Below are 100,992 nucleotides of genomic sequence, written 5' to 3'. Positions count from 1 at the left end.
TATTATATTATATTTTTTTGAGGAGTAAAGTGCATCAAAAATTCATGTTTTTAAGTGGTTTTATTAAAAATCAACTTTTTCATTGATAAGAAAGTTAGTAACATAATTCTAATCCTTAATAGTACTACCAACTTATTAGAATAATTTTTTTTAATCATATCATCTTAGCAAATTGACATATAATAAGTTTTGTACTTTGTACTTATAATATTTTTTTTATTAAATCATTAATAACATTTAAAGTTTTTTATTAGAGAAAGAACTTTCCTACTAAAATATTATAAAATTTAACAAACAAGCACCAATATAAAGATATAATAAAAAAATATTGAGTAACTTATCTTCCAAACCAAATAAATATAATATAAGCATAATCTCATTGTGTTAGAATTTCCACGACATTTACATATTGTAGATTACAACATAATGAAATAGATATGTTGAAATTGATAATAATTAATTGATATATTCGATTAAATATATCGACAAACATATTTTTTATGTTTAAAATGACTAAAATAACATAAAGAATGAGTTAGGATTTTTTTTCTCTTTTTTTTAAAAGGAAATTTAGAATTATAAAAAGATTTTAAGGATAAAATAGTAAAAAACTCAATAAAATAAAATTACTCGGGAAATTTTAATATAAGCTTGAGATGACCAATGTAACTTAAATCTTTTGATATATTTTAACTTATAAACACCTTTAATTTCGTCAAAACACATAAATAAATTTTTAGAAATATTCGTAAATTAATTTAATGAGCTTATACAATTATCGGAAAAATTATATTTTTATCCTCTCTTTTTCTTCTTTTTATTTGTATGATCCTAACTTCCCATCACAAATTCATAAATGTAAACCAATCTTTTCATTGACAAGAAAATAGAAATCAAAATTTATCCTTTCGTACTATCGATTTATATTCAATTAATTAGATGCTTATCTTATCAAGGAGTATTGTCCTATCATAATAAATTTCTCTTTTTCATTTTATGTGTTTTTGTTTGATCATGTATATAATTTTACAAAAAAAAAAAAATACAAAAATGTACAAATTGATTGTTTAATATAAACTATAGACGTTTTGTGACTATCGATACTTTATAAAGAGTAAAATAAAAAGTTTAAAGATGAACTGATGTTAAATATAGAAAAGTGTTTATTTGTGGAACAAACTTTTAAAAAATATACTCCCCGCATCTAGAAATATTTGTCATGTCGCGCTTATCGAAAGTCAAATTGACTAATTTTCAAAGGTAAATTAGATCACAATTATTCGATATTTTAAACAAAAAAATTAGATATTCATAAACTATATGAAAAGTACTACACATTACAATTTTTTGCATATTAATATAATGAAAAAATACATCTTAAAATGTTAATTAAAATTTATATAGTTTGACTCTAAAAATAAAAATGGGGAGTACATATATCACATAAAAAGAAATCAAGAAAGTAATATGTACCCTGAAATTCATATAATTTTAATCTTGAAAAACAAAAGTGATATATATGAATATTTCTTCATTGTATCAAGTCTTTTGGCATATTATGTATAAAATAAAATATATATATATACCAACATAAGAGATAAGAAAATGACTAGAAACTAAGCATGCCAAGACCAAACTATTTTTGACTTGATGTTTTCATTGAATTGGTACAAAAATGAACCAACAGCTTCTGTTTTGTCCATACTTAGATAACCAAACTCAATTTGATATACAAAGCATTTCACGTTATCGTAATCTGTGAAAATTCATACTCTAAGAGATATAATACAAAAAAACAAGCATTTGTAATCGCTTTGACGGCTTAATGGTTAAAAAATGAAGGCAATTATAATATTTGAATGGTACAAAAATGCAAGTGTTTGAAATTTGAGACATACATCCAAAAGAGGTTCACAAGAAGAAGCAAAGTTTTGGAACATTCTTAGTATATATAGTACATTATTATCTATTAGGATATGCTTTTAGTATGCCCCATTTTGAGTCATTTCCAAGAAATGGATAAGCATTTGAGGACCTCATCCAATTGTTTATGTCCCAAAATTTGTAGGTGTAGAGTTCCTCTTAGATATCATATTTAAATTCTATATGAATATGTACTTATTTAGTGAAAATTTATCCATCGAACAAAGACGTTTTTATTCAGCATTATTAAAATTGTCATTATCACTCTCAATATCGATCTCATCAAAAAGAAAAAACCTAAGCACAACTTAGGCCTCTAAGTCTCTAAGGCAACATAAAGAACTGACTTTTTGGTGTACAACTAGTCCAATGGTTAAGCATTTTCACCATCAAACTTAAGCACTTTCACCATCAACTTGCCTACAACTTTTGAGCCACACGAGGAGGGTAAGTGAGAACGTTATTGATACTGGAGTGAGGAAAAGAAGAAAAACTACAATAGCATTTGGAACATGACATAACTAGGAATAACAACAAGGTTCAAATGAGCCATTTATAAATTTTTACCCCAAAAAATGTAGCACTATCACCTTGATAATCCAGTAACTACACTATGTATAACTTGCCTAGACAAGTCATATAAGAGCAACTATGAACCAAGAAATTTTGCTAAATTTTATAAACTCCCTAGAGGGCTAAGAAAATGGAAATATGCTTAAAACTAAAAACTAATGTTTCTTTCAACTGTTTCTTTTGGATGGCCTCTGTTATCTATGAACTTCTGTCTATACAAAGGATGCATGATTCTTAACTAGGGAGAGATCTTCGACAGAGGCGAGTTGATGGACCGGTGACTTAGGTGGTAGCTGCATTGCTGTAGAAGCTGCTGAAAGGCCTTGAAGCATTTTTATAACTTCAGCTGGATCATCAAGATAGTACTTAGCCATACTCGGTTTCTGCCCGACGGTGCAGGCAAAGACTTCTGCATTATCAGGCAGAGAACTGTTGTCTAAAGAACTTGCAATGCTCTCAAACATGTCTTCATCTGATCTGTCATCGCCTATGCACAACACGAAATCGGGTGACTTCCCTTTGCTTTTCATCGATGACAAGAGACTTTGAAACACCAGACCTTTGCTTACATCCTGCAACAGATTAACATACATATATACATGATGAGTTTGCATTCAATTTGAAAGATCATTGCATTTGATGTTGATTTTCCATACCTGTGGTTTCACCTCAACAATGTGCTGGCCTCGTTTAACAACCACAGGCTCATTAGCGAGCACACTCTCGAGATGATCAAGAAGCTCTTTAGCCTGCCAAATGCCAAAGTCAGGATCAGCTTCAAGATGATGCCACACTAGTGCACTTTCCTTCTGCTCTATCGAAGAACCATCTGTTGCCTCGGTGTATTTCTTCATAATAGGCAAGACCACTTTTTTCCACTCAGTGTCTGCAGGTACCAGACGAGATTCCCAATCGGAATCCTTACTCCACCTTAACAAAATACAAAGCAAATGAGAAAACGAATAACAGCACAAAGATAAAAATATAATATTGAATTATATAGATTCATGTCTTACCTAGTGAAGTAACCATGCTCTGCTGATAAGCCAAGTTCTGCACACGGAGAAAACCACTTGCTGAGCGTATCCCTTCCCCTGCCGCTCACGATAAACACGATGTTCTTTGGATCACTGCATAAACCATTCAGAACTGAGATGACTTCTTGACTTGGGGCTTTGTCCACTTTATCCTCTGGTAACATAGTACCATCATAGTCGAGTAGGATGAGCCTGCTGTTTGTCAATTTATAAGAAGAGACGATATGGGCTACCGAAAGCTTCTTGAAATTCGGCCCAAGCGCAACAACCCTGAAGCCAAGACCAAGGCCAATACCCCAACATCTCTTGTGATAATGATCTTCACAAGCTCTCTTGAGATCTTGATCAAAACTCCTCGCCCAATATGCAACGTCATGAGAAGAAACATATCTATAGTGCTTCTCATGACGCAATTCTTTCTCCCTATCATTCATCATGGCTCCTGAAGTCATACCAGTGGCTACACTCTCAATGTCCCATGGATTGACCCTGATGGCACCGCTGAGAGACGGCGAGCAGCCGATGAACTCAGAAACAACAATCATACTCTTTCGTCGTCCTCCATTAAAACCTGGACCCAAGGCCTTATCCAAATTACTGTTGCTCTCCCTAGAGACTGTATACTCATAAGGCACCAAATTCATTCCATCTCTAACAGCATTAACAACAACACATTCAGAAATCGCATAGTGAGCTATCTTGTCCTGCGTAGAAACTGGACCGTTAATACAGACAATCGGTTCATACCCCGGTTTACCATATTTCGTATTGATCTCACTGGCAATCTTCTTGACCTCTTCTTCAACCTCTCTGATATCATTTCCTCTACTTCTCGGAGGGTTCGTAATCTGAACCAACACTACCCTTCCCCTCAACGACGGTGATTGCTCAAGAAGATGTCCCATCGCTAAAAACTTCAGACCAATCCCTTTAAACACATCCATATCATCGATACCTAACAACACAATTTTCCCCTCATACTTCTCTTTCAATTCCTTCGCCTTTTTCGCTGTATCAGGCAAAGACATAACATTTTGGATCTGCCCCATGTGAATACCAACAGGAAGGATTTTAATAGTCACGGTTCTACCAAAATAGTCGATACCAATGTAGCCCCTTTTTGACTGATAATCCAAACCTAACATCCTACTACAACATGACAAGAAATGTCTAGCATAATCAAATGTCTGAAAACCAACAAGATCGCAATTCAACAAAGCCCTTAAAATCTCATCCCTAACAGGCAATGTTCGATAAATTTCAGACGACGGGAAAGGACTATGAAGGAAAAACCCAACTTTTATCCTACTATACTTTTTCCTCAACATAGTAGGCAAAATCATAAGATGATAATCTTGAATCCAAACATAATCATCATCAGGATTAATCACCTCATAAACTTTATCAGCAAAAATCTTGTTTGCTGATACATAAGCCAACCAATTAGACCTATCAAATCTTACACCATGACTAGATGTTAAAGGCAACATGTAATGAAACAAAGGCCATAAATAATGCTTACAAAAGCCATGGTAATACTTGTTTATCAAATCTAATGACAAGAAAGTTGGTACACACCTAAATTTCTCCCATAAGAAATTAGCAACTTCTTCTTGATCATTCAATTCAACATCAGCTTTTAAACAACCAACATAAACAATCTCCAAATCTGGTGACAAACCATCTTTCAGCTGCAAAATCAATGTATCTAAAGCATATCTGTCCCATTCAAAACACCATTTTTTCCCCTCTTTTTCATCTTTACAAAAAGCTTTCACTGGTAACTGATTTGCTACAATGATCCTTCTACTCCCATTTTTCACACCAGGTGAAACTTCCCCCTTCTCTTCTTCTCCTCCTCCTCCACCAAAATCTGTTATAATCCCTGGAACATTCATCAACTTTGGGATTCGAGCCCGATCAGTAACAGAACAGTCATCAAGATTAAGCAGATTGAAACAAGATCTTGACAACATAATCACAACACACAAAAAAAAAATTAACTTGAATATCAAAAATCAACACTTTTTAATCACAAAGTTCAAAACTTTACACCATAAACAGAGCAAACACCAAAGATTCTTGAATTTTCAAATGATGAAACCAAAAGGGTACTTCCAAAAACAAGTAAAAAACACACAACACACATAAAAAAAAACACAAAATCAAGAACTTGGGTATGCAAAAAAAAAATGACTTTTTAAAGATAAAGTTTAGAGCTTTATACCATTTTTAGACCAAATAAACACAGCAAACTCCAATGGATTCTTGGAAATTCAAATGGGTGTTTTTTTTTTTTTTGCTTCTTTTTTTTTTTTTATCGATGGGTGTTACAAATGAAGAGTTTATACTTGATTAAAAACCAAAAACTACTATATAAAAGTTTCATGGAGAAACCAAATATGGAAAGTTAATCAAAACTTAATTAACCCCCTTATATATATAATGTATATATTATATATAATAAATATATATTATGTATATATTTTCTACACAAGGAAGGTGGTGGTGATTGAGGATAAGAACGAAGGGGAACAAGACCGACTTTACACCAATATGGGTTACTACGTAAATGGGTTTTTGGAAGGTTTGAGATTTTGTGGGTGGTGGGGGTAGAGGGGGTAAAAGGGGGGGTGGGGGTAAAAGGGGGGGTGGGTGGGGATAAAGAGTACTAATGAAAGGCCAAGATTTGATTTTTAGTACTTTTTGATGGTCAAGATTTGACAAGATCATATATATATATTTTTCTTAATTAAAACAAAAAAAAATGATCTTTTTTTTAAAAAAATAATAAATTTATTTCCTTATAATCCTATTTGGTGAGTTGTAACGCCTTTATCTCTCTAGAAAATCTTTATTTTCTCTCACTATATCTATAGTGTATAATTATATGTTTAAGAGGTCAATATGTATGTAAAAATTTAATGTGGGGTAGGGGGGTTAGGGGGGTCGGGGTGGTTTTTATTATAAGATTATATATTAGGTCACATGTTAGATAACGTGGTCTTTTTATACACGAAGTTTACTTGTGGTGCTAATTGGTCTAAAATTTTAATATTATGATTCTTTTTCTATCTTGGGAATAAAATAATATGTAGTTTAATAAATTTTCAATATTTGGAAGAAAGAAAAAAAGGAAGGAAAAGGAAAAATATGGAGAAAATTATTTGTTTGAAAAAAATTGAGGATTATGATTTATAACTTTAATATTTGAGGAAGTTTGAGGTTATTTTGAGAAATTAAATATATTGTGATCTAATTTAAAAATTTTGAAAATTGATGTGCGATCCGTGTTAATAATGAAAAAAAAGGAAGAAAAGGATAAAATAGATACAATGTAGCTACTAAAGGAGAATCGGTGGCTTTGTCGAGTTTGATTTGTCTATTATAGTTATTTTGTCATTTATTTTAAAAAATAAATTTGAAAGTTGGCGTGTTACACTTTGTTTGTGTCAGTTGGTGTGCGACACGTTGTTTGTGTCAGTTGCCAGAGAATATTTGAAAACAGTAAAAATATCATGATGTTATAACTCCTTGCAATTCTCATTTTATGGGGTTATATAGCGACAAATAATAATAATTACAGGTAATAAAGTTGCTTTGTGGAATTTCACCTGTCTATTTTGGTTGTACTATTTTTAATATTTTTAGAAAATAAGTTTTGAATTTCAAATTTGAATAAAGATAATAATATTAGCGCACTATCATCATATTTTAGTGCGGTTAAAAATTGTTTGGAGAAAATAATCATTTATTAAGTTAGTAAAGGACAATCGGTGGCTTTGTTGAGTCTGATATGTCTGTTCTGACTATATTGTGGTTTACAATTTTAAAAAATAAATTTTGAAAATTGACGTGCGACACGTGTTTGAGTCAGTTGTCAGAGAAAATACGAAAAGAGTAAAAATCTAGTGATGTTATAACTCCTTGCAACTCTCGTTTTATGGGTTAAAGCACTACCATCATATATTAGTGTGGTTAAGAATTGTTTTGAGAAAATAATCATTTATTTAGCTAGTAAAGGATTATCGGTGGTTTTGTCGAGTTTGATAGGTCTGTTGTGGCTATATTGTCGTTTACAATTTTGAAAATTGGTGTGCACGCGTGTTTGAGTCAGTTGTAAGAAAATATTCCAAAAGAGTAAAAATATTGTGATGTTATAACTCCTTGCAACTCTTGTTTTATGAGATTATATAGCGATAAATAATAATAATTACACGTAATAAAATAAATTTAGTTGCTTTGTGGAATTTAACGTGTCTATTTTGATTGCATTGTCTTTAATATTTACGGAATTAAATTTTGAAAATTGAAGTGCAACACGTGTTTGAATTAGTTGTCAGAGAATAATCAAAAAGAGTAAAAATATGGTGATGTTATAACTCCTTGCAATTATTATTTTACGGGATCATATAGCGACAAATAATAATAATTATATGTAATAAAATACAATTGGTTGCTTTGTGGAATCTCATCGGTCCATTTTGATTGTATTGTCTTTAATATTTAATAAAAAATAAGTTTAGAATTTCAAATTTGAATAAAGATAATGTTAACGCACTTTCATCATATTTTAGTGTGGTTAAAAATTGTTTGGAGAAAATAATCATTAATTTAGCTAGTAAAGGACAATTGGCTGCTTTGTCGAGTTTGATGTGTCTGTTGTGGCTATATTATCGTTCACAAATTTAAAAAATAGATTTTGAGGAATAAAGTTCATCAAAAATTCATGTTTTAATGTTTGAGGAAGTTTGAGGTTATTTTGAGAAACTAAATATGTTGCGATTTAATTCAAAAAATTTCAAAAAGTAAAGTTTAAAATTAGTGTGCGCGATCCGTGTTAATAATGAAATAAAAAGGAAAAAAGGGTAAAGTACTTATAACGTAACTAGTAAAGGACAATCTATGGCTTTGTCGAGTTTGATCTATCTATTATAGGTATTTTGTCATTTATAATTTTAAAAAATAAATTTGAAAGTTGGCATGCGACACGTTGTTTTTGTCAGTAGGCGTGCGACACGTTATTAGTGTCAGTTGTCAGAGAATATTCGAAAAGGGTAAAAATAGCGTAATGTTATAACTCTTTGCAATTCTTGTTTTATGGGGTTATATAGCCACAAATAATAATAATTACAAGGGCTATAAGTTTTGAATATCAAATTTGAATAAAGATAACAATTTTAGCGCACTATCATCATATTTTAGTGTGGTTAAAAATTGTTTGGAGAAAATAATCATTTATTGAGCTAGTAAAGGACAATCAGTGATTTTGTCGAGCCTGATATGTCTGTTGTGGCTATATTGTCGTTTAAATTTTAAAAATAAAGTTTGAAAATTGACGTGTGACACGTGTTTGAGTCAGTTGTCAGAGAATATTCGAAAAGAGTAAAAATCAAGTGATGTTATAACTCTTTGCAACTCTCATTTTATAGGTTGACCACTATTAGCATAATTTAGTGTGGTTAAAATTATTTGGAGAAAATAATTATTTATTAAGCTAGTAAAGGATAATCGGTGGCTTTGTCGAGTCGGATATGTCTATTGTGGCTATATTGTCATTTACAATTTTAAAATATAAATTTTGAAATTGGCGTGCGATATGTGTTTGAGTCAGTTGTTAGAGAATATTTGAAAAGAATAAAAATTTCGTGATGTTATAACTCCTTGTAACTCTCGTTTTGTGGGATTATATAGAGACAAATAAAAGTAATTACAGGTAATAAAATACAACTAGTTGCTTTGTTGAATCTCGCCTGTCTATTTTGATTGTATTATCTTTAATAATTTACAAAATTAAATTTTGAAAATTACCGTGCGACACGTGTGTGAGTCAGTTGTCAAAGAATATTCGAAAAGAGTAAAAATATCGTGATATTATAACTCATTGCAATTCTCATTTTCTGCGATCATATAACGACAAATTAATAATTACAGATAATAAAATACAATTGGTTGCTTTGTGGAATATGAAATGTCCATTTTAATTGTATTGTCTTTAGTATTTTTAAAAAATAATTAGTATTTAAAATTTGAATAAAGATAATGTTGATGCACTATCATCGTATTTTAGTGTGGTTAAAAATTATTTGGAGAAAGTAATTATTTATTTAGCTAGTAAAGGACAATTGGTGGCTTTGTCGAGTTTGATATGTCTGTTGTGGCTATATTATCGTTTACAACTTTAAAAAATAAATTTTGAGGAATAAAATTCATCAAAAATTCATGTTTTAATGTTTGAGGAAGTTTGAGGTTATTTTGGGAAACTATATATATTGCGATCTAATTCAAAAAAAAAACTAAAAATAAATTTTGAATATTGGCGTGCGATCCGTGTTAATAATAATAATACTAATAAAAAGGATAAAGTAGTTACAATGTAGCTAATGGACAATAGGAGGCTCTTTCGAGTTTGATTTTCTGTTGTGGTTGTATTGTCGTTTATAATTTTAAAAAATAAAATTTGAAAGTCGGTACACGTTGTCTGTATCAGTTGGCGTGCGACACGTTGTTTGTGCAGTTGTCAGAGAATATTCGAAAAGGGTAAAAATATTGTGATGTTACAACTCTTTGCAATTCTCGTTTTATAGGGTTATATAGCGACAAATAATAATAATTGTAGGTAATAAAATTGCTTTGTGGAATCTCACTTGTCTATTTTTGTCGTACTATTTATAATATTTTTAGAAAATAAGTTTTGAATTTCAAATTTGAATAAAGATAATAATATTAGCTTAATATGATCATTTTTAGTGTGGTTAAAAATTGTTTGAAGAAAAATAATCATTTATTTAGCTAGTAAAGGACAATCGGTGACTTTTTTTAGTCTGATATGTCTATTCTGACTATATTGTGGTTTACAATTTTAAAAAATAAATTTTAAAAATTGACGTGCGACACGTGTTTGAGTCAGTTGTCAGAGAATATTCGAAAAGAGTAAATATCTAGTGATGTTATAACTCCTTGGAAATCTCGTTTTTTAGGTTAACTTACTATCATCATATTTTAATGTGGTTAAAAATTATTTGGAGAAAATTACTTATTTAGCAAGTAAAGGATAATCAGTGGCTTAGTCGAGTCTGATTTGTCTGTTATAGTTATTTTGTCGTTTATAATTTTAAAAAATAAATTTGAAAGTTGACGTGCGACACGTTGTTTGTGTCAGTTGGCGTGCGACACCTTGTTTGTGTCAGTTGTCAGAGAATATTAAAAAAAAGGTAAAAATATCGTAATGTTATAACTCCTTGCAGTTCTCGTTTTATGGGGTTATATAGCGACAAATAATAATAATAACTGGTAATAAAGTTGCTTTGTGGAATCTCACCTGTCTATTTTGGCTGTACTATTTTTAATATTTTTAGAAAATAAGTTTTGTATTTCATATTTGAATAAAGATAATAATATTAGCGCACTATCATCATATTTTAGTGTGGTTAAAAATTATTTGGAGAAAATAATAATTTATTTAGCTAACAAAGGATAATCGGTGGCTTTGTTGAGTCTGATATGTCTGTTCTGACTATATTATGGTATATACAATTTTAAAAAATAAATTTTGGAAATTGACGTGCGACACGTGTTTAAGTCAGTTGTCAGAGAAAATTCGAAAAGAGTAAAAATCTAGTGATGTTATAACTCCTTACAACTCTCGTTTTATGGGTTAACGCACTACCATCATATTTTAGTGTGGTTGAAAATTATTTTGAGAAAATAATCATTTATTTAGCTAGTAAAGGATAATCGGTGATTTTGTCGAGTTTGATAGGTCTGTTGTGGCTATATTGTCATTTACAATTTTGAGAATTGGTGTGCACACGTGTTTGAGTCAGTTGTAAGAGAATATTCCAAAAGAATAAAAATATCATGATGTTATAACTCCTTGCAACTCTCGTTTTATGAGATTATATAGCGACGAATAATAATAATTACACATAATAAAATACAAATAATTGCGTTGTGAAATTTCACGTGTTTATTTTGGTTATATTGTTTTTAATATTTACAAAATTAAATTTTGAAAATTGGCGTGCAACGCGGGTTTGAGTCAGTTGTCAGAGAATAATAAAAAAGAGTAAAAATATGGTGATGTTATAACTCCTTGCAATTATTGTTTTACGGGATCATATAGCGACAAATAATAATAATGACATGTAATAAAATACAATTGGTTGCTTTGTGGAATCTCACCTATCCATTTTGATTGTATTGTCTTTAATATTTAATAAAAAATAAGTTTAGAATTTCAAATTTGAATAAAGATAATGTTAACGCACTATCATCATATTTTAGTGCGGTTAAAAATTATTTGAAGAAATAATCATTTATTTAGCTAGTAAAGGACAATGTGGCTTTGTCGAGTTTGATATGTCTGTTGTGGCTATATTGTCATTCACAATTTTAAAAAATAGATTTTGAGGAATAAAGTTCATCAAAAGTTCATGTTTTAATGTTTGAGGAAGTTTGAGGTTATTTTGAGAAACTTAATATATTGCAATATAATTCATAAAATTTCAAAAAGTAAAGTTTAAAAATTTGCGTTTGCGATCCGTGTTAATAATGAATAAAAAGGAGAAAAGGATAAAGTAGTTATAACGTAACTAGTAAAGGACAATCTATGGTTTTGTCGAGTTTGATCTGTCTGTTATATGTATTTTGTCATTTATAATTTTAAAAAATAAATTTGAAAGTGTGGCATGCGACACGTTGTTTGTGTCAATAGGCGTGGGACACGTTATTAGTGTCAGTTGTCAGAGAATATTCGAAAAGGGTAAAAATAGCGTAATGTTATAACTCTTTGCAATTCTTGTTTTATGGGGTTATATAGCCACAAATAATAATAATTACAGGGGTTATAAGTTTTGAATATCAAATTTGAATAAAGATAATAATGTTAGCGCACTATTATCATATTTTAGTGTGGTTAAAAATTGTTTGAAGAAAATAATCATTTATTGAGCTAGTAAAGGACAATCAGTGGTATTGTCGAGCCTGATATATCTTTTGTGGCTATATTGTCGTTTAAATTTTAAAAATAAAGTTTGAAAATTGACGTGCAACACGTGTGAGTCAGTTGTCAGAGAATATTCAAAAAGAGTAAAAATCAAGTGATGTTATAACTCTTTGCAACTCTCATTTTATGGGTTGACACACTATTAGCATATTTTAGTGTGGTTAAAATTATTTGGAGAAAATATTATTTATTAAGCTAGTAAAGGATAAATGGTGGCTTTGTCGAGTCGGATATATCTATTGTGGCTATATTGTCATATACAATTTTAAAATATAAATTTTGAAATTGGTGATACATGTTTGAGTCAGTTGTTAGAGAATATTTGAAAAGAATAAAAATTTCGTGATGTTATAACTCCTTGTAACTCTCATTTTGTGGGATTATATTGAGACAAATAAAAGTGATTACACGTAATAAAATACAACTAGTTGCTTTGTTGAATCTCACCTGTCTATTTTGATTATATTATCTTTAATAGTTTACAAAATTAAATTTTGAAAATTAACGTGCGACACGTGTGTGAGTCAGTTGTCAAAGAATATTCAAAATGAGTAAAAATATCGTGATGTTATAACTCATTGCAATTCTCATTTTCTGCGATCATATAACGAAAATTAATAATTACAGATAATAAAATACAATTGGTTGCTTTGTGGAATCTCAAATGTCCATTTTAATTGTATTGTCTTTAATATTTTAAAAAATAAATTTAGTATTTCAAATTTGAATAAAGATAATGTTAATGCACTATCATCGTATTTTAGTGTGGTTAAAAATTATTTGGAGGAATTAATTATTTATTTAGCTAGTAAAGGACAATCGGTGGCTTTGTCGAGTTTGATATGTCTGTTATGGCTATATTGTCGTTTACAACTTTAAAAAATAAATTTTGAGGAATAAAGTTCATCAAAAATTCACGTTTTAATGTTTGAGGAAGTTTGAGGTTATTTTGGGAAACTATATATATTGCGATCTAATTCAAAAAAAAATTAAAAACAAATTACGTGTGATCCGTGTTAATAATAATAAAAAAAAAAGGATAAAGTAGTTACAATGTAGCTAATGGACAATCGGTGGCTCTGTCGAGTTTGATTTGTCTGTTGTGCCTATATTGTCGTTTATAATTTAAAAAAATAAAATTTGAAAGTTGGTGTGCGACACGTTGTCTGTATCAGTTGGCGTGCGACACGTTGTTTCTGTCAGTTGTCAGAGAATATTCGAAAAGGGTAAAAATATTGTGATGTTATAACTCTTTGCAATTCTCGTTTTATGGGGTTATATAGCGACAAATAATAATAATTGTAGGAATAAAACTGCTTTGTGGAATCTCACTTGTCTATTTTGGTCGTACTATTTATAATATGTTTAGAAAATAAGTTTTGAATTTCAAATTTGAATAAAGATAATAATATTAGCACACTATCATCATTTTTAGTGTGGTTAAAATTTGTTTGAAAAAAATAATCATTTATTTAGATAGTAAAGGCAATCGGTGACTTTGTTTAGTCTGATATGTCTATTCGGACTATATTGTGATTTACAATTTTAAAAAATAAATTTTAAAAATTGACGTGCGACACGTGTTTGAGTCAGTTGTCAGAGAAAATTCGAAAAGAGTAAAAATCTAGTGTTGTTATAACTCCTTGCAACTCTCGTTTTATGGGTTAACGCACTATCATCATATTATAGTGTGGTTAAAAATTATTCGGAGAAAATTACTTATTTAGCAAGTAAAGGATAATCGGTGGCTTTGTCAAGTTTGATATGTTTGCTGTGGCTATATTGTCGTTTACAATTTTAAAAAATAAATTTTAAAAATTGGTGTTCACACTTGTTGAGTTAGTTGTAAGAGAATATTCCAAAAGAATAAAAATATCGTGATGTTATAACTCTTTGCAACTCTCGTTTTATGAGATTATATAGCGATAAATAATAATAATTACACGTAATAAAATACAAATAATTGCTTTGTAGAATTTAACGCGTCTATTTTGGTTGTATTGTCTTTAATATTTTTCAAAAATAAATTTTAAAAATTGACGCGCGCCACGTGTTTGAGTCAGTTGTCAGAGAATAATCAAAAAGAGTAAAAATATGGTGATGTTATAACTCCTTGCAATTATTATTTTTTCGGGATCATATAGCGACAAATAATAATAATTACACGTAATAAAATACAATTGGTTGCTTTGTGGAATCTCACCTGTCCATTTTGATTGTATTGCCTTTAATATTTTAAAAAAATAAGTTTAGAATTTCAAATTTGAATAAAGATAATGTTAACGAACTATCATCATTTTTTTGTATGGTTAAAATTTGTTTGCAGAAAATAATCATTTATTTAGCTAATAAAGGACAATCAGTGGCTTTGTCGAGTCTGATATGTGTGTTGTGGTTGTATTGTTGTTTACAATTTTAAAATTTAACGTGTGACACGTGTTTGAGTTAGTTATCAGAGAATATTCGAAAAAAGTAAAAATCTTGTGATGTTATAGCTCCTTGCGATTCTCGTTTTATAGGTTAACGCACTATCATCATACTTAAGTGTAGTTAAAAATTGTTTGGAGAAAGTAATCATTTATTTAGCTAGTAAAGGACAATCGAGGCTTTGTCGAGTCTGATACGTCTGTTGTGGCTATGTTTTTGTTTACAATTTTAAAAAATAAATTTTGAAAATTGACGTACGACACGTGTTTGAGTCTGTTGTCAGAGAATATTCGAAAAGAATAAACATATCGTGATGTTATAACTCCTTGCAGCTTTCGTTTTATGGGATTATATAGCGACAAATAATAATAATTACAGGTAATAAAATATAACTAGTTGCTTTGTCGAATCTCACCTGTCTATTTTGGCTGTATTGTATTTAATATTTTACAAAAAAAATAGTAATTGGAAATTGGCGTGCGACATATGTTTGAGTCAGTTGTTAGAGAATATTCGAAAAGAGTAAAATATTGTGATGTTATAACTCCTTGCAATTCTCGTTTTGTGGGATCATATAGCGACAAATAATAATAATAATGACAGGTAATAAAATACAATTGGTTGCTTTGTAAAATCTCACTTGTCTATTTTGATTATATTGTCTTTGATATTTTAAAAAAATAAATTTAGAATTTCAAATTTGAATAAAGATAAGGTAATAAAATACAATTGGTTGCTTTGTAAAATCTCACTTGTCTATTTTGATTATATTGTCTTTGATATTTTAAAAAAATAAATTTAGAATTTCAAATTTGAATAAAGATAGTGTTAAAGCACTATAATTATATTTTAGTGTGATTAAAAATTATTTGGAGAAAATAATCATATTACAATTTTACTTGTAAATGATCAAAATAAAACAAGGTTGATTGCTTTGTTACTAAATAACAATTGGTTGTTTAATTTGTCCAATTCAATCCGCCTAGTTTATTTGAGTCAGGTGTGAAAAATATTTTAAAATAGTAAAAAGATCGTGATGTTACTCTTGTAATTCTCGTTTTATGTTGTTATATAGCGACAAAATAATAATATTTACAGGTAATAAAATACAACTAGTTGCTATGTGGAATCTCACCTGTCTATTTTTGTTGTATTGTCTTTAATATTTTACCAAAAAAAAGAATTCTAAAATTGGCGTGCAACACGTGTTTTAATCAGTTGTCAGATAATATTTAAAAAGAGAAAATATTGTGAAGTTATAACTCTTTACAATTCTCGTTTTATTGGATTATATAGCGACAAACAATAATAATTACAAGCAATAAAATACAACTGATCGCTTTGTGGTCACCTGTCTATTTTGATTGTATTGTCTTTAATACTTTTAAAAAATAAGTTTAGAATTTCAAATTTAAATAAAGATAATGTCAACGCACTTATCACCATATTTTAGTGTGGTTAAAAATATTTTGGAGAAAACAATCATATTAAAATTTTACTTAATAGATTATCAAAAGAAAACAAGGTTGGTAGCTTTGCTACTAAATAATGATTGGTCGTTTAATTTGTCGAATTTAATCCGCCTAATTTATCTGAGTCAATTGTCAGAAAATATTCCAAGAAAGTAAAAATATCGTGACGTTACTCTTGCCATTCTTGTTTTATGGAGTTATATAGCGTCAAAATAATAATAATTACAGGTAATAAAATACAGCTTATTGCTTTATGTAATATCACATGTCTTAGAATTTTAAATTTGGAAAAAGATAATGTTAACGTACTATTATCATATTTTAATGTGATTAAAAATTTAATTGGAGAAAATAATCATGTTACAATTTTACTTGATAAATGATTAAAAGAAAACAAGGTTGGTAGCTTTGCTACTAAATAACAATTGATTGTTTAATTTGTCGAATTCACTCCGCCTAATTTATTTATATTTTTATAATTTTTTTTAAAAATAAATTTCAAATATTGAATAAAAAACATATTTACGTGCAATCATAGTGTCAGGGTAAGTTTTTAGAGATTATTAAAAAAATAATATATTACGAATATCTAAAACTTACAATGATAAAGAAAAAGTTTAGAAATTGATTTACTTTATTGGATCAATTTAGTAAAAAAAATAATAATCAAATTTTGATTAATAGTTTCAAAATTCTCCCAACTTATTGTTGATAATATATATTTTAATTATTATTTTTGATCTCACGCATAAAAATATAATTGCAAAGAAGTTACGTATTGGCTTATGATATTTATCTTATTTGTTTGTTTTTATTATATTAGAAGGAAAAGAAATACACAAATTTGTAACTTGAATATGACTTTTCTCTTATTTGTTTGGCATTAAACATTAATCAAAACTTTGTTCTTAAAAACAAATATTTCACCAAAAATGATTTTTTTTCCCCCTTTCTTAACATGCTATTTGAACTTAAATATAAACATCGTCGTTAATCTATTTAATTGTGCATAATAAATAAAATGATATACATGTGAATATTAATCTATAACATAGATGAAAGTCTTAAAAAAATTAATCGTGATTCATTCTTATTATTACCTTTTTTTTTAAAAAAAAAAATAGATATAATTAAGTTAAAATTGTAATTATTATTTTTGGGATAATTCTAGTTATTATACATTAGTAATCAAAACATTTTCATGTTTTATAGGCTTATAACAATTTTATTTTTATACCACTTAATTAATAAGTCCGAAGTTCAATGAAATATGAGGTACCACACAAGAAAAAGTTAAATAAACAAATTGTAGCAAATAATTCATCAATTTACATTTGTATTTTTGCTCCTACAGTTTTCATCACATTCACATGTAAATATTTATATTATTTTAGAACATTCATACTATGAGATACACGTGCAATGCACGTGTTCAAGAATCAATATCAATAATAAATAAAAGTGTGAATTGATCCAAATTAAAGTATAACATAAACTTATTTAAAAGAATTGTAGTTTAAAGATATTTCACGTTTCTTTTCACTCAATAAATAAATATTTAAATACATTTCACTTATTGATCTGACAGTAATTACCGCATTTGATATGAAATACAATTATTTATTCTTTGTTATTTACACCAATTAAATAAATGCAATACTGTGTGACTTCACAAACATTGTTAACACTAGAGCACGTGTAAATCCAAACTTTTTTCACTTTTTTTTTTTATAAAAAAATCAATAAGGATAAAATATATTACACTTTTGACAATCCACTGATAATACATATTGCACAACTTTACAAGCAATATTATCACTAGAGCACATTTTATTGATTCATATTCTGACCTCAAATACATCACTTAAATCTAACATGTATAATTAGTATAAATATCGAGTAGAAATAAATTTTTATTCATATTAACTTATACACAATAATAGGTAAAATACTATTTTAAAAGCTTTGTTGAATTTTTCTTGTATAATTAATTGGTATCAACAACTTCACTTTTATCTTTTAAAGCATTAAGCCTTTAATAAGCTGGAGAATTAAAATAGAAAACTCACTAAAGGTCGACATAATTTGAAAAATAATCGGAAAAGTAAAATGTTTTTGATCATATATATAATATTATTTTTTGATGAAATGCGTGTACATATGTATAAATATTAAATAGTTTTTGTTAGACAACGTTTTATTCATGTCATGGAAATTTTCGATACAAATTTGAATTTAGTCAAATATGATTCAATATTTATTGTTAAATAAACGCTACGCTTAACTTAATTCCACAAGTTAATTTAAAGGGTGATTAGTAATCTAAACGATACAAAAAGTTAAAGAAATAAACTTTATAACGTCTAATTTTAAATATGTTAAGACTTCGGTTTAAGAAAAAGTTATTAAAGTATAATAAATAATATTTTAATAAGGGAAATATAAATAAATAATAGCAACACGTTTTGAAGGGGACCTTTTGGGTTTTTAACAGCTGTGACAAATCGACACTGTGAATTTATTAAATAAATAGAACAGCTGGTTAGGCGTGTAATGTCGACAAAATTATTTCTCCGTCTTTAATTTCGAGATTTATTCAAATCTTTTTTAATTATATTTTCTTAAAAAGTATTTTAAATTGTCAAAAATTACTACATAACTTAGAATGATACTATAAGATTTGCCTATATTTTAACTTTTCGAAATAGACCATTAATACAGGGTATGGTGCACTGGTAAGAATGATTCATCCTTAATTAAAAGTCTCGGGTTAGAGTTTTAGGTATGACGAAAATCCCATTGAGAATACCGCCCTCAAATAGGCTCTGTAGTATGCGATTCGAATTTAGTCGGGGCTCTAATGTTGGCTCCGAATACCTAGTGGAATGCCCAAAAAAAGAAAAATCAAAATAATATTCTTGTCTCTACGGTTAAATGTAAAGTTTGGAACACTTAATTCTTTCGAAAATAATTTTTCTATTTCTATACGTTATCTAAGATAAAAATTGTGTGAATTATTCTTCAACATGTTTATTATTTATATAAATGCATAGTCGATAAATAGAATTATTTTGTGTACTATTTGTCAAGAGTACACTATAGTACATATCCGTTGGGAAAATTTACTACTTTAAATTCAAAATAATTATTTTTTAAGATTTTGAGACAATCTTTTAGAAGGATCATTTAAGTTCGTTAATTCCAAGAGTTTTTTTTTTTTTTTACTATAATTATTTTTAAAAAAATATTATTACGTTATTAATTTTTAAAACAATGTCTTTTTTTTATCAAATTAAATTAGTTTTAACAATACTTATTTTGAACCTGATTTTTAAGATAATATATTTAATTTTGGATCAAATTAATTTAATTAAAATAACACCTATTTTGAGCATGAGGAAATATTATTTATCACATGTTTCAATAGCAAAAAACCTACAATATAGATTAGACTTTCATTTAGCTATACATTAAATCGACATTTATTTTAGATCAAATTAATTTGGTTGATATAATACCGATTATGAGATGAAGAAAATATTATAGCTCACGTGTTTAATAGCCAAAAACCTACCCTTATATTTAAATAAAATTGTTTATATTTAACTTTTAATTTTTTATTTAGTGTTTGATATTTATCGTAAATTTTAATTAAATTATATTTTATATTATGAAGTCTCCTTTTGGAAATAGATCGCTCTCTTCTAAAATTAACTTTAAAATACCTCGAACTCAAAATCTATTATTAAAAATAATTTTTTTAAAAAAAAAACTAAATTCTATCATAATCGATGGTGAAAATAGGATTGATGTTTCTCATGGAAGAGTTACTACTTCTACAAATTAGAATACAATATTTAAAGTTCATTTATAATAATATAAAATATTATTTCCACTCTCTATTTTAAGAAAAGTGAAAGTTTAAATTAGGATAATAATTATTTATTTTTATTTTTATTTTTTCAGTTTAGATTTTACATGCAAAATGATGATAAGTGTGAAATATCATACTTATATTAATTTATTCATAATTTTATATTGCAAAAAATAATTTGGTGAATGATTAATTATTAACATTGAGGATAAATTAAAGAATAAATAAATTTATTTTTATTTGATAAAAATAAAAAATAAAAATAAAAATTAATACACTAAATAAGTAGAAGTGAATCGAAAAAATCGTGATTATCTAGAAGTTTTGACTACTAATTAGTGAAATCTTGACTAATTTTTTTCACTTATTTGTTTTTTGCTTTTCTTGGAAAAGGTGTGTATATATTATATACCTTATTATTTTTATAGAGAATTTTTAAAAAAATTGAGAAAATTAATATGTATAAAAATAACTCAAGTTTATCCATTGGATTTGTTCTATATTAGGACTTAGGAGTAAAATAGAGTTTTAACAATTTCACTTTTATAAATAGATAAAATTTAAATTATTCTAACGTATATTGACTTTATTAATGTAGAATGGATAAAGTTAATAATTTTGCCGTTACAGTGAATAAAACTCAGCAAGTGAAAAATTTAATCCGTTAAACTTTTTCTAAAAAAGAAATATAACGCATTAATTATTTTAATATTAACATTATGTCCATATAAGTTTATATATTTTTCCTTCATATATAAAAATGAGTTGGCAAAAGGTATTATTAGATTATAGTAGTTGATTGTGTAAATGTTATAATTAAAATTGTGTGGTTTACCAAACAAAGAAATATATAAGTTGTGAATTAGCCATGTGTGGGTGGGGGTGGGGGACAATATATATATATTTTTAAAGTAATCGGAGTAATTTATATTCATTTCGATTAATATTACAGTATAGCTTGTTATTTTTCACTAATATAAATATCAAATAATTTTACGTAGAATATTTATTACTTCTCAATAACGCATTAATAATGTTAACATATGAACCAGATAATTTTTTTAGACAATTATTCATCGTTAAATTTCGATAGAATTTCTATAGTATTTTAAAGTGTTTATTGTGTGTTAAAAAGATTTAGATATTTTTTTCAAACATTATTCCAATTTTGTACCATTTGAAGCTTTTTTTTCTCAGCAAATTTATTATCAATTTAAGCAATTAGGCACCTAATATAGGTGATGCAAAGTTGGATAAGGTCAATTTTGTTAACTTTTTGACAATTATAAAGATTTGTTCCAACTTTGGCAGTAAATTTTGACTTTAATGTGCTGTAATTGTAGAATATTAGATTTGATATCAAATTAGAATATATATATATATATATAATCAAAAAGATTTTTTAATGTTATTCTTAATAAATATTAAAATCAAAATAATAATATTATAATTTAGATATTTATATAATTCATATAACTTGAGTTTTAATAATCATAAAAAAAAAAAATCTATCACTTATAAAAGAATAATCATTTTCAACCTAGAAAGAAAGGCAAAATAAAAATAAAAATTGTAATACATCTAGAAAAATTAAAACCAAAATAATGACTCCAATATAGACTAGGTCATTTCATTCATTTAAAATAAATATAATTCAAACTTATCCATATCTAAAATTGGTTAATTTAATTACTCTGCCTTCTAATTTGTTTAGGGAAAAAAAAGTTAAAGTAAACAGCTATCTAGTTGAACAACTCTTGGACCAAAAATAATTTCCCCCCTTGTACTATAAATTATAATATATATCAATTTTAAATAATATTCATAATTTAAATCTGTAAAAAATGAAATATACTATATATTTTTAAGAGTCAATTCATTTTATTTTTAGTCTAACATATTTTATATGCCTAAATTATTAATTATTGTGTTCATATAGTATTTTGTTAAAATGTAGTTTTCATATAGACAAAATTTGATTTTAAATAAACTTACTCAAAATTAAAATCAAAGTTTGAAAATTTGAAAATTTGAATTTCTAAATTTTAACTGTGCCATTTAAATTGAAATAAGACCAAAAAAAAAACTTTTTTTTTCATGTAATTTAATCAGTTAATTAACTTAACATACATATTCTTAAATTACATATATATAATATATGATTATTTTTGGGACATGATTTCTCAAAAAAATATTTATATGGATGTCATTTATAGAATAGCCACGTGGCAGTGTCCAGTTTGGTCGGATAAAATTGAAATATTATCACGTAACAGCTCACTGCACTTTTCTATTGACCCATCATTTTCCTTCCCAAACACGTCACGTAATTATAGTATCGTTCGTGGAATAATTTATTTCGAAATTATAATTTTTGAATTGATTTAATATTAAAAAAAATTAATTTTATGTATATACAAGTAATATTATAGGCTGTTCGTTTATGTTTCTTAAATTGATGTAGCATAGAGTTCAATTTTTCTTTTATCTATATATTATATAATATTAAATTAAAAATATGTGTTGATTAGAAATATTGTATGAAAAAATGTAGTTAGAAAGTTAATAGCTAGATGTAGATAAAAGAAACACACTTAATTTGTAAATTCTTTTGAAAAGTACATTTAAGAATACGAACACAAGTGGTGCATGACTATCGTTAACTCGTGAAATGCTGGGTTAAATTTCATGACTAGCGCAATTTTTGAAACAATTAAAAAAACGTAAGGCATGAGATATATTGAAACAAAAAACAGTATCACTTAAAAATCATGACTAAGCAGTAATTATGTATCAAAAGAAAATAGTATTTAATTTAATTAGTCAACGTTAAAGTGTATTTTAATTAATAATTACTGATATAACCCAAGCAGATCAAAACATATAAATATATGATTGTACAGATAAAAAATTAAAAAAAAAATGATATTAGATGTAATATGGAACTTAACTTTTTTTTAAAAAAATATTTTTCTGTTTCAACTATTAAGTTATTCTTTTTTTATTCGATATCTTAAATTTGTATTAAAGTTTTCATTAACTTCAAATCAGACACTATAACATTCATTAACAAATATCGCTTCTAACAAGAATCTTTTAATATTTAAAGCTTAAACTTAAAATTTTAATTACGAATAAAATAATTCTATTACTGCACCACGATATTTTCTGTTACTTATGTTGGTTGGATTAGGTAGTTATCCACTTACTACTAGGCCAACTTGTAGGACCTACAATAAATAGTCAGGTAGCTATTTGCCCAACTAGAGGTCCCACTTTATCCATTTTGAATTCAGAAATTGATGATAAATTTTTTAAAAAAAATTAAAAAAATATTATAGTTTTAGAATATGATTTTATATTATTTGAAAGTTGTAATGATTATTACAAAAATAATTAGGTACTAGAAAGTAGAAGGTCGGCTAGGTTTGGCTCATTCAATAAAATTATGTGCTAGTAGTAATTATCATAAATAGATTTTGCTTCATTTCATTTTCAAAAGTTGAAGATCCTCCACTTTATTTATTTTAGTGTTCACATTGTGGTTTATATCGATATTTCGATATTTACATTAAATTATGTTATTTTATATTATATTATTAAAAAAGTGAAGATCGTTAAAAGAAATCATCAAAAAAGGTAATTAGATATGTGAGTTTATTGAGAATATGGTTCTAAATAAAAGAAAGAATTAAGGTCGAAGGTTAATAGATGATTAAATGATTGTTTTTTTTCTGGTATTATTATTATTATTATTATTATTACTTACTTAGTTTTTTTTTTTAGTATTATATGTGTTTTTCTTACTTTAGTTGTTTAAATTTATGTTCTACATCATTAATCATTTTATTTTATTTTTTTTAAAAAAAAAAGATTCTTTAATTATTTTCATTAATAGGAAAAAACATAAATAGGCAAAGTAGAGTTGGGATATGTAGATCAACTTTATGGAGGAAAAAAAGTGGCTAAAAACTATAGACTTTATATCAATTTGATGAAATGTTGATTCTGTAAATTAAATGTCTAAGATTGCAATTTGCAGACATAGCATTAAAATGAGACGCCAAATAATCATATAGTTGAAACAATTTATGGGATATAAAGAATATCACTACCAAGGTCATAAAAAATGAATAATGTGTACTCATTGCTATATAATAAAAAACTTATATATTCATCACTATGAGTTAGTGATGCAGTGTAATTGCTTCATTCTAAATCAAAAGTCTCAAGTTCGAGTTCTGATATGAAAAAATTTTGTTATGAGCGTCACTCCTAATAAATCCTACAGTATGCAATTCAAATTTAGCGGAACTCTACTGGAGACTTCGAACACTCTGTGAAAATGTATCTATTCATTTCTACCAAAAAAGTGAATTTCCACTATTATTTTCTTTTGTTTTGAAGTGAAATAACACTCCTTTAATTAAACATACTTACCCAAGTCTTACGAGATTAATGTATATAGTTAAAGGAGATGATCACATAATTTAAGTGATCAATTTTATCTATGTAATGAGCGCTTAGAACATGTAATATTAACCTTTTTCGAAATTTAAGTCAAGAAATATATTATTACATATATTCAGATGTTAATTATGACATAATTTTAATATTTAAGTAAAATTCACCAATAAATTTTAAAAATTATCGTTGTACACGCTTTTAATTATGTTCATTGAATTAGGTATATTTATAAATGCGGCAAATTAAATAAAAAACTTTTGAGATATATAGAAGTCAACCGACTAATCCTAATTAATTAAAATCTTTAATTTATTTTTAATTGCATGGAGAAAATGCATGTATTTGTATTTAATCTCATGGATTAGACAAAGGACCACGCATAAATGTATGCTTTTAATTATTTTCGTACGTCAAGGTGTTTCATTCTTTTTCCACTTAATTTGGGTTTACCAATTGAGTTGGGACAATTATTATATATTGACTAGACATGATATAACGTATCGTTAAAATTTAGCTTATTGATAGAGTTTTTGATGATCAAAAATAATTAAAATATTACTGATCATAAATCAAATTCTGACGAGATAGATATTTACGAGAAATTGTGAGAGTTAATAATTTTTTAATAATGAATTTGATGAATTTTGTTTTAGCACTATAATACGTTTCATGCATAAAATCTTTGAACTTTCTTTTTATCAATTTATCTATAGTAGAGTAATATCCATATACAAAGAATTGTTCACCAAAAAAATATTGTCAAAAACATTATAATTAAAGTAACGTAACGTAAATATCTATTAAAAGCTTATCCTTTATACTTTTCATACTATAGAATAATTGCACTTTTTTAATTTATTATGCCTTTTTTTTCCTTGGTGCTCATGCTATAGCCGAAATTCCTTTATAAAACCTAATTGAAAACATTGTGATTATGTTTTCGTGATTTTTTATTTTGCGTTCGATATTTATAAAGATAAAAACAGTTTGTATTTCAGTGATAATTATAGATTTAAATTTGGGCAATGAAACAAATCCTAATGGAAAGATACATTTTCCCTTGAGTGAGATTTAAATTAGACAAAATTACAAAGACAATATTCAATGGAGCAACAAAAAAAATATTTGAATATAGGTTAAAGGGGAGCCTTATTGCTATAATATGAAAACAATTTATTATGAAAACATAAGATAAGACTACGTAGAATAAATTCTATATTCATACGATCTGATAATTTATTATAGTGTGAAAATTTATAATATATTTTTATAAAGCAAACATGATCTTGAGGTGGGATTTAATTTTAGTGTATAGTTTGTTTTTTGAAATATCAACGGCTGAATTTATGTAATCAATGTCCCAAATTTCAAAACCTATAAAATGATTCTCATATGTGCAAAAAGCAAAAAAACAAGTTGGTGTAAGTACACCTTTGCTATAATAGTCAAACAAAATCACTCAAATATTAAAAGTTTTATACTCCCTCTGTCCGAAATTGTTTGTCATGTTGCGCTTATCGAAAGTCAATTTGACTAATTTTCAAAGGTAAATTAGATCACATTAATTTAATATTTTAAATAAAAAAAATTAAATATTCTAAAACTATATGATAAGTACTATAAATTACAATTTTTACATATTAATATCATAAAAAAATATATCTTAGAATGTTAGTCAAAAGTTTTTATAATTTTACTCTAAAAATAGAAATCATCACAAACAATTCCGGACGGAGGACGTAGGATTAATATTGGAACCTTTTCCTTTTTATAATAACCTTAAATTGGACCAAATTTATAATATGCTTTTCAATAATATGGTTTTTAACATCAAGTGCTCTTTTTTTAAAAAAAAAAAATTCAGTCTAACAATTAACTAATTAGGATTCACACTACACAAGATACAGTAAAAGAGGAACTATTCCTTAGCAAGATAGTTTCTTAGCAAGATAGTTTTCATACCAGGAGTTTAAATTCGAAATTAATGATTACATTCGCAGGTAATTTTATGTTCGTCACATTAAAAAATTTTAAAAATCTTTACATAAATTGTCGGATAGATTTTAAAAATCTAGAAATGAAAGTACTAATTTTCTTTGGTATTTTGTAATATGTTGTTTATTATGGTTTTGACCAAATGCCTTCTTGAAATAGTAAGGTAGAAATCGAAATGAGATAACATTTTTTTGATTTTTTGAAATAACAAATAATGAATTAAATTTTCTAATTAAAAGGACGCATAAATAGAATCGAAAAATATATACTCCATAGTCCATATATTTAGAAGATAGTGTCCAAAGATATCTAACTATAATAATTGGAATTTCCAAAAAGAGTGAAATCACCATTGACCAAAAAAAAAAAAAAAAAAAGCTAAGATTAACTAATACCCATTCATTCTCTTTATCTAAAAGCATTTTTTAGTAATGGTTTCATACCAAAGAATATTATCCAATATTTGTCTCTTTCTTGCTTTGAAGTTTTTTTCTTTTGATAACTTCAAGTTTATTGGAAGTTTTGGGGTAATAATAAAAAACTTCGATATGTATTAGAATAGTCTGTCTATATCATTATATCTATATTATATCTTTCTTTATGAAATATGTTTTTTACTCCAAACTTTTATAAAATGTGAAATATTTTATCTATCGAACTAAAAAATAATATTTATATCTAATATCCACAAAACAATTTTAGTGTTTTGGATAAGTAAAATACAATTGGAACTAACTTAGGACTAACTTACACGATATTCCTAGTGCCTAATAATGGACAAGATTAAAAGATACATTACTTTATTTATTTATTCTCTTTTTTTTCCAAGTGCAACTCACTTGTTCTTGGTTTTTTTTAATGGAATAGTGAAATTCTTTTATTTTTAATTAGTGATTAGAAATTTTGTTAAAAATATTAAAGATTAAAATATGTATATGTGCATATAAGTATAAATGTTTGACATGTATCACAAGAAAAAAAGAGATTGATCTCAAGAAAATTTTATGGGGTAAGACTCATTCTTTATTATGGTTATTAGAAAAGCCTATATTTAAAAGAAAAAAAAGTATTTAATAATACGACTTGACTACATTAACCAGGTTCAGTTTTGTAGTTGACATCCTATCGAGTTAGCTAAGTTAAAAGTGAAAAGAGATTTAATTAGCCGTTATAATATATAAATTAGGTTCAGTTCTGTAGTTGACATCCTATCGAGTTAGCTAAGTTAAAAGTGAAAAGAGACTTAACTAGCCGTTATAATGCTATTCAATGGGTATAAATTATAGAAAATCTTGAGTTTGAACCAAATAATAACTTATTCTTTTCTTTAATCAGAATAAATAAAAGCGGACTGCTAATTTAATTGAACCTACAACTTTTTAGGTGAAGCACAAATTTAGTTATAAAAAATTATCAAAATTGTAAAAAAAAATAATAACCATAAATCTATGACTTTACTATATAGTAAATTTAATATTAAAAATGTTAAAAAATTAAATTTACATAATTTAAATTTTAAATTCATCCCCCGAGATAACATCTTATCATTTCCTTATATTACTACCTTGACAAGAAATATCAATATTTTCTTATCCTAAACAAACAAAAAAGTCAAATTTTTGTCTAAATACCATGTATATATATATATATGAAAACTCAAAAGTCTACATATATAGCTCAATTTGGCCATTAATTTAGGGATAGTCATAGGGCCTAGGGCCGTATCTAGTAAATAAAACTATAGGTTTATCCAAAGTTAATAATTTTTTTATGTGGACCTTGCATCATGTATAAAATAAATATTAAATAATTATAAATAATTTTTATAAAAATTCAAAACTATTATGATTGAATTTCAAACTCGATCCAATAATGCTCAAATAGTCAATATATTTAGGGATAAGAATGACCAGATAAAATTCTTGATATTCGTCGATAAATTTAAAGAATAACTATGAAATTATTTGAACTCAATGGCTTTTTGCTCTTAGTATATATTTTTAAGAATTATATTAAATAAATATTATTTTCTTTTTGAATTAAATACGTTGTGACAAAATACCTAACTAGAACCTATAATATTTAAATTTTGATATCATATATATTTATGACCTAAAATCTTAGATCACCATATACATGTGAATTTATTAAATAAACCATAATTTATTTTTGGGTTACACTTGTAATAAAAAATTTACTTAATAGATCGATACAAATTAAAGATTTTAAATTGAGTATATTCAAATAGCTTTAAAAGAGATAATATATGTGTATATATTTTATATTTTTTAAACTCTATTTATGAAATCACATGAATAGATTATTATATATTAAAAAAATTTAACTGAGTTTTTTATCCATATTTAAATTTCAAATCCGTCTCTCTCAATACAATCATGACCTAAAATTATGATATACTATAGAACACATGAACATTTATTGAGAACCCTAAAATCTTGACACACCCCATGATAACTCTTACCCTACAACTTATACAAATAGTTGGATTTCAAAGTCAATCTTTGTCAATTAAACAACATGCATGTGTCTAGATTAAATCTTCTTATTAATTTTTGTTGGAATAATTTGTAACAATTTGAGAAACACACTAGCCAAATTTGTCTCTTGGTTCAAAAACAATCCCTCGTGATATCTTGTAATAAATCACATAAAACTTTAGAAAAATAAAACCACAAAACGGAAGAAAAGAAAGAAAAATGCTCCCTCCTCCGTCTCGGTTTGATTGTCTCGTTTGGACTTGATACCGAAGTTAAAAAAATAAAAAAGATGAATTTTATAATTATCTTTAACAAAAATATGTAAAATATCATTTAATCTTATGATATTAAATATATTTGGATAGATGGAGTTAAAGAATCATAAAAAAAGAAAAAAAATAATTTTTTATTAACAATCTAAAAAAAAAAAGTGGAAGAAATAAATTAAAACAAATTAGTAATACACTAATAACAAATGTGTGCATCTAAGTTAAAATTCCTTTGTCCATTTTATCTATGTGACCTTTTCTTCTTATAAGTTTGTTTAGAAAACAATAACACCTTAAAAAAAATCAGTTTTGAATTTTTCATTTTATTCTTTATATTAAAATTTAAAACTAGGGTATTTATAATATGAAGACCACATAAAATAATATTTTAAGTTTCAACGTTAGAAAATTGTCATTCTATCTATCCCAACGAACAGTACTTTTTTGGGATGTTTGACACTATTGTCATGTTATAAATATAATAATAATATAAAAATATAATAATCATTTATTCATATAAGGATTTTTTTTTATATTAAAAAAATAATAGGAGAATTAGTTGTATTTTTTTGAGGGGTCAACTCCATACGCCAACATTTTCTTGAATTTTTCTCAAATCACGTGAAGAATATATTTAAATTCTATAATTATCTCATCTCAATTTTTTCAAATATATATCTTCAAAATATACTATATGTTTAATTTGATATATCATATTTTAGTAGAATTAATCTCAACCACCAAATCATATTTCAATTCTTGTAGCTAATGTGACCTTAGTTAAATGGTAAAATTGATTAGAATGCTAAGATTTTTTTAACTTTTGTATATAGGTTATAGGAGTAATTTTTAGTTTTGATATTTGTTTCAGGATTTTGATTAATCAAGATTCGCATTAAATAAAATTGACAAAACAGAAAAAATAATTTTTTCTAAAATTTTTTCTATTCCTAAAGCTTAAATTTTAGTTCTTTCAATTATTAGGTCAATAATATTGTCTCTACTCCCTTTAAGATGGAAGGAAATTAGATAAAAATTCACCAATACCCTTAGTCAAACATTAATTCTTATGAATTTAGACTCGTAAATTTCTCAAGAAGAATTGTATATAATTATTTTGAGTAAATTATACATATATCGATATCTATAGCAAAAAATAAAAGAAAAAAGACATGTAAGTCATATCTATGATATGTTGTCCATTTTTGTTCAAACAAACCTCAAATTTGTCCCTTTTGCTAATAAAATATTAGAATTTCCTAAAGGATTTTTTTTTAAAAAAAATAAAGAAAAGAAAAGAAATGAAGTGGTCTAAGATAATATCTAGTTTTGAAAAGTATAGTTATTTTTCAATGCTCCATCCCATCAAAGCATACTTTACATGGACATTGACATGTTGTCATGTAATTGGTCACTTGAGAAGCCAAAATTTGCTTGTTTGTTATCAATTGGTCCCTCAAAATTGATTTTAGATATTGCAATAGTGAGTTGTGAATAACTTCTACTAGAGGATAAGGAAATTAATAAAATCACTTCGATAAACAAAGCATTTCATGTTAACAGGGTTCGAAAAAATGGTACACCAAAAGGTCATGTGATAGTAAATTTTCTACTCTAATATAAGAATCAATAAACATCAGTAAGTAACTGATTCTATTACTTCGTAACCTATAAACTATACACAAAATAATTTTATCGCTATTATAAGACTCACATTAAGAATTTGGAAATTAATGTTGATAATAATGACAAAAAGGACTATATATATGTATATAAATTTTCCACGTTCTATCCTCTAATACACATCAATAAACATCGGTAACTGATTGTAGTACTTCGTTACCTATAAACTATACAAAAATATTTTTATCATTATTCTAATACTCATCTTAAGAATTTGTAAATTAATGATATGCATATAAATTTCCACGTTCTATCCTAATATAAGCATAAACAAACATCAGTAATTGATTCTACTACTTCTGACCTATGAACTATATAAAAATAATTTTACCATTATTGTAAGACTAAGAATTTGAAAATTAATGTTGATAATATTGACAAAATGGACCATATATATGTATATTAATTTTCCACGTTTGAGAGAATAGTGTTATTTGATAAAATGAAGAAGAGGTTGTGGATAATTTTGAGGTCAATTTTATGCTATCAATTACACTAAGATTTTTGAATATTACATTTTAAAATGATATTTTTGTTTTGTGGATATTGTGGTTGAGTAATTAATACTCACTCATAGGAAACTTGCTTCCATTTATGTATCACCTCTTGTTAGTTATCCCTTATGAAAATGTCATTTCATATCAACTTCAAATTTCCAATATTATCTTGTATATTTAATAAAACACAAAAATTTAATATATGTATTAGATCATGACATTAAGAAAGAAATAGAAAAATTTAAATATAAAAAATCCCCCCAAAATAGAAAATTATCATTAATTGTATTATCTAATATAAAATGAATAGAAAAAAAGTACAATTGTTGTATTTTTATTTTATCTTTTTGTGTGGGTAGGAAAGTTGGAGGAAATAAACATTAATTATCTTTGTTTTATTAAGTTGTGCAATCATATAAGTAGTTCTTATCAATCTAGAAATTGAAATTGATATATATATAAATTGAGAGTTTTTTTAGTATAATCTTTTATTTAAGAAATGTATAAGCTTCTAGAAATGACAATTAAGATTATCATGTTCAATCGGAATCTGATATATACAGGTGTCAATCAATAAGTTAAGTGTTATGAATAAAATATTTTTTTATTTCATACGTACATTAAATTTATAAATATATGACATGTGTTTGAATACGTAACGACTATCTAAACAAGTTGTAATCACCCCACCACCAACTTGATACATTTTCCTTCTTTACACTTCACAATTGAAATTAAAATTCTTACTAATTAAATAGACTTTAGACTAATTGAATGAATTGTTTCCATCACAAACTTACACACGTTTGGTTCATATATTACTTATAAAATTTAATTTATGAACTTTCTCTGAGTAATATATCGATAAAAATCTTTTAGATAATTGTCTATCGTTTGCTTTTATGGATAAAAGTTCTACTTCCTTTCATATATGATGGCTAAATTAATGAACTGTTTTTTTTATAGAATCGTTTTTATTTTTAATTATCTTTATGATTTATTTTTATTATAGTTTGTCTTAATATAAAAATCATGTTTTCTTTAAGTAAGTGTCCTTATATAATAGAAAAAGAAACAAATTATAACAAACAAAAAAACATCTACTTGATTAGTAAGTGTACGTTGATGATCTTCATTTTAATCAATTTTCATGACCTAAATAATCTCATATACGTATTTACAATTTGAATTAAAGGAAAATAATTCCACTAACATAACGTGTAATCCGTTCCTCCTCTATATATCACATTTCGAATTTCAAAAGTCAAACAAATTTATCTTTAACAGTAATTTTTTCATAGATATTTTGAATATTTTGAATTATCAATAATTGTGACTCATAGTATTTTTTACATAGTTTACAAATATATATATTTCATTTCAAAAAAGCTGAAGATTCTATGCGCAAATTTTCGGTCAAATTTAAATTGTTTGACTCTCAAAACATAAAATGTATCGTATAAATTAAAATAGAGAGAGTAATATTATTTTAAATACATGTTCTTCTCTCTAAACTACCGTATAAAATTACATTGCCTATATTATTACGCGTCGTTGTCATCGTTATGAAAAGAATCTTACAATTTAAATACTCCCTCCGCCCCTTTTATGTGACATTATTTCCTTTTTGGTCAGTCCGAAAATGAATGTCACATTTCCTTATACGGTAAGTATTTAGATGTACAATTCATCTTTTACCCTTGTTGATCCCATTTAATTTTAAATAATACTCTAATATATTTATGAGGACAGAGAAAAACGAGTCTACTTTTGAAGGACAATTTGATAAAAAATTCAAAATCTTCATTTATTTCGTAAACTCCGTGCGGGTTAAATGATGTCATATAAAATGAGACGGAGAGAGCAATATTTTTAATTAACTAAAAAAACAATATTTAATTTCTTTATCCTATAAAAAGTACACTTTACAAGGATGTTGATTGTTGTCTTGTAATTGATCCACATGTCAGTCTTTGGAATGGTCCTTTCAAATTTAGTTTTAAGATAACTCATGTCTTGGACAACTGTGACCTGTAAGAATTTATTCAATTATTTGGTAAGAGAAGAAAAAAAAATATTAAAATATACCTAGTACATATATTCTTTAAAATATAGTTAGGGAAGGCGCGGGAGAGACGTTTGGTATGTTCGACAAATATAGATAATCGTGAGGATAAAAAATTTGGCACTATTATCATTTTTTTCGTTTGATTATTTATGCTCGAGTAAGTTATACCGATTAATGTTAATTTATAATACAAGGATAATTTTTTTTTTACAGAGGATGAAATAATAGTATTGAAATTTCTTATTTTGAGATGAAATAATAAGAATGAGAAAATTTTCATTGATCGAAATATCAAAATGAATATAAAACGTCAAAAGAGAAATAAAAATGATTAATTTCTTATTTACAGTATGCTCAAAATTTCAAAATGAATATAAAACATCGAAAGAGAACTAAAAATGATTAATTTCTTATTTACAGTATCAATATAATTTAACATATTATTATAAGTCACGACTTACCTTAGGTTACCAATCAATATTATCAAATTCAGATATCGAGTTAATTAGATAATATATATTTTTAATATAAAAATTTAAGCTTGAGATAATACTATTTTGCACTTATCTACAATTTTTTTTTCTATATTTAAATCATTAGTGCTATGTATTTGTTGTGCAATTCTTTTACTTGTTCAATCCTAGGAAACTTGTTTCCTATTTTTTATAAAATAAGAATTGATCTTTGTCATCAAATGTCTTCTCTTATCTATCTACTAAATAAAATAATAATACTAATAATAATATGTAAAATTAGAAAAGTTATAAGTGGATAACTTTTTATTATATTATATAGTTTCAAACTTTCAACTTCCGTTTAGTCATATTTCAAAGGAAAATTCTAATTATTATAACCTTGTTAAAGGAATTGAAAGTCCTTATCTCATACACATAATTGTCGTAAAGATTACTTTGAAGTAATATAATAATATTTCATTGTACCAACATTAAAAAAATCGATAAACGATATCATTATAAAAGAATCTCACTGTATTTTTTTTAAATAAATTTACTTTAAAATAAAATACTAAAAAAATATTATAAAAAATGATTTCAATTATCTTTTAAAAAGATAATATAATTAAAATAATATTAATAGCGGATCAACACAATATTTGGTTCATTACTAAATCAAACTTTAATTCAATATTTAATATTTTCTTTTCTAGGATAAAGACAATAAAAGGGTCTCATTTTTATTTGTTGGAAAATATCAAAGACACGTTATGTTTATCCACGTTGACTTTTTTTTTTTATTTTCAAATTCTTACCCATTATATTTGACTCATTTAGCCTAACTATTGGGGAAAAAAAAGATAATGATGCAACTTAACATAGATTTTTTTTAAAAAAAAATAAAATAAAGAAGAAACGTGGAAGAAGATTTAAAAAAAAAAAAAAAAAGCTAACTATAGTCTATATATTGACTTGTCAAGTAAAAGTCCCATTATTTTGAAGAAGCAAAATTTTGTGATAAGGTTTATCAACAATGAACAAAAGATCATAAATAAATAATTAGGAAAATTCCAATAGTTAATTTCTCTTATAGCATAATTGGTTAAATGTGATCATTTCATTATTTATCTCGGAGGGTAAAGATGCGATGAATTTAATTCTTTCATCTTTAATAAAATCTCAAATTTAATCTCTGACGATCAGTTATTTTTTATCAAGAAAAAAATACTCCTGAATGATCATACGCGACACAAACTTAAATTAATTGAAGCTATCGTTTTTTACTTAGTTAATGAAATAAAAATTTGATCATTCAACGACCGTTATTCACGATAAATTTAACTTTTATATGTTGATAATAAAATATAATTATTTTGCATATATTATCAAAATTGAGTCACACAACTATGTTTTGGTTTAATAAACTATAATATTTTGCATTCATACATAACGTACGTTGACTTTGAAGTCTTAGAAAAAAATTTATTTATTTTGTTGGGTATTGTGTTTTAACTTGTCAAAATTGGACTACTAACAAACATATTCCAATTAAATAGTCTTTTCAAAGTCATCCAACTTCCACCATGTTTTTCTCTTAATTCAAAGTTTTGAAGAAACATGTTTATCTAAGTTGTAACTATAATAATAATAATAATCCAAAAGCTCCTACTTTGGTCAATAATCTTATCTACAAACATTTAATCACGAGTCATCCAAACATTTATGACATTATGATATACCTATCTGTCACAAATATTTATGTCAAATCAATAAAATTAATCGTAACAGTTACGAATTAAAATAAAAATAAAAATACAGATCACCTGATCATGATATGATGATATATATATATAAAATTGTATTCATTGATTTGGTATAAACGTTCGGTCAAGGAAGAGAACATTTATGCTCCCAAAAAAATATTTTTTTTTGTTCAATGATGGGCTTTGTTTTGGGCCAAGAAAATAGTAAGTGAAGAAGTGGTTTCTTAAGGACTAAAAAGCCCATTGGGCTTTTCCTCTAAAGCATTAAACTAAAAGTGATAATTTTTAGTTGAGCAACTTTCACATATAGCAAATAAAAAAATTATATATGTATGCTATAACAAAATTTGTATAATTGCACTCCATAGCAAACATATAAATGTATAATTCGCTATAGATATGCAATTGTATGATTCGCTGGCCTATTTCGCTGCAACATCTGTATAATATTTGCATTTGTATACAATTGAATCGAAGTAAAATGTTTGTATATTGTATAATTATAAGTGTATAGGAAGAAGATATATGTTTTTGCATATGTATATACAATTTCTCTCGCTTTATACAAAATAGAAACACAATTTATACACTTATGTTGTATAAAGCGAGAGAAAATTGAATTTCACTGTAATTGTATAATTCACTGGCCTATTTCGCTGCAATATCTGTAAAAAATCTACATTTATATACAATTGAATCAAAGTAAAATGTTTGTATATTGCATAATTAAGTGTGTAGAACGAAGATATATGTTTTTGCATGCGTATATACAATTTTCTCTCACTTTATACAAAACAGAAACACATTTTATACACTTCTGTTCTATAAAGCGAGAGAGGCGAGCAGAGGGAGAGTGGCGAGCGAGAATAGGAGAGTGGCGAGCGAGAGTTTAGGGAGAGAGACGACTGACAAACGTTTGCTATGAGACACCATTAAATCAAACAGTAGTTACTCTATTTATTTTAGATTATTAGTTTATTATTCTGTACAATTATCCCTTTTTAGTCTTACCATATAGTAGCGATATCTACTGACCCGATTAATCGAGACTCACACCATGTAGCCACCTATCGGAAGGGGCTGAACTAGTTTACTTAATTTTCGTTAGTATTGTATCCAATTGTTACTTTATTTGCAATGTTCTTTTTTGTTATTTAAATCGATACCGATAAACTCCTATTTTATATAACGAATAACGATCGATTTGACGTGATCCATTGGTATTCTTTTCTCATACCCTACATTGTCATTTTAATACATTATAAGTTAAATCATCATCAACATTGGCGGTGGTGCTGTGGTAGGACTACTCCACCCTTAACCAGATGTCTCGAGTTCGAGCTCTGAGTACGAAAAATCATGTTAAAAACACCACCCCATATGAACCCTGCACTGCGTAGCCCAAATATAACCGAAGCTCCAAGCACCGAAAACAAAAAAAAAAAATTTATTCTTGGTGTATGACACTATGGCACGCGAAAAACAACAATTTATCTAAACATTATATTCATTAAAACAATTTATGAAACTAATTTTCTGCTCATGGTGACAAGAACTGAGTTTTTTACTAAATGAACTCAAACTTCCAAAAATAATACAAAACAGTATGATCATACATTTTATTGACATTTAGCCTGAATAGAAAGATATGCACTATGGTAACATCAAGAATGCAGAGGATTGAAAACCAAAATCCTGCACAAGAATTAACAGTTCGTGTGATCTCACGTTTTTTGAGTTAACGAATACTTCGATGATAGTGTCTTTGGTTCCTCATCTTGGCCTGTATCTATTTCGTAAAGATCCCAACGACTGCAGATACGTAGCTTGCCAACTGAAAAATGTTTTTTTTTCCGACAAGCGGTGTGTTAGGTTAGAACTTCATTTATGTGTTACTGTCTATGTTGCTCGACTCTCCAAAAAAGTTGCTTGACCATGTCGGATCCTCTAAAATGCAGGAGGATTTGATACCGCACTTGTCGACATTTTTGAAGAGATTAAGCAACATAGGTAACTGTGAATGAGAACAGATGCACCTTTTGTAGTATTCTTACCTGAGATGGAATGCTGAGTCCTGTGTGTCCTTCGATGATTAATCCGACCGTGAGACCGATCATAGCCCACGCACCGTTAATGGCTTCTATTTGTCGCCGTCTCTGTAAGAAAATTCAGAGCAGAAAATGTAAAATCGATGTAACGGTAACAAGTTTCAAGAACATTTGTACAAGCACAAGAATCTTCAAAGGTGGAAAGCACATGGTATTTTATCCAGGTCACATCATTCAAGACTTAAGTACGCAGAAATTTGCAAGGTAGGACGGAGAGGGGATTATGTTACTCTTGGTAGAAGTATGCATTAGTAGGCAATGTCGCTCAGACTCTTAAAAAATATCGATAGGTGTGTGTTAGATCCTCCAAAAATAGTGTATTTATGGAGGATCTAATATGAGTCACAACATTTTATGGAAAGTTAAGCAACCTAGCTTATAGGGAATGACCGACTTAAATGTTTAACGTCACTGGAAGATTTATCTCATATAAAGTGGAAATAAACTAATAACTTGACATTCAGGGCTGATTTTACTACCATTCGGGAGATGAGAACCAGAACACTGATTACCTTTAGCAAATAATGTGAACTCGACATCCTAAACTCAATTTGCTTAGAGGTAAGCATCATGTTCGATGTCCACATACTAACGTGCCAGACACGAGAGAGGGAATAATTACTTGAGCTAATAATATGAATTCAATCGCCGAAATAACTAAGTCTGCTAAGAGGCACCTAGGAGTCGAGAAGTGCCAAGTTACATTCAGTACTCATGAAAATATAATTGAGGCTTGCTTACTCACTTGATATCTCTCTTTAGCTTTGATTTCCACCATTTGCTTCGCAGCTAATCGCTTGGCTTCTAAAGGATCCACCATGATCACTTCCTTCTTTGTTCTCTCTCTCCCTGGAGATGCCTGCGGACAAAGAAGGTTTCATTTAGAAACTCAAGTTGATAGATAACGACCTCAAGTCACTATGAAGATATCTCTCATACCAAACAAATAACATCAATGGGGTTGGGTTTTTGTACATATGCATGGAGTATTTTCTACTTTTTTATACGACCATGGTGTTTAGGCTGGCTTGCACACACATTCAAAGATATGATAGCCATATAAACAAGAAAGTAGAAACAAGTTTTACCAAATCACCCTTCACATAATTTTACCACCTTCCACGTTATAAAAAAACCATCTTTGTTTACAAGTATATGCTTTTGGGCATAATCAGATCAATTTTACTAGTATTACATACATGGAAGCCTTCATAATGCATACATTGGGATTTGCCAGGACGCGGATTGCTGGACTCCTGGTTTTCCATGACGCCAATTCAGTGTTCTGTGTACTCCCATATTCGAACCTGACACAGAAAAGCTTGCTTATTAACAGGGAGGAATTGTCATGTCAGTTTAACATTCGTCATTCTATTGGAACAATTTTGTTGCTCGGATTCTCAAAAACTGTTGTTGCACCGGTGTCGGATCCTTAGACAATGCATTTCATCTGGTGGATCCAACACACAACCAACATGTTTGAAGAGTCCCAACAATGTAGATTTTGAGTGGAATGCTAACTAATAGGAGGAATTGCAGACAACGTCACCATATTAGCACATGAGCTAGTGAAAGCCTACACTCCAAAATATGTGTCTCCAAGATGAATGATCAAGATAGATCTAAGGGAAGTAAAAGATTCTGTTGAATGCATTTCTCTACAACAAGTAACGGAAGAGCTCAAATTCCTACTAACTTTATCACTTGGGTTAGGGAATGTATGAAAACTGTAAATTACTCAATAGTGATGAATGGTGAGCCGCCAAGAGAACCTTCCAGCTAGAAGTCTAAGGCAGCTTGATCCCATGGCACCTATCCTATTTGCCAATCTTTATAGAATATCCGAGTAGAAGCTATGTTTGGTCTAGAACCAATGTGATAACTGATAACCAAGAAGGCATTAGTATCCTGGGATAAAGTTTGTCTGCCAAAATCATTTGAGGGCCTAGGACTCGTTTAACTTATGTTGATGGAATAAACATAACCAAGACAAAATGGATATAAACATCTTATATAAAGAGGCAGCAGATTGAAAGTACGAGTATACCACAGCAAGCTAGCTGGCAAATGAGGAAGATCATTCGCGCAAGAAAAACAACGCAGCACGTGCAAATAACAGATAGAGGACAATAGAGCTTAATCAGACACATATACCTACAGTTGATTGGAAACAATGCAAGAGCGGAATGGAAGTGTTTCATGTGTGTGCATGAGGCTAAATTTACTCTGTGGTTAACCAACAACATACCGAGTATAATCCCAGAACTGGGGACTCGGGAGGGTGGGATCAGGGCTGTCCATCCAGTTTAAGGTTGATAAATGCAATTAGTTTGAGTTAATGTCTACTTTCATTTGATCAGCTAAATACACAAGCCCGACTCAACAAGATTGAGGGCCTAAAGCCAAACTTTCCTTGAAAAATTTAAAGGCTGAAAATGCTCAAATAGACAAAAAGATAACAATGAGAACACGTCGATAAAGAAATAATAAGCAAAAACATAAACCATCCACAAACATTCAGACTAATAATACTTCTCAATTCTCATACATTATAAACAAGATTCACTTTGAATAGCTAACCAAGACTAAGTCTTTTACACATTAAAACAATTTCTAAAACTGAAATCTTCTTCTCAATCTCTCTTTTCCAACCTCTAAACACTCTTCTTGAACAATTTTTAAAAACTCAAAACTCCTCAAACATATGACAATGAAATCACAAATTTCTAACCAAGATTCAATCTTTTTATAACTTTTAACACACCAAAAACTTTTCTTGAAAATTCTAAAGCCCTAAAATTTCTCTAATAGTAAGCATAAAAACACAACACACCCAACAAAATACAGGCAAATAAAACTTGTAAAAAAGCAAAAAACAAGGGCAAACTCACTTTCTAACAGGTGAATGATGAAATTCCGATTTTGCCCTTATGTTGATACCTCCATTGATGATGGGTACTGTAGCACTAAGCACCATTTTTTTTTCCTTTTCTCCTCTCTCTCTCTGTGGTGATGAGTTCTTTATCACTATGTTTTTGTTTTCCTCTTTCTATTTTTAGTATATTTGGTCAGCATTTGTACAAGATAATTTCACTTGAGCCCCCAAAGATTATAGTAATTACATATTGACTCCTTTAACTTTTAATTGTAACAAGATACTATGATTTACGAGGATGTTTGACTAAACTTATAAACTGGCAAATTGATGTATAACTTATCTACTTGTTTGGTAAACACATATGGGGTGTGCATGGTTTGGTATCTACTCGTTTGGTAAACATATAAACTCAGGTTCAAAAGGACAAACAATATAAATTTTATTCGTTTAGGGTTTAATATCAGATCATGAGTTTTTTATAATTACTATTCGTGTCACATTTCAGCCGTTAGAGATATATGTCTCATTTGTATTGAGTTAAAATAGGTGTAATTTATTCAAGATATACAATATTCATATATCCAACTAACATTATGTATTTGTATTCTGGTAACAAAAATACATGTATATAAATGTATTAGATTTGAAATTCGGTGTAAAACTATTAAATGGTGGATCGAAATAAGCTCAAGTAATTAAAGGGAAATGACTATGTTTATTAACTCGCATAAACATAAATGGATTGAACGAATCATGAAACGATTTTTTTCAAGTGATAAATCTTTTTCTTAGCCCAAATCAATTGCAAACCCAATCCAATTTTCCTCCAAACCCGGCCCAAATACCCATTAATCCTCTCCCAATACCCAATTCCTTATCTTTCACACACCCAATGACAGTTGCCTGTGTACGCACGGGCCCAATATATGCACAAATATTAATAGCTGGTTATATACATATACATCTTTATATTTATGATTGTACCGCGTATTATATTTGTATATTATTTTGTGTACGTCACATCACGAAATGCATTTGTGCCACACATATCAGATACGCGATTGAGATGCAAGAAAGAATGAGATTTATACTCCATCCATTTCATTAAAGTAGTCAACAAAATCTACAATATCCATAAGAATCCAACGTACACAATGACCCATAAATCAATCATAAATAACAAAGTATTTGGCATAACTAAAATAAAAAAAAAAAAGCATATAATTTATTGATTGAATAATTCTTATACATAGCTCATTAATCACAAGCATCAACACTAAAAGTCAAAGCATTATTTTTGAAATCAAAAGTTAATCCTGTGCCTTGAAGTTGATGTGACCCTATAAGTGTTGTTTTATCATCCCATGGCAAAAAAGCCAAACAATAAAACCCTTGTAAATCAGCTACAACTCTCTCTTGTACTAACATCAACTCTTGTTTATGTGACACACTCCCAAAATAAAACCTTATAATTGGAAAATACATATCTTCATCCTCTTCTTCTTTATAACAAGTATCAAATACACCAATAGGATATTGTAACATTGGATATTTCATTTCTTCTCTAAATATGTATCTAAAAACTATGTATAAGTCATGAGGAAATCGCGTTATCAACGACCCTGTATCAACCATTGCACCATGATCATCTTTCTTACCACTCCACCACGATGGATCCACGGGGACTTCCTTATCGTTGATGAAAATTTTATAAAGATTAACATAGTATAAATGAGGGTTTAATCGATTTTTCACAAACTTTGCCTCTGTTCCATATATCCAAGGAGCTTTATTAAACGTTAGTATAGATGGTTGTGTTGATTTTGAGCTTGGTAGACATAATGCAAATAATGATGAACCTAATTGTGATGGTAATGAATATCCTCCTGTTGTTTTTGCACTTAATTTTTTACTTAGACCAACAATCCCAGAAAATGTACCACTAAAATCACTACCACTTTTTTGATCAACACTACATCCAAAATTAATCCTTGCTTGTGTATTGTCTGATGGAAATGTTATGATATCCGACGCGACGAATCCTTTTGTTGTTTCACCATTGTCATAGACATGTACATAGAAACATGATTTAGTTTCTAATGAACAATGAAAATCAGAGGTGGTTGTTATGCAAGTTGAACTATTTGTAACACAATCCAAACTTCTATATGTGTTTGATGTGGTATAGTTGTATATTGTATAAAATTGTGGTTTGTAACATTTGTCTTCAATGCATGGTGCACATTGCCACCAAGTGAAGTAATTTCCAGTATCTATTAGTAACAAGTTGTGCATTTTTTCACTTCCAAGTAAAAATGTTGCAACATAATGACCTCTCAAGTACATAGTAGGTGTTACCTTTAGGATTTGGTCATCAAGGACATTTTTAGCACTATTGTGGGATTTTAGCATTGAGGATAGGTATGTTGCGCTGGCATTGTCTTGAGAAAGACGATTATTGAATACAGAGTCGTAGTCTTTGAATTTTGACTTTTCAAAAAGGTCGAGATGGTAAACACTAAAAGATTTAGGGGGCATTGGAGGATCTTGAAGGTTAGATGTATCAAAAGCCATGAAGGCTTTTCTAGCTTGTTTAAGGGCAGTAGAATTAACCTTGAAGTATGATTTTTCATTGATCAAATTAGAAGCAAATGAATTCAAATGAAACATTGACATAAGAATAAGAGTAATAAGGAGTAGGTATTCCATATTGGAATTTAGTTTTAGAATTGATCAATTTGTTTGAAGTTTGTGCATCATTTATATACACCGACATAGTGATCTGAGAGACCCTCGTATAATTAAAGATTATCTGGTTGTGCTAATTTTGTTTTTTTGGTATACAAATTTATTTAATGAAGAAAGATATTGTGAAGATCAAAACAAATATTGAAAAGAAGATATATATTATGAGAATACATGGAAGAAAAAAACATGTCTAAATCAAAATACAATAGTCATCATTAAAATAATATTTATGACGATCCTATGAATAGAAAATATTCTACAAATTAAACGATAAATAATTAATATCCTTCTATTACTTTAAGAAAAGAAAGGTCCAAAATGGAAGTTTAGGTTGGGGTGGTCGTTTGGTATTCGGTTTGAGATTATTAAATTTTGATTTCGATAACTCTGTAATTAGTAGTAAAAAATAAATATTAAAATTTTAAATTTTGAATTAGTTATTCGATATTCGGTAAATTAATTTTCGATTTAATAATATGATATTCAATAAGGGAAACTTACATAAATATACTATAATAAAAAAAATATTTATCATTTATAGTAATAACATTTTTTTTTCACTTGACTATTTTTAATGCATTTATAATGCAAGTTTAATACATATTACAAAGATAAATTTATTATTCAAATATAATACAATTTCTAATGATGGATAATACATTTATCACACGTTTTAATACACTTATAATACAAGGTGACAATTTTTTAACAAACAAACATAATATATTTTAAAAACAATTGTAATTCAAATATATTGCATACATAATTCACTTTTAATACATATTACAGATTTATCACAATATTGCTGTAAATGGTAATAAACAAAAATATCGCTAAAATCAGTAATTATTTTTAAAAATGTATCTATTCATGTAATTTTTCCATTCAAATAATACCCAACTGAAGATTTAGCCGATTGTTACAAAGTTAATACTATTTTTCTAATCATTTTATTTTTTTTTGTATGTAGATGCACAATAGAGTAGAAGATCAATTATATTTGTACAAGTTAAAAAAGAAGTTCAAAATAATAAATGAATAAATTATTTGTTTTTTTTAGAAGAATATATTTTATGAAAAGAAAGAAATATTTAAATGTTGAATACATTTGATAACTTTAAAAGGAAGTTGTTAGATTTGAACTACAAATTTATGGAAATATGAGACGTTGAAAAATGTACAAATAGAAAGGAAATATTCAAGCATATTTTCTATCATGATTAATAAAAAAAAAACATCAAGGGATTAATGGAAGATATTATCAAAAATGCATAAAAAAAAAATCAAAATCCACTAAATGTGCCAATGTGAGATTTGCATATTGAATTGAATATACAAAAAGGCCAAATATATCTTTCATAATTAAGAACATATATTACTTAATTGAGAAACTAATTAATTTGTATTATTCTCTTCCCTTGTTTCAGGTTCTTTTTTCACAGAGTTTTATGCAAAAATAAAAAATAATAATTGTGCACTAATGGTGTGATATAAATGTTTACTCAAATCAAGTCGTTTAAAAGATAATTAATGGAGGAGAGTAAAACTGATTCACAGCACAAGTTAGGTCATCCGCGAACAGATATCTAAAGTGTAAGGTGACCTTTTCTAAGGAATGATTTAAATTATTTCTCTTTCGAAATTTTGAATTAATTTCGAAAGTTCCCCTCTCGACATCATTATTCCAAGAAAATTTGATAGTTAAAAATAACTTTTGATCATCTTAGGAAAAAAGATAAGTTTTTTTTTTCCACCTGATTAGGTAAATATTTTATTTAATTAAAATCTTGGTTAGTCATATCGAATAAATATTTATATAACATGCAATAAGATGTTAAATTATATTGATATTATGAAAAAATTACATTATATCAATATTTATAACTTAAATTCATCGTAAGATTTAATATGTAAATAAAAGTGTGTAAATGTGACCATCCAACCCTTCATTTTGAATTTTTGTGTAGATATAATCACATAATTAATTGAAAGAAAAAATATCAGAAAAATAAAGGACTAAAAAGTCACCACTAATTATTGATAAGTGTAAAAAATGAATAAATATAACATAAAATGGATCGGAGAATTTAATTAAGTTAATACAAAAGTTAGAATAAATACAAACAATCGAATAAAAAGAAGAAGGGCCCAATTGAATGTTATTATAAGCTTTGTGATAATCATAGAATATCTAGTTTTCTCTAGCTCGTATTTTCTTTATGATGGTTAACTAGTAGAAGGATAGGTATCTCATTAGGATTGGTAAGGCAAGGAGCTAGCCTCTTTGTACTTATTTCTTTTAGCCTCCATGTCTAGTCGTATAAATTTACTTTTAAAAAAATAATTATAAATCAAAATAAATATTTTTTTTTTACATAATAATTTTTGCATAGGGTTCGAGGAAGGACCGAGATAATATAGACTGAGTAAAGAATGTGTAATGTGCAATTGACTCAAGTCAACTGCTGTCCATTTTTGCAAAAAGCAATCAGTAAATTACACCACAATTGCCAACTTTGACTAGTCAAAACATGAACAAAGAATATTTGCATGTCGGATGAGTGATAATACGAACGCTCTAACGTGGAATTTTACGTGTATTATGACATATATGTTTATTCGTATAATTTTATATAAATGAAAATATCTGTTTCTGCACACTCAAAATTAGAAAACATAGATATTAATTGATATCAATTAAGTTAAAAAATGACATATTTATACAATATATCTCTATATATATAGACATGGATCTAGAAAAGGACCACACCCAAAGTTGTGTGGTGTCAAACGTGTTGTGGAAAATGTGTTGGAAATATGCTACCATGCAATTGACCCAAGTAAGTACTCTTGTCCATTTTTGCAAAAATCAATCAATATATTACACCACAATTGCCAAAGCAAATATAACTTTTTTAAAAAAAAATTCCATCTCCACAATGTGCAAACACAACATACTTTACTTAGTACTACCATTTTTCATACTACTTTGCATTTTTTCTCTAATATGTAACGCGGTACAGAGTGACATTGATTGCTTGATGTCGATAAAAAACTCATTAGAAGACCCTTTAAATTTCTTGAATACAACGTGGAAGTTCGATGATCAGAGAGAAGGTTTTATATGTAAATTTGCAGGAATACAATGCTGGCATCCTGATGAGACCAGAGTTTTATCCATTAGTCTTCCAGGCATGAGACTAAAAGGTGAGTTTCCGCGAGGCATACAAAATTGCACTTCTATAATTTCTCTAGATCTTTCGTCCAACGAGCTATATGGTACCATTCCTTGGGATATATCAAAATTAATCGGATTAACTGTAATGCTTGACCTCTCGAGCAACAATTTCTCAGGCGCGATCCCAAGTAACATTGCAAATTGCTCTTATCTTAATTCCCTCAGATTAGACGACAATAAACTAGAAGGTCCAATCCCACCTGAAATTGGCTCGTTAGGTCGACTCAAGTACTTTAATGTGACTAACAACATGTTAACAGGGCCAGTGCCAAGGTTTATCAATGCAACTTTTCAAACTGAAAGTTATGCAAATAATCCAGGACTTTGTGGTGGTCCTCTGAAAGCATGTGCAACAAAACGCGTCGGGTTCCATCATAATATGTTGAGTACTTTAATGAACCGTCGTGTACAGTTTGCTTGTGGTTTTGTAACTGGTTGGTCACTTTTTACTGTACTTGGTATATATCTTTTCTTCTTTGGTTTACCTCGCGTAAACAAGATGTTTCTATTCATCAAAAAGAGAACAAAGGTAATGGTGATTGATGAAAATGAATGGCCTCGAGGAGAAGAAGTAAACAACGATCCAAAGGTAAACATTACACTTGCTTTCAAACGTCTTCTTATTAAACTTAGTCGCAAGCCATACAAGGGTTATGGCACGTTTAAGATTACAAGTTAAGGAACTTGTCTTCTTTTGTCTTAAAATTTGTGTCCAGTCAAACGAAAGGGGACTACTTAGTCGAACTATTGCTAAATATGGTAGCTATGTTCTTTTCCTCAGGTTTCAAAGATGGAGAAGATTGTTACAAGAATGAGTTTTATGGAACTATCAACGGCGACTATGAATTTCAGCCAAGACAATGAAATCGGACACGGGATGCTAGGGAAAGTGTACAAAGCACTGGTTCCAAATGGATGGACTGTTGCCATAAAGAGGTTTCATGTTTCAGAGGATTTGGAGGAAGAGTTTGTTTCTGAGATCACTACTCTAGGTAGTTTGAGGCATCCGAATTTGGTGCCTTTAATCGGTTTTTGTTATGAGAGGGACGAGCGAATTCTGGTTTACAAATACATGCCTAATGGAAACCTACATGAGTGGCTGCATTCAACCGATGATAAGGCAAGACTCTTGGACTTCCCTTTGAGGGTTAAAATTGTTTTAGGTATCGCGAAAGCCCTGACTTGGCTTCACGATGGTGGAAATTTCCATGTCGTGCATGGTAACATAAGCACACAATGTATCTTGCTCGATGAAAATTTCGATCCTAAGTTATCCAATTTTTGGGAGGCAACACTTGCAAAAACAAATGACATAGATTCCAACTTGAGTCTGTTTCCGATAGTCGAGTCTATAGACTTCACAACATACAAAAAAGATGTTTATCGATTTGGGGTTGTGCTTCTCGAGCTTTTAACGAGGAAAGAATCTTACATACTGAGCTGCTCGAGTTTAAATTTGTCGAGCAGCTCTTTTGCCTGTCCTCTTGATGTGGATAAACTACTGCTAGGCCAAGGATTTGATAATATGGTAATGCAACTACTTGAACTTGCAAGTAACTGCATGAAATTTATTCCGGATCAAAGGCCAACTATGCAACAAGTATATCAGACTGTTGCTGCGATTGCTCGAGTCTGTGACCAAACAGGGGACTCTGAAATACAATTGCACTCGGACTAGAAGCAGGGGCGGAGCCACCAAAGGGACGTGTAGCTTTGGCTCAAGTCATGTATTTATGTTGGCGAACCATTTCATATGTATAAATAATCTTTCAACTTTATTTAATGATTGAATTAAAGATCAAAAGACACAAATTACATTTCGACATAGAGAAATTTTATAGATACACCAACTAACATGCATCTAAGTCAAAAGACAAAGTGTCTGTTCCAGTATCAAAAGTTAATCCTATACCTTGGAGCTGATGATTTCCTATGATTGCGATGTTTTGTTCCCATGGCAGAAATGCCAGACAGAATAGCCCCCTAATGTGCACCACGACTCGCAGTTGTTGCAGCAACAACAAATTATCCGGGCTTTCATAGCCGAAGTACATCTTCACAACGGGGAATGTTGGTACCACACCTGGTTGCTCTATATAGCAAGTGTCGAAAGCTCCAAGTGGAACTTCCATCATAGGAATACCTCGTACTTCATTTCTGAATGTGTCACGGAATACAGTATGAACATCTGTTGGGAAACGGGACATAACTGTTCCTGTATCCACGATGCAACCACCGGTCATGTCATAATTTCCAAAATTCCGCGACAATGATGGGAAAAATGGGATTTCCTTATCATTGATGAAGATTTTATAAAGGTTGACAAAATAAAAGTTAGGGAATCCTGAATTTGGTAACAGAGCTGCTGATGTTGTCTTGTTAAATGGCGATCTATGGAAGGTAATTGTTGATGCTTTCGTGGAGTAAGTTCCCGGTAGACACATTGCCATTATGTCTGCCTCCAATTGCGATGGTAAAGAATATCCACCTTTCAACACTCTACGCCCGATCCCTGCAATCCCTGAATATTCGCCATTGAAGTGTGATCCACTCGTTTGATCTATGCCACATCCGAAAAGAATCCTTACCCGACTTAGGTCTAAATAAAAAGTAATCACGTCTTCTGCAATCCAACCTTTTGTCATCGATCCCTCCACGTATTTGTAATCATAGAGACACTGATTACCAAACACACTACATTGATACCCCCCGGACTCGACATGACAACTAGAAGTTTCCACAATGCAATCGAGCTGTCGGTATGTTCTAGACTTAGTTGAATCATATATAGGATTATTTTGACTGTAACACTTATTTGGTCTACATGGCTTACATTGCCACCAAACTAAATCACTTCCAGTGTCTATTAGCAAGTAAGATTTTGTTTCTTCACTACCAATAGTAAAAGTTGCAACATACTCACCTTCTACCAAATGTACCCTTGTTGTTTTCGGAACCTCTCCTTTCTCCCTTTTACTCTCATGTGGCCTTGTTTGAGTTCCATTTGCACCAATCGAGTTACCATTTTCAAGAATCGATGCAAAATGATTTGCTCTAGCTTGAGAACGAGCTAGCTTACTCTCAAGTAACGAGTCGTAGTCCTTGAACTTTGACTTTTCAAATAAAGCACGATTGTAAATGGAAAAAGTATAGGATGGCCTCGGAGGATCGAGAAGATTAGTTGTATCAAAAGACATAAATCTTTCTCTAGCATCCATGATATAACTTGAGTTAAGGAATAAAAAAGATTTTTCATAGCCCAAAACTACAATCAAAATTGAGAAAATAATTGAAATCAAAAGGTGAACATGGATGAACTTCTCCATTGTTTTTCCAATTGCTTGATTTGGTTTGAATATGTCTACCACTCCTTGCACCCATATATATACTAGTTAATATGTAGATTTAATTCCTTTTTGACAAACTACAAAAATGAATGATATTCCTTATTAAGACAAATAATAGATTTTCTTACCATAAATGCAAAAAGGATCAAAATTTATTATTTTGTCCAATAAAATTAAAGTATTTATTTTTAAGGAATCATTCTTAAATGGAAGCATGTATTACTGGGCTGGTGAGCCCAGCGTGATTTGATAGGATTGGGCTAAAATTATTAGAGCTCATTTAGAAGAAGGTGTACTTCCTAACTTCCTTCCATATTTTAAAAAAGAATTAAGAAGTCTATGTAATGCTTTGCTCTTAAGAGTTTTCACTTGTACGACTTGAACCTGTGACTTATAAATAACATGGAAATACTTAAACTTCTCATTTTACTCTTAGTGACAAGCTTTTAAAGCCGAACAAGGGTTATGACTCGGTTAAGACTACATGTTTTAAAAATTATCTTCTTGAGATTGTCATATTATTCCACTAAATAATTTTGACCATATATTATTATACAATTCAAAGTTTTAATAAGCAAGTGAATTCACACACCAATCATTACATGACACACGTTAATTTACTTTAAAATGTAATTTTTTTTTTCATTTTAAGTTTTTCCGTTATATATTTTCTTTCTTTATTTTTCTCTCTCTTACTTTTTGAATTTTAATTTTAATGTATCTTAAATTTCATTTCATCTTCCACATCCCACTTTCAAGTGATTCATCCTTCATTTTTTTCTTCACCTCCCACCTCCCATTTCAAATTGAACCCCACTTCATTTTTTTTCTTTTCAAATTCTTCTTCTCCGGTCAATTTTTTTTATAGAATTTATACTGTTATTTAGACTTTATTGAATTATTGATAACAAAATTAATTATTTTTCTAAGAAAAGTTAAAATTTTGAAGGTATCATCAACTACCTCATTTTCATATAAATTCAAAATAAGAAATAATAATTAAAAGAATCAATTAATTTTCCAAAAACTGAAAGAATTTAATTGAAATCAAATAAAAAAAGCTACATGATACTTCCTAATCATCTTGAAAACTAATGAATTTATTAAATTGTTCGAAATGTAAGAAAATATTTGGATAAAGTTTTAAATTTAAAGAGAGAAACTAATAATAATTAAAAAAAAAGGTAAAATTATGGTAAAAATGGTGACATTGAAAGTAAGAAGTTTCAATGGATGGAGCTGACAATGGATTTTTGAAAAGAAAGAAGAAAGAATGAGAAAAAACAAAAAGAAAAAAAATGTTAAAATAATAAGAAAAATATATTTTATAATAAAATACTTGTAAAAATAAAATTATAGACTTCACAACATACAAAAAGAGATGTCTATCGATTTGGTGTTGTGTTCTCGAGCTTTTACTGAGATAAGAATCTTACATATTGAGCTGCTCGCGTCTAAATTTGTCGAGCAGCCCCTTTGCCAGTCCTCTTGATGTGGTAATGCAACTACTTGAACTTGCAAGTAACTGCATGAAAATTTATTCCTGATCAAAGGTCGACGATGCAACAAGCGTATCAGACTATTGTTGCGATTGCTCAAGTCCATAACTAAACAGGGGACCCTGAAATGGACTAGAAGCAGGGGCGGAGCTACCAAAGGTACATGTAGCTTTGACTCAGACCATGTATTTATGTTGAAGAACCATATGTATATGTATTGCTAAAATGCAATAACTACGCCACAATCACAAGCCGTTTTGTAAAACAATACCCCATGTGGATATGACTTTATATTATGATTGGATTAAATTTCGACACAGAGAAATTTTATAGATACACTCATTAGCATGCATCTAAGTCGAAAGACAAAGTGTTTGTTCCAGTATCAAAAGTTAATCCTATACCTTGGAGTTGATGATTTCCTAGCATTGCGACGTTTAAGTCCCATGGCAAAAATGCCAGACAGAATAGCCCCCTAATGTGCACCACGACTCGTAGTTGTTGCAGTAATAGCAAATTATCCGGGCTTTGGTGGGCGAAGTACATCTTCACAACGGGGAATGTTGGTACCACACCTGGATCCTCTATATAGCAAGTGTCGAAATCTCCAAGTGGAGCCTCCACCATAGGAATACCTTCTACTTCCTTTCTGAATGTGTCGCGAAATAGAATATAATAATCTCTTGGGAAACGGGACATAATTGTTCCTGTATCCACGATGCAATCACCGTTCATGTCATGATTCCTCGACAATGATGGAAAAGATGGAAGTTCCTTATCATCGATGAAAATTTTATAAAGGTTGACAAAATAAAAATTGGGAAATTCGGAAGTTGGTACTAGTCTTGCTGATGTTGTCTTGTTAAACGGCGTTGTGTGGAAGCTAATTGTTGATGCTTTCATGGAGTAAGTTCCCGGTAGACACATCGCCATTATGTCTGCCTCAAGCTGTGACGGTAAAGAGTATCCACCAGTCAACACTCTACGCCCCAGCCCTGCAATTCCTGAAAATTCACCATTAAATTGCCTTCCACTCATTTGATCTATTCCACATCCGAAAAGAATCCTTACCCGACTTAGGTCTAAATAAAAAGTAATCACGTCTTCTGCAATCCAACCTTTTGTCATCGATCCATCCACGTATTTGTAATCATAGAGACACTCATTACCAAACACACTACATTGATATCCCCCGGACTCGACATGACAACTAGAAGCTTCCACAATGCAATCGAGTTGTCGGTATGTTCTAGACTTAGTTGAATCATATATAGGATTATTTTGACTGTAACACTTATTTGGTCTACATGGCTTACATTGCCACCAAACTAAATCACTTCCTGTGTCTATTAGCAAGTAAGATTTTGTTTCTTCACTGCCAATAGTAAAAGTTGCAACATACTCACCTTCTACCAAATGTACACTTGTTGTTTTCGGAACCTCCCTTTTACTCTCATGTGGCCTTGTTTGAGTTCCATTTGCACCAATCGAGTTACCATTCTCAAGAATCGATGCAAAATGATTTGCTCTAGCTTGAGAACGAGCTAGCTTACTCTCAAGTAACGAGTCGTAGTCCTTGAACTTTGACTTTTCAAACAAAGCACGATTGTAAATGGAAAAAGTATAGGATGGCCTCGGAGGATCGAGAAAATTAGTTGTATCAAAAGACATAAATCTTTCTCTAGCATCCTTGATATAACTTGAGTTAAGGAATGAAAAAGATTTTTCATAGCCCAAAACTACAATCAAAATTGAGAAAATAATTGAAATCAAAAGGTGAATATGGAGGAACTTCTCCATTATATTTCTAATTTGATTTGGTTTGAGATATGTCTACCTCTCCTTGCACTCATATATATATATATACACAAATTAATATGTAAATTTAATTCTCTCTTGACCAACTACGAAATGAATAATATCACCATAACTGCAAAAGGATCATAGTTTATTATTTTGTCAAATAAAATTAAAGTATTTCTTTTTCAGGAATCATTCATTAATGCAAGCATGAATTTGTTGGCAAAATATGGGCTTGTATAGCTGAGCGTAGCCCAACGTGATTTGATAGGATTGAGCTAAAAATTTTCACTTGCATGACTTGAACCATTGACCTATAAATCACATGGAAATAACTTTGACTTGCTCCAAGGCTATCATTCTCGCACTTAGCAGACCATGTTTTAGGAAAAACAAAAATTTCGTAAAGAACCATTCATGTCATACAAGATAGGGAAATGGGGTAAAATATGTCTTTTAACTTTGCGATTTGGAGTGTGTGTAACCCTCGTTAAAAAAGTGGTACATATTTACCCCGTTCTCTAACAAATGGTGCATATTTATACTTTTTGTTGATCGACCTTTCAATATATCGGCTTCTTGGCCGAATTTCGAAAATTATTAGACTTAAGGTTTTACCGACATTATTTAAGAGCCATTAGAACCAATATCGCCAAAGGCTTTAGGGACATATACAAAGAGTGTCAATTGCCGCTAACAAAACATATTTAGCGGCAATTAAGAATTACTTGCCGCTAATAATTATTTTTGTTGTAGTGGTCGAACCATCCCCTCGGATATATCAAAATTAACCGAACTTGTTGCTGCGATTGCTCGAGTCCACGACCAAACAGGGGACCCTGAAATGCAGTTGCCCAAGGACTAGAAGCATGGGCTGAGACAAATATGGCAATTCAGCAGCTTTGGTTCTAAATCCTGTTTTTTGTTTTTTGTTTTAAAAAGAAAAATCATTTAATACGTATAAATAATCTAAAAAATTCTGGCTCCGTCTCTGATTAGAAGCAGTAATGTAGAACCATGATTGCAAATAAATAGAGCATTATTATTATCATCACAACCAATTTTTATACTCAATCACATGCATCAATGTCGAATGACAAAGTATTTGCTAAAGTATCAAAAGTATCAAAAAAATGACCGAGGTCACATATTAACCAAAATTCATGGACTATAGCACACAAAAATGTAAAAATCTATATTTCCCACTCCGTGTCTCGTTTTAACACTAAATTGCCAATTCAGAATTGCAAATATTTCTCTTAGGCAAGAATGCAATAACAAAAAAAGAAGGTTGGAAAAAAAGACGACTGAGAGAATTTGTTCCGAGGCATCTATTAATGCGACTAACAAAACAGAATAACATTTAATAACAAATTTTTATACTCAATCACATGCATCTATGTCAAATGACAAAGTACTAGTTGAACTATCAAAAGTTAATCCTACTCCTTGGAGTTGAGTCATGCCTAATATTGAAAGATCACTATCCCATCCAACAAATGCCAAGCAGTAGACTCCACGATAGTTCACAATAACTCGTTCTTGTGTCAGAAGCAACATCATACTCGAGTTTACGCTGCCAAAGTACAACTTCACAACAGGAAAGTATAAATTACGACCACTTGGATCTTCCTTATAGCAAGTGTCGAAAATATTCCCTGGATCTTCAACCATAGGAATATCTTCTACTTCTGCTCTGAATATATAACGGAATACGACATAAAAATCATGAGGTAAACGGGTAAAAGTTGTCCCTGTATCTACTATCATTCCACCATTCATATCTGATGTAAATTTCCACCATGAAGGGCTCACTGGAACTTCTCGATCGTTAACAAAAACTTTATAAATGTTGACATAATAAAATATTGGGTACCTATAGTTAAATAACAGTTTTGCTGATGTTGCTCTTGGCCATTTGCTTGTATGGAAACTTAGAACTGATCCTTTTCCTGAATTAAAAGTTGGTAGACACATGGACATTATGTGACCCCCAAATTGCGATGGTAAAGAATATTGACCATCGCCGCGACCAAGGCCAAGAATCCCAGCAGAGAAAGCACTGAAATTCTTTTCACCAGTTTGATCTTTGCTACATCCAAATGTGATCCTAATGGTTCGATGATCGTCTAAATTAAAAGTAATCAAATCATCTGCTATGAAACCTTTTGTTTGCACGTGATCCCCGTATACCAAATCATATCTACACTCAAAATTTTCTTGATTACACTGAAAGGCTGGATCCACAGTCCTGCATCTCAAAGAATATTTATCACAACCGATTATTCGAAATGTTTTGGATGCAGTAGAATCATATAGAGGTTGATCTTGTTTGTAACACGCAACACATGGTCCACATTGCCACCAAACTAAATCACTTCCAGTGTCTATTAACAAGTAATTTTTGATCATTTGAGTGCCAATCAAAAAAGTCGCGACATACTCACCATTTCTGTATATAGTATCCGTTGATTTTGGGACAAGCTCGAGCACCTCACCTCGTATTGCACCATTTTGAGATTCAAGAATTGATGCTAAATAACTTGCTCTAGCATGACATCGAGCAAGTCTATTTTCAAGCAACGAGTCGTAGTCCTTGAATTTTGATTTTTCAAACACATCGCGATGGTAAACAGTAAAAGTATAAGATGGCATCGGAGGATCGGGAAGCTTAGTGACATCTAGAGACATAAATCTTTTTCTAGATTGCATTATGTAAGTTGAGTTGAGGGGTGATAGAGAGTTTTTATTTGTATTTCCCAATTCAAAAAGTAGGATTGAGAAAATAATAAAAGTGAAAAGATGAAAATGGAGGATCTTCTCCATTGGTATTCTGTCAATTGATTTAATTTGTTAAAGCAAATAGGAACAAAGAAATTTCTAAAAAGAGAGTTAATATATCTCATGAAATCTATGAATTGCATATTCAATTGATTATCTTTTGACCAACAATAAAATGAATTATATATTTAATTCATAAAGACAAATAGTAGATTTTCTTAGTACAACTGTAAAAGGATCAAAATTTGACTCCTTATTTATTATTTTTTCTAATAAATAAATTTTTTTTTTTTAAAGGATTAATTTTTAAATTGAGAGAAAAAATTTGTTGGCAAAGGTCTTGAAATGATGGGTTGGCCTTGCACATTGTGATTTGATAGGATTGGGCTGGCCTTGCTGTATTGTTTTATGATGCAAATTTGGAGATTTTACCCAATTTTGGTGCCTCTAGATACATTTAGTCACATAAATCTAAGATTCATGAGGTCAAAATTAGGTGTAGTTTATTTTAGATATATTGTATTCGAGTGGACGCTCACCACCCTTGCCGATCTGTTCCATCTCGCTCGCCAATCTCTCATGTAATTGGTATTTCATATACATGCAAATCACACAATATACATACAAATACATTTCGTTGAAATTCTTGCAGTGAGTTTGAGAAACTACCAATAAATTTGAGCTTACTAGTTTTCTAGGTAAGATGTTGTTGGGATCAGAAAAAATGCGAGATTTTCATAAACAAAGAAGACATACAAGTTATGGGGTGAGTTTCCATGAGACGTTCAAGATTGTTGTTTTTTCAAACAAGAAGCTATATGGTAACCATTCGTTGAGATATATCAAAATAAATTAATCGGATTTAGAGTAACTTTTGATCCCGCGATCAACAAATTTCCAGGTGACATTGAAACTTGCTTGTTTCTTAATTTACTAAAATTAAACAAGAATAATCTAGAAGGTCCAATTCACACCTGAATGGGTCAAAATCCCACATCTATTGGGGAATTGACTTGGGCTCCCGATCTAAGCTCCAGTTAGGCTTGGGTGTCAATGGAGTGTTAGAATGGGTCAAAATCCCACATGGGGAATTGACCGGTGGTTTTGCTTATATGAACATAAACAATTCTCCACTGATGAGTTAACTTTTGTAGTTAAGTTAAGGTGTGTGTCATAACTTTACATGAAATCAGAGTAAGGATCATCACCATTTGGGTTCCCGGTCCACACTCCAGTTGGACTTGGGCGTGAAGTGTGAGGGGTGTTAAAATAAGTCAAAGTCCCTCATTGGTTGGTGAATGGACCAGCGGCCTGCTTATATGAAATTGGACGATCATCCCTCATGAGCTAGCTTTTGGAGTCGAGTTTAGCTTTTTGGGTCGAGTTGGGCTCATATGTCATATCTTTAGAATGAAAACAAACTAGTAAAAGTAGATTTGGGTACAACTTGTAAATTTTTTTTCATAGATACTCAATCAATTACATGCATCTAAGTCAAAAGACAAAGTATTAGTCGCAGTATCAAAAGTTAATCTTATACCTTGAAGTTGATAACTTCATATAAGTGCGACGTGGTATATGTACGAGGCCAGCAATTCCAGAATATTCACCACTAGACTCTGTTCCACTCGTTTGATTTCTGCCACATCCAAAAAGAATCCTTACCGGATTTTGGTCTAAAAACAAAAGTAATCACGTATTCTGCAATCCAACCTCTTGTTCTTGACAAATGTATTATCATACTCACGATATTCGAAAACCTTGGGCTTTAATAAACATATTGTACTTTGTGCAATGAAATCAAGTTCTCGATATGTTTTTGACTTAGTTAAATCATATAAAGGTTCATATTTTTGTTCGTAACACTTATTTACTCGACATGGTCCACATTGCCACCAAACTAAATCAATGCCAGTGTCTACTAGCAAGTACCTTTTGTTATTCTTATAGTAACCTGTATTTATAAGGTTAACCAATAAACAGAAACAGAATCAGAAAGACTAGTTGGTGGGTAAAATGACTGTAGAATTTGTTCCAAGGCATCTATCAATGCGACTAACAAAACAGAATAACATTTAGTACCAATTTTTATACTCAATCACATGCATCTATGTCGAATGACAAAGAACTTGTTGAACTATCAAAAGTTAATCCTACTCCTTGGAGTTGAGTCATGCCTAGTATTGAAAAATCGTTATCCCATCCAACAAAAGCCAAGCAGTAGACTCCACGATGGTTCACAATAACTCGTTCTTGTGTCAGAAGCAACATTGTACTCGAGTTTACGCTGCCAAAGTACAACTTCACTACAGGAAAGTATAAGTTAACACCACTCGGATCTTCCTTATAGCAAGTGTCGAAAGTATTGCTTGGATCTTCGGCTGTAGGAATATCTCGTACTTCATCTCTGAATATGTAACGGAGTAAGATATAAAAATCATGAGGTAGAAAGGTAAAAGTTGTCCCTGTATCTACCAACATTCCACCACCCATATCTGATTTAAATTTCCACCATGAAGGATTCACTGGAACTTCTCGATCGTTAACAAATATTTTATAAATGTTGACATAATATAATGAAGGGAACTTATAGTTAAATATCAATTTTGCTGATGTTGCTCTTGGCCACTTGCTTGTATGGAAACTTAGAACTGATCCTTTTCCTGAACTAAAAGTTGGTAGACACATGGACATTATGTGACCCCCAAATTGCGATGGTAAAGAATATTGACCATCGCCGCGACCAAGGCCAAGAATCCCAGCAGAGAAAGCACTGAAATTCTTTTCACCAGTTTGATCTTTGCTACATCCAAATGTGATCCTAATGGTTCGATGATCGTCTAAATTAAAAGTAATCAAATCATCTGCTATGAAACCTTTTGTTTGCACGTGATCCCCGTATACCAAATCATATCTACACTCAAAATTTTCTTGATTACACTGAAAGGCTGGATCCACAGTCCTGCATCTCAAACCATATTTATTACAACCAAGTATTCGAAATGTTTTGGATGCAGTAGAATCATATAGAGGTTGATCTTGTTCGTAACACGCCTCACATGGTCCACATTGCCACCAAACTAAATCACTTCCAGTGTCTATTAACAAGTAATTTTTGATCATTTGAGTGCCAATCAAAAAAGTCGCGACATACTCACCATTTCTGTATATAGTATCCGTTGATTTTGGGACAAGCTCGAGCACCTCACCTCGTTGTGCACCATTTTGAGATTTAAGAACCGAAGCCAAATAACTTGCTCTAGCATGAGATCGAGCAAGTCTATGATCAAGCAACGAGTCGTAGTCCTTGAATTTTGATTTTTCAAATACATCGCGATGGTAGACAGTAAACGTATAGGATGGCATTGGAGGATCGGGAAGCTTAGTCGGATCGAGAGACATAAATCTTTTTCTAGCTTGCATTATGTAAGTTGAGTTGAGGGGTGATAGAGAATTTTTATTTGTATTTCCCAACACAACTAATAGAATTGAGAAAATAATAGAAGTGAAAAGATGAAAATGGAGGATCTTTTCCATTGGCATTTTGCTAATTGCTTCAATTTGTTTAAGCAAATAGGAAGAAACACATATTTAAATATTCTCTTTAATTATATCTTTGTCCAATTAAGGAAAATGTTCTATTTTGTAAGAAAGACATTCCTAAAAAGAGCATTTATAAATCTCAAGGGATCTGCTATTTAGGAACTTTATTAATTAAAATTCCTATTTACATCTCATCAATTATACTCCTTCTGTCCAACAATATTCGTCCACTTCAGGGGAAAAGAATCAGAGTATTGTCCCCACGAAAGGATAGTTTGATTGGTGAACACGTTACATAAAGATTATAATGTCGAATGTTAAACGAGGACATGCTAATTTAATGATATACTTTGCTTCTAAATCCTGTTTGTGTTTTTTTTTAAAAAAAAAAAAATCATTGTATATGTATAATTCAATCATTGCTGTGACACTTTAACTTTGTCATAGCAGACAACTAAACACTCCAATTTTAGGATTATGACACCTCAAGTTATCTCCACTGTGTCAGCTGAATACTCCAACTTACTATGTTACAGTTTGGCAGGAAATAAAAAAGACGAAGATTCTCAAGAGATAAAAAGAGTTTGGCTTTATATTTATACTCAATCACATGCATCTATGTCAAATGACAAAGTACTTGCTACAGTATCAAAAGTTAATCCTACACCTTGGAGTTGAGCCATGCCTAATACTGATCTCTCACTATTCCATCCAACGAAAGCCAAGCAGTAAAGCCCGCGATAGTGCACAACAACTTGTTGTTGTGCCAGAAACAACATTGTACTCGAGTTAACGCTCCCAAAGTACAACTTCACTACAGGAAAGTATAGATCGCGACCATTTGGATCTTCCTTGTAGCAAGTGTCGAAAGGTTGGACAGGAATTTCAGCCATGGGAATATCATTCACTTCTTCTCTGAATATGTAACGGAATACAGTATAGAAATCATGAGGAAAAGCTGTATAACTTGTCCCTGTATCCACGAACATTCCACCGTTCATCATAGGTCCATTGAAATTCCACCACGAGGGGCTCACCGGAACCTCCCTATCGTTAATAAAAACTTTATAAATGTTTACAAAGTAAAACGAAGGGTACCTATAATTAAACAACAACTCTGCTGATTTTGCTCTTGGCCACTTGCTAGTTTGGAAACTCAGGACCGATCCTTTTCCTGAATCAAAAGATGGTAGACACATAGACATTACGTTCCCCCCAAACTGCGATGGCAACGAATATCCATCTGGGAGATCGCGTCCAAGTCCAACAATCCCAGACGCGAAAGAAGTGAAATTTAGTTCACCGGTTTGATCTTTGCTACATCCAAATGTAACCCTAGATGACCAATGTCCTACGAGAAAAGTAATCACGTCGTCTGCTATAAAACCTTTTGTTTGTGAATTATCACCGTAATGCATATCATATCTACACTGAAAATTTTCTAGATTGCAATAATAGGCTGGATTTACAATCCTGCACTTGTTACCATGATGATTGCAACCGATTATTCGAAATGTTTTGGATACAGTAGAATCATAGAGAGGTTGATCTTGTTTGTAACACTTATTAGCCTCACATGGTCCACATTGCCACCAAATTAAATCACTTCCAGTGTCTAATAGCAAGTAATTTTTTGTCATTTGACTACCAATCAAAAAAGACGCGACATACTCGCCACTCCCATAGAAAATATCTGTTGATTTTGGGACCAGTTGGGGCGTCGTCTCACCATCTTGAGATTCAAGAACCGAAGCTAAATAACTTGCTCTAGCATAACATCGAGCAAATCTATTTTCAAGCAATTAGTCGTAGTCCTTGAATTTTGATTTTTCAAATACATCGCGATGGTAGACAGTAAAAGTATAGGATGGCATCGGAGGATCGGGAAGCTTAGTCGGATCGATAGACATAAATCTTTTTCTGGTTTGCATAATGTAAGTTGAGTTGAGGGGTGATAGAGAATTTGCATTTCCCAACACAACAAGTATTGATATCAAAAGGTGAAAATGGAGAAATTTTTCCATTTTTATTTTGCTAATTGCTTGAATTTGCTCATGTAAGTAACAAGAAACACAAAGTTAAATATAGAGATATGATTCTCTTTATATTTTGGTCAAACTTAAGGAAAATATTTAATTTAATAAAAGAAATTCCTAAAAAAAGAACATCTAATGGATTTTATCCTATTTTGGAACTTTAAATATTTAATATGACCGAGATCTCACATACACGCCTTAAATTTTTTATTCCAGCTTTGTTAGATTGGAAGTGGGGTATGAAACTGATTCATCAAAAGGTAGTTCCTCTGTTCCTTTTAAGTTGTCATACTTTCATTTTTCTAAGTAAAACGATATGAATTTCGACTAACAGATGAAGATGTACCTTTTCATCATATGACATGAAAAAAGGTAACAACTTGTAGTACTTTCGGTATAGTTTTTAAAAATATAAAATTTTATTTTAAAGCATAGAATTAATATGTTTTAATTTAGCTTAGAGAATTAGTCAAACTGACTTTGGAAAAACACAACATAACAATTAAAATTGAACGGAGGGAGTAGCAATAGTAGATTTGGATACAACTTTAGATTGCAAAATTCACAAATTTTTCATTGATATTCAAAAGACAAAGTATCTGTTGCAGTATCAAAAGTTAATCCAAAACTACTATCAAAGTTTGAGAAAATAATTGAAATAAAAGGTGTGTACGGAGGAAATTCTCCATTATTTTTCGAATTGCTTGATTTGGTTTGAGATATTTCTACCACTCCTTGCACTTGTATATAAACAAGTTTATGTCTATATTATGTATATTCGATTCTCTTTGACCAACTCCAAATGTATTATATTTTTATATTCCTTATTAAGATATAATAAATTAATTTAGAATCAAAGACTTGGGTTAGGAGTCAAAGTTGAATCTCGAATCGAGGTTGAGTATCAGGTTAGGTGTTGTAGTCAAGAGTAGGTGTGAACGCCTAATTTTTGACGTCTTTAATAAGTCCTACAAAATATATATATATATATAGTAAGATCATTTTTCTTATTAATGCATTTTATTTATTTTGTTTTATTTTTATTTAGTAATTTTTTTACCTCAAAATGTTTAAATTTTGTTTCAATGAGCTGATTTTCTTTTGGATTTGAATGATTAAAATCTGATGCATTCTACTAAATGGGCCTGTTTTCTTTAAAAATTTCAAATGATCTATTATCTTTTATTAAATTAATGAATTAAAGAAAGAGCCTCCCCCCCCCCCCCCCCCCTCCTCTCCACCCTCTGTTAAAAGGGCAATGAAGTCATTTTCAATAGTCTTCTCTTAGAAAAGAAAAAGAAAAAAAAATCATTGGCTCTTTTGGGTGGACATTGGGGAGAAAAGAAAGTTTCATCGACAAGAAAAATATTCAAACATGCATTGGGTATTTAATTTTCGAGAAAAAAACATTATTTTCTTAATCTCTTTAAACTCTTCTCTTCTTTCATTTTTGGGGGACGGATTTTCAAACAAAAAAATAGATTTGGAGGACGAAGAATGTGAGAGAGATTTTAGAAAGAAAAAACAGAAGAAGAAAAAAAACAAGAAAAATCATATATATTCCATCTTTGGTGGTCTTCGAATTAAATCAAACTTGCTTTCATTATTTGTTTGTCATCAACTTTAGGTATCTCTTCTATATTTCATAATGTAATCTTGAATTATTGTTCATGTTCTTTTCTATGTTTTGATACCATTGATCATCTCATCTAAAAACTTAAATTGTGAGAAAATACATATTTTTATTAGTTAATTATATTTTCAACATGCCCCTCGCGTACCGACCTGATTTTTTTCATAGCCAAGTTTCGGGGTGATATTCTCTCTTACTGATATATGGCCAAGGACAATATATTTTTTGAATTATCAAAAATTAACGCTACACATTGTAGTTGATTTACGCATAAAATCGAGAAGTTATTCTTTCATCCAATAAAAGCCAAGCAATACAACCCGCGATATTTCACCATAACGTATTCATGTTCTAGAAGAAACATCGTACTTTGGCTTACATAGCCAAAGTAAAACTTTACAACAAGAAACGGTAAATCATTATTACCATTTGGATTCGCTTTATAGTAAGTGTCAAAAGGTCCAATTGTATCTTTAATCATATAACACGCATATCTTTTTTGAACTTTCACCTAAGGGGGTTCACCTGAACTCCCTTATATCAATAATAAAAACTTTATAAAGGTTAACAAAATAAAATGTAGGGTACCTATAATTTGGTAACAATTTTGATGATATTGCTTTTGGTAACAATTGAAAATTGCAAAGAATATTCACCTACCTAAATAATTGTGACCAACTAGTTTGGTTACAATTATTTATATACTTGTTTAAATTTCTTGTAATTATGCCAAAACAGGAAAAATAATAATAATATGGTCGGTTATAGAGATTTAATTCTCTTTTAGAAGTCAATATTTATTTATTTTCCTTTTTAACATCTCTAAAATCACTAAGAAGATCAGAATTTGAAACCTTTTGATTTTAATATTATCAAAAAATGAAACACAATTAATTTTGCAATAAAAAAATTCCTAAATATAGTATTGCAAATATCATGGAAATATATGCTATTTAGGAACTTTATTTATGTAGTTTCACCATTCACATTGTATATTAAGCATTCATTGAGAAACAAATATTTATTTGATTTGAGATTAATTGTTGCCTCTCATTCACTATAATAGTTATTCAAATATATTAGATTCAAATCCATATTATCTTATATAACATAATTGAAATTAAAAGTGAACAACCAAACCAAATTTATTTTAGTTCAGAAAAAAATAACATTTTTCTCAATCGAAATCGAATAATACAAAGTTCAGCCGAAAAAATCAAATGTTTATCCCTAATTTTAGGAATATAACCATATGAATCTATAATGAGATGATAACATATACACGATTCGAACAAAAGAAAAATAACAATAAGTTGTCACGCGATTACCAATGCAACCATATTTCTAGTAACGTATACAAGATTCGAACCAAAGTTAAACAACAACATCTATAAATGTCCATATCTTTTAAATATTTCACTAATAAATAAAAGATACAAACTTTAAATTGTAACATTTTGATTAAATTCACAAATCTCAACTACATGCATCTAAATCAAATGACAAAGTATTTTCTGATGTATCAAAAGTTAATCCTATACCTTGAAGTTGATTACTTCCTATTATTGAATGAGATCTATTCCACCCCATGAAACCCAAACAATAATGTCCTTGTAAGTGTACCATAACTCTATCTTTTGCCAATAACAACATGTTATTAGGGTTTACGCCGCCAAAGTACAACTTCACAACGGGAAAGTACAACTCTCGTCCACTTGGATCCTCTTTAAAACATGTGTCTAGAATCTTCGACGGACCTTTAACCAGAGGTATATCTTTTATTTCACTTAAGAATGTATAACGAAATACGGTATACAAATCCTTAGGAAATCGAGTAATAGTTGTTCCTGTATCCACAAGGACTCCACCACCACCACCTTTTGTAAAAGTCCACCATGATGGGTGGACCGGAATTTCTTTATCGTTAATAAAAACTTTATAAAGATTGACATAATAAAATAAAGGGAATTTTTTATTTTGTAATAACTCTGCTGATGTTGTCCTTGGCCACGTGGCGGTGTGGAAACTAAGAGTAGATGACTTACCCGAATAAAATCCGGGTAGACATATGGACATTAAATCCGACTGGAATTGTGATGGTAATGAATATGAACCAACATTTACTCTTCGTCCAAGACCAACTATCCCAGAATAGTAACCACTAAAATTGGCTCGACCCATTTGATCTTTACCACATCCAAATGTAACCCTAATGGGCAGATGGTCTAAAGCAAAAGTAATCACATCATCACTCATAAAACCCTTTGATCTTTGTCCACTTATAAATCTAATATTGTAGTTACACTCATTATTATAAGAATTACATTTATAAGTTTTGTCCACATTATCTAAACACCTTGAACTATGTAACTTACAATCGATTTTTCGATATGTTTTCGAATTTGTAGGGAAATATAAAGGATCAACTTGCTTGTAACACTTATTTGCCTCACATGGTCCACATTGCCACCAGACTAAATCACTACCTGTGTCTATTTGCAATAAAGTCTTGATTTCGTTACTGCCTAGCAAAAAAGACGCAACATACTCACCATGTGCAAAATAAATACTTGTTGATTTTGGAACCTTTTCGCGGATTCTATAATTTGCACCTTCTTCGACATTGTTGTTGTCATCAAGAATTGAAGCGATATAATTTGCTCTATCCTCACATCGAGCAAGCCTATTTTTAAGTAACGAGTCATAGTTCTTAAACTTTGACTTTTCAAATACATCGCGATGGTAAATAGTAAAAGCATAGGATGGCATTGGAGGATCCAAAAGCTTAGATGGATCAAGAGACATAAATATTTCTTTAGCTTGTTTAATAAAAGTTGAGTTTAGGGGTGAAAAATAATTTTTATTGCCCCAAACTGCAAACAAAATTGAGAAAAAAATTGAAATGAAAAGGTGAAAATGGAATAATTTTTCCATTTTTTGTGTAGAAATTAGTGTATGAAAGGTACTTTGCAATAAGTTCACCACTACTTATAATCATTTATATACTGATTTAGTTTTATAAAAAATATTAAATGCTACGTCAAAAAAGGAAAAAACACCAAAAGTTTATTATAGAGATATGATTCTCCTAATGAGTCGTAGTTTTGAACAACTAGCAATTAAATCATTTCTAAATAAGGCCATTATTATTATTATTATTATTATTATTATTATTATTATTATTATTCTATTACTATTACTATTATTATTATTATTATTATTATTATTATTATTATTATTATTATTATTATTATTATTATTATTATTATTATTCGCCCTAACGGCCAAAATGACCAATTTTCAAGATCAAACAATCCCTAGAGCAGGTAAATTCCCCATTTTGTCAATTTTTGTGTAATATAGTCCATGAATTTTGGTGATCCTAAATTTCGATGTTATTTTTGCCCAATTTTTTTTATTGACGTCCGTTATGATGCTAGTTGTGGACCCAGTTGCCACTGACAGCCAAAACGATCCATTCCAAGGTCGAATGAGCCCCAGAGCAGGTATACGGTATACCCCCATTTTGTCAATTTTCGTATGCTATATTCCATATATTTTTGATAATTTCGAATTCTAAGGTCACTTTTGCCCAAAAATTTTATAGACGTTCATTAAGACCTTAGCTATCTACCTAGTTGACCCTAACTGCTAAAATTGTCCACTCCAAGGTCAAACGTGTCACGAAGCAGGTAAACCTTCCATTTTGCCGATTTTCATATGCTATAGATTACCACCTTTTCTTGTGATCTAGAATTTCTACGTCATTTTTAAAATTTCTCATGAACCTTCGCTAATACTTTGCTATGGACCCAGTTAAGTTAACCCAGATGGCCTAAACGGTCCATTTTCAAGGTCAAACAAGTCCCCGAGTAGGTAAATCTCTCATTTTATCGATTTTCGTGTGCTATAGTTCACTATCATTTTTGGTGATCCAGAATTACGACGTCATTTTTTCGCAAATTTTTAATGGATATCCGTTAATATCTTAGCTATAGACCCAATTGGCCTAGACGGTCAAAACGATCCATTTTCAAGGTCAAACGAGCCCCGAAGCAGTTTAACATCCATTTTTATCGATTGAAGCAGTTTAACATCCATTTTTATCGATTTTTGTATGCTATAACAAATGTAGAAAAGATTGTTTATGGAAAAAAGAAATCTAAACCCCTCATTTTTGAGTGCTAAACAAATGTAGAAAAGATTGTTTATGGAAAAAAGAAATCTTATAAAAATGCGTCTACCGAGAATCAAACCCAAGTCTATTGCTTGAAAGTCATTTATCCTAACCGTTGGACTACAAACACACATCAATTATACCTCTAAGATATAATATTTTAAATAGAGAAAAAGATTTGATAGAGCTGATATACCTCCACTGTTATATAAATGGTTCACGTAATTTTGCTCTAGCGAAAATGAAAAAATAAATTTAATTATTTGCTCTAAAAGATAATATTTGATAGACGTTGTCATTGTTGATATAAATCGACATTAAGAAAATAATTGGTTCAGTCAAAAATATCAACAATCATGTATAAATTTGAATAGGTTCGATTTATATAATTATTAAGGAAATTATCTATTAAATTTATTGAATTGTTTTTATCGACCTTAATCATTTCATCTCTCTTTTTTTAAAAAAAATAAATAAATATTATGCTTGACTTGCTTAATTTTCATTTTGAACTTTTCAAAAGGAGAAGATTGAAGTACTACATTATTGATTATATGACCAAGTCAAGACAAAGAGTCCCTACACCATTTATTATTGATATAATTTCCCGTTCTTGAATACTTCATTTTTCGAATATCAGTTTAACTAATTTAGAATTGAGGTGTTTGAAAGCTACACATAAAGTACGATCAAATTGTAATAATATGTATTAAAGTTTATATAATTTGACTCTATAAAAAAAAGACGACAAATAATTTGAACAAGAGAGTAATTATTGTAACAACATTTATCCAACACAATACATAAAAAGAAAAAGACAAAAGAGAGCAAAATTCATATGCATCAAGCACTACTAAGAAAATGATATACAAATTATATATAATCATCTGATATCGGAAATCCACTCCATTGACTAATGCTTATTGGTGCAGTATGAGAGGAAATTGCTCGATACGATCCCGAACAAAGATGTCTTCATTCCTAGAACTCGAACCGAAATATAATTACAAATTTTCCTCTTTTATACTTTGCTATACTCAAAACTCCCATCCAATTCAACTTCCTCTTCTCCATGGTTCTTCTTGCAATGAGAGTATAACACAGTATATGCCACTAATAACAATAAATTAAACAAAGAAGAAATAATAACCAGAAATATAGACATAATTATCTGGTTAATTACCCCTTTATTTGGTTTATTAATCTTCATAAAACATAGGAACAAGGATGATGAAATTATAGAAAATGAAATATTTAACATAAATCCATTTAATCTATTCCCCTTAATGAGTCTTCCACCTTTAGCTATGGCTTTAATTCCATAACAATCTTCTTCAATTACTGAAATAACTAAAGCCAATATCCAAACAATTGATAAATATAGAAAAAATAGGAAAGATATTATTCCAACAAAAATTCTTATAGAGATAAGGAAAATATTGCTAGATGAAACAAAAATAGGACTTAATAAAAACAAAACAATAAAAAAGTAACCAATACCTAACATGTTTGTGTATAATCTAGTTATAAATGCATATTTAAATGCCTTTGAGATTTTTAAAACAAGTTGTTTGAGAGAAATATTGATATTATATGATAATATAATTGTTGCAATTGTGTATAGAAAAGAGATTAAAGATAGACTAATGAGAATTGCAACATATATAATTAGAATAATTCTAAAATCCTCCTTAATATCAGCAAAAATTTTCATGACTTTAAAGGTATCATCAATTGAAGTAGATAAAATTGATGCCTTTAAAATAATATCATGGAACAAGAATTTAAGTTCAAAATTCAAAATTGATAAAAGGGTGGAAGAAAATAGAATATTAAGAAAACATGTTAATGCAAATAGTTTTCCATTTTTTGGAATTAATTGAAGGGATTCTTTGAGAATTGAGAGAAATCCAAAAATATGATTAAACTCCATTGATAATTTTATGAGTCTAATTCTTTTTTGTTTGGATTCAACTATAGAATGATGAGCTTGCTATTTATATTGCTTTTTTATATGTTTGATTGGTGAGATATTATTAATTTATTGGTATCATAAAACTCCATTCAAGTTTATTAAATTAATAAAAATATTAAAATGTGTACTGAGTCAACACATTTTAATATTCTATGAATTGAAGTGTAGACCACAAGAAGTTGGGCTACAATTCCTATTTTATAAGTTAGTCAAAATCTTTCATTATTTTTTAAAATTTTGTACATTTTTTTAATCTTCCGATATCTTAATATTTTTTTACGCGTTTCAATACGATAGAGTTATCAGAATGTGTTAAATAAGTTAAAAAATATTTCAAAATAATTTAAAACGATAAAATAATAAAATCTTAATTTAATTAAAATACGTATCTAAAATTTTAACTATCCTAATTTATGAGATATTTGTGTCTTATCCCTCGTACTTTCTCGATGGAACTTTCACTATTCTATGAATTAACTCCATCTTTGTATATTTAATATTATATAATAAAGGAGGTATAATTTTAATTAGTGAAAGTCAAGTATAAAAAATATGCATGTGAAGAAATTAATGGGTTATAATATAAAATATGTTACATAATTTACTTAGTTTTACTTGTGTATATATATAATGTATTTCTTTCATATGATTAATAATATTATATAATTAGTTGAAGCAAGTTATACGAGAAATAAAAAGTTAAAAGACCCAAGAAAAATGATTCCACTTAAGAGAAGTTAATTTTTTTTTAAACGGAAAATATATTCTTACAAAAATAAAAAATTTAATGTAATAACGGAATTTAATTTTTATTAAGTCAAATTAAAGTATAAAAATAAATATAACATATATTATATTTTTTAAAAGTTTTTTTTTTACTCATCTATATATATAATGTAATTTTTCGTGAAAGAATATAGTTAATTAATTAATATTATCAGAAAATTGGGAAGTGCTTTGATTAATATTTTGAGTACTAGATATTAATACTAATAATGTATATATATTATGTGAAACAGGTAATATGAAAAAATGGTTATAAGAAAAATATTTTCGCTTATAAATTAGAGAAGTCATTTTTCTTTCTGAAAATATTTTCTTTTATAAAATATAAAATTATGTAATATAAAAATATAAATCCATTTAATCTGTTCCCCTTTAAGGCGCTTTTGAATTTTCTTTTTTAAGTCTTCCCATAATATTGGTCGAAAGAAAAAAGATAATGGAAACAAAAATTTGGGCAAAATTTGATTGAAATGGTAAAATAATATATTCAAATTATATTATTTATATTTTTAAATAATTTTATTTTTTACTTTTAATATTTTTTAATTAAAAATAAAAAAAAATATCAATTTATTATAGACTTTTTAAATTTCTGATCAAATACACTATTTATGTAGAAGTAGCACCACCACCCTTAAATTCAAAGAAATCATTCAATGATGTTAAAAATTAAACTTTAATTTGAAAACTCAATGTAATTCTACTATTGAAATTTGAAAATAATAATATATATGTAACTAATTTAATATAGAAAAATATATTATTTTCAATCAATTCCCACCACAAAATTTGTATGAAAATGTCAAATTTAGTCCGTATATAATAAGTTCCTCAAGGAACTTGTCAAACAAGATTGATATATTTAATAGATAAATGAATGTTTATTTCCTAGAAATTACTATAATTGACGAAGGACTATAATCTTTTGACCTTTTCGTAGTTGGTTTTGTCTTAATCACAATTAATTTAATTTTCAAGAGATTTAAGTCTATTAAATTTTTTTAAAAAAAAGTCTATTAAAACCATAAATAACAGTAGAAACAATTTTTCTGATGTTATAAAATTTGGCTTAAGAAAAATATTCATTTTATTTTTATTTTTTTTTTAAATATTACTCACAAAGTGCACTCTTCAAAATAAATAAATTTTGAGAGTTCGATAAAATAAAATAAAAATGCACAGGTACTTCTAGGCTAAGATAAAAATCTTAGAGACACACCTTAACTAAACAAGGTCCTATTATCCTCAATGAATCTAATTTTTTTTATAATTTTATACACCTTTTGTTTTATGTGGCACGCTCTGTGACTCCACGCTATTGAGGCGCGTGAGAGATATTTGGATGCTACGCAAACCAAAAAGATGCACAAAATGACCAAAAAAAAAAACAAGTTCAGGAGGTAATAGTTACTTAAAATAGTTCAGATGTGTCTCGAAAATTTTGATTATAGACTAGGAGGATATTTGTGCATTTTTCTAAAACAAATGATTAAGAACAAATTAGCTTAGAGAAATTATTCTTTTTAATGTTATATTCCTACAACTTTTTAAAAATAAAGATAAATTTCATATAATAACTTTATATAAAGATATTTACATATATCAGCCTAGAGTAGGACTACTTCAAACAAAGACCTCATATAAATAAAATAAAAACAACATAATTCTACTTCCATTGACAACTTCAAAAAACTTTATAGTTTCAAAATTCAAATATGCTTATATTATGTATATGTATGGATTTTGAATTAAAAGTACAAAAAATCCAAACTCACTATCTAGATCTCCTCAAATCATACTATCCAAAAAAAAATCAAGAAAAATGGATTTTTTTTGTAAGTTTTTTGGTTTTGTTAGAATTTTAAAAGAATCCATTCAACTTATTCCAAAAAATGGAAAAATCATGGGATTTATTACCATTTTTTATCTTCTTTTCACCTCAATATTTTTTTTATTTTTCAAATTCACCTTTGATTCTTTGTTAAGAGATATATTTATCAAAGAATCTTTCATTCCTATTTCTAGTATAAATGGTTCTTCACTAAGTAATCTACTTTCTAGTATTAACAAAAATTTAAAACTTGTTTTAGCCATTGATTTTTCATTAATTTTTTCCTATTTATTCATCTCAATTTTCTCCACCAACACAATAATTTTAATTTCTTCAATATCATACTACAATAAAACTTTAAATTTCAAAGATTTAGGTATCAAGATTTTAAAATCATGCAAAAGGCTTATTTTCACAATGTTTTACACCACAATTATTGTTATTGGATATTTTTTCTTTTGTTTTTCCATGGCAACTCCTTTTTTAGCTACCTCTAACTTATATGATTTTTCAATGGTTATTATTTTCGCGATAATCGCGTACATTATTTATCTCTATTTATCGATAGTTTGGGTAATGGCCTTAGTAGTTTCAATTGTTGAAGAAGGTAATTATGGAGTTATGGCTCTTGGAAAAGCTAGAAAAATAATTAAGGGAAATGAGATGAAAGGGTTTATTTTAAATGTTGTGTTCAATTTATTGGCTTTAGTTATTTTTTGGGGTACTCAAATTATTATTAAGAAATGGATTGTTAACAAGAAAAATTCAATGTTGATTTTGGTTAATGGTTCTTGTTTATTGAAGGTGTTTGAGTTAGTGAATTATACGGTTTTATATTTTCACTGCAAGAAAGAAAAAGGGGAAGAAGAGGTAATTGAATTACAAGAAAGTATTGAATATAGCAAGATATATAATTTACCATTAATTATTGATGGTACAAATTAATCGAAATCGATCGTTGTAATTGTTAATTTTTGCAAGAAAGCTAAGTCCTATAATATGAACGAGTCATCAATTTGTGTCGATATTGACTATGTACTTTTCAATGAGAATTGTCAGCTCGAGTTGATTAGATCTCAATTATTTGTAAAAAAAAAAAAAAGTAAAGAAAAATGAGTCTAGCTCAAGTTGATTATGTAATTTGTAATAGGTCAATATTTATGGGGAAAAAAAAAAGCTTTGAATTTCAGATTAGATTACTCTAACCATGTTCAAATTTGATTTCAGAAATATAATTAAGTTTGTCAATATCTCTTAGTCTTGCGATCGTGTGCTTTGGTTCGTGTTTAAATAAGGGAAAATGCACGAGTATCCTTTTAGATTATGATCGAAATTTCAGAGACATATCTTAATTAATCTAAGGTTTTATTATCCTATGAATTTTATTTATTTTTTTTAATTTTGTGCACCTTTTTGGCTTACATTGCATCCAAGTATTTCTCACGTGCATCAATTGCGTGGAGTCACGGAGTGTGCCATGTAAGACAAAAGGTGTACAAAATCAAAAAAAGAATAAGTTTAGGGGATAATAGGACCTTAGTTTAGTTAAGATTTATCTCTGAAAATTCGAACATAGTCTAGAGAGTACTTGTGCATTTTCCCTTAAATAAATGGTGAAATACTTAATTAATAGCCTATAGAACATCAATTATTTTAAGAATTCTTGAATCTTTCATACAATAAGAAATTGTTCATGTCCTATTGGGAGCGCCATCTGTGAATGGATTCAGTAGTGCGCGATTCAGATTTAGTCAAAGTTTCGATGTGGGCTTCGAATAGTTAGATTGAAGTTCATTTCTCTTATCTCGAATACAACCCTATCAACTTCACTTGAATACATCCCTTCCCTCTCGAACACGTTCCGTGAGCTATATCCGCATTTCTCTTAAGGCCCCTTGATTTCTCTTATTATTCCTTTTTAGCTTTTCAACTTTTTTAAAATTGGGAGCAAAACAATATTAATTAGTATTATGATGATAAGGGTAGAAATAATAATGAAAGATGTTAATGGTAATAGATTACACTAATGATAAACAAGAAAACAATTATAATGACAAGAAAATAAATAGCTAAGTATCCGCGATTAAAGTGAAAGATGATACAATAATAATAAACAACTAATAAATATAAATCAAATGAAAGTGAAGGTACAACAACGACAAATGAAGCTAAAATAAATAATAATTTCTTGAAAAAGATATTTAAAAATTAATATCTACACATATATGACCTATTTCGAGACTCGCTACAACACAGTATCATTTGAAAGTTATTTATTTACCACAGTATCATTTGAAAGTTATTTATGTGCCACAACTCTAGGGTAAACTTAATCACATAATTGTCTATTTTTAAAAGCTTAATAATTTAAAAAAACTAAATTGGAGTTTTACTTGTAGAGTTCATGTATATACAATGGAAGTTCATAACTACAAGGATTTCATTGCAAAAAAAAAAATATATTACTTCTTAAGAAAATTCTTTTAGTGTTGTCCTTTTTTTGACTTTACAAAAGTTCTCCACTTGCCCAAAAAAAGGTTCACAAAAATAATACTATTTATAAATTTAGTGGCTAAAATAATGGTAAATATTTCATGACTTGAATGATAGTTATTTTACCCCAAGCACCATTGATTAAGTTAATTGAGTAGGTAATTTTCCAAACGAAGAGTTATAAGTTTGAAATTTTTATATACTTTTTTGATCAAATTCGTTATATAAATTTTGCTTAGTATGATTTACTCTTATAATATAGTTTATTTAGCGTGAATTTTTTTTTTTACTTTATTATATATTTTTTTTTTCAAAAATATTGAGAAATTAACTAAAAGTGTATGATTTGCAACTTAAATTTCTTTTATTATTTGTAATTAAAAAATTATTCTATTTTTGCACAAAATATAATTAAGAAGTGAAAATTAACATGTCCTAATTATAACAAATCAAGCGTAACTAACTAGTTGAGGATAATTAATTTATGGTCACATTGCTTTATATGACCTAATTTGAGTTTTAATTCAATGCACTGATACAGTTTTTTATATTCTCAGCCAGTTTTTTTTTGGTTATTGATATTCTTTATTTTAATTTATGTGATTTTATTTTTAATATTTTTTTTATTTATTTACTTGAATTCTTTTATTATTTGATTTGTCCACCATCACCTTGACTCCACATCTTTTCACTTTTTGCATTTTTTTTCTTTTGTTGTTGGCATGTAATGTACATATATGTATTTATCGTCATATATTTATACAAAATATATCGTCAATCTAAGAATATATTTTATGTATTTAACGAATAAGTATAATAGTTGAGTGTCATTTTCGTTCAATTTAAAATTTACTATATGAAGTGTATGCATGGATGTGAATAAATTTGATACATGACACAATTGAAGATTGTTTTCCCAAGTTATCATCCATTGAAATCACTAAATTAAATTTGCATAGAATTTTATACAGATACACACTTTAAAAAAAAAAAAACACTCACACAATTTGAGAAGTTCATAATTAAGAAAAATAATTAAAATTTAAATTTTTTTAATGATATTCTTGAATTTCGAGCTATGAAAAGTGAATGAGAACTCTTTATTACTGAGTCATAATATTATTCCCATGCATATTTAAAGTATACATGACTAACTTTTTATCATGAGAGAATATGATTCTCTTAAAAGAATTTTGGAACCAAAAATATTTGGAACAAAATCCAATAAAAATGGTTAAAAGTTTTTTTTTTTTTTTTACTTTTTTTGTTTAAAATCATTTTAAAATTCTTACTTTTATTTTGAAACAACGTAGGATATGTTCTAAAGACACAACATGAGAAAGACAACACATGAATGACAAAGGCACAATAATAAAGGACTAACTTTGAACTCGTAAATTAAGAACGAAGAAATTTCGATCATTATATAAATTTATATATTTATTTGAATTTATGCCTTCATTGAACTTGGTACAATACGAAAATATTTAATAGACGAGTATACATACATTTATCTTTCAAACGAAAAGAAAACTTGGCTTTTGCCTTCAACATTGAAATTCATCTCCCAATCGATCTTCTAAAGCTGAAATGAGTAGATCCAGAGTTTAATCTGGAATTCACTTGTTCTGATCCTTGTCTACAAAACAGTTATTGTTGCATATCTCGAACTCGATAAACTAAATGAACTATGATAGAATTTTAAACTTTTAAATTTATAAAATTCATATTCAGTATTCGACTTATTTACGTCGTAAATACGAATCTACATCTTATACTAATTATAACAATACTACATACAAATATATATTTTTTTTAGACTAAACTAATTTCACTATCTCTATCACTTTTTGTTGAATCTCTTTTTTTTAGATCAAAGTAAAAAACAGTTGTAACAATAAAGCTCCATTGAACCATTAAACCATACAAAAAAATCCAAACCACATTATCCCACAACAAGTTAATCACAACCGTTGATTCAATCCTCTTGAAATCCGAACCGTCCATCGCCATCGCCATCGATATTTCCATCGTGCCACGAACCAAACCCGAAAACAAAACAAATAACCCGGATAAAACCCACCCGCATACCCGTTTACCCTCCATCAAATCCGACCCGACCCGAATAGCATCCAACCCGTACATTCCTTCGTTGACCGATACCACGAGCGCCAAGCTAGTAACCGCCATCATATGGAGCTCCAAACCCGACCCGATAACCTCAACAACCACCCGAACAAACGGGCGGGTCTCGAGAATCGCCACGAGCATCCCGGGCACGACGGTACACGCGAGCATAATCACGTAAATACACATCGTAGTAGCCCCGACCCGTATCCAAACAGCTTTTACTATGGTAAAAACCGTTTGGATAGCCGGTTTTCCGTTGGAACATACGGAAAACGTGACATTTACCGCGGTAACCGCGGTAAAAAGGGAGAGTAAAAAAGTAGGAAAGAGAAACAAAATTTTAAAAAATAGTAAAGACTTAGCTTCTTCATTTGCTTCTTCTAATAGATGTTTGGACTCAACATGTATAGATGAAAATAATGATATTTCTTCAAGATGTTGAATTCTATTTTTAAAAGGGAAAGTTAGGAAGGATAATAAGAAGAGAAAAAAAGAAAGTGGAAATGAAAGGAAAAAGAAAATTAAAAATGAAATTTTTTTGGTGGAAAATAGAAAAATTTTGAAGGAATTGATGATAATTTTAGCAAGAAGAAATATATTATTTGGTTCTTGAGAAATATGGTCGGAATTTTCTCCGGTAGACATTTTTATAATAATTTTTTTTTTTTGTATTTTTTAAAATTTATTTTTGTAGGTTTTTTGGTTGGAGGTTATAATATAAGATTTGAAAAGAAGGATGGAAGTGGATTGTGGACCTATTATATAGTGTAATAATATGACTATTTGCTTTTTGGAATTGTGGAAATATAGTATGGATATCTTCTTTTTTTTCTTTTTCTTTTTCTTTTTGTTGAGTTTACAAAATATAATTACCTAAAATTGACATGAGTTGATAGTGTTTTGACTATTATGGTCTTAGGTTTATTTATTCATTTTTTAAAAGGTAAAAACGTCTCAAAAATATTTTAACTTTACCTGAAATCGTTGTTACGATATTAAATTTTTTAGATGATATGTTATTACTGTACTATTTAATAGTTTATTTTAAAAGTGTATATGTACTCACGTGGATATATTACTATTTAAAATGATGCAATATTTAGAATGTCCACATAGACATATATATACCTTTAAAATACACTATTAAATAGTACAGGGAGTATAAAAGGTCCTTTTCAAAGTTTGATATCGTAACAACAATTTCGATCAAAGTAGAAATATTATTCCGACTCTTTTCCCCCTTTTAAATTATAATACTTCTATTGTTTTAATTTATATGACAAAAAGTTTAAAACAAATTTCTGAAACTTGTGATCTAAAATAAATTATACATATTTGTGGTCGCTATTATCATCTTATTAGGGATAAAAACAATTATTCTAAAGTTAACTGTCGCTAAATATAGAAATGTATTATTTATCTTTTTGAAACTGACTAAAAAAAGTGGAGTAATATTTAGTATGCAGGAAAATGTTAACTAGATTAGTTTAATTTTGGGGTATATTTCAAAATAGTTGATGTGATAGTTTAAAAAACGTAAACACTTGATAATTCAGATAGAAAATGTAAAAAAATGATACCTAATTTTTTATTATATTTTAAAAGAGATAAATTATAAATATCAAATATTCTTATATTCAAATTGCAAAATGTTTTTATTAAAAAAAAATAAAAATACAATATATATTGTGGACAAGAGGGAAGAAGTGAACCATCCATTTAGATATTTCCAAATTAAAAGGAGGACCTTGTAAGCTTTTGAAATAAATAACATGTTAATATCATAGGACCACGTTTGTCTCTTTTGCTTTAATAATAGTGTTGTGGGTAGCTATATATATATATATATATATTTATTTTTATATATATATATATATATATATATATATATATATATATATATAGTGACTTTAACTTTGGAGAATAGTAAATAATGTTAATGAGAACTTTTGGGTTTGAGATCTATAGTGACTTTAACTTTGGAGCATAGTAAATAATATTAATAAGAATTTTTGGGTTTGAAATTTGTGTATTTTTAACAAAAAAATATTTGTTATATGTGAATGATTGTCATAGTTTTATGGGTTACGAATTATTTTTTTATATATATCATGAAATAAAAATTTAGAATTATTTCAATATTTTATTTGTTAATTAGTCTATGAAATTTTTGAAATATGTTAGATCGACTCAATTTGAACTTAAATTTTATGAATTTATTCGTAAGAATCTAATAAAAAAATATTCATAAATTCGTAGTGTTTCAGTTTTTTTGGAGTTTATGAGTCACGAAATAAGTCTATAGAATCATCTTGTTTTTTTCTTGTGTATTAGTCTATGATTTTTTTAATAAGTTTTTCATGAAAATTAGCCAATAAATATTTTGTAGATATACATTTCAAAAAAAATTGACTCCAAATTTTGTAGGATCATTTCGTAATTAAGTAGTGAATGATATTTATAGATCATAAAGAATTCATACTATTTTTTTTTTAACGTTTATAGGTCAAGAAATAGAAATTTAATATTTTCTCAATTTTTCGTAATTATTTATTTACCTATAAATATTTTGTAAATACTCCAAATTTTGTAAAATCATCCGTAATAACTTAAAATCATGTTGTGCAGCCTCTAAATTCTAGTAAAAAGCAATATAAATCACGTAAAAGCTAAGAATATGATTTATCAGAACATTGCTAATGATGCTAAGAAATTGAACAAAAAAGAGTTGTTAAATAATATTTTAAAAAATTAATAAACTAATACAACATATAACGCTAAGAAATTTATAATTCCCAATTATATTGACCTCTAAATGCTATAAAAATAAATTTCTAATTCCCCATTATATTGACCTCTAAATGCTATAAAAATAGCATATATAATGTAGAGGCTAAAAAAACATTTGGCCTTAAACAGTGACGTGATATATTTAAAATTCCATTAACTAACAGCAAAAGATTAACATCCTAAATTCATACTTAGTGACCGCTAAATGTTATTCTTGTCGTCCTAATCAATGTGACTCACTATTCATTTTAATCAATCTAAAAAATGATTAATTTCTTTTTAGAAAATATTTTGGATGCTCCAAGACATCAGATCTATCGACAAATACATATGAAAATTCTAAAGAGTCGGCTAAATTCTAAAAGTTGACTCGTCTTAAAAATGGTGGACTATACACAATAGTTCTTTGACTCATTATGGAGGTCCTCATCAAAGAACTTTTAAAAAAAATCGGTGTTCTGAGGCGCTAGATCCATGGGCTTATACACATGAAAAAATCAAGAAAGTCAGCTAATGCCTAAAAGATGGCTCATATATAAATTCAAAAATATGCCTTAAAAATGGTGGAGTTATAACACAATGCTTCCACAACTCATTACAGAAGTCCTTATAAAGTTTGTTCAGGAAATATTTTTGGATGTTCCAAGGCGCCAGATATATAAGCTTATACACACGAAAAAATCAAGAAAAACAATTAATGCCTAAACTTGGTTCATACATTCAAAAGAATTCGTTAAAAATATTGAGACTATACGCAATGTTTCCCTAACTCATTACAAAGGTCCTCATAAAATGTTTGAGGAAAAAAATTTGAATGTTCCAAGGAGCTAGATCCATGAGCTAATACACACGAAAACCCAATAAAGTCGATTAATTTCTAAAAGATGGCTCGTAAGTTCAAACATATGTCTTAGAAAATGGTGAGACTATACACAACATTTCTCCAATTCATTACTGAGATCCTCATACAGTTTTTCAGAGAAAAAGTTTTGGTATTTCAAGGTGTCTGATCCATGGGTTAATCCACACGAAAAATTAAGAAAGTCGGCTAATTCCAATAAGTTGGCCCGTAATGCGTAAATATGCTTTAAAATGATGGGACTACCCGCAATTCTTCCCCAACTCATTACAGATGTCCTCATATAATTTTTTCAAAAAAAAGTTTTGGGTGTTCTAAGGCGACAGATTCATAGCCTAATACACACGAGGAATTTGAAAAGTCGGCTAATTCTTAAAAGTTGGCTCATAAATGTGAAAATATGCCTAAAAAACTTGCGACTATACACAATGCTCCCCCAAATCATTACGGAAGTTCTCATAAAATATTTTTTGAAATAAAAAAAGGTTTTCCAAGGCGTCGGAGCTATTGTTAGTACGCATGAAAAATCGAGAAAATCGGCTAATTCCTAAAAGTTGGCTCGTAAATGCAAAAATATGTTTTTAAAAATGGTGGGACTATATGCAATGGTGCTCCAACTCATTACGGATGTCCTCATAAAGTTTTTGGGTGCTCCAAGGCTACAGATCCATGGGCTAATACACATGAAAAAAAATCGGCTAATTATTGAAAGTTGGCTTATAAATTCGAAAATATGCCTTAAAGAAATATTGAAACTATACGCAATGCTCCCCCTTACGGAGGTCCTCATAAAGTATTTTTTTTAAAAAAAAAAATTGGGTTTTGAAGGCGCCAGACCTATTGCTAATACACATGAAAAATCAAGAAAGTCGGCTAATCCTAAAAGTTGATTCGTAAATGCGAAAATATGTTTTTAAAAATGATAGGACTATATGCAATGGTGCTCCAACTCATTACGGAGGTCGTCATAAAAAAAATCCAAAAAACATTTTCCGATGTTCTATAGCGCCAGATCCATGAGCTAATACACATGAATAACATGGAAGTCTACTAATTTCAAAAAATGGCTCGTAAATGCAAAAATATACCTCAAAATGGTGAGATTATATGCAATGCTTCCCAAACTCATTACGAAGATCTTATAAAACTTTTCAGAAAAAATTTGAATGCTCTAAGGTGCCAGAAACATGGGTTGATACACACGAAAATCAAGAAAGTTTGTCGATTTCTAAAAATTGGTCAGTAAATGAGAAAATATGTCTTAAAAATAGTTGATAAATATTTCCTAACTCATAACAAAAATCCTCATAAAATTTTATTTTAAAAAATTTGAATACTCCAAGGCATTAGATCATTAGCCTACTCACTCCATACAAAAAATTAAAAAAAAAATATTTCATAAATGCATGGATTAACATATGAAAAACAACAATGTGTTCAACAATAATCTTCTTCCACTTTTTTTTTTTTTTTTTACAAGAAAATGTTTACATACAAAATCTTGCCATTATTTTTTTTGTATCCAAAATTTACTTGGGCCTTCCAAGTTGTCCCTTAACCACCAAACAATTCCACAACTCCCCGAGTCTCAAAATGTTGTGTATCATGTAATAATTGAAATGTAAAGGGCTACATTTCGTACCAGCACAGGTCCAATATATATTATTTTATCGATCTCAATTTATGTTAATAATAATATTTGGAGAGCCAATTAAATTAAAACAGAGGAAGTACTGAAATTCCAAAAATACCCTGAAATTGTCTACTTCTAGGTATAGCCACTTATTAACATAAAAAACTATTGCTTGATAAACCAACCATGATCCATGTTGCTCGAATCATCTAAAAATATTATTCAAAAGCTCGATACTTTCTAAACCACTAGACACAGTCACCCGTAATAATCAGTCTATATTTGCGTACATTATAGAAAGAAATTCAACTCCACATGTCCGCTGAACAATTGAAAGTAGCAAGAGTAATTATCTAAAAATGCATAGATTTTGAAAGATCCAACACAACCGATGATATTGTTGAAAAGTCCGAGCAACATAGGGCATATTGCTATTATACTCACAGCTATTGCCCAAAGAAGATGTTCATACACTACCAAATGCCAGAACTTAGAAAAATCAGATAACAATAAGAAGCAAACTTGCAGGAATAGAGCTCGATTGCACGTAAAAAAACTAAGCTGATATAAACGATATGAATGTTCATTAGATTGAACAGTTGAATGTTCATTTCTCCCACAAAACATTTGTACAACAGAGATGCATTACTCAATTAAGAGACACTATGCATTACAGAGTAACACATTCAAGGAAAAGCGCGAAACTCATTCATGTACAAGACACAGTTTTAAGGCAAAAATTTTATGTTATGCAAACCGCTAGAATGGGTACGCATTTATATTTATACATATGATCATATCTCCAAATCAGTAATTTGGGAAGAAACTACACTAAAAGAAAACCACCGTTCATGTTGTAAGCCTCCGTAAGTCCACGTTAAGAAAATCTTTGCACTTCCACTCCATCTTTCTCCTCTTGATATCAGCAAATCGTTAGCTCCTCCAACTTGTACTAGTTTGTGTGCGCTATTTTGTGATTTCTCGGTTCAATTCCTAGAGTAAATCAAAATGTTTCGATCAACTAGACATTCCACTTAGATAAGAAAACAAGACACAAATGAAAACGAAAAATCCAGTGCAGTTCCACAGGTAGGGTAGAGTGTATGAAAGCCTAAGTCCTACATTTGAACGGTCGATAAAAAGGTGGCAGCAGAAACAACAAGCAAATAAGATATCAAAGCTAAAGAATAACAGGTAGTAATATAAATGTAAAGATAAAGAAAAACAACAAGAAGAAGAACATTAATACTCTGAGAATTGAAAGAAATACACTCCCTGTCCTATTAACCTTCTACCCTAATCTTCGACCTCCACACCCTCCTATCAAGGGTCATGTCTCGGCGAGCTGAAACTGCATCGTATCCAGCCTAATAAGTAATCACCTCACGCCGATACTTCTTAGACCTACCTCTACTCTGCCTCACGCCCAGTGGCCCACAACGACCAACATCTCACGTCTCCTAAGCAGGAGATCCATGCATCTCATCTTTACATGATCTCGAAACACAAATACTCGCAGAGATACGTGTAAAATTCTTCCTCTTAATAAGATGATGTTCAGGTAGCTTGCTTACACCTCGACTATTCCCACTTGAATTGTGGTAACTCCCCACAGCTACAGACAAAGATACTGGGTAACTCCGCATAGTATGTTTACATATTTCTCATTCGTAACTCTATCGTGACACTCTGAGAGGTAAAAACAATAAACCATTCGCGACAAAGGTACTACCTCAGTGATAAATGATAACAACAAAATTTACCTCCATCAATGAAAAATCATATGTTGCTCAGTCTATCTAAAAATGCTTTTGCCCTCATGTCGGTTCCTCTAAGTGGGCATTTTTTAAGAGTCTGAGCAACATTGTTAGCTACTGCATTCATGGTACTCAAATCTTTCCATCCAAACTCAATGCAATTTATATGCAAATCCTACGAACTAAGTTACATATTTCAAGAATCCAAGCAACATTGCTAACTAATGCACACATGGTACTCAAATCTTTCAATCCAATCCTATCGAATATGGATGAAGTACCCTATCGGAGCAAGCGCACACTATACTATGTACAACTACGATAGTACATCGATTGCTTAAGTGAGATGATTCTTTTTGCCAGCCCAATGAATCAAAAACACTATAGGATTTCTTCCCATCCATCCAAGCCTTGGTAGACAGAATTACCGATTCCAATCAGTCAGCGGTTATCAAACAAGGTTCATTGACACCATTCTCTAACCTAATTGAATAAATTCAAACAATTTCATCATATCCTTAGCTACTGCTAATCAACTAAAATGACCACACATTACAATGCTCAACATAAAGCATCAAAAAAAGGGATTTTTTTTCAAGAACTTACAACCACAAAATGCAGAAATTTCAGCAAAAAAAGCAGCTACCCTGAAACACCAACAGCCCACCATCTCTTCCAATCTTCATCACTGATAACAGAACCCGAATTTCCCAAATCAACCCGAACCCGGTTCCGACAAATCGGGCAGTTCAGAACCCTAATAAGCCAAGAATCCACACATTTCACATGAAAAAGGTGTCCACAATCAGGTAATTTCCTACAAATTTCTCCATCCTTAAATCCCTCCAAGCAAATCGCACAATCCCTAGCAGATTGCTGTGACCCACAATAACTAACACAAGGCAAATCAAACGATGACGTTGGGGTCGCCGGAAATCGATGGTGGTGGCGACGTCGATGACGTCGGTGGAAGGCGGTTGATGTGATTAAGAAGTGGAGGAGTACAAGCGCGGCGAAACCAAGGAAAAGAAGGAAAATCAAGAAAAGGGAGAGGATTAAAGCCATGATTACACATTTTATGAATAGGGAAATCAATTTTTTCGGCTTAGTTTCTTGATTTTGAATCGGAATTGGCATGGATTTCACAGATTTGGGTGCTTTTTCAAGAGATTTTTGTTTAGAAAAACAGAGAGAGTTCAATCGGATCAGCTATGTTGGGAAGAAGAGATGCTAAGGGATATACCACTAATAATGGCCCATAGATTTTTGATATACGAGTTTAAATCGTGAAAACAGTCTTTTATTATAATATTATAAGTCTCGAGTGAATATAATATTATAAGGGCCCGTTTGGCCATAAATTTTGCAAGTAAAACTTGGGAAAAAACTTGGCAAATTCTATTTGTCCATATATTTTTTTATTATTTGACAAATTTTTTTGGCAAACTTTCCAAATTCCCAAATACTAGAAAAAAACTAGTATTTGGGTCAAATTTCATTATTTGAAAAGTTTTAGAAATTCAATTTTTATCCTTAACTTTTTATTTTACAAAAATAATATATTTATTGACACCAACCAATTCAATTAACTCCCTTTTACATGCATTCTTTTGATTTCATACATTCCTTTATTACAGTTAGTCTTAATGAACTAGCTACTAAATAAAACATGAATTGCATTTATTTTATTTTGGTAGATAAATATTACGTTGTTGATGCTGGTCTACGGAACACAAGAGGATTTTTAGCTCCATTCATTGGAATGCGCTATCATTTGCAGGACTACCGAGGAAGTGAAAGAGAGCCTAAGAATGGAAAAGAGTTATTTAACGATAAACATACTTCTTTGCGCAATGTAATTGAAAGAACTTTTGATGCATGGAAAAGTAGATTAAGAATACTAAGACAAGGCATGAACAACTATGAATGTGACATGTAAGTGAAAATAGTAATTGCTTGCGCTGTATTGCATAATTTTTTACGTGAACACCAAAGTAGTGATGGAATATTCAATGAAAATGAAAATGATGATATGCTTGTTGATGAAAGTGACGAACTACTGGCTCAGGGTAATAACATTGTTTCATCTTCTCGATCGTCTGATTCAAAAATGTAAGCTCATCGAGAAGAGATTGTTCATAAAATGTGGAAAGATTATATTAAAGAATAGGTTGAACTCTTTCAGATGAGAAAGCATATGTTCTTTAGTGATTGCAATATTTATTTCCTTTTGTTTTCTTCTCTTTTTTTCTCCGAATATATATTAGTTGTATTTTCATTATCATGATTTGTACCAAGATTTTTTCACTATACGAATATTTACCGTGATGATTCTTGTTGATTTGTTGCGGAAGTTATAAATCTTGTTACGTGAGATTTCTATTGTGCTATGTTATACAAATTTATGGTTAGTTTGATAGTTTTAAAAAACTTATAGGTATAAATCATATTTCTTAAAAAAATGAAATATGTTTCTCAAATTCTATGGCCAAACACATGGTAAAATTTCACCCAAATTTTCATCCAAATAATATTTGCCAAAAATATTTGAATATCTATGGTCAAACGCTAGCTAAGTCTCGAGTGAATACGATGCACGTGGATTTTACCTTTATTATTATAAAAAAAAAGTTATTTTTGATAAATTTTCTATTACTATGTGGTTTGCGAACTATTGCATATGAGCAGAGTTTTATGTTGTGCGCACTCAAAAGGATAGCAATTGCGGTTTTCCTTGTCGTAAAAAAAATCGATAAAAAAATAAAAACGAAAAAGATAACAAATTAGCAATGTATACGACAACATACGATTGTCCATCGATCTTCTATTCTAATTCTCAATCACATATGACAAATTGTATCATATTTTGTTAATCGCCTTCATCTTACGCTTAAGTTCTTTTTTGATCTACCTTTACCTCTTCTAATTCTTATTATAATTAATTTCTCGTATCTTCTCATTGACTGATCTTCGTTCCTCTTCTTCATTAGTTCAGATCATTTCAACATCGATTCTCTCATCTTTTTCCACATAAAAATTAGTGTTATTAGTTTATTTGATATATTTGGTTGGTTGTTTATTTCGAAAAAAATATCATATTTGTTTTATTTTCTTAATGAGAAAAAAATTAATATAAAAGTACTACATATAATTTGGCTATAGATTCTTTTTTATAGTTAGAACAAAGAGAAGTTTATTTTTTATTTTTTGAAGATTACGAAGAAGCAAAGTTAAGATATCTAAGATTTAACATACATTAAATAAATTTTTTTTGTAATTTATATATTCCATATAATTTATATATATATATATATATATATATATATATATATATATATATATATATTACATTTTTTATATAAAAAACGATGTTCAATCGATCCGCCTTTAGAATACTTACGTCACTGATTTTGAGAGTATTATTCAGTCATAACCAAAAGTATAAAATAAATAAATAAATGCACTCCACCCATTTCACAATTTAGCAAATGAAAAAGTCAAATATAAAATGATTTACTAAATAATCCAAACTATAATGAGGGATAAAAATATTTATTTCAGGTATCCTATGTTTGACTAATAATCAAAATTCTTTATTAATTACCATATCTCAAGTAATAATTAATAATTACTTAACAAAATCTTTTTGCCAATATTTGTCAATAACCCCTATAAAAAGGTGGTGATTGTTGGAAAATAAAAAATTAAATTTAGAAAAAAGAAATGGCTAAAAGTATTTTTTTTCTCATTATTTGTGTAGTGGCAACTTTGTTCTCCATAGCTTTGGCTTTACCAGGAACAGCCTATTATACCAATGATCAATATCCTCGTAAGTTTAATTATTTTTTTTTCTATTTAAATTCTATTAGACAAATACAAAAAAAAAAAAAACTGTTATGGCTGATAAATATAACTATTTGATATCGAGACGTAATTATTTTATTATTTGTTTTTATAGCATCAGCGTGTTCTGTACCCACATCACCAGGTAGCCTTATAGCCCGGATCGCGTATCTAGGAGGTTCTATTACATGTGGCGACTCATTACGCGTTACATGTGTCGGCACCTCGCCACCTTGTACTGACAAGAGTGTTGTAGTAAAAGTGGTTGATCATTGCTCCACGTGTCGCGGTGTAACCATGGTTCTATCTCATGAAGCTATTTCAGTTATTGCTAATCCTATTACTGTCAAGGAAGTTATTAACATCAACTATCAAAAGTAAGTAGTATTAATAAAAATTTAATTGAATATTTAATTTTATTTAACGCTAAATATATTGTTATTATGATTGTCAGGGTCTGATTAGGACAGGGGCATCGAAGATATATGAATTGATCAGTGATGATTATTCTTTAGTTTAGTTGAATTGATCAATGATGATTACAGCTTAATATATGTAGTTAATGAAAGTTGAATTGATCAATGATGGCTACATATGTGGACTTCTATAAGCCTTTGCACATAATTAATTTATACTTGTTGATTTATAAATTGTGATTATGAAGAAACGGTTAAATCTGGATCAAGAATTAGGTTCTTGATTATTTGCCTAAGGAAAGAGTCAATTAAAATAATATATACTTCAACTAAAATCTTTCTATCTCAAGGAAGAAAAAACTCAACTATGTTTTTTTAATTTTTTTTGCTCAATTACAATTTTTGATTAACTCTAATTGAATTCTTCAAATTCATAAGAAGCCAAACTTACTTACAAATCTCCTTACTCCACAAGAAGTCAAACCTACTTCTTGTTTACAATCACACAAGCTAACAAAAACACACAGAACTCACAGATACGCTCTTTGCTGCCTCTCTCTTCTTCGCGCTCACTTTTTTCCGGTTGCAAAAGACTGGCTTTCTTTGTCTTGATATCTCTGTTTATATAGACTTTTGATGATCAAGATTTATCTCATCTCTTTGAAATTGATAATGATTCTGATATCCTTCTTTGATATGGAAAGATTTGCTTTTATTTGTTATACAAAATACGCAACCTTTTAAGAAAAGGTTTTGTCTTCGTATAAAGTAGACAACCTTTTAAGAAAAGGGTTTGTCTTTTTATTTATGGAAATATACCTTTTTTATTTTCATTCTTTCCATAAATAAATATGTGCCTTAATGTTTCTCCTTCGCTCCTTTTTCCATAAAACGACATCTGATTTAATAAATGAATCTGGTTCATAAGTGAGACAACATCTGATATTCATAAATGAGACAACATCTAATTTAATAAATGAACCTGGTTCATAAGTGAGATGACATCAAAAATATTTGTCATTATCTAAAGTAATTAACACAATTTCCATCAAATTATTGCATAGTTTATTAGTTTATCCCATGCAATAAAAAATTATGTTCAAATGAATTTGATATCATTAATCTATATTTATTTCTGATTTTGTTATATATTTTACTTTTTTATGACACTATGACATTTATTATAATGGTTGATATGCCCTTGTTAAATTTATCTCTTTATAACAATCATATTCAAATAGGTTGTAACAATATTTATAAGATTAAACATATCCTTATAAACGCAATGAAAACATGGAATGAAGTACACTCTCTATTGAAGGTGAATTGATCAATGATTCACGCTCTATAGTCTTATATTAAAATTATAACATTTAAATTTTTATTTTATTTTTTAATTTCATGTCAAGTAAAAATATGACAAAAACGATTGAAATGAATGAAACCTTTTCATTCAAAAAAGAAAAAAAAATCATTTTGTAACTCAAAAATAATTTTGAAATATATTAACAACTCTACTTATAAAAAGCTAGAAGAATGCACTTTAAATAGAAAAAAGACTAAAGATGAGAATTTAAAAATTGAGACTATATTAATTAATGTTCTTTATTAGCTTATTATATCAATGTGATTATGAATATAGAAAAAAAAATCTATAAATACAAACTAAAGTAATTTGTATATATCTATATATTTCATATAATTTTTTGCTTGTATAAGTTTTTTATAAAAAAAATAGTGAACAAATCATCCTTCATTTTATGTGCGCCACACTCATTTCACATTAGAGTTTTGTCAATGAGAAATTTAAATATAAGATGATTTACTAAATAATCCTATGCTTGACAAATAATGAGAAATTCAAAAATATTGTAAGAAGTACTCATTAATGTGATTTGAGTTTGCCATGTACACTTCTAGTTGAAAATACCATGGATCAGTCCGTCTTTATTTTTTTTATTAAATTAAAAATAATTATCAAATAATATTTGTCTAATTTGAAAAATCAAGAAATTTAATTTTTTTTCGTTTATCAACCTTGAATTCTTGACATAATAGTCAGAAGAAAACTCCTCAACTAGTCAATACCGAGAAGTAATTGTTATTATTCGATATTGAATATATTATTACGATAAATGTTAGTATTTATCAAAGCTACATGGTGCATGGAATTATGAGTACATTCTAAAAGTGTAGATCAAATGATGATCACAAACTTAATGTATAAACTTCTCAAGAAAGATATGTAAATATTATTTATTAGTCATGAGTATTTACTTTTATTTATTTATTTAAAATAAATACTAAAAAAGTTGGAAAGGGCAAAGGCTATTGCAAGACACCAGAAGTGCATAGGTGTTTATGCTCTATTGAAGTGTGTGCCAAGCTATATAAATTTAAAAAGAAAGTGAAATTCATATATAGACATTTATATTATAAGTTTTAAAAATGAAATAATATAACGTCCCAGTTTAAAATTAGAAGTCCTATATCAATAAAATATAAGAAATATTGGATATATAATAAGCAAACGTTATTAATTAGCGATTTTTTTAACAGTTGTTTCACTAGAACAATATTTCAGTATAGTGATTAATTTTCTCCAAAATCGAATTTTCATGTATTTTTTTTTTATTTTCTATGACATATTTCTACCTATAACAGTGGTGATGATATTCATTATAGTGATGTACTCTTTTTAAAATTACGTTTCTATAAAATTTATATTCATATAGTGTGTAACAATATCTTATAAGATTAAATATGTCATGTATAAACATAATAGCAACACTTTACAATTAAAAAAAATTATAAAAATTTTCAAATGAATATTATGACTATAACGAGGTTTGATTATATATAGTCTGAATACATTATTTATCAATATAACGAGGTTTGATTGTATATAGCCTGAATACATTGTTTTATGATTGTCAGGATTTAATGAGAGTGCAATTAAAGATTGATGGAGACCATTGAAATGAAGTACACTCTATAGTGAAGTCGAATTGATCAATGATATTGTTTCGAGTATTTGTTTAAAAAGTTCTAATTATATGTTTCTTATTCTTTTAAGAGATAATTGTATATAATAGTAAATTAATAATTTAAAATAAATGAAATAGCTATTGTTTGATTTAATTTTATCCCATAGCAAACGTTTTTAAAGTTTGTCAGTCGTCTCTCTCCCAAAACTCTCGCTCGTCACTCTCCCATTCTCGCTCCCACTCTCTCTATGCTCGCCTCTCTCGCTTTATGCAACAGAAGTGTATAAATTGTGTTTCGATCTGTATAAAGCGATAGACAATTGTATATACACATGTAAAAATATATATCTTCATCCTATACACTTAATTATACAATTTACAAATATTTTACTTTGATTCAATTGTATACAAATACAAATTTTATACAAATATTGCAACGAAAAAGGCCAACGAATTATACAATTACAATAAAATATAATTTTTCTCTCACTTTATACAATAAAAATATGTCAAAACAAGTTGAATTAATAAATGGGTAGGTCATTGACCCGATAATATGTTATTGGGGCTGTCCAATTCGAAAATTTTATATTCAAAAATTCCTCTCCTTGCAAACAGAGCTTGTTTATCTTCAAACTTTCCATTTTTACAATATTTTGATTAATCTTGAATACTTGATGGCAGCTTATAGTGCTGTAATTTCTCTTTGCGCATTATACAATTGCAGTGAAATAGGCCAGCGAATTATATAATTGCAATGAAATACGCCAGTGAATTATACAATTTAGGCCAGCGAATTACACAATTTAGGCCAGCGAATTATAAAGTTATATATGTAAAGCGAATTATACAGTTATATGTTTGCTATGGAGCGTAATTATGTAAATTTTGTTATAACATATAAATATGAATTTTTCAATTGCTATACGTGAAAGTTACCCTTTTTTAATCATCAATAGTATATATGATTTAATTCTAAATAAGGTAACTATACAAATTCTCACCGCGTATATCGATTAATCTCATATCAATCTAATAGTATATGATATATACTTAAAAGTAAAACTAAAAGGCACGGATAATTCCCTATATTTTTTTTTTACTATATATAAATCCACATATATAAATATAGTAAAGACATAAAAAAACACACATAGTTAATGAACTGCCTTAATTCTAGTAAATTAGATAACAAATTTTAGCCAATTAAAACATTATAAAAAAGGCATTGAATTACTAGTTGAATTGATAAATATATCACTGAAATAAAATAAAACTTTTTGGAAAAAAATATGACAATAACTCCTAAAAATAATCTTATTCTCATTATTGTTTTTGTGGCAACTTTGTTCTCTTTAACTTTGGCTACACCAGGGACTGCAACATTCTAAAGAAGCACTTTCAACCATTGCTAATCGCGCGGCCGGTGTTATCAAGATCAATTACGTTCAGTAAGTAACTATAAGTATCAGTAGATAGATGTAAGATTTAAATTTTATTGATCACTATGAAAATCATGCAAATGTTTGAATATCTTAAGAAAATATTAAATTTAGTTGAACGCTGATCTTTACATATTTTATCTGTCACTAAATAAGCCCCTCAAATTGAATGATTTTTATATTTATTTTGTGTTTTTGGTATAGTAAATACTTGATGACATGTTTAGTGATTTTTGTTTTATATTTTCAGGATTTAATGATGATTTCAAGAAATCAAGTTTATACTATAGTATATGTTAGAACTATATTCCCTTGGCAAATTGATTTGATGAATTCACAATTTGATATTTGTATTTTATTACTTGTAAGATTTAAAGTTTATATTATAAGTTAATATTTCTATTTAGCTAGTTATATTGTTATTCATTAACTGAAAAATATATTTATTAATTTTCAACTTGGTTCGCCAATATCATGTCAATAGTATCTAGTTTCATAGAGATTTTATTTTCAAGAAGATATTTGTTTTTCACGATAATAATAACGATATTTCTATATAGTATTATCATGTAATATCATTTTGTAAATGGTTCGGCGTAACTTATAGCCCACGTAATAATGGATAAGACTTGATGTCTTTTGGCCCATCAAACTATTGGGTTAGCTTGATTTGGCCCAATAAATTTCAAACATAATCGGCATATATTGATACATAATAACTTAAATAAGATACATAATAAAGTAAAATTTTGATAATTTTACTAAATATTGAAAGTGTTGATAATGGATCTTATTAAATATTAAAAATATTGACATTTCGAAAAATTTCCCTATATCGTATGTTTGGACTAATAAACAAAGTTTAATATTAACTATTATTAACTTACTAACCAACCTTAATAAATTATAGTAATTTGTAGATATAGTCAAAATAATTTTTTATCAACTAACTATTCCATAAGTCCATAATAATAAATGAATTGTTTTAATTCTTCTAACAAACTTTAACAATGAAAATCCTATAAAATGATAGTTGATTACTAGTTGGATAAATAAATATAGTAGTGAAAACAAAATAAAAGTTTTTTTTTTTTTATAAAAAAAATGGCAATTCCTAAAAATATTATTCTTATTATTGTTTTTGTAGCAACTTTATTCTCTATAGCTTTGGCTACACCAGGGACTGCAACATTTTATACTAACTATGTTCGTAAGTATTTATTTTCCCTTTCGATTCATTTGATCGTTCGTATTTAATTTATACACTGATAATATAAAAAATTATTTTTCTGATCGATAGCATCGGCGTGTTATGGAAGTACACCTCAAGGTTCTATAATAGCAGCAGCTAGTGATTTTTTATGGGATGATGGAAAAATATGTGGGAAAATATTTAATGTTACATGTACTGGACCAACAAATCCTGTGCCACACCCTTGTACTGGCAAGAGTATGGTTGTGAAAATTGTGGATCATTGTCCTGGATGTGGTGGAACCCTAGATCTATCTAAAGAAGTTTTTCCGACTATCGCGAATCCTATAGCTGGTGTTATCAAGATCGATTACGTTCAGTAAGTAATATTTAGTATCTATAAAATGAACATAACATTTAAATCTTAGTAGTTTCTCAAAAGACAGACAAATTTGACTAGTTGAAAATTACTAATCTGACATAAATTTCATATTTTTAACGAACAAACCTTCGTGACAAGTTTCATCGAAAATTTGTATATTTATAGTATTGATTCTATTTTTTGGTTCTATGATTTTCAGGATTTGATAAAGGACATCAAGAAATTAAATTTATACAATAGTATATGTTTGAATTTGATTAACCTACAATTTAATATATGTAGTTGATCAATTCTATGAATAAAATAAAAGTTTATTGATATTACTTTCTCTTTTTTTTCCGCACATTAATATTTTATACGCTTTAATCTCAAATAAAATATTATATAAATTTTTACTATTTATATTGCTTAATCTCAAATAAGTCTAAATTCATAATTTGATATTTTATCTATTAATTCTGAGTAATTAATACAAATAAAGGGTAAAATTGTAAAATTAATTAATTCATTAATATTATGTCCATCTAATATAGAACAAAAAGAGTATTAATTTGGCATAAAACTTAATTACCTTTAAAATACCATAATTACTATATATTGATTGCTATATTTTGTAACAGAAACAAAATAAATAGATCATCATTAATATGATGTAATATTTTAAAATCCTACTATAAGAAAATGAATCTCAAAAATATTGAGAAAAAAAGATAAAAAGAGATTATGATTTTTTTTAAAAAAAAGTATGTCATATTTGTATTATTGTATAGTAACAACATATAATATTGTCATGTAATAATTTATTTTAACATTTTAAAATTTAAATTAACAAATTATGAACAAGAAATATTCTTATTATATATCATATGAATTGAATGTAATAATTAATTAACCTACCTTAATAAAATATATTAATTTTCTGATATCGTCAAATTAATTTTGTATTAACTACTTACTCTATCAATCAATAATAATAAATGAATTGATTTTATTCTTTTGACAATTTACCTATTTTAGCCGATGAAAAAAACTATAAAAAGGTTGTTGATTATTGATATAGATAGATAAATTAGTGAAAATAAAATAAAAGATTTTAGAAAAAAAATGGCAATTCCTAAAAATATTTTTCTTGTTATTATTTGTTTTTTGGCTACTTTCTCTATAGTTTTGGCTATTCCAGGAATTGGATCATTTTATAATAGTAGCTTTATTCGTAAGTATTTTCTCTCTTTCAATTTGTTCCTCTATTTAAATTTTATTACACATTTTTTTAACAAAAAAAAGAAGAAATTATTTACGAAATTCATCGCTAAACGTGAGTATTTTATAATCCATTCCTCTATTTAAATTTCATTAAACATTTTTTTAACCAAAAAAATGGAATTATTTACGTAATTCATCGCTAAACGTGAGTATTTTATAATCCATTCCTCTATTTAAATTTCATTAAACATTTTTTTTAACCAAAAAAATGAAATTATTTACGTAATTCATCGCTAAACATGAGCCTTTTATAATCCATTCCTCTATTTAGTTATTTACGAAATTCATCTCTACGTGACCCTTTTATAATCCATTCCTCTATTTAAATTTCATTACACATTTTTTTAACAAAAAAAGAAAGAAATTATTTACGAAATTCATCGCTAAACGTGAAGTCTTTTATAATCCATTCCTCTATTTAAATTTCATTACACATTTTTTTTCACAAAAAAAAAAAGAAATTAATTTACGAAATTCATCTCTAACCGTGAGCCTTTTAAAATCCATTCCTTTATTTAAATTTCATTACACATTTTTTTAACCAAAAAAAAAGAAATTATTTACGAAATTCATCTCTAAACGTGAGCCTTTTATAATCCATTCCTCTATTTAAATTTCATTACACATTTTTTTTCAACGAAAAAAAGAAATTATTTACGAAATTCATCGCTAAACGTGAGCCTTTTATAATTCATTGCTAGTTCGTTATTGAACAACATTTTATTGTTTAACTACAAAAGTTGTCCCTTATTAATTCTTGATTCTTTTTGTAATTTATTTTTGAAGTAAAATGATTGTAATTTTTAATTCTCAATTCATATACTAATTTCTTATATTTACGATAAATCTAGCTCTAACTTATTTTCTTATTAACTTGTATATACTGACAGCGTCGAGGTGTTATGGAACCAAACCACAAGGTGACATGGTAGCAAAAGTTGGTTCTAAATCTCTATGGGATAATGGTGCTGTTTGTGGGAAAAAATTTAATATAACATGTACTGGAGAAACAAATAAATATTTGTTACATCCATGTACTGGAAAATATGTTGTTGTGAAGATTGTTGATTATTGTCCTCAATGTTATGATGATGCAACTACTTTTCATCTTCATGAGAAAGCATTTGAAACTATTTCTTTGCTCTATGCTTTCGACGTCAAGATCGATTACGTTCAGTAAGTAAATAATTATAAAAGATAAATTTACTTGTTTGAAGTATAAAATTTTAGTTTTTTGATTGACTCGTTAGAAAATTTACTGATTTATAATAATTTGTTTTATGATTTTCAGGATCAAATGAGGATATCAAGAAGTTATAAATAAAAATGCTTCTTCATAGAGGATGGAGCTTACAATTTTCAAATAATTTTGTTACTATAGTTTATGTGAAATTATATTCTTTAAAGGAAGTTGATTTGATTAATGTAATATTCACATAATGAAAATATGTACTTGATCAATTTTAAGATAAAATTAAAAAAGGTTCATTGATATTCTCATTTTTATTCTTTTTTTTCTATGTTGGAAATTATTTTTGAGTATATACTTTGTCAAAGTGCAAGAAATTTACAAGGTGAAATTTAATTCAATAAGGAGATTATTAGGTGCCTCCTCGTATTAAATAATTGAAAAAATTATAAAGATATATATAAATAGATAAATTATCTTGTGTATGGTATGTTATTAATATTTAATTAAATTCAAAATCAAATTGAAAAATTTCATGTATAAAGTAAAGAGTTCCTTAAAAAAAAATTCATACAGAAAATTGAAATTTTACATCAACTAAAATCTCTTTTCTTCACCGTATCGATATTAACTTACCTATTCCTGCTCTTACCGGATCCAAGAGAGGGCTAAATACTTAATGCTAAATTGATGGATTGTGCAATTGTTTAATTTTTCTGCATAATTTTTGCAAAATCGATGAATTGAAATTATTTGATTTTTTTTCAATTTTATTTTAGGTATTAACTCATGAATATTTACTGATATGATTTCTAATTGATTTTTTTTGGTAAAACATTTATGTAATACTTATTTAATGTGTCAAATGGCTACTAAAGACCAATATTTAACACAACATTATAAGGGTCAAATAGTATATAGTTGTATCATTAACTATTGATTAAGTCAATTATCTATAATTATTCATGAATTAACTAACTTAAGTTAAGCAAATAGTTTAAAATTCCCAAAAATAATCTATCGGGTCATTACAACATTAGATATTTCAGATTCTAACTATGATTGTAAAGTAGCTTTTATTAGATAATATTTTATCCTTTAATATGAGACCTCTCTAAACGAATATAAATTTAATCATTTTCTATTATAAATATCAAATATCGAATGTGAAATCAAAATAAAATGTTTAATACCATTCAATAGATTCAAATGATGAAGAAAAAACTTATTATAAAGTATTATTAATTCATCATTTTATATTAATTATTATTATATTAATTCAGGCATAAAGTTGTCATCAAGCACATATTATTTATCTTTCATTTTATTTTCCTAAGTTTTGCATGACCATAAGATTAGATATAAATTCAGCAACAAGAATTCATAATATTATATACTCTATCATGAAAGTAATCTTTTATTAGGGAGAGTTTTATTTATTAGTTTAAAATTTCTCGTACAAATTAATATGAATTTAACTCTAATTTAAGTATCAAATATGAATATATCGAATCATAAAAAAGAAGTTTAGTAGTACCCTACTTTGTACATATGTAGGTCTTTATTTGAAGACTAGTTCCTTACTTCAAATCACTCTATATTTCATTCATAACTAGATAAATAAATCGTAACAGAAAGTGATTAATTAAATGTAAAACATAAAACTAAAGATCGTAGTCGATCATTTTTCATTAAAACATACATACATAAGGATTAATGATGTGTCACAAACTTATTTAATGTGTCAAATGGCTACTATAGGCCAATACTAACACAACATCATAAGCTACCCTAATAAGAAAAGGCAACACTTTATTAATTTTGTTTTTTTTTGACACTCAAAATCCTTATTTAACCTCACTTAATTATTACTCCATCATAATCTCTTCTTCAAGCACAACTTCACTTAGAGTTTTTGCTTCCTCACCCAAAGTTGCTTTAACTTCACTTGAGATTTTGTCAAATACACATGGCTTAGTGCATAGACACTTCCTTTGGAGTTTGCTACAATGTCCACCAGTAAATTTCTCTTTGATACAATATTTTCTACATGATGAGTCCATAAAACATAATCCTGGGAAAGTTTGGCTTGGTGCTTTGCAAATTTGCTGAGCTTCTACCTCTACAATCATTCACACACAAAAAATAGTTAGAATAACATGAGAGAGACGAAATCGAAATAAAGTATATTTTAGGGTTTTTTTATCGTAGTTGTTAAACGTATAGCAAGTAAGATCAATTCACAATTTTTTTAGGGTTTATTTAAGCGGTCTACTGATGTCTGCTTCGTTACATTTTTTTTTATTGCGATGATTATAGAGGAATAAATTATGAAGACAAACCATAGGTAACAAAGAGCATCATTGCCAAGACCAAAAATGCCATGAAGAAAATGGAACGAGCCATGGAATGAGTGAAAAAGATTAGAAACGTTTTTGTTTTTTTTAATAATAAGAAAGATTGTAATTTAGAGTTGTGAATAAAAATATCACACAATGGGAGTTATTTATAGGGAGTGAAATAAGAGTAAGACCAAAAAAGTTAAAAAAAAATTAGTGGGCCAAAAATATGTGAAGTAAAAAAAAAAGAAAATAATAATAATTGAGGTAGGTGAAGTATATTATGATATATATATATATATATATATATATATCGAAATTTTAATTAGAAATCAATTATTAGTAGTTTTTCTTAGAAAATTTCGAATTTGAGCCACACTGTAAAAGTATCTTTTTTTAGGGAATATTTTACAATCTGAATACAAATTTTATTATGTCATATTGTTAGTATTAAAATATCAAATGTAAAATCAAAAATAAATATTTATATTACTATCATCTCTACTTTTTTTTATTTTTGATGAATATTCAAATAGTCCTAAATGTACAACCTTATCTTATGACAGAATCACATGTTAGTAGTACTTTATTTTATTTTATTTTTTAGTATATCTATAGACACGATTTTTAAACTACGAACACACGAACCATTAAATATGAATTTGAAGTCTCCTTAATTCGAAAGTCGTGAAAATCGTAATAAACCAACAAAATGCCTAAAAAGTCAAAACTAATCTCTTGAGCTATGAAAATTCAACCAGACTTCTCTAAGACCTAACATTATCCCCAGATTTCAAAAAAATTCTCAAAAATTTAATTCAAGCATCAAAATTAACTCAAAGGCTAAAATTTTATAAACTTTCAGCTTAACATTTCAAATTCACAAAAAAACTCCGAATGAAAAAAACCTCTACTTAACCAAACTCGACATTTTGAAACTAATGCAAGTGATAAAATTTATTTCAAGACACGAAACTCCGATTGACACTAAAAACTACTTTTAATCAACTTAAACCTTTCAAAACTCCAAAGCTTATAAAACCACAACTTTTTATTGAACTTCCATAACCAAATCCACAAACCAAACAAAAATGCTGAAACAACAATTGTGAACGGGTAAAACGGTCATTTTATGAAAATTTTCAAAAATGACCTTCCGAATCATTGTATATACACTTGATTTTTTTTTATTTATTTTGTGAGTACATCTATTAGTAGTTTGGCAATAGACATATTTTTATTATTTAAGCAAAAAAATCATCTTTAATTAATTGGGTGGAGTACATTAGATATTTCAGATTCTAGCTATGATTGTAAAATAGTTTTTGTTTGGACATATTTTACTCATTAATGTGAGACCTCTCTACACGAATATAAATTTAATTATTTTCTAATATGAATGTCAAATATCAAGTGTGAAATCAAAACAAAATATTTAATACCATTCCTATTTTCAGGGGCGACTTAACAACATTGGGGGCCTAAAGCGAAATTTATGGGATGACCCTAATTTATCTTTTTTTTTTATCATGTATTTTTATTTAAAAATCTACTTTTCTAGCTATTTTAGATGCAAAGTCATTTATTATTATTTTATTATCAATCTGTTTTAGTAATTTCTTTTCAAATGATAATATAGCTAATTCATTCAATTTATCTTTGAGACATTGTTATCTTAAAGAAGATCTAATCAATCTTAATTTCAAAAAAAAAAAATCGATTGAGGCAACGATTACATTTCCCTGTTAACACTATCCTATAAACAATATATGTATTTGGAAAAGAATTTATTCTTTTTATTTGATTGAGTACTTTGTAACGACCTGTTTAGTCGTTTTGAGCAGCAGATTTTATTTCTGGAAAAACTGGCTGAGTCGACGGATCCCACG

At 28.7% G+C, this 100,992-nt stretch overlaps 14 protein-coding genes, 1 long non-coding RNA gene and 1 other non-coding gene across 17 annotated transcripts; 4 read left to right on the top strand and 12 right to left on the bottom strand.

The window, feature by feature from the left end:
* Positions 1-2,451: 2,451 nt before the first annotated feature.
* Positions 2,452-6,069, bottom strand: TPS1 (trehalose-6-phosphate synthase). 2 transcript variants are annotated; one of them, XM_010324842.4, is made up of 4 exons: positions 5,761-6,069; positions 3,513-5,434; positions 3,153-3,426; positions 2,452-3,068 (listed from the first exon to the last, which is right to left on the bottom strand). In XM_010324842.4, exons 1-4 carry the CDS (start codon positions 5,761-5,763, stop codon positions 2,709-2,711), a joined length of 2,559 nt encoding a protein of 852 aa, XP_010323144.2. In that variant the 5' UTR covers positions 5,764-6,069; the 3' UTR covers positions 2,452-2,708.
* Positions 6,070-37,554: 31,485 nt separating this feature from the next.
* Positions 37,555-41,165, bottom strand: LOC101262532 (uncharacterized). Its single transcript, XM_004242611.5, has 5 exons — positions 41,008-41,165; positions 39,339-39,423; positions 38,862-38,975; positions 38,063-38,164; positions 37,555-37,842 (listed from the first exon to the last, which is right to left on the bottom strand). The coding sequence occupies exons 1-5, from the start codon at positions 41,091-41,093 to the stop codon at positions 37,798-37,800; spliced, it is 432 nt and encodes a 143-aa protein (XP_004242659.1). The 5' UTR covers positions 41,094-41,165; the 3' UTR covers positions 37,555-37,797.
* A 1,086-nt stretch (positions 41,166-42,251) lies between these two features.
* On the bottom strand, positions 42,252-43,703 carry LOC138337173 (aspartyl protease AED1-like). The gene has a single exon (XM_069286799.1). It carries the CDS (start codon positions 43,701-43,703, stop codon positions 42,252-42,254), a length of 1,452 nt encoding a protein of 483 aa, XP_069142900.1.
* Positions 43,704-46,516: 2,813 nt separating this feature from the next.
* Positions 46,517-48,803, top strand: LOC101262225 (probably inactive leucine-rich repeat receptor-like protein kinase At5g48380). The gene is made up of 2 exons (XM_026031856.2): positions 46,517-47,569; positions 47,762-48,803. The coding sequence occupies exons 1-2, from the start codon at positions 46,547-46,549 to the stop codon at positions 48,656-48,658; spliced, it is 1,920 nt and encodes a 639-aa protein (XP_025887641.2). The 5' UTR covers positions 46,517-46,546; the 3' UTR covers positions 48,659-48,803.
* A 27-nt stretch (positions 48,804-48,830) lies between these two features.
* LOC109120668 (protein ASPARTIC PROTEASE IN GUARD CELL 1-like) lies at positions 48,831-50,198 on the bottom strand. The gene has a single exon (XM_019214675.2). It carries the CDS (start codon positions 50,196-50,198, stop codon positions 48,831-48,833), a length of 1,368 nt encoding a protein of 455 aa, XP_019070220.2.
* Positions 50,199-52,103: 1,905 nt separating this feature from the next.
* LOC101252301 (aspartic proteinase nepenthesin-1-like) lies at positions 52,104-53,630 on the bottom strand. Its single transcript, XM_019214674.2, has one exon. The coding sequence runs from the start codon at positions 53,624-53,626 to the stop codon at positions 52,169-52,171; it is 1,458 nt and encodes a 485-aa protein (XP_019070219.2). The 5' UTR covers positions 53,627-53,630; the 3' UTR covers positions 52,104-52,168.
* Positions 53,631-55,009: 1,379 nt separating this feature from the next.
* On the bottom strand, positions 55,010-56,317 carry LOC101252002 (aspartyl protease family protein 2-like). Its single transcript, XM_004242958.5, has one exon. It carries the CDS (start codon positions 56,315-56,317, stop codon positions 55,010-55,012), a length of 1,308 nt encoding a protein of 435 aa, XP_004243006.4.
* A 2,184-nt stretch (positions 56,318-58,501) lies between these two features.
* LOC101251696 (aspartic proteinase nepenthesin-2-like) lies at positions 58,502-59,859 on the bottom strand. The gene has a single exon (XM_004242957.2). The coding sequence runs from the start codon at positions 59,828-59,830 to the stop codon at positions 58,502-58,504; it is 1,329 nt and encodes a 442-aa protein (XP_004243005.2). The 5' UTR covers positions 59,831-59,859.
* Positions 59,860-60,552: 693 nt separating this feature from the next.
* On the bottom strand, positions 60,553-61,590 carry LOC101251395 (aspartic proteinase nepenthesin-1-like). Its single transcript, XM_004242956.2, has one exon. The coding sequence runs from the start codon at positions 61,588-61,590 to the stop codon at positions 60,553-60,555; it is 1,038 nt and encodes a 345-aa protein (XP_004243004.2).
* Positions 61,591-65,095: 3,505 nt separating this feature from the next.
* On the bottom strand, positions 65,096-66,424 carry LOC101251105 (aspartic proteinase nepenthesin-1-like). Its single transcript, XM_069286798.1, has one exon. It carries the CDS (start codon positions 66,422-66,424, stop codon positions 65,096-65,098), a length of 1,329 nt encoding a protein of 442 aa, XP_069142899.1.
* A 10,272-nt stretch (positions 66,425-76,696) lies between these two features.
* LOC101261931 (uncharacterized) lies at positions 76,697-77,197 on the bottom strand. The gene has a single exon (XM_069286797.1). The coding sequence runs from the start codon at positions 77,195-77,197 to the stop codon at positions 76,697-76,699; it is 501 nt and encodes a 166-aa protein (XP_069142898.1).
* Positions 77,198-82,855: 5,658 nt separating this feature from the next.
* LOC101261425 (uncharacterized) lies at positions 82,856-85,410 on the bottom strand. Its single transcript, XR_002028272.3, has 2 exons — positions 84,657-85,410; positions 82,856-83,286 (listed from the first exon to the last, which is right to left on the bottom strand). It is a non-coding gene; the product is annotated as an uncharacterized protein (transcript).
* Positions 85,411-87,770: 2,360 nt separating this feature from the next.
* Positions 87,771-88,567, top strand: LOC112941857 (uncharacterized). Its single transcript, XR_011210849.1, has 3 exons — positions 87,771-87,879; positions 88,009-88,270; positions 88,348-88,567. It is a non-coding gene; the product is annotated as an uncharacterized lncRNA (long non-coding RNA).
* A 5,242-nt stretch (positions 88,568-93,809) lies between these two features.
* Positions 93,810-94,630, top strand: LOC101250817 (putative EG45-like domain containing protein 1). Its single transcript, XM_010324931.3, has 3 exons — positions 93,810-93,948; positions 94,039-94,309; positions 94,512-94,630. Exons 1-3 carry the CDS (start codon positions 93,843-93,845, stop codon positions 94,516-94,518), a joined length of 384 nt encoding a protein of 127 aa, XP_010323233.2. The 5' UTR covers positions 93,810-93,842; the 3' UTR covers positions 94,519-94,630.
* Positions 94,631-95,392: 762 nt separating this feature from the next.
* LOC112941896 (putative EG45-like domain containing protein 1) lies at positions 95,393-97,054 on the top strand. The gene is made up of 3 exons (XM_026032251.2): positions 95,393-95,525; positions 96,466-96,751; positions 96,867-97,054. The coding sequence occupies exons 1-3, from the start codon at positions 95,417-95,419 to the stop codon at positions 96,874-96,876; spliced, it is 405 nt and encodes a 134-aa protein (XP_025888036.2). The 5' UTR covers positions 95,393-95,416; the 3' UTR covers positions 96,877-97,054.
* A 1,351-nt stretch (positions 97,055-98,405) lies between these two features.
* TPP3 (defensin TPP3) lies at positions 98,406-99,240 on the bottom strand. Its single transcript, NM_001328663.1, is given in 2 exon segments — positions 98,406-98,886; positions 99,107-99,240. Coding segments are annotated over 2 exon segments (318 nt in total). The 5' UTR covers positions 99,171-99,240; the 3' UTR covers positions 98,406-98,632.
* Between the last annotated feature and the right edge of the window lie 1,752 nt (positions 99,241-100,992).

The sequence above is a fragment of the Solanum lycopersicum genome, chromosome 7 (genome assembly GCF_036512215.1).
Source record: "Solanum lycopersicum chromosome 7, SLM_r2.1".
Taxonomy (NCBI): Eukaryota; Viridiplantae; Streptophyta; class Magnoliopsida; order Solanales; family Solanaceae; genus Solanum; species Solanum lycopersicum.
The sequence above is the reverse complement of the archived record's forward strand: the minus strand, read 5'-3'. Positions and strand labels throughout refer to the sequence as shown.

Coding starts and splice junctions, on each gene's coding strand:
- TPS1 (XM_010324842.4), bottom strand. Junction 3,427..3,512: donor GAGCATGGTTACTTCACTAG/GTAAGACATGAA, acceptor TATTTTGTTAAG/GTGGAGTAAGGATTCCGATT. Junction 3,069..3,152: donor TTGTTGAGGTGAAACCACAG/GTATGGAAAATC, acceptor AATCTGTTGCAG/GATGTAAGCAAAGGTCTGGT.
- LOC101262532 (XM_004242611.5), bottom strand. CDS start 41,093: ATGGTGCTTAGTGCTACAGTACCCATCATCAATGGAGGTATCAACATA. Junction 38,976..39,338: donor GCGTCCTGGCAAATCCCAAT/GTATGCATTATG, acceptor CTTTGTCCGCAG/GCATCTCCAGGGAGAGAGAG. Junction 38,165..38,861: donor AAGCTAAAGAGAGATATCAA/GTGAGTAAGCAA, acceptor ATTTTCTTACAG/AGACGGCGACAAATAGAAGC.
- LOC138337173 (XM_069286799.1), bottom strand. CDS start 43,703: ATGGAATACCTACTCCTTATTACTCTTATTCTTATGTCAATGTTTCAT.
- LOC101262225 (XM_026031856.2), top strand. CDS start 46,547: ATGTGTTGGAAATATGCTACCATGCAATTGACCCAAGTAAGTACTCTT. Junction 47,570..47,761: donor AAGTAAACAACGATCCAAAG/GTAAACATTACA, acceptor TCTTTTCCTCAG/GTTTCAAAGATGGAGAAGAT.
- LOC109120668 (XM_019214675.2), bottom strand. CDS start 50,198: ATGGATGCTAGAGAAAGATTTATGTCTTTTGATACAACTAATCTTCTC.
- LOC101252301 (XM_019214674.2), bottom strand. CDS start 53,626: ATGGAGAAGTTCCTCCATATTCACCTTTTGATTTCAATTATTTTCTCA.
- LOC101252002 (XM_004242958.5), bottom strand. CDS start 56,317: ATGTCTCTAGATGTCACTAAGCTTCCCGATCCTCCGATGCCATCTTAT.
- LOC101251696 (XM_004242957.2), bottom strand. CDS start 59,830: ATGCAAGCTAGAAAAAGATTTATGTCTCTCGATCCGACTAAGCTTCCC.
- LOC101251395 (XM_004242956.2), bottom strand. CDS start 61,590: ATGACAAAAAATTACTTGCTATTAGACACTGGAAGTGATTTAATTTGG.
- LOC101251105 (XM_069286798.1), bottom strand. CDS start 66,424: ATGTCTCTTGATCCATCTAAGCTTTTGGATCCTCCAATGCCATCCTAT.
- LOC101261931 (XM_069286797.1), bottom strand. CDS start 77,197: ATGTGTATTTACGTGATTATGCTCGCGTGTACCGTCGTGCCCGGGATG.
- LOC101250817 (XM_010324931.3), top strand. CDS start 93,843: ATGGCAATTCCTAAAAATATTATTCTTATTATTGTTTTTGTAGCAACT. Junction 93,949..94,038: donor ATTTTATACTAACTATGTTC/GTAAGTATTTAT, acceptor TCTGATCGATAG/CATCGGCGTGTTATGGAAGT.
- LOC112941896 (XM_026032251.2), top strand. CDS start 95,417: ATGGCAATTCCTAAAAATATTTTTCTTGTTATTATTTGTTTTTTGGCT. Junction 95,526..96,465: donor TTATAATAGTAGCTTTATTC/GTAAGTATTTTC, acceptor ATATACTGACAG/CGTCGAGGTGTTATGGAACC.